The 144,179-nt window shown below is 34.1% G+C and overlaps 9 protein-coding genes, 3 long non-coding RNA genes, 1 other non-coding gene and 2 pseudogenes across 15 annotated transcripts; 5 read left to right on the top strand and 10 right to left on the bottom strand.

The window, feature by feature from the left end:
• Positions 1–4,321: 4,321 nt before the first annotated feature.
• Positions 4,322–4,666, top strand: LOC147405017 (cytochrome P450 CYP82H23-like). The gene has a single exon (XM_086437950.1). It carries the CDS (start codon positions 4,322–4,324, stop codon positions 4,664–4,666), a length of 345 nt encoding a protein of 114 aa, XP_086294076.1.
• A 2,962-nt stretch (positions 4,667–7,628) lies between these two features.
• Positions 7,629–13,819, top strand: LOC147405016 (cytochrome P450 CYP82D47-like). Its single transcript, XM_086441135.1, has 2 exons — positions 7,629–8,583; positions 12,935–13,819. The coding sequence occupies exons 1-2, from the start codon at positions 7,663–7,665 to the stop codon at positions 13,556–13,558; spliced, it is 1,545 nt and encodes a 514-aa protein (XP_086297261.1). The 5' UTR covers positions 7,629–7,662; the 3' UTR covers positions 13,559–13,819.
• A 10,701-nt stretch (positions 13,820–24,520) lies between these two features.
• Positions 24,521–26,108, bottom strand: LOC147405015 (zinc finger BED domain-containing protein DAYSLEEPER-like; annotated as a pseudogene).
• Positions 26,109–34,864: 8,756 nt separating this feature from the next.
• LOC147405014 (uncharacterized) lies at positions 34,865–37,405 on the bottom strand. The gene is made up of 5 exons (XR_015177272.1): positions 37,246–37,405; positions 36,728–37,025; positions 36,097–36,366; positions 35,895–35,990; positions 34,865–35,297 (listed from the first exon to the last, which is right to left on the bottom strand). It is a non-coding gene; the product is annotated as an uncharacterized LOC147405014 (long non-coding RNA).
• A 6,691-nt stretch (positions 37,406–44,096) lies between these two features.
• On the bottom strand, positions 44,097–44,756 carry LOC147405013 (tropinone synthase pseudogene; annotated as a pseudogene).
• Positions 44,757–47,207: 2,451 nt separating this feature from the next.
• Positions 47,208–54,904, bottom strand: LOC147405012 (uncharacterized). Of its 2 annotated transcripts, none has more exons than XR_015178036.1 (4): positions 54,638–54,904; positions 51,492–51,581; positions 50,957–51,311; positions 47,208–47,933 (listed from the first exon to the last, which is right to left on the bottom strand). It is a non-coding gene; the product is annotated as an uncharacterized LOC147405012 (long non-coding RNA). The 2 variants fall into 2 exon arrangements; XR_015178037.1 differs by lacking the exon at positions 54,638–54,904 and adding an exon at positions 51,696–52,916.
• A 993-nt stretch (positions 54,905–55,897) lies between these two features.
• LOC147405011 (cytochrome P450 CYP82D47-like) lies at positions 55,898–58,607 on the top strand. Its single transcript, XM_086437791.1, has 2 exons — positions 55,898–56,842; positions 57,743–58,607. Exons 1-2 carry the CDS (start codon positions 55,922–55,924, stop codon positions 58,376–58,378), a joined length of 1,557 nt encoding a protein of 518 aa, XP_086293917.1. The 5' UTR covers positions 55,898–55,921; the 3' UTR covers positions 58,379–58,607.
• Positions 58,608–64,373: 5,766 nt separating this feature from the next.
• On the bottom strand, positions 64,374–66,678 carry LOC147405010 (uncharacterized). The gene is made up of 2 exons (XR_015178035.1): positions 65,605–66,678; positions 64,374–65,228 (listed from the first exon to the last, which is right to left on the bottom strand). It is a non-coding gene; the product is annotated as an uncharacterized LOC147405010 (long non-coding RNA).
• A 4,195-nt stretch (positions 66,679–70,873) lies between these two features.
• LOC147405009 (cytochrome P450 CYP82D47-like) lies at positions 70,874–76,395 on the bottom strand. Its single transcript, XM_086441133.1, has 2 exons — positions 75,401–76,395; positions 70,874–71,653 (listed from the first exon to the last, which is right to left on the bottom strand). Exons 1-2 carry the CDS (start codon positions 76,331–76,333, stop codon positions 71,024–71,026), a joined length of 1,563 nt encoding a protein of 520 aa, XP_086297259.1. The 5' UTR covers positions 76,334–76,395; the 3' UTR covers positions 70,874–71,023.
• Positions 76,396–79,993: 3,598 nt separating this feature from the next.
• LOC147405008 (xanthotoxin 5-hydroxylase CYP82C4-like) lies at positions 79,994–81,822 on the top strand. Its single transcript, XM_086437949.1, has 2 exons — positions 79,994–80,944; positions 81,149–81,822. Exons 1-2 carry the CDS (start codon positions 79,994–79,996, stop codon positions 81,770–81,772), a joined length of 1,575 nt encoding a protein of 524 aa, XP_086294075.1. The 3' UTR covers positions 81,773–81,822.
• Positions 81,823–82,402: 580 nt separating this feature from the next.
• Positions 82,403–88,729, bottom strand: LOC147405007 (FkbM family methyltransferase). Its single transcript, XM_086441134.1, has 2 exons — positions 87,901–88,729; positions 82,403–83,152 (listed from the first exon to the last, which is right to left on the bottom strand). The coding sequence occupies exons 1-2, from the start codon at positions 88,519–88,521 to the stop codon at positions 82,790–82,792; spliced, it is 984 nt and encodes a 327-aa protein (XP_086297260.1). The 5' UTR covers positions 88,522–88,729; the 3' UTR covers positions 82,403–82,789.
• Positions 88,730–95,438: 6,709 nt separating this feature from the next.
• On the bottom strand, positions 95,439–108,563 carry LOC147405005 (nucleolar protein). 2 transcript variants are annotated; one of them, XM_086441130.1, is made up of 26 exons: positions 108,308–108,563; positions 108,066–108,230; positions 106,776–106,941; positions 106,544–106,660; positions 106,295–106,431; positions 106,049–106,208; positions 104,139–104,206; positions 103,904–104,002; positions 103,655–103,770; positions 102,232–102,406; positions 101,658–101,768; positions 101,495–101,573; positions 101,261–101,401; positions 101,052–101,165; positions 100,201–100,322; positions 100,033–100,115; positions 99,802–99,926; positions 99,141–99,261; positions 98,923–99,060; positions 97,930–98,026; positions 97,673–97,798; positions 96,722–96,814; positions 96,530–96,635; positions 96,295–96,437; positions 96,097–96,183; positions 95,439–95,973 (listed from the first exon to the last, which is right to left on the bottom strand). In XM_086441130.1, the coding sequence occupies exons 1-26, from the start codon at positions 108,470–108,472 to the stop codon at positions 95,845–95,847; spliced, it is 3,183 nt and encodes a 1,060-aa protein (XP_086297256.1). In that variant the 5' UTR covers positions 108,473–108,563; the 3' UTR covers positions 95,439–95,844. The 2 variants fall into 2 exon arrangements, with proteins under 2 accessions (XP_086297256.1, XP_086297257.1); XM_086441131.1 differs by lacking the exon at positions 108,308–108,563 and having other exon boundaries at positions 106,544–106,704; positions 108,066–108,205.
• LOC147405006 (small nucleolar RNA Z279/snoR105/snoR108) lies at positions 107,306–107,409 on the top strand. Its single transcript, XR_015178136.1, has one exon. It is a non-coding gene; the product is annotated as a small nucleolar RNA Z279/snoR105/snoR108 (small nucleolar RNA).
• A 3,646-nt stretch (positions 108,564–112,209) lies between the features above and the next one.
• On the bottom strand, positions 112,210–129,192 carry PAS2 (Protein-tyrosine phosphatase-like, PTPLA). Its single transcript, XM_086441129.1, has 9 exons — positions 128,931–129,192; positions 128,733–128,844; positions 128,627–128,645; positions 128,424–128,512; positions 128,287–128,340; positions 113,503–113,573; positions 113,344–113,425; positions 112,574–112,670; positions 112,210–112,486 (listed from the first exon to the last, which is right to left on the bottom strand). The coding sequence occupies exons 1-9, from the start codon at positions 128,999–129,001 to the stop codon at positions 112,416–112,418; spliced, it is 666 nt and encodes a 221-aa protein (XP_086297255.1). The 5' UTR covers positions 129,002–129,192; the 3' UTR covers positions 112,210–112,415.
• Positions 129,193–135,933: 6,741 nt separating this feature from the next.
• Positions 135,934–140,391, bottom strand: LOC147405003 (uncharacterized protein At4g38062-like). Its single transcript, XM_086441128.1, has 2 exons — positions 140,190–140,391; positions 135,934–138,624 (listed from the first exon to the last, which is right to left on the bottom strand). The coding sequence occupies exon 2, from the start codon at positions 138,586–138,588 to the stop codon at positions 136,147–136,149; it is 2,442 nt and encodes an 813-aa protein (XP_086297254.1). The 5' UTR covers positions 138,589–138,624; positions 140,190–140,391; the 3' UTR covers positions 135,934–136,146.
• Positions 140,392–144,179: the final 3,788 nt, after the last annotated feature.

Genomic DNA, 144,179 nt, shown 5'->3' with positions numbered 1-144,179 from the left:
ATTTGTAAGTATTCATATCACTTTACATGATCAAATTGCAATTGAACTAGAAACTGCATGATTGTTTATTGTTTGAGTATTACCTTGTTGGAATATAATTTTTCAAGTATGAAATTAATTTGAAAAGAATATTTTTGAGGTTTTTGATTTATCAGAAGTTGGAATTAAATGTGTGAATGATTTCACTATGCATAACATGTTATGTTTTTCGATTAACAATTTATTAGAATTACAAAAAGGTAATATTGTCAAAATGACCATTATGTTTTAAAATTATGTTTATAACTAGAAGCTTTTAAAAATGATAAACAAACAACTTTTCCAGAAGAAAACTTTAAATTCCAGATTTCAAAAAACAGAAATTAGGCTTCAGACTTCAGAAGTATGACCAAACATACCCTAAATCTCATCACTTTCAATTCATTTTCATCATAATCAACCAAATTTCATACTTTTCAACCTAATATCACTGTGTTCATCTCAATCTAATCGTTTTCATCCCAACCCAAAGGTTATTCTTTAACTAAATGCTCAAAATCTTAGCATGGAAAATAGATAAAAAACAAAAAACAAAAAACCAAAACTCTTGTAAATATGAATGTTACCCAACTCTTATAAATATGAATATTAGTTCTACTCCACTGCCGGTGCACACATTAAAGAATGGAAATAATTTTTTAACTTAATTTCTTCATCAAAAACTTCAGTCTTGATGCCAAAAGAACTCTATATTAATTTTAATTCCCAAAACATGAAAAGCAATGTACCTATTTAAAAGAGACGATCTCATTGATATAAGGTAGCGGGATCATTGATATTTATTTGAAAAGTGACAATCTCGCTAGTTATAAAAGTGATGATCTCGTAGGTTCACTACTTTTTAACAAGATAGGCACTTAATATTCCAGCGAGATTGTCACTTTTCAAATAAATATTACCGATCTCGCTACCTTATATCGCTATCTGACTGTTCATGCTTTGAGAATTAAAATGAACAGTAAGCTAGAATCTGAACTTCGTCATATTCATCGCCCAAAATGATATTTTACCCTAAAGAAAATATAATCTTTTTACTCTTCATGACTTCAAGTATGAAATTGTTAATACCTTTTTATAATAATTATGACATGTTTTATTAATTAGTATGTTGTCCTTATTATCTTTTCTTCTTGCAGGAATATCTAATAGGCAAATTTACCAAAACATGCACGAAATATCAATTATTTCTTACATGGGACAGCTGAATTTGGTGACAACAATGCAAAGGGGATTTATTAATTCTCGGATTTTCACTTGCATGAATGAAGCTTTTGAAAAGACTTTTGAAGTAGTTTGCAAAAAGGATTGAACTTGCATTCCTACTGCATCCAATACCAAGCAGTATAATTCAAAATATTTATAGGGAGTGATCCGACGGCTATGATCGCTATATTGTTATTTCTATTTTCGATAGATCTGACAATAACTACTATCAAGTTTGAAATCTAGTTTTATGCTATGGTGCTTCCTAGTTGATCCACCAGCCAATCACACCACATAAAAGATGACCCACAAAAATTTTGATGGGCTTGATCCCACAAGGGCCTTATCCATCGTTGACTAATCATGTCATCTGGACCGTCCATCAGCAGGAACGTAAAGGACATGGATCGGACCCATCTATATAAACCTCCAATTTCATAAGAATCGTGATAATCTTACTACTCCATGTGGCACACGCAATCAACTCTCTCGACGTGATAAGTCTGGAAACCGTAGATCTATATGCCTCAGGATACAAAATTGCAGTTCCCCATAAATATATAAAAAGCAGATTTACCAAAACATGCACAACTTTTCATTTATTTATCAAAAAGGTACACTGTAGCAATTAATTCTGAAAACGATAAATTTACCGTTTTCGGAATTAATTTTTTTACCAAAACGGTAAAAACAGTAAAATATATATTTTGATACCGAAAATGCCCTTTTTTATTTTTTGACTGAAATTACAAAAATAAAATTGATTTCGGTAAAAAAAAATTATAAATACATATGATTGTTGGATTACCGAAAGAGAGTGAATCTTTTTAGTTGGATTTTCATTTTTTTAAGGTTAAAATTGTAAATATATATGTAAAACAAAAAAAGGGTATTTTCGGTATAAAAAAAAATATTTTACTGTTTTTACCGTTTTGGTAAAAAATATTAATTCCGAAAACGGTAAATTTACCGTTTTCGAAATTAATTGCTACAGTGTACCATTTTCGGAATTAATTTCGAAAACTCTACCGTTTTGGTAAATTATTCTATATAAAAAGTATATCCCAAGGGAACTGTGTATCTCGTAGCATACAGATGTACAATCCTTGAACTTTTCAAATCAAGAGAGTCGATTGAGTGTGCCACGTACGTGGGATAGTCAGATTATCACAACTCATTTCTTAAATATAAATCATCAAATATAAACTACTTTTTTTTTTATATTGAAGCCTTGAGCCTGTCACGTACTAAATTTTAGGATCCACGACCTGGTACATGACCACAATGTCCAACTACCAACTTTACCATATCCTTAAAAAAAAAATCAAATAATGATGTTTAATTTGCTTGAGTCTGACTAGCCTTACTTTCACCCTTACTAAGGGTTCTTGGGCTTAGAATGGTGTTGGAAATACTGACTTTTAAAATCGGGAGTAATTCAATGAAAGAAGAAAAATAACTTCTAGGCTCAATCTCTTTTAGACAAATATTCTCCTCTACTAGTTAAAACATAGTACACAAAGGATCAAAGAACAAGTGCCTTCAAGATACAAATAAATCTACACTCAAGTTACTAAATCAGATTATGTACGGTCCAATTTAGTTTAAAACACTCGAAAAAATAAGAAACCGAGGATTCTAAGAACTTAAGTTTAGAAAGAGGAAAACACATAAATTTTCAGTGACGAAATCTGATTTCTAATTGACTTTTTTATAGTCATTTTTGTGTCTATTGACTAAAAGTCATGATTTAATGTCTTTTGGTTTAATAGCCATTAGATTGTACCTGATATAAGATCTAACGATCCAGATTGCATCATATCGAAGGTATGTGTCTCATACCTTTTAACCAATATCTTTTTAGTTGAATCTGTATGATCTAGTGGCTTTGATCGCGTCCGCCATTTGATCCAACGGATCCGATCATCCCTGATCAGATACCAATCATGAACCAACACACTTGATCAATTCTGATTAGGTACTAACTTATCAAATGCATCTGACCGTTTTTTATCAGGTACTATTTCGATCCATCGTATCCGATCAATTCCCGATTGGATACTAGATCGTGCGGTGCTGATAGCACCCGATCCATCACACGTGACAGATCAACCACAACTGTTGGAAGATTTTATATCCCGAAAACTTTAAGGCTCTCCAACTCCTCGTAAGGATGCGAAGTGCAAAGTGCACCTCAAAATACCCTAAACGCCCAATCGTCCTTTCGCACAACGCACGTGCGTGTGCACGGGTGGTGTTTCGCACCACCTCGAAGCACTGGATCAAAATCTTAAAAGTGTAAAACATATAATTAACTATGTTGACTATTACTTATAAGGTATATCACTATCTTATCTTTGAATAATGTGAGATTAAACCATATATACATAAAAATCTAAAAATCTAATTTAAGAAAAAACAAACAAATAAACTAAAAGATTATTTTTTTATTTTAAAAATATTCAACACATGTGACATCCAAAAACATGATCGATGCTTCATGGTTGTTAGGTGGGCGAAAGGCAACCTCTGGTCTTTGTGTAGTTCCGCCCATGTATACGTGAATCCAACTTCAATCCTTTTCAAGGAAGGATATAAAGAAACATTCTCGACCACTCGTGCTAGCTAATTTAGTATCTGGGCTCGTGCCCCAGGAGTTTGGTGAGCTACCCAGCTGGAATAATAAATGTAGACTGCAGAACCTGTGCTACAGGAGCTGGGAAACATTACCTTACTTCATACACATTTTTTTGCCATGTGTGCATAATCAGATAAGTCAACATGAAAGGGAATGCCACCTGGCAAAAAGAAAACATAGAGTTGGATACTATTATCCAACTCCATGAATAGAAGTTTCTGTATATAAGAATATAAGAAGAGTGTTGTCTTCCAAAGATCACAGTTTCCTCAAGTACCATGGCTTTAGTGGTACTAATTGGTGGTCTTGTTGCCTTAATCTTTTTCTACAATCTATGGAGAATGAGTATTAAATATCCTAATATTAATGACATTAAAGCCCCAGAACTGGCCGGTGCATGGCCGGTTATAGGTCACATTCATTTGTTACCAAGCAAAGACCATGGCCGATAAATATGGCTCGGCCTTCACCTTTCGGCTCGGTGTGCATCGGATGCTTGTCTTGAGTAATTCAGATCTCATAAAGGAATGTTTTACCACCAATGATTGTGTTCTTGCTACCCGTCCAAGTACTGTCCACGGAAAGTACTTAGGCTACAATTATGTTCTATTGGGGATGGCACCTTATGGACCATATTGGTGTGAGATACGCAAACTTGTCACACTCGAACTTTTATCTGCCCGACATCTTGAGATGTTCAAGTACGTGCCAGCCAGAGAGGTTGACATGTTTACAAAAGAATTGTACTTGCAATGGGTGAAGAAAGGAGAGCGATCAATCATGTAGTGTGTACCTGTGAAAATTTTGAAATAGCAAAGACAACATAAGGATTTAAGTGGTTCGGCAAAGTGGCTACAACAGCGGAACATAGTAAGAACAATAAGTAGTTTCCCATCAATTTTACAGTCTGAGAGATTTCTATTTATATAACCGAGAGTTATCAAAACATGTAAAACTCCCCAAAATAGATAACCCCTTAAGAAAATATTACATGATTGCCCTTTTCATACCCTTTAAAATTCGTGCCGCAACTCTGCGTAGCACAACAAAATACAAGACATTTACACAACAATACCTTGATCAATTTGACGCATCACCATAGATATATTGGATGATCATATATGAAGTTGTCTTTTAAAATGAAGTAGCATTTAGAGTTTATTTTTGAAAACTTAATAGACAGTGGTTGTTCACAGGGAGTAAAGTGAGGCCTCAAGGTGAAACAATATATGCACACACAATAGTTAGTTAAATTAATTATATTTTTCTTGTATAAATGTTCTTTTTGAGCTTAAATAGTTATTTTACAATTTTCATTACTAACTCTTATAATTGTCCTACAGACTGTTAATGATGTAATCACCAGGTTAATATATTACACGGTTCACTTATACTCATTGAGGACGAAGCAAGAATGTTGAAGGGGTATAAAAATATTGACGAAATGTTGAACTCTTTTTAAACATCAATTCCCTCTTATACTCATATTGAAGAAGTTGATCCCCTAGCTGTCATGATGATCAAAGCAAAGGAAGATATGAAGAGAAAGAAAAGTTCAAAGGTCATTTTTCTCTCTAACGCAATATTGACCATGTAGAGGTGCATTAGTGGAAAAAAGGTTTGGGTTCAATTTAATTTATTATTAAAAATCTTTGCAGACTTTTCTTTTCTGCTAAAAGTGGGCTTGTCATTTCAGGGGATTGCTCACTTTATCCATAATAACTTCAAGAATGCAAGTGCCTTGATTACAAATGGCAGTGGTGAACTATCCAGTTAGTAGTTTCTATTTCATTGTGATAGGAATACCTCAGGTATTTCATAGATCAATATTTTACTTAAGATTCTAATGCATTAAAGTTTGAATTTGATTTCTTTTATATTAATTAATAATTTCTCATAGAAATTAATCTCTCCCTACATAAAAGGGTATTTTAGTAAAATCACCTTGTGAAATGGGTGATATTAATGCTACCCACTGAAATGCAAAATGATGTCTACCTCTTGAACTTTCGTTGACCCAATCAAACGATTAATAATACATAAGTCTCTTAACAGAGATAGTAAAATATTTAAAATACTTTCATGCATAGAAATTACGAAACCTAAATGTGTTCAACCTAGAGCACGATAACCATGAGAACCCTAATCATTCTCAATCCTATTTCTTATTGATCTAAATCTAAATATTGTTGTTTTGAAACTGAATCTCATCACTTTCAAATCATTTCATCATAATCAACCAAATTTCATACTTTTCAATCTAATATCATCGTGTTCATCTCAATCTAATCGTTTTCATCCCAACCCAAAGGTAATTCATTAACCAAATGCTCAAAATCTTGACATGGAAAATAGGAAGAAAAAAAAAAACAAAAAATCAAAAAAATCAACCTACGTAATGGGTGATATTAATGCTACTCACCAAAATGCAAGATGATGTCTACCCCCTGAACTTTCGTTGACCCAATCAAACGATTAATAATACTTAAGTCTCTCAATAGAGATGCTAAAATATTTAAAATACTTTCATGCATTGAAATTACAAAACTTAAATGTGTTCAATCTAATTGCTCTAAGCACGATAATTATGAGAACCCTAATCATTCTCAATCCTATTTCTTATTGATCTAAACTTAAATATTGTTGTTTTGAAGTTAAATCTTGTCACTTTCAAATCATTTTCATCATTATCAACCAAATTTCATACCTTTCAACCTAATATCATCGTGTTCATCTCAATCTCACCGTTTTCATCCCAACCCAAAGGCAATTCTTAAACCTAAAGCTCAAAATGTTGACATGGAAAACATGAAAAAAAAATCATAAAAATCAAGCGAAAAAATGAAATAATGAAGAAAAAGAATTTAGTAATACCCAGCTCTTGTAAATATGAATATTAGTTCTACCTCGTTGATGCAAACATTAAAGAATGGAAGCCTCTAAAATTTTATTGCTCTATGAATGTGGTTATCTTCCACGTTACAAGAATTCCTAATCTACGGATTAATACTCTTATTCTTAGGGATACATTTTTCTTGAGAATCCCTTTCATCTATCCCAAAGATCATGTTGAAGGAGAGCCTCAGCCCCTGAGTTGAGGGCTTAAGGCTGGTATTTTCCATTTTTTTTTCATGGGTCTAGAATCTGACCCATTGGAAAAGGACTTTTCTAGCTAGGGCTCTCCATCAACATGATTGTTAGGATTGGGTGGTGAATTTCTCTAGGGGAGTCCCTAACATCCCAACTGCCATGTTGATCGTGTTGATGGAGAGCCTCAAAAGGAAAATGCTAGGTTGAGGCTCTCCATCAACATGAGAAATGTATCCTTAGGAAAATGTGGACTAATCCCTAGAAGATTGACATTCATGATCTCTAGGAAACACTAACGGCTATGTTGATGGAGAGGAGAGCCTCAACCGTGGGTTGAGGGAAAATCACGGTTGAGGGAGAAGTTGGGGTCCATGGAGGAAACATTCTGGACCACTCGTGCTAGCCAACCATAAAAATGATCGCTCTAGGAGTTAGGTGAGCTACCCAGCTGGAATAATAATTGTAGACTGCAGAACCTGTACTACAGGAGTTGGGTAGCATTACCTTACTTCATACACATTTTTTTGCCATGTGTGCATAATCAGATCAGTCAGCATGAAAGAGAATGCCACCTGGCAAAAAAAAACAACATAGAGTTGGATACTATCATCCAACTCCATGAATAAAAGTTTCTGTATATAAGAATATAAGAAGAGTGTTGTCTTCCAAATATCACAATTTCCTTAAGTACCATGGCTCTAGTGGTACTAATTGGTGGTCTTGTTGCCTTAATCTTTTTCTACAATCTATGGAGAATGAGGACGAAATATCCTAAAATTAAAGACATCAAAGCCCCAGAAGCGGCCGGTGCATGGCCGGTTATAGGTCACATTCATTTGTTACTAAGCAAAGACCCAACTGCCTTGGTCCTAGGAGCCATGGCCGATAAATATGGCTCGGCCTTCACCTTTCGGCTCGGTGTGCATCGGATACTTGTCTTGAGTAATTCAGATCTCATAAAGGAATGTCTTACCACCAATGATCGTGTTCTTGCTACCCGTCCAAGTACTGTCCACGGAAAGTACTTAGGCTACAACTACGCGTTATTGGGGATGGCACCTTATGGACCATATTGGTGTGAGATACGCAAACTTGTCACACTCGAACTTTTATCTGCCCAACGTCTTGAGATGTTCAAGCATGTGCCAGCCAGAGAGATTGACACGTCTACAAAAGAATTGTACTTGCAATGGGTGAAGAAAGGAGAGCGATCAATCAAGGTTGAGATGAAGCAATGGTTCGAGGACATTACTTTGAACGTGATCACAATGTTGGTGGCTGGGAAGAAATGTTCAGTCCAAGATGGAGCTCGGGCTTCAAGTGCCCGAAAGGCTATTACGGAATATATGTATCTTTCGGGGGTTTTTGTTGTGTCAGATGCACTTCCATGTCTCGAGTGGCTAGACATGCATGGGTATATAAGCTCCATGAAGCGTGTCGCCAAGGATATAGATTACCTTATAGAAAGTTGGCTACAAGAAGAGCGTAAGAAAAGTTTGTATGGTGAAAAGGAAGGCAGGCATAATTTCATCAGTGTGATGTTATCTGTCCTGGCGGGGGATGATGACATATTTGGCTATGATCGTGATACTGTTATCAAGGCAACTGTATTGGTACGTTCCTTCAACCTAAACCAAGGCTCAGCTTTCCACTAGGCCAATCCCTTGGGGTTAGAATTTAATCATACATGTTCATGCATTGCAATTAAATTGAACAATGCACCATTTTGGTCATTTTCCAATTTTCATACACCGTTTTGATAATTTACTTTCAAAAGGGTAATTCATCAAAACATGCACCAGAAATTGAAAAATCACCGACAATTGATAATTACCCATAGTAATTTAGGGGGCTATTGATTCAGCTTCTTAAAACTGCTGTCAGCTTCTGCTGTCTGAATCTGCTGTCTGATTCTGCTGTCTGAATCTGAAAAGCTGAAAAACTTGTTTGATAGAGCTTTTTAAAACTGCTGTGCTGTTGACTAGAATCTGACTGTGGACTGTTTGATACAGCTTCTAAAATCTGCTGTAGTAGGGTAAAATGACCAGAATGCCCTTAAGGTTGATAATGCAACCAGAATGCATAAAAATTGCCAGAATACCCCTATACATATATAATTACACTAAATATATATATAAATATAATAAAATTATATAAAGAATTAAAAAAATAATTATTTTAATTTTAAAATGTTTATAAATCTATAAAAAATTATAGAAAAATTTATAATTCTATAGAAATTTCGGCAGCATCTCCTCTTAAAAATAGACATATAAAATTTTCCTGATAAATGAAATACCTGCTTAATACACAATCCAACATAATGTACACAGAATGCATCAAAAATTACAAAAATACCCCTATAAATATATAATTACACTAAATATAGATAAATATAATAAAATTCTATAAAAATTTCGACAGCATCTCCTCTTGAAATTGAACATATGAAATTTTCCTGATAAACAAAATACCTGCATAATTCAATCCAAATTTCACATTTTACATAGCAAAAGGTAATTATTTTCAGTCTCTTCAAAAGGTAATTATTGCAACTCTTCAATATGGTACACAACATTTGAAACAAAAAATGTCACTTTCAAATATTATTATACATCGTACAATCCCCCACTAGATTGTAATATTAAAAACATAATCATACTGACATTATTATGCATATGAAAAAGGTATCTTTCGATTTAAACCTTTAGTTAGTGTAAGTATTTCAAAGTGGACTAATGAATACAATGGTGGCCTAAGCTTAATTCAAGTTTTCTTAATGTCAAAATCAGAAACATCACAGACATTATAATATTTAGTTCCAATTAGTATCTCAGACAACTCCATCATTTCATCAACAATACATTGTTGATGGTTAGCAGTGTTGCACCAAACCAATTGGTTCTCCCATCTTTGCTTCAAGTAAAGTTGTGAAAGATGTTGGTGATCCTCTCATGAGTTCTCAAAGGGGTTAAATATATATATAACATAATTACAATCATCATGGATTACTGTAAAATTTAGAGAGGCTATTAGAATAGTAAATATATTGCATTGTTACCATTGTCAGCATCATACCCCTCACAATCATTACCGTTACCATCATCATCTCATCCATAGTCACCAAGTTGGAATACGAGTTTAAAACGGTAAGAGAAAACTTTGAAAAAAGAGAAACAAATGAGAATAAAAGAGAAATATAAAAATAAAAATAAACAATATATAGAATTATGAAAAAAAATATAATACGTTAGACATTCATTACAAGTTTTCAATATATGTTTGAGTAAAAATAATACTATTGATTATCTATGCATAATAACATTTTTCCACACATAATTATATATTTTATGATTAAAAAAAAATTAACCATCAACTATCTTTTGAATAGAATAAGACACTTGAAAAAAAATTTAAAATCATTACATCAAAATTAAGGCACGAGTAATCCACATTAAACAAGGTTAATAAACCAAATTACAAACAACCATAAATTATAAAAACCAACCAAATGCTTGTAAACAACTAAATTTTTTTTTAAAATGTGTTTAAAATGTAAAAATAGTGGTGAGTTCGACAATAAAAATCATGAACTCAACACTAAATAAAAAGGCGTCAAGTTCGACAATAAATAAAAAAGCGGTAAGTTCGCAAAAAATGAGGGACCATTACGAAATGAAAGGTTTACTAAATTTCCTATAACAACATCTCTCAAAAAAAATTTCACATAATTTAACCAACAATATTATGAGAGAAAACAAACTCATCTTGCAATACATGTTCTAAATCGCCGTCATCATTGTCATCTATACCTTATCCCAAATATCGAGGTCTGCAACATAACTCCAATTTTCTTTCATTCAACACTATCCGAATCTATATCATCAGTCAAGAATAAATATCTAATAATAGTTTATCCTCTTCAAGTATTAGTATACCTTAGAGCTCCAAGGCAATGTTCCATTTGTTTTCCCACCAAATCTAAAGCTCGACCCTACGTAGATCCCATAGATGGTTCAATTGAACAGAACAATCAAACCCAAAATAAGCCCCACTCCCCTCCTCTCCCAAGTCCCAACCCCACATTAGAAAATCCAGTAACTGATGCACAACCCATTCAAGATCCTGAAGTTTGATTTAATTTTCTACTTTTTCCCATATAGTCTCTACTCTCTACAACTACTACAGAGTAAAACCAATGCAAACAGCAAAGTTAGTAATGGAAATGGAGATCATTTTCCACATTACATCACCACCACCACCATCTGAATTATCTATAAATGAAAATCCTAAATTCTCATATTCGATAGCTCGAATCGATTTGTGTTAGGAGCCCAAATGCTCAAAGTACTTTTCCATTTTTATCAGAGAAATAAAATATCAAAGCAAACTACTCTCAATAACTCCTAAAACACCTATTTGTTATAGTTCTAATCAATCTTTCTCCATTGTTAGGGTCAAACTTTCTACAATCAATTTAACTTTAAATACATACAAGAAAACATATTGAACAATTAATATGAAATTTACTCAAAAATTAATCATGATAATTGAAATCGATGAGAGAGGAGAGAGAGAGAGAGAGAATGCTCACAGTCGTCAATGGAAAAAAGGGCAAACAGAGATATTGCGTTGGATCGAACTTCAAATCGTTGTTGTCAATGGCTTAGATAGCAAACGAGGTCTTCAATGGCTTCAATGGCTTCGATCGACGTCGCTGTCTTGATCGGAGTTAGATTCAACAAGAAATGGCGTCGATGGGTTTCGAAAGGTTGCTGTTTACAGTCGTCTTCGATGGGTTTTGATTTAACGATCAGCACGTCACCGTCGTCGATGGGTTTCTATCGGAAAGATGGTCGTCGTCGACGTCGAGGTGGGTTCACTGATACGGTTGAAATCGATGAGAGAGAGAGATAGAGAGAGAGAGAGAGAGAGAGTGAGTGATAAAGACGAAGACGTATAGGTTATATCGCGGACTGTGCGTGGAAATAGAATAAATGACGAAGGGTAATTTCGTCATTTCACTTCAGCGTTTTAAAACGCAATTACGTGAAGCGGGTCTCACGCGCTTTTCATTTCACCGCATTTTTTAACGAATTTGCGTTTTCAAATTCAAAACGCAGAGTTTTGAAGCGCTATCAAGCGCGCGAATTATTGCAAATCTCGGCGTTTTGACGCAAACGCACGAGAATCTGCGTTTACAAGCGCAATCAATCGCCCCCTTAGCATTTTGGTAAGTAAGTTATTTTATCAAAACAAAAAACTTTGAAATGAACAGTAATTTTCTAATTTCCATGCCACAAATACCCTTCTAATTTTGTTTTATAAAACAATAAATATATATCCCCCCGCTTAAGTGAACATATAGAAATATCACAGAGATTTTATTACAGTGATGTTTGCTTTCAAGATTTACTTTATTTAAATAGCATTGATTATTTCGATTATAAAAAGAAAAAAAACATCACAATGGAAGAATTTAGAGTCGAAAACAGTGATGTTTCCATCTAGGGTTGGGATCCCTTGATTCCTAAGAATGCTCATGAAAAACACACATGATCCCAATCTTTTAAATGCAAAATTCAATGGTTGAGATTTATCCCCAGGATAAATATCTCTAAGATTTGTGTTATCTAGGTAGACATAAATCTCAACCATTGGATTTTTGTGTTTAAAGGGCTGGGATCATGTGTTTTTCATTAGTCATTCTTAGGAATCAAGGGATCTTACCTTTCTGGCTATCTACTTAAATGGGGGATATGTATGCTATTTTATAAAACAAAGCTAGAAGGATATTTTTGATATAAAAAATACTGTTTATTTCAAATTTTACCATTTGGGTAAAATAAATTATTTACCAAAATGATAAATTACAGTATACATTCTTCGTAATTAATTCTAGTAATTATTATTTTTCTTTCAATTATATAACCATTTAACATTTAAGATGATATTTGTTTGCAGAATCTTATCATAGCTGGTTCAAACACTACAGCAATCACACTAACATGGGCCCTCTCCTTAATCTTGAACAACCCTCGAGTATTAAAAATAGCCCAAAATGAATTGGACATCCAAGTTGGACGAGAGAGACAGGTTGATGAAACAGATATCAAGAACTTAGTGTACCTCCAAGCTATAGTCAAGGAAACATTACGATTATACCCTGCTGCCCCAATTTCAGTACCTCGGGAAGTCATGGAAGATTGTAAAATAGGTGAATACTATGTTCCTAAAGGGACACTATTAATTGTGAACCTTTGGAAGCTGCATCGTGATACACATACATGGTCAGACCCGGACAAGTTCCAACCAGAGAGATTTCTCAAGAACCAAGGAGATGTTGATGTTAAGGATCAACAATTCGAGTACATCCCATTCAGCTTCGGCAAAAGAGGGTGCCCAGGTGTCAAATTCGGCCTCCATATCATGCAATTAACGCTTGCTCGTCTGCTCCATGAATTCAATTTGACAACCCCATTGAACACGCTGGTCGACATGACAGAGTCCTTTGGCTTCACTATGCCAAAAGCCACTCTACTCGAAGTCCTACTCAACCCACGCCTTCCCATTAATGTGTATGAATGACAAAATAAATACAATGTGAAAAAAGCTCAAATTTGACGGACCAAAAGGTTGAATTGGCATCAAATTTTTCATTGTCAATTTTTTTTTTTCAACAAGCCGAAATTGTCAAATTAATGAAAGATGAGAGAAATTCGACAGCTCTAAGCTGCCAAATTTGAGAACATCAAGAATTTTGTCGGTCCTAGATTGTCAAAATTCAGTTTCTAAAATTCGTAAGCCTTGGCCTGTCAATTTTTTTTGTTGAAATTTTCAATTTTCATGTAGTGAAATAGCCATTTAGATAAAACCACATATATGGTTATTATGTAAAAATATTTTCTCTAAGAAAAATAAATGAATATCAATCTCAAATATTGTAAGGATCTCGGTGGTATGTATTTAAGATGAAGCCACCATTAAGTTGATATATTCTTAGTGATCACCTCATGTCACCGCTACAAGTTTCAAAACTCATCCGAGACCAAGACGTATCGCCCGAGTCGTCTCAGTATCAGGCATGAACGAGACGGACGCACATGTCAATTTTTAGAATGAGATTTAATGCCTCACTTTCATTTTTGAAAATTTTGGACGAGACGTCTCAAACGTATCGGATAGCTCATCCGAGAAGACTTAGTATCAGGCATGGATGGGATGAGACGAGACGTAGAACCGAGTTTTAAAACCATGCTACAAACGGGAGAATTCAGTACACATAAGCTAGACAATGTACTTAGCTTAAAAATATAGACAATATAGTAGGGTCGACACCAAAGTGTTTAGAAAACAGAAAATTTTGATATACCCTTCATGTTTCTATAAAATTTAGATATACCCCCTGTAGTTTCAAATTATCCAAGAGGACAAAACCAACATTTTCTCTTACTAAAGTAACCCTGTGCATGTGCAGTTAACGGAATTTCTTTACTTACTTTCCCGCTTCGAAGACATCAGTTAAAAGATGAAATTACTCTCCTTCAATTCATTTTTGAAGTTCCCAAAATACCTCTTTATATGCTGCATTAGTATTGTACCATTCACACAAATCAAATTATTGACCGAGATTTTTATTTGAAATAAAAAGTATTTAAATAAATTTTACTTATAAAAATATTTAAATTCTTAAAAACTAATAGACATTAGATTTAGTGATAAATAGTAAAAATCTGCCTCTTTTTCCTAAAATACATTGGAAATGTTTACTTAATTTTGATTACGCAACAATAGAAACTGAGTTGACTCATTTAAGTCATCTTTTCTTGGATCAGTCAAATCATTTATAAATCGTACTAAATTTGTATAAATATATATATATATATATGGGTCAGGTTCAAGGGCCATATGAGAAAACATATGTAAAAACTTTCGTTTTTAATAAAATTTTAAAATATGGGTTAGAAATTTTGGATTGAGCTGATTTTTTGTGAGGATGATCTCTATGATGGGACGATCATAAGAAAAAAAAAAAAAAATCAGCCCAATCTGAAACTTCTAACCCCATTAAAAGTGATTTAGAATGTGGACCGTCGATTTTTTATCAATTTTTATCACTAATTTGTAAATCACTTTTGATGGATTTAGAAGTTTCTGATTGAGCTGATTTTTTGTGAGGATGATCTTTTCATCATAGTGACCATCCTTGCAAAAAATCAGCTCAATCCAAAACCTCTAACTCTTATTTTGAAAACCCGAAAGTTTTTTCATATGTTTTCTCATATGGCCCTTGATCCGCCCCATATATATATATATATAAAAGATGGCGTTATTACGACCCTCATTACGACTCACCGTTTGTCTTATATGGGTGAAAATGTTTGGAATGGGCTGATTTTTTGTGAGGATGATCTCTGTGATGAGGGGATCATCCTGGCAAAAAATCATCCCATTCCAAAACTTCTAACTCCATCAAAATTGATTTACAAAAATTGGACGGTCTAAAAATTTTCATCTTGTAAACATGGGGCTAGAAATTTCATAATGAGCTGATTTTTGGTAAGGATGATCTCCTCACCATAGAGATCATCCTCACAAAAAATCAGCCCATTCCAAACATTTTTGCCCATATAAGACAAAATGGTATGGCGCAAAGGGGGTCGTAATGGGGGTCTAAGGAACCCGACCCATATATATATATATATATTATTATTAATTAAAATGCACAGTTATTGTATCTCTTCTTGGTATACTATCATTGACGAACGAGCAAGATATTCAATGTGAATGATGACTCACATTGACTCGTGAAAGATTCGTTACGACATGTACAATATTTTGAAAGTATCATGAATGGAGCCAAAAGCTCTATCAAATCAAGCAAGTTTTTGTCTTCTTTAATAAAATAAATAATATTTGTAATTTACATATTTATTAATTTAACAAAATATAATCTCGTGAGCAAACATCTTCTAATCTCCCATTATTTAAAAATTATAAGATTTAAATATAAACACAATTTAAAAAAAATTATAAATTGAGTTAAAAGAATTTTAGTACGACGAGCAACTAGAGCCTATTTATTACTGACTACATAGAAAAATAAAAATAAAAATCATTAATGAAACATGTAAATCCATTGCAAAATAAGGTATCGATGGGGGATGAGATGAAATAAGAATGTTATAAGGTGGATTACTAGATGCACAATCACAAAATCTTCTTATTCATGGAAAAAATAATAAAATCGATCGGTTGACTCAGATGAATTTCTATAAAGTTGGCCCAAATTTTACAATTACCGATAGTCATTGAATCTCAAACATTTTAATTGTAAAAAGGATTGTTTTAAGGTTTTACCATTTGTTTGGGCATTTATAAAAGGAGTCGGAATCAGAACAATGTCTTGTTTCTATATCAACCTACAGTGTCTACATGGCACATATTTATTGGAGAGCAAACACATCGTACTGTGATCTATTAGAAAATTGGCTTGGTTAGGAGGCTTTTGTCTTTTTAACTCCAACTAATAACACATGCCATCTAGACACCATTCCCATTCTATAGGACTAGGACACAAATGTGATCCTGATTCTTATAAAAGGGGACTTAATTTGTTTGGTATTTATGCATGGCCATTAATTTTATAATTTAACTTGGAACCATTATAGGTTTTGTTCTTTGGACTATCAATGAATTTTATGCAATGGCCCATTAGTAATTACGTGTGGGTTAGCTAAGATGGTAAGGAGGGATTGGGTATGCTCCCCAAGTCCTAATTTCGAGTCTTTATATGTCATTTCATAGCAATGTATATAGCTACTTAAATGGTGTCATGTGACAATATGTTGGATGGGGCGTGACACTCAAGGATTAGTCCTGATGGATAAGGTTGTCCCATGGGTTGGATTACCATAGTCAATCTACTAGACTCAGAAATATCGTATTTAAAAAAAATAAAATAAGTGTATAATTCATGCTAGTTTAGTCATCCAAGTCTTGCTAGGCACCTAAGTTATAAGCTTCAATTACTCCTCTTGTCTCATATAGGATTTCTTTGGACAGCTTAATATTATGTTCATGGCGGTGACTAGACAACCTACAACTTTTATTTGAGAATCATGAAAACCATCCTTTGCATTGACGAGCCCAACATTGGCAAATTATTGATGGAGCTTTATTAGTGCTTAGCCCCTTCTGACAAAAATCTTAGCTCCACCCTTGGTTGACACTCTTATGTTTATAAGTGTTGTATTTAGATTTGTATAAGTCTCATCATCATCATTGAAGTCTTATCCTAAAGATTTGAGATTGGATAAAATCAATCTTTTTTTCCTTCGTTCACTTTCTATCCAAAGTCATGCATCGATCTTTGTTCTAATAAAGAAGAAAGAATGCAACATGTTGGCATTGGTGTAAAAAAACTGCCAGCTCCTAACATTCCATGTGTGTGTGTGTGCTATGTTTATAAGTAGGGAATTTTGCAGGATGGGTCTCTCTTAAATATTTTTATAATTGTATTCAGATATATTCAAACCAATATCTTCCCATGCCATTTATGTTACATTCTCAAACCATAAATATATGTGGCGCAATCAATGAATTAGACTCATTCATAAGTTAGTTAGTGTTATATTTATGTGTCTTTTATCATACCCGTTAGATTGAGTTTCAATATAACGGTTAGGATAAGTTTCACTTTTGGAACCTTATAAATAATAATGTTATTGGATTTTTAAATTAGGATTAGGTTTTCTTGTGAAAATGGTTTTCTAGTTATTTTAGAGTAGTGGTAATTAATCACAATCCCATTGGTTTTAGAACTTCACGCCACTTCTAATTTGAATCCTAGTTAATCTAATTTAAAGCCTTAAGTAATTATTTCTTGTATTGTTCTCATTTGATTTCTTAATTAGTAAAAAAGATTGGATCTGTCTATGAGCATAACTATTATTGTCGAATCATGTAAATCTTGGTGTTCATTGATTTCTTTCTTTATTATTTTCTTCATAATCACAATGAACATAGATTTCCAAATTCATAACAATTAGTATCAAATTCTACAACAAAAACTAACATTAATGACATTCAAAAAATATCATAAAAAAGGATTTTTATAGCATTTTTAAAAAAGTTGTTATATACAATGTCGTCGTTAGTTCTCTATCTAGACATGAAGAATCCCTTCTACTAACAATAACTAGTTTGTAAGGCAAACCAACACTTTTTACAATCAATACTACTTGATCCACAAAGTGATTTTAGAATAATCACACAATACTTGAACCCCTTCTTCAAATGAATTATAGTCACCTATGAGTCTATAACAAAGAGAATTATAATAAAATACTCCCCACAATAAGTATGACTGGAAGGTGATCTGGGTTTTGTTGCCTAGAAACAAAATGGAATATCAAAGTTCAAGGAAAACGAAACAATAACATTGAATAATATAATCATGCTTAAATGGATAAACAGGAGGTTTAGGAAATTAAGCAAATTAAATTACTAAAATTAACAGTTCATGAGGGATCATAATAAGTGGTTTCATGGTCACAATGCCATGTATCTTGCAACCTAGGGAATTTGATCTGTGTGTGTAAGCAGTACCCTTGTTGGTTACTCAAGTCAACATGGTTCAAAGTTCAAAAACTGAATTTGTTTGATTTGTGTGATTCAAAATTTAATTGATTGATCAAAGTTTAAATTCGATTCATCGAAAAGTGAATTTGTTGATTGGATTAACGGATGATTTTGAATTGATCGAATTTCAAATTTAATTCGTTTCTTGATTATTAATTTTGAATCCGATCAAAATTGATAATTAGTTTAATCATTTTTTATTGATGGGCTAAATCTTGCATTGATTGGTTTGTCTATTTAATTTATAATTCGTGACTGGTTATAGATTTGTGTGATTCAGGTGATAGATTGTTAGATTAATTAGGAGGACGCAAAATATGGTGTCTACAACTACACATGTTTTCCTTTCTTGAAATGTATCAAAATAATCTTTCTTGAAAAATATGTGAATATAAGAATCTGAATCTAATATCCACTTATCACTAGAGAAAGTGTGTTTACCTTTGGAGATTGTAAAAACATCTTCATGTCCATTTTCACTTCTACTATAATAATCGCAATGTCAAAATTATCCCTACTTTCTTTATAATTCTTTTTTGTATGAGCAACAAAAGCAATTTTCTATAGTTTTTTATTTATATCATTCTAGGTAGAATACTATTAATTATGAATAATTTATAGCGTTTCTTTTGTAAACGCTATAATTATTAATTTTATAGCATTTTTTTTTTATTTTTAAATGCCATAAACGAAAGAGTACTAAAAAAAAAATAAAGATTATATTGGCACACCAAACTTTTATTAAATCACCAAATAATTAGCGCGCACTTGGGGTGGCATTAAAAATAGTTGGTTTGGTAATAACAGCACTCTTAAAACACGAGGGAAACCTTTGTCGCCATTGCAATTTATAAACGAAGGTGAAGCACGATTCTTCCTCTTAAAAAAAACGAGGGAAACTTTGCGAAGAACTCTTTGTCTCCATTGTTGACGAAGTTGCATCTCTTTCGATTGCACATCTCGAAATCGAACAGATTGCAATCGCAGCTGAAACTTCTATCTCCATTTCAGACGAAGTCGAATTTCTGTATAACCCTAGACCCGAACACTCCTTCATCACTAATTTCCATCTTTCTCTTCTAATCTTCGTTCCATCGTTATGTTCTTGGATTCTAACCGAGGATCGAAAAGCTTGAATTTCACATCATACGAGATCGGGTATGGTAGATTCATGACGATTTGTCTGGAAAAATTGAATTTCATATCTAATCCTCAAGGTATGTTTGAAATCTACTTTTTCCTATTTGATTCATGTCTTCTAGGGCTTGTATCGTAGAAAACGGATTGAGTTTCATTGAATTTTAGTAGAAAAATAGTTGAAACTTAGGTTTTGTAGGATTTTCTTATTTCAGATCTCAGTTTTGTATGATTCACGTTTTAGATTAGTTAAAAACATTATTAAAAAAAAAATTATGCCAAATTAGAGACTTAGAAAACGGATTGCCACTAAACTCAAAAATTTGGATCCGGTATATATTGTCACAATGGCCCAAATGATACCTCAATCATTCAGGTTTAAAATACAATAAAAGAAATTACTAATCAAACACTTCGAAAATGGAAGGGCACAGAATTCTACATTTATCCATAATAAAAAAAATTATCTTTTTGATATTTTAGAGTTCTTTGAATTTTGTGCTCTAAGATATATCCTTACCATTAGATTTTGTGTTTCAACAGTCAGGATTATGTGATTCTTAGAGTTTTGTTTTCTTGTTTCCATGGATCTCAAATCATCTCTCATTTTGGGGTGCAAATAGCAGCTCTCATTTTTTATCCTACATTTGTGGGGAGTGGGGGTAGCTCAAGGTCGTAGGTGCTTTAGTTTTTAGTCTCATATTGGAAACCTATGAGAAAGGTGAAGAAAGTTCTGATGTATAAAAAAAGTATTGAAGAGAAGGTTTTAAACATACTTGCATGGACGAGGCCAATGGACGATCAAGAAGGTCCATGGCCTACATTAGTGACCTCCATTCCACTTTGGAGGGGTGCTCTAGAACTAATATTTCACCTATTCGTTTGAAATATGAAGTCTTATATGTACTAATGCATTCAGGATCGGTATTTCTTGACATCAACAACATTTATCAATGATGTTTACTCTTTGAATGGATACTTCCTTTATTAACATGACATCCCACAAACCTGGGTAGTTTGCTTGCTCTCCATTTCAACATTGTTTGACTATGACACTCAAGTTCGTGCAGTTAGATTTTTTCTATTACTAATAATCAGATTTAAGTGCTGGAAGAGACTGGATGTCTTCTTATTGTTGTATTGTTTTGGGCATGCATATATATTTGCAAAGTGAGTGCCAATACTGTTTTGTACAGAATCAAATATCTCAGTTTCGCATTAGGAAACTGGCTAGAGACATGCTGGTATTCTGGAAAATAATGGATAAAGAACAGGTATGACTCTTTTTCAATTGTGAAACTACTTGGTGACACTTTGTGATGTCATGGTTTATTATATATAAATTTGTTGTTTTCAAACAACTGCCATCAGATTAGAACTAAATCTGTAAAATTTCTTGGGATCCAGTACCTTGGGTCTGCTATTTTATTGGTGTAATCAATAAATAGTTCAAATGAGTTTTTTTTTTTTTTGGTGAGGAATTTGTGTTCAATTGGGACTTGATTTGTAATGAGAGTCCGTTGGTTCCTATGTTTGCTTATATCAGGTGACTGTGGTATGTGCTCAATGTTGTTGTTTTTATGCTTTTGCTTTTGCTGGGCTATCTTGTAGGCAGGTCTGTTTCAAAGTATATAGGCATATTCAAGCCTTCTTACTTAGAGAGGATAGCTTGGTGAATAATTCATTCGTTATATGTTGGGGGGTTTGGAGAGAAAGGAAAAAACAAAATGTATTTTGAGATTGTGGTTCCATCATTTGAGGGGCATAGAGCAAATGATGGGCTCTCATGGCCTCTGTTCGAGGTTTTGGAGTATGAGGTATTGGTTACATGTTTTTGTCTTTGGTGACTTACTTTATAAAGCTGTTATTTTATTTATTATTATTATTATTATTCTCTGGTTTGTTGGAGATGCTTAATTCAGTTCTACAGCTTCACTATACAAATACATGTAATTTTTTATATGATATAATTTCAATATTGAAGGACTCTCAAACTTCAAATGAAACCAACTATTTTAACTCTTTTTTATTGGATATTTTTTTAAGATCGCACTGATTATATTAAGCTTTGTAATAGTTGTACATGAATAATATTGGTGTGTAAAATTTGCATGTACTACACAATCTGCTTCGTAATCTTCTTGAAACAAGATATTGAAATTTAGGTAACAACTAAGATCCACTTTTTTTAAGTGACCTGCGTTGTTGCTTGTTTTTTTCTGCTTTTCTCTTCTCCAATAGTACTATGACTCAGCTGAGGTTTGACACTCACTGGAGCTAGGATAAAACCCTACAGCCAAAATGCATATTACACATAAAAGTGTGCCAAAATGTATGGATTAAGCAAATAATTAACAGAAGGCATTAAAATGATTTCTAACAAGATTTTCTATTTTTTTTTTGTTTGTTAAATGAAAAAAGATATTATTAAAAGAGAAGGGGAAGACACAAAGGGAATAACATCCCTTAGATTACAATTCGTAATAGAGGGAGACCAAGTCTATCTCCCTAGAAGCATTTTTTTTTTTTACAATTAGAGAATGTGTAGATGCCTCCGAAAGGAAATAGAATTCAAAGAATGGAAAGCAAAATTGGCTACGGCATTTGTCGTAAAATTTCCTTCCCTCCAAGTATGCTTCACTTCCCAAGTAACCATGGATAAAGTTGTTTTAATGCGATAGAGCCAAGATTCGAGCTTCCAAGGAAATGCACCACCTTTTAGAGCTTTTACTAATAGCATAGAGTCGCATTCTATCTAGACTTTCTTATTTGATAGATTAAACATTTCCAATGCACACAAGGGAACTTGGAAAATAAAGAATATTTAGGCACTCATCATGTAGATCTCGTCCTCGCGATCGCCCCCAGCTGTCTTGACTCTTCCTTGGGTTGGGGTCCTGTCTTGCCCAGAGTTCAACTTATGGGGTCACCGAGTGTGCTATATAAATTTTAAAAGTTGCCATTGTTCAGGTTTGAGGGGTGTGAATGGTCACCTGTCGATGAGATGACTCTCAATCTAGTTGTGTGATCTAGAGATTTGGGTAAGTGATTTGGTTGAGAAGGAAAAAGGTGTTAGGCACCCAAATCTCCTGTCCTAAAGGATGTCTGTTTTTATCGTTGCTTTGAAGAATATCCCGTGCTTTATTTTTCTTTGAGATTTGATACTCTGAGTGGTGAGTGTATTTGACTTGAATCATGATTTGTGCAAGGGAAATTATGAACTCGAAGTGAGCTCGATTGATTGGTTTTGAGTAGGGGATTGATGGAGCGGCCTATAGTCATTTCCTTTGGTCCTTTCAAGTGCATAATGCACAAGGAGTGTCTCCGAATTACTCTGCTAGAGTAAGAACTAAAATTGGGAACTCAACCAAGAATTTAAGCTTACAATGTAAATAAATTATTTATTTACAATTTTATACATGTAAGTTCAGTAGACAATCGGGTAGGGTTTTGCTTTTTTGAGTCAAGATACCAACAAAGAAGTTGGGCCAATGCTAGACAAGAATCGGGTAGAGGTTCGACAATATAGAGAGAAAGGAGAAAATGGATCGAGTAAATTCAGCAAGATTTCGATAGTATCAGGGAAAAATGGGAAATGATTCGGTCAATTTGGGAAGGAGTTCGACTACATGGGTGATGGGAAGATGATTTTAAGAAGGTCAAGATGAAGTTGACAGTGTTATAGATCGGATTGTTTGCTTATTGGGTCGAGTTATTGGGAGAATGAAAAATGCAGGGGAGTAGGTGGGAGCTCAAAAGATGAAGTGTTCAGGTATTGAAATGTGTTGAATGAGGGGGTGGGATGCCCTTTTATAAGGAACAACATATACCGACCTTGAACATCGATTTGTGTATTGTCTTATCAAAAGCATGCTTGAACACCATATTTGGAGCAATTTGGGGTTAGCAAGTCAATCGGGACTGATCAGACCGATCTGCAAGGTTGGTCTGGATATCCATTGTCAAATATAATTAATTTGACTTGGGGAGTAGTTGAGAGGTTGACCTTGCACATAGGTTGGTCCTAATGGGTTTAATAGGGTTTCATAAGGTTCGGGAACTCGAGAAAAATCCTGATTTCTAAGAAAGTTGGGGGATTGGTATAGGGATTTGTATGAAGGGTGTTCGAGATTTGGGAAGGCCATAGGAAGGGTTGGGAATGTGTCTACGAAAGGTTTAGGGTTTCAGGTGTCTAGGTTCCTGAGAGGTTTTAGGGTTTGGTTAAGGGGTTCTAGGAAGTGGTTCAAGATAGGACTATCAACGGATAGGTATATTGGATAGTGTTACATCTGAATTCGAATCCGATCGGATATCACTAACCAATATTCGAATTCGCATCCGAATGAATTATCGGATATCCGATATTATTCGATTCGAATTTGATTTGTGATATCCGATATTATTTGATTCAAATCCGATGGCAAATTGAATTCGAAAACTATCCGAAATTGAATTGCTATTTGAAAAATATATGAAATTTAACCAATTTGTTGTGTTGAAATATGAAATTTAACCAATTCGTCAACCATTATCAAAAGTATGTTTTTTAAATGTTACAACCATATTGAAACATCCTTAAATCGAAAAATATATAATGTTCAAACTTTAAAAATACTAATACCAAAAGTTCATATGGATTCATATTGATGTAAAGTCAATCAACCAAATTGATAGCATCTGAAAAAAATAATTAATAGGAAGGATATGCACAATAAAAAATAAACTTAATAAAATATAACAATTGTACTATTTACTCTTAAGAGATGATAATCAATCTTTTACGCAAACCAAGACATCTACAACTTTGGGACTCAACGAAGAACGAGATTCAGTGATTATTTTATCCCCACTATTAAATGCTAATTCCAATGCTACCATAGACCTTGGAACTGCCAAGGTGTTATGAGCCATCTTTGCAAGTGGGGGAAACTTTGGAGTATTATTTTTCCACCAAAGTAATATATCAAAACTCTTTTCATCTTCACCCAGTGGACATAAGCCTTCATCTAAGTATTTATCAAACTATGTATTTTGAACTTGTAAATTTTGAAAGCGTTTTCAGATAAATTTCTTGAATTAGTTTTGCATCATTGAGTTCCCAATATTAGAATTTCCATCACCAACTGTACTCAAACCACCTCCAATCGAACCACTAGTTAAATCAATAGAAGAATCATTTAAAATGACATACTTGAAGTATAATTCATTCATTGAATTCTTTACTTTATTGATGTGCATGTTAATATCTTTCCTATAAATCCTAAAAAACACAAACTCAATGAACTCTATTTTACATCATGGATCAAGGACTATACCAATGCTCATCCACAAGTAGTTATTACTCCAATATTTATCAAAATTTTCAATCATTTTGAAAGTCATTTGACGCACATAATTGTGCTCAGAGACAAGCCACTGCATGATGTTATCATAAACATCACATACACTTTTAAAATATAAGTTAGTTGTTGGATATTTAACTTTTGAGAAGTGAAGAGTAGTATTATAAAATACTCTCAAATAGTCACAAATAACTCTCCCTACTTCTCACTCCCCTGAAGATGGTAAACATTTGTAGTCGGGAACTAACTCTGCTAATTGTTCATATGCTGAACGTATGGCTAAAGCATTGTCAAGCATCAAATAGGTAGAGTTTTATTTGTTTGACATATCCTTGGACATCCCTTTTCCAGTCAACCTAGTATAGGCAAATGCATTTGCAAAATTTTGACCTCTTGATGCGGAAGATTTTACGAACTTTACTCTTTCCCGAATCTTATTCAAAATTCCGTCGATCTCTTTTAACCCATCTTCAACAATTAAAATTTAGAATGTGAGCACTACATCTTATATGAAACAAGTCACCATTAAGTGCTAACATCCCTTTGGAGCATAACTAATCTTTGAGGTCTTTTGCTATTACATCATTATTAGATGCATTATCGAGTATGATTGAAAATATCTTTTTGTCAATATTCCAATCCAATACTTTTGACTTAATAAATCCACTCAAAGCTTCCTCAGAATGTGAACCTTGAATTAATTCATAGGATATGATTTTCTTATTCAATCTCCAATCATTGTCTATGTAATGACAAGTCAGGTAAGAATAATTGAGTTCTTGATGATCAGATGTCCATAGATCTATTGTGAGACTATATCGAGAAGGCAATTGATCAAGCAAGTTTTGTAACCCAATTTTCATATCGTAATAAACTTTCATTAAATCAGCCCGTTTTGTATTTCTGGAATAGAACTTGACCATGGGATTATTGTCATTGATGAACAACTGAAAATACTTGTGCTCACCCATGTTGAAGGGGAAATCATGTTTGACAATCATCTTCGCAAGATCCATTCTACTTTTTTTAGGATCATACATTAGATTTGTCAATTTTGTAGGTTTTTTCTAGATTTTGTAACAGACAACAATTGTTGTTTGACATCTTTATTTGATCTTTTCTTACATGTCTTTGTATGATTTATCAAATGTGTAGTTTTTTTTAACTGGAACCGTCCAATGCCCTTTTACAATGTACACAAATTGCTTGAATGCTCTCATTTCCCAATTTCTTTTCATCAAATTCTAATCATACTTTTGACCTCCTTTTCCGACTTTTTAGTTTCTAAGGATGTTGTCTCATCTATGGTATTGGTTAATGGAATCATATTATTTGTATGTTCATCATTATTAAAATCATCACCAATCACAGGAGAAATGACAGATGCAACATTAGAAGTTGTATTAGCTAATGGAACATACATTTTCTTTATAACCTACTAAATTCCAACATGTATATCTTACTTAGTTATTTAGGTTAGTAATTGAGTTATCGAACAAAAGATAATAATATTCAACGAAGTGGATAAAGCTCAAAAATAAAATACCCCCACCTAAAATTGTAATTTACTTGATCTTAGTATATTATCAAACACCCTCTTCAAATTACAACCCCAATATGAATATTTTGAATCATCTATAACTACTCAATTAAAATAGAGTTTAAAAAATTATAAAATAATGAAAATTTACCAAATTTGTAGATGTGAGGGTTAAAGAATAAGTCGATATGTTCTCCAAGTAAATTTGCATGTCTGAAATGGGAAAAATCCCAATAGTGTCAATGTTTTTATTACATAGAGTGCTAGTTAGTAAGGTCTAAAGCGTTTATCAACTAACACGTCATGGTTGAGATTGTATAATGTAATTTTCGAAGCTCTCAGAATGTATATTGACCAACTGTATGGTGCTAGATGTGTAGATGAATATTAGTAAGCTTTCATGATGTTTCTGTATTTAATATATTTACATTTTGTCACCTAGCATACTTAACTTGGAGAACATCTTGAGTCTCAATCCAACGGATTAAACTTGAAGAATATATCGACTTGCTCTTTAACCCTCACATCTACAAATTTGGTAAATTTTCATAATTTTTTAAATTCTACTGTAATTGAGTAGTTATGGATGATTCAAAGTATTCATGTTGGGGTTGTAATTTTAAGAGGGTGTTTGATAATATGTCAAGACCAAGTAAATTACAATTTTAGGTGGGGTATTTTATTTTTGAGCTTTATCCACTTTATTGAATATTATTATCTTTTATTCGATAATTTAATTACTAATCCAAATTGCTAAGTAGGATATACATGTTGGAATTTTGTAGGTTATAAAGAAAATGTCTGATCCATGAGTTTATACAACTCCAAGTATTGCATCTGTCATTTCTTTTGTGATTGGTGATAATTTTAATGATGATGAACATACAAATAATATAATTTTATTAATCAATACTATAAATGAGACAACATCCTTAGAAACTAAAAGTTGAAAAAGGAGGTCAAAAGTATGATTAGAATTTGATGAAAAGAAGTTGGAGGATGGGAGCATTCAAGCAATTGGTGCACATTGTAAAAGGGAATTTGACGGTTCCAGTTCAAAGGAACTACACATTTGATAAATCATACAAAGACATGTACGAAAAGATCAAATAAAGATGTCAAACAACAATTGTTGTCTGTTACAAAATCTAGTAAAGAACCCACAAAATCGACAAATTGGAAGTATGATTCTGAAAAAAATGAAATGGATTTTGCGAAGATAATTACGAAACATGATTACTCCTTCAATATGGGTGAGTATGAGTATTTTCAGTTGTTCGTCAATAACGTTAATCTCATGGTCAAGTTCTATTCCAGAAATACAAGACGAGCTGATTTAATGAAAGCTTATAACGAAATGAAAATTGGGTTACAAGACTTCTTTGATCAATTGCCTTCTCGATGTAGTCTCACAATAGATCTATGGACATCTGATCATCAAGAACTCAATTATTCCTTCTTGACTCGTTATTACATAGATAATGATTGGAGATTGAATAAAAAAATCATATCTTATGAATTAATTCAAGGTTCACATTTTGGGATGCTTTAAGTGGATTTATCAAGTCAAATTATTGGATTGAAATATTGATAAAAAGATATTTTCAATCACAGTCAATAATGCATCTAATAATGATATAATGGCAAAAGACCTTAAAGATTGGTTATACTCCAAAGGGATGTTAGCATTTAATGGTGACTTGTTTCATATAAGATGTAGTTCTCACATACCAAACTTAATTATTCAAGATGGGTTAAAAAAGATCAACGGAATTTTGAATAAGATTCGAGAAAATGTAAAGTCGTAAAATCTTCGGCATTTAGAGGTCAAAATTTTGTAAGAACATTGCCCCATACTAGATTGAGTGGAAAATGGGTGTTCAGGGATGTGTCAAACATATGGAATTCTACCTATTTAATGCTTGACAGTGCTTTGGCCGTACGTTCAGTATGTTAACGATTAGTGGAGTTGATTCTCGATTACAAATGTTTACCATCTTAAGAGGAATGGGAAGTAGGGAGAGTTATTTGTGATTATTTGAGAATATTTTATGAGAGTACTCTTCACTTCTTAGGAGTTAAATATCCAACGGTTAACTTATATTTTAAAGGTGTATGTGATGTTTATGGTAACATCATTCAGTGGCTTGTCTCTGAGCATGATTATGTGCGTTAAATGACGTTCAAAATGATTGAAAATTTGGATAAATATTGGAGTAATAACAACTTGTTGATGAGCATGATCCATGTTGTAAAATGGAGTTCATTGAGTTTGTATTTTTTAGGATTTATGGGGAAGATGCTGACATGCACATCAATAAAATTAAGAAATCAATGAATGAATTATACTCCAAGTATGTTACTTTAGATGATTCTTCTATTGATTTAACTAGTGGTTCGATTGGAGGTGGTTTGGGCATAGTTGGTGATGTAAGTTATAATATTGGGAACTCAATGATGCAAGAAGAGTTAAGAAATTTATCTAAAAGCGTTCTCAAAATTTACAACAAGTTCAAAAGACAAAGTTGGATAAATACTTAATTGAAGGTTTTGTTCCACTGGGTGAAGATGAAAAGAATTTTGATATATTACTTTGGTGGAAAAGTAATAATCCAAAGTTTCCCACACTTGTAAGGATAGCTCATGACAGTTTGGTGGTTCCAGTATCTATGGTAGCATCGGAATCAACATTTAGTAGTGGGGGCAGAATAATCACTGAATATCGTTCTTCGTTGAGTCCCGAAGTTGTGAATGCCTTGATTTGCGTAAAAGATTGGTTGCCATCCCTTAAGGGTAAATAATACAATTGTTATATTTTATTAAGTTTATATTTCATTGTGCATATCCTTCCTACTATTTTTTTTTTCTTGCAGATGCTATCAATTTAGTTGATTGAGTTTATGTCGATATGGATTCATATGAATTTTTGGTTTTAGTATTTATAAAGTTTGAACATTATATGTTTTTTTATTTAGGGATGTTTCAATATGGTTATAACCTTTAAACAACATTTTTTATGGTGGTTGACAAATTTGTTAAATTTCCTATCTCAACACAGAACAAATTAGTTAAATTTCGGATAGTTTTTTAATAGCAATTCAATTTTGGATAATTTTCGAATAGCAATTAAATTCCGGATAGTTTTCGAAATCAAATTTGAATCGAATAATATCAGATATCACAAATCGAAATTGAATTGGATAATATTGGATATCTGATAATTCATTCGGATGCGAATTCGAATATTAGTTAGTGATATCCGATCGGATTCGAATTCAAATTAGGATATCACTATTTTTTTCGGATACCTATCCGTTGACAGCCTTACCCCAGCCATCCGTAAGATGAATGTGTAAAGTGTGATCTTGTACTCTAAAGGACTTTTTTAACTTTATCCAACTTCACATTATTTTGCCATGTTCAGGCCCATAGACCTAACGAATGTTTGGTTTTTGGGGCTTTGTAAACAATTGTAGTGAGTGGGTTCAAATTCGCATCATAACATGCATGAATCCAATGGCTATAATTGATTAATTATTACACTGACTTTTTATTTCTAAGTTCATCTAATAGGGGGCCAGGTTTTCCTGTGTAAATGTAATGGCTCCTCTTCTCCTAACTCCACAAGTAATCGTTAGTGTCCTTATTGCCCTAATCTTTTTCTACAATCTATGGAGAAAGAGTACTAGGTGTCCTATACCTAAGGGTATTCAAGCCCCAGAACCGGCTGGTGCTGGCCACTTATAGTTCACCTTCATCTGTTACAAGGTCAAGACCCAAATGCCCAGGCATTAGGAGCTGGGGTTGGCAATTTGGAATACGGCAAAAATTTGATATCTGAAAATTTTGAGTTCTAATCGATTTTGGATTTCAAAAATCCAGTAAAAAATTCGATGAATGGAAAATATGATGCGTATGCATCATACATGTATTATCCGTCTCATTTCAAAAGATCGAAAACCAAAATTCCAATAATATGATAGTGGTGGTGATGATGCAGTGGTGATAATGAGGGCATTGAGGTTATTGTTCCATTGATTTATAAAAGAAGACCAAAGTCAAGGGACAAATCATCAATTTGAAAAATTAAGGTGTAATCACCATCTTGATGACTGAGAAGAAATGTTTGGGTAATGCAGAAGTCTGAGATGGTGTCCAAAGGTCTATTATAGAATGTATGTACCTCTCGGGAGTGTTTGTTGTGTCATGTGCATCACTACATGAAAAACCAACAAAAACAACGGCCTTTAGCCGTTGAATATAGCTTAATTCGGCAGCCCAAAATGTCAAAATATACCATTGAAGTGATCCAAGCCGAAAACAGAAATTAGCAGGGGGATCTCCGAAAAAAAAAAAATCAAAATGATGGCTTTGGTCCATCCAATATATTTTAGGGGAAAGATCCACCGCTATAAGTAATATTTTTGGGTAGTAATAATCTGACTTAGGCATGTGGTATACTCAATCGACTTACCTGACTTGACAGACTCAAAAATCGTAGATCTGCTCTCCTCAGGCCACAAAACTGCATTTTTTTATGGGAAACCGTAGTTTTGTATCCTGAGGAGGGCACATCTGGGGATCCCAAGCCTGCCACATCAGGTAAGTCGATTGAGTTGTTACGTGCCTAAGTCATATTATTAGCACTCAATATTTTTTTAAAGAAATTATAAATAAAGCTATTGCGGCGGGAATATCTGCCACTAGAAGTGTTCTTTTTTAAAAAATATATATAAAAGAACCTCTTCGGACCTGTGTATATGCACCTAGAAATTAAAAAAATTATAGAATAGTAAATACATTAAAAAAAAAAAATTATTTAATTTGATTTGCAATTACAATCAAATAGTAATATACAATAATATTAGAAAAAACGAGAGCATTCCAATGCTAATCCTTGGTAGAAAGAAATGTATACATGGAGAGGGAACTGCAGTATCTTGCATCTTCGAGCTGCCTTGATGGCTTACTCCGTGTGGACTTTCATTTTGATAACCCTCTTGGGGACCTTAGGTAGTCCTTTATATAGGTCACTCCTGAGATTTGAACTGAAGACGTGAATGTACAGCGCTAATACAATTTATAAGAGTTTTTCAACCAATCTACCAAAAATTGACTCCTTATTTCCTGGTGTCACGACGATATTTCTAGGTTAGATGACAGGAGTTAGAAGCAACGTAGTAGTTGTGTCAAAGATGGGGTCAACAAATGAGCAGTCCTGATTGATCAGTACATGAAGATGGTTCTGTTTTAGAAGCTGCTTCTTGGTTCTTTAGCGAAGCATCAAATAATGAAGCGGAATGTAGAGCATTAACCGAAGCATTGGATCACTTTGATTTACATGTCCTAATGATTATCATTGAACCAGATTCTTTGTTAATCGTGAATGGCCTGAAGGGCTCAAAATTTTCCTTGGAAACTGGACACTTGTTTTCAAATTAAAGAATTGGGAACTCCCTAACTAACTTGGTTTGGAAAGTTAATCATACCGTTTCAGACTCTTTGGCAAATGTTATGGTTCAACAAGGTTTCTCCTCTGTTTACCCCAACACGACCAATCTCCCTTTAATGGTCTTGGATTGTTTAAATGGAGATGGGTTGGATCTCTCAATGTTCAGACTTGTACATTCTTCCATCTTAATTCAATTTTCTTTAATTAGCAAAAAAAAAAAAAGAAGATACCTAGTCTCTAATTCAAACTAGCATCACATGCATTGTTGTATCTATCTGCAGATGCACAAGCAGCATTGACGAGGCTCCATGGCCATACTAACAGAAACTATGGATCAAATGATAAGCACAGTAAAATGATTTAGAAAAATACCTTGATGGTAACTATAAAAACGACCACTACATTCTTACATGATTCATGGAAGACATTCTTTGTATCATCAGATGGAAAGACTTCTTTAAGTCCTTTTGCTACTGCCAATGAACAAAGGTAATCGTGAGTGAGCGCTTTTGTGACCACACACTATCAGGAAAAAATTTATATATAAGCAAGCCCACATGTTGAAATGTCTACCATATGTATCACCTACCTATAATCACAAAGCCTTACCCCAAAGATTTGGGGTTGGCGGAACAAATTGGGTTCCCCCATTTAATTGTATCTAAAGTCATGTTTTTTGGCATGACATAAATGTGTTCATGAGCACTCTACACTACTTCAATCTATGTCTTTTTTTGAAAGAAAATATATGTATAATAAGAATAGAAAATATATTTGTTTTCCCACAATTCAATATATTATACTTTTCAAAAAAAAAAAAAAAAAGAGATGCTACATTCTTTCATAAGACCGATCCTTTGCATCCTCTCTCATAATAGACATAAGGTTATTAGGAGAGTGATGATACCAAAAAATAAGTCTATTTGTAGAATGATTTATTTAATTTAATCAGGTCAATATAGTCCAAGAGGTTCCCAACGAGGTATGTTCCCTGCTACATACAAGCCAAGGATGGTTTGAATTTTTTTTTTTTTTACTTTTCTAACTATGACAGAAAAGGAATGTTGGGATCTCTAGTTACAACTTTGTAGCTCCAAAGATCTAAATACAATGGTTGATAAAATAAAATAAAAAGAACAGAAATTCAAAGGGCTTTTATTATAGAAAATTGTGAAGAATAAAGATCAGTACAATTCTCAAACTAAGGGTGTTTTGACAACTATAGGGAAGTAATAGGAAATGGTATTGGTTATTACTTTGAGATATGTGTATAGGATGAGTAAAAATGGTTTTCAAGATAAGATTTTTGATATATTCTTTTTAAGATAATCTCACTTTAACCCAAGAAAAAAAGAAAAAAGAAAAAAAAAAGAAAAAAAGAAGTGGATGCAAAGGAAGATAAGGAAGCCATCATTATCAATGTGGGCGTTGAAGAAATTCTTTCAGAAAAAAATTTCCTCCAAAGGATTCCTCAGGAACAAATGAGACTCAATGAGTGAAGAAATACACCTGGAGAGTCCGCAGTTCTTTGAAGAAGGAAGATTACGTTCAAGGAGCTGAATTCAACTTTTATCACTTTATGTTAAAAATTCGAGGGATCTGTCTTTTTTGGACAACTTTCAGACCATAAGACAACTTTGTTGTAAAATATCACATCCAGTTGGATCTACTAGAGGGTTATATAAATACTTTTGTTACTAGATATCTAATGGTGTAAACTTAGAACCTTTGCGAAGACCTACAATAGAAAATAGGGGTTCGAGGTTTCAGAATGGGCTGATTTTTAGTAAGGATGGTCTCTATGGCGAAGAGATCATCTTCACCAAAAATAAATTCATTCCGAAACTTCTAACCCTCGTTTACAAGTTGAAGAATCGTGGACAATCTGATTTTTATAAATCACTTTTGATGAGGTTAGAAGTTTCAGAATGGGTTGCTTTTTGGTGAGGATGATCTCCTCATCATAAAGATCATCCTCACAAAAATTCTACCCTATATATATAGTGTGGCGTTCGGAGGCCTTAAAGAGAGTTAAACATTGTGCCAAACATATTTTCAATGTATAGGTTACAAGTTTCAGAATGGACTGATTTTTTGTGATGATGATCTCTAGGACAAGTAGATCATCCTCAAAAATCAGCCCATTCCAAAACCTGCCCTAGGGCCATTAATTCAGTGGTAGCTGGCAACCAACCGCTCCTCATGTCATTAGGAGTTCGAACAAAAAATCCCGGCCTTCAATCCGATCCATTCGTGGAAAAAAACTAACCCCATTAAAGGTGTTTACAAAAATTTGACTGTTCACGATTATTCAACTTGCAAACTAAGGTTAAAAGTTTTAGAATGAGCTAATTTTTGGTGAGGATGATCTCTTCACCATAGTGATCATTCTCACAAAAAACCAGCCCATTCTGAAATAAAAAATGTTTAGCTCTTTTTAGGGCCTTCGAACACTTCCCACATATATATTAGAGTTCACTTGCACTATGTGAAAAAAGCTCATATTTGACGGTCTTAATCCGTCAAATTTCTCAAAATTTGACGGACACTCCTGTCAAATATTCTCTTGTAGAATTTTTTTTTTGATGGTCCTGGACTATCAAATTATTAGAGAATGGGCTTAAAAAAAAAATTCCATAGAGTATGACCGTCGAATTTGGAAGTTTAACAAATAATTGCACGATCCTCTAATTTACCAATCACAATGAACGAAATAATAATAAAAAAAATCAGAAAAATAAAAAAACAAAAGAAAAATCATAAAACAAGAATATGATGGGCATCCATATTGACTGAAGAACAAAGAAGAGAAAACTGAATCAATATTCATGTATTAATATTTTAAAATTGAAATAGACCTAGCTTCACATTAAATCAAAGAAAAAAGAAGAGAAAATTGAAGAACAAAATCTGGAAAATCTCAGTAAGATGAGAAAATAAATTCGGTGGCCCAATTGATTTCCTTCATTGACATGCACTTGTTGATTGTTTTTTTGCAATTGTGACCTTCTTCGCAGCCTCTTTTAGATCATCCATTGCCACATTGGCAACTTCATCCCGGCCTTTGAGCTCGATCGTCTCACGATAATCACCCTCACCTTTGCAATTCGGTTTATAGCTGCATGGAAGATATGGCTTACAAGCAATGTGATAACAAAGACCCCAACTGATGCCATTATTGTTGTCCAAGGTGGGGCAGGTTTTTACTTAAATCTGCAATGAAAAGAAAACAACTTCAATCATCAAGAGTTTATGGTGCCAAAAATTTAGTACTAATTCGTTCTCTTCATTAGGCACAATTGCTAACCTGTAGTGTATCTCATGCTTCCGAAATGGATCTCCAAAATCAAGTAGGACAAAGAAGATAAAGCAACAAGGGGTTAAAGGTCTAATCAAATGAGAGTATATTAATATTAGTAATATGTAATAATATTTATTAATAGGTGTTTGGGTTTTGATTTATTTGGTTCTGATCAGGTGGATATGATAAAGAAGATAAAGCAGCAAGGGCTTATGATCTAGCAGCCCTAACATACTGGGGTCCCTCTGCTACTACCAACTTCTCGGTTACATACCGTTTCCTGAAATATATGAGAGTATGCAACTCAACTGAGGCCCGACTTGCCATTTGTGCATTTCTATGCCGATAATTCAAATCTAGAAAACAATACCCCAACATTACAAGCATAATACAAGGGAAATTTTCTATCTCGACACTATTGTGCTTAGTGTTGACATGCATTTCAGACAGAAAGTTGTCATCATATAGCAAGCAATAAAGTTGGAAGGAAAGGGGAGAGATTTTCTTACTGTCAGCAATACTAGTGAGTTGGGATCTGTCTTGGAATATTGGTGGAAGGTTGTATATCCCTAAAGTTGCAGCAAGCAGCCTGTGCACAATGACATCTGTAGGAAAGTGAATCTAATCAATTTAATTCCTTCAATCCCTCATACCAGTTAGATTCTTCAGAAACAATATATAATTTTAACTTCATTAGTATCTCTGATTTACCTGCATATCTTCTTATGGGAGATGTGAAATGAGTATAGAGGGGTGTGGCAAGACCATAATGGTGGAATTCTGGAGGGCTGAAATCTCCACTACAGAAGTAAACTACATAAATGTGTAGAACACAATCAAGCAACACATTTTTCAAACTTTATATAGCCAACAAGCAAAAAACCAAACAAAATTCAGATTCATTAATTCCAGGGGACTTATCTGAGTCATGCATCTAGTTGCTAATATACGGATCAACTTATTGAACTACGGATCAACACCCTATAATAAATTTGTGTTAATGAATTAATTCCCCTAATTTACATGTAAGCTTTTAAAAACAGAACCTGGCTATTTGAAGAATAAAACAATGCAAAACTAAATTAGTGGCAAGTAATTTTATAATAGACAGGCACCTGGTTTAGACATGATAACAAACGATGTGTGACAAGCCAACATATACACTCTGTTACTAGTTACTTTCCAACAAACGAAAAGGAATAATGTATTGCCATTTTGACTAGTGTAAAGCTTGCAAGGGGTGGTGTTTAACACAGCATATTCAGGGAGGGGAAAAAAAAGAAACCTTGTTACATAAATGGTAAACGTACAAAAGCCAATGAATTGGAAAGATGAACCTTACCACAGCACGATCAAGTGAATCAGCCAAAGCTTTTGAAGAAGAAACATCCAAATCCAAGCAACAGCAGCAGCTGTACGCAGCAATGGTTCGAGTGATGGTAGCATTCCGATTTCTTTAGATACAAGTTTCTTTTCTATAGTAAGGATGATCAAAGAATATTCTAAATTGATCGACTACAATCATCCAATATAAAAAGGAGATGAAACCAACTCACCAAGATTGAAACACAATTGTTGTACTGTGCATTGCAAAATTGCAACGATAGTCTTCTTGTCATTGCCTTGATGATATTGTAAATCTGAAACACTTGGTGTTTTTCAAATTTCAGTTAGAATTATCAGATTAGAATGGTACTTCTTGTACAAATATCTCTAATAGTGACTAGAATTGGACCATGATCCCTGTTCAACTCAATTGCTAGTCTATATGTGGAATGATTAAAATGGTGGGTTTAGATTGATCTTAACTAAAATGAAGAGTTAGTATGAGTCAAAAGGAATTAAGGTTCAGAGTTAGACCTTTCTTTTGTTTGAACCATCAAAGAGTGGAAGATCGTCTTTAGTGTGAAACAATGCCCTTAGAATCTTTATATTGTCAATGTGGATTGTGTCGAAGAGGCGCACAAGTGTCTGATAGGCTTCGAGGTGTCTCTTGTCATCTACATCACATTGTTATCTCTTGTCAGTCTCCAAAGTTTTTTCGATTCTATCATGTGTATATATGTGTGTGTGTGTGTGTGTGTGTGTGTGTGTGTGTACTCATATAGATGGATTGGTTGTACTCACCTATGAAGGATATCACTACCAATGACCAACTCCCAGTCTGGATCACTAGTCAGAAATGTGTCTCCCCATGAATCTGAGCAACCAATCCATCTATATGAGTACACACACACACACACACACACACACACACAATACAGCAATATAAATCAAACTAAATCAGGCATTCACTTGATGTGTAGGATTTTAGTATGCAAATAGAAACCATGTCCCATCACCTTACATGCATACTATACAGATGAAGCCTATGGGAGTTGAAACAAGATCTGCATTCCAAATCCTTCTTATAGCTAAACCTGAGCAAATGCCCTACCAAGTTCAATTATCCCTGTTGTTTGTTGGAGACTACCTTCAAGAGTTCCAAGGGCATATTCCACAACCCAAGCAAAAATTCCTTCATCGGTGACTATAACAATCATATGCCATTTAATAGTAAGCTTCTAGACTGTGGACAAAAGTCTGAAAACAGATTGTAAATGCAGAAATTGGACGATGTAGGGTTTTTGTTTTATATAAATAAAATTTATTGAGAGGTGGGATGTAAAATCTTGAGAATATGGTTAAGCTATGAAGTAGTAGTTATTCTGACTAGGGAAGGCATGCAACAACATGTATTGCTAAAGTTATGGCATTGCTTAATATAGGCATGGATTTAGAACTCTAATATTAAATGAAAGAAAGTTTAGCCAATTAAAAAGGCACTCAAATCTTAAGATATATCTAAATTCTTACATCAGAGCTTATAATGATCGTGACATCTAATATCAAGCTTCTAATATGTTTCCAATAGACTTTTAATTAATTATTTTGAAGGAACGGTGAAAACATTTCCTTTGTCCATGTCGCAATAAGTGGTATGTCCCCCAACTATATGTACATTCTGTAATAGTATTCAAAACACAATAAAAAAAATATACTATTTTGAAGAATGTCAAATAGTTTTCTAACAGTAATTTATATTATAAATAAAAATACAATAAAAGGAAACTAATCTCAATAAGAAAACTCTAGAACAATTTTGTTAAATGAGATATCCCAGTTCCAATCCAATGGTGTTGGCATTTTTTTTTAATTTATAAAAGCAGCAATTAAATCTGGGTACTTTGTCTAATTAATTAAATTAGAAAACTCTTCCTATTAGTAAACTCACCGTCGAGGTCTGCAAGGCGATGACAGAGAGAAAATCTTTGTAGACTTTGATTTTCTAAGACTTTTCTAAAGAAGGGAAGAGAAGCAGAGAAGGTGCAGAGTCCTGAGAATTCAGATAGTCCCTTGTCCACATTGGCCTCCGCACACCACCCCATCAAAGATTAAACAAAACCCATGTCTCATATAATCATACTTTACTAACTAAGATGCTAATAATTAAGAACAACACATTATAACTATAAGTGACCAGTAAAATCTATTACACATATAATCATGTATATATAATAAAGAAAAATATAAAAAAGAAATTGGATATTTGGTCTATCTTTTCTTGGAATTTTTCTGCCTTCACTGACTAGCACTCTATGAGGGATTCAGTGATGATCTTTTCCAAGCCTAGTTCTTTTTTCTTATCCAAATTCACAACTTGTAGTGTCAATGTGGACCTCTGCAGGTCTGAATTTGAATATTTTGGGATTGCCTCAGTCGAGTAGTCTCGATTTTTTCTTCTAACCAAGGCAGTGCCTTGTGACAGATTTTAAACCTTGAGATGATCTCCGGTTAGCTCCTTTTGTTTCAGCTCCGAATGCATAGATTATCCCATCTTGAACATGGTCAAGTCAAGAATAAAGTTTTTGACATGTATATCGACATAACATGTGCGGGCACTAGATGTATGATATTTTCTTGATTCCTATACTTATATTTGTCTATCCAAATTCCAGATTCTTGAGTAATTTTATCAAATCACGTCGGATTTTTTTATTTTAGATATAATCCATTGAGACTCTTGGGGAGGTTTTATGGCTCCTGGGATTTCAGTTAAATGTTTGTAAGTTGTAACTTGTGAGCAATGAAATAGTTAGGATCTTCTTATTCTTAATATTGAGGAATATAAGAAGAGATTAGAAAGAAAATTGAGAGGGTCACACATGTCTCACGTCTATGGCTTTTACAAGCTTAACCTTGCTAGTGAATACCCGATATGCCTTTGGACTGTATTCAGTGCTCTTTCCATTAACTACACACGCTTAAATTTACAACTGCTCTATCCCTTATATGCCTTTCTGATGTTCTATCTAAAATTGTATAATTTTTCTAAGTAGCTTTCTTAATTATTGAATGATACTACTTTCGTCTGTGAGACAACTCTAGTAAGAAAGAAAATGGACATAGAAAATAAACTAAACATTAAAATTCTCTATTTAATGCCTTTGTGTAAAAATTTAGGTCTTCACTAAACATCTAAAAAATCAAAATCTCATGCTTCTGACTGACAAAGCTATTTTCCATTATGTTTTGGAGTGGCTTTTTTGTCATACAGCAATATTAGACCTTCTCACCTTTTTCTGCAATTATATGAAGGTTGTTGATGGGAAGCTTTCATAAACTAGCTTATCTAATAGCACTTGATTCTTGCTACAAACACTTATGTGCTAAGTAAGTTTCCATAAAGAATATACATTCTCAATAACCTATAGTATAAAATAAGATCCTTAGGTCTGCCAAATCCATGATTTAAGTTCCTAGCAACTAAATCATGTGAAAAGATGGATGTCAACCTTGTAAATTAATTAGGATTCTAAGCAGTCCCAAGAACCCACAAACCCATTACGTTAGTTAAAGATTTCATTTCCAATCATCTTATTTTTTAACTAACAGAAAAGACACTCTCTAACGTGGTAGTATGCACAAATCCATTATTATTTTTTTCTTGTATCTCGAGGAAAAAATAATGGTTCTTTGCGCACTTTCACATCAGTGTCTTTTTGTTTTACTCAGTCTAGAAGGGCTCTTTCCATTGAGTCATTCTAAAAGCAACAATTAAAAGCAAAACCATATCCTCACATTTGAGGTGTGGGACCAACAAAGAAATTTCCAGCACATACATGTATGCGTGTGTTAGTGATGAACCAAAAGTAATCTGTCTTCGGAATTTATATTTACATATCTTCATCATGGAGATCATCAATGATAAAACTCAGCTAAATCTGAAAATTCTATCCTACAAAACTAGTTATAAAGTTATAAAGTAAAGACCATTCCTTTAAATGTTATTTGAGACCACTTTTCATATGGTTGGATTCTTTGGAATGGGCTAAGTAATGCTTTTCTGTGAGGATGTCATCCAAACAAGAAATCAGACTCAATTTGAAGTAGTCCCCCCCCCCCCCCCCCCCTTCCCCTTCCCCTTCCCCTTCCCCTTCCCCCAGACCACATAAAGATCTGTGTGAATGCACTTATTCAAATTTGTGATTTTTGATGAACTTTGAAGCTCAACAAAGAAAGTAGGCCTGTCAAGAACTCAGCATTATTCATCAAACAAAAATTAACTGATTACGTTAGTAAAAGTATGCAATGAGGCAATCTCTTATGGCCTACAGTCACCTTCGTCATCAATTGAAGGAACTGATCCCTTTACCGTCCATGTTTGTTTTGGGGTCTTTAGGTCACCCTAGGAACATTGATGGTCTTTTCTTTGTTGACATACTACAATGCATAAAGATATACAGCTAGGATCACATTGACATACTACAATGCATAAAGCTGAAATGGGACTACGGGGAAATATTTCTCCAATGTCAAACTTTTCAAAGAGCTCTAAGAGAAATGCACTTACAATGATTGACTGCAAGTATCTTCTTTGAAACAAATCCGGCATTCTGGATTTTGGAAGGTGTTGAAGTGATTCTATATAATCCTGGAAAGAAACAAAATTATTAGTCCCTCACACCGACATTCCACAAATGATCATAAGTTGTAAAACACATAGAAGAATGTAAGCAGTAGTGATCTTTTATTTTTACATATTTTTGAATTAAGGTGAGTATGTAGATCCATAATTTCAGTAACCCACTTTTGTGTTGCAATACTTCTAACCTGATTTAATGTCGTCAAGGTTCCTCAAAGATTCTTGGGGTGCTATTTCAGTTATGAACATGGGTACCTGTTTATCGATTTAGTAACAACATTAAGACTAAAAGTAGAATTTTGAAGATTTAGAGAAATACACTTTAAGCGAATAGTCAATATGGATCCAAAAACTAAGTACAGCATAACAAGACACCCAAAAAAGAAAAAAAAAATACAAAGTTATTGCGACTACTTGGAGAACCCTGTTTTTGCCATTTAATTGTATTTATTTCTATATCTTTTCTTAAGATTTATAGGAGGGTATTTAGAAGGTTCTTCTCTCTCTAAAGCTTTAAGAGAGCATAGGAGGGTATTAATATCAAAAGCATTTCTAGCTTTTCTTGGGTGAAACTAGTTGGGGTTGCAGGGAAATGAAGAGGGAAATACCGCTTTATTGCTTTTCTTAGAAGATTTTTCCAAGTGTACTATTGTTCTAGGTCATATTCACATTTTTCTTTTCTCATCTTTAATCATAAAAAATCATCCCATTCCAAAACTTCTAACCCCATCAAAAATGATTTACAAAAATTGGACGGTCTAAAATTTTTCAACTTGTAAACATGGGGCTAGAAGTTTCATAATGGGCTGATTTTTGGCGAGGATGATCTCCTCACCATAGAGATCATCCTCACAAAAAATCAGCCTATTTTGAACCTTTTTAATCATATAAGACAAAAACATTGTACCTTTATGTGTCTACGGAACCCGACCCCTATATATATATATATATATATATATATATATATATATATATATATATATATATATAATATATATATATATAGGGTCACGTTCCTAAGACTCATATTGAGACTCACATTGCGACACACCGTTTTGTCTTATATGGGAAAAAATGTTTGGAATGAGCTGATTTTTTGTGAGGATGATCTCTGTGATGAGGGGATCATCCTGGCAAAAAATCATCCCATTCCAAAACTTCTAACCCCATCAAAATTTATTTACAAAAATTGGACGGTCTATAATTTTTCAACAAAAATTGGACGGTCTAGAAGTTTCATAATGAGCTGATTTTTGGCAAGGATGATCTCCTCACCATAGAGATCATCCTCACAAAAAATCAGCTCATTCCAAATATTTTTGCCCATATAAGACAAAACGGTGTGTCGCAATGTGAGTCCCAATATGAGTCTTAGGAACGCTGTTCATATATATATATATATATGTATAAGGTTTTTAGCGACGACCACCGACAACCAGTCTGATTGTCGCTATATGTATTTGCGACGGGTTTTCCCCTATAGCAAGGGTCAACAATCGCTGCTATATCCCTATTTTATTGTAGTCAACCTTCAAATTAATGGAGGATGAGAGAAATTTGATAGTCCTAAGCCATCAAATTGGGGAATATAAAAAATTTCAACAACCATGGCCGTCCCCATTTGGTTTCTAAAATTTCTGGGCACGTCAGATTTTCTTGTCAAAATTTTCAATTTTCACATGGTGAATACAAGTAAACAACACTCAGCCTTCCCTCATTATATGTTCAAATGTTTGGATGTTTTATAGTTAAAAATCAGAGAAACATATTTTAAAACACATGTACAAATAAAGGAAAAAAAATCTGAAAAATAGAATTAAACTAGTGTCTGACTAATTAATTAAGTTTTTGGATTACTCCTCAACTCGATTCTTAATACATAACATGAGTTTGGGTCCAAATATCATTCCATTTATCTATTATCAATATATTAAATGGGGTTCTGAATTTCTGATTCTCCTCTAGTCAACTTTGGCTCAAAATCAAATCGTAATCAAACAGAACCAAAACAAGTACTAGAATCGGAACCCAAAATATGAACCATTCGGTTTGCTTCCTTTTAATAAAAAATTGTAATTTAAATTTAAAAATAAATAAAAGAAGAATCCATATGATGATCTCTCCATAAAGACCACTTCACAAAAAATCTTCCTAATCCAAAACTTTTAAGTGAGTAATTTTTCATATATTTATATTATAACCCTTTTGTTTATAAGATGGCACATGCCCAAGTATTAAGAAAGGTTAAATGGGCCCTAATGCCTGTCTACCCTTGGGTCCTGTTCTGTCCTGTTATATAACCTCTTCAGGCTCATCAAAAATTAACTATATCTTAATTTTTGAGAGCCCAAATTGAGTTCATAAAGCTTGTCTTAAACCTGAAAAATTGGTCCCGCTCATTATCTTAATTCTTACTAACCATGTTTGCTTGAAGAGTGATTCTGTTGCAACATTGCTAGTTTGATGTCAACATTGTCATGTTAAGGATCAATTACACACTTTGGGTCGAAAGATCTATTATCTTATATTAAATGGGGTTTTGAATTCTGATTCTCCCCCAGTCAGGTTAGACCCAACAAAAGCCATATGGTGGTGGTGACATGAGGTGACCAAGGCTTAACTTAACCATGGCTTCATCTTTAATACCATCGGTCTTCTTATAGTATATTCATATATGTCTTCTTGGAACATATTGATCTGACATAAAAATATATACGCTTCTATCTATCCAGTTACATATTTAGCATTACAACTTGACAGGAAGGCGTGGGGTGAGTAGGACTTCTAGAGGAGTTGCTTTTGGCATGCTAATGCCTAAGGACTCGGTCATGTCAACTGGCATATCCAATGGAGTCTTCAAATTGAATCCATGGAGAAAATGAGCAAGCGTTAATTGCATAATATGAAGACCGAATGTGATACCTGGGCACCCTCTTCTCCCAGAACTGAATGGAATGTACTTGAACTGTTGACCCTTAACATCGACATACCCTTTGTTCTCGAGAAATCTCTCAGGCTGGAACTTTAACCATGTACGTGCATCCCGATATAACTTCCAAAGGTTGATGAGTAACCGCGTCCATTAGAAACATGGTATCCACCAATTTGACGATCTTCCATGGCTTCATGAGGTATTGCAAGTGGAACAGGAGAGTGTACCATGGCTTCATGAGGTATTGCAAGTGGAACAGGAGAGTACACTCGTAATGTTTCCTTAACGATCGCTTGTAGGTAGACTAGGTTCTTGATATCCAATTTTTCCACATGTCTCTCTCTACCAACTTGGATGTCCATCTTGGGCCATTTTTAATACTCAAGGATTTTTCAGGATTAAGGATAGGGCCCATGTCAGGGTGATTACTGTAGTGTCCACCGCGTAAGATAAGAGTCTGCAATATATTTCCATCTAAAATATTAATGCAAATATTAAAAATGAGAGAGTATTATTAGAAATTAGGAGAATTGTAAAACTAGTAGAGTTTTTCTAAATAATAAGAGTAATTTTAAATTAGAAAAAAAGGAAATCATTACGTAAGACATAGATAGATAAAACAACTACAAAAAAAATTTCCTTGCTAGCTTAAAACTCAGATCCAAAAAAATAAAAAGTTCTTTTGGACTTGATCTAAAGTTTTGAAAATTGCTAGTTACCGAACTTTCACCTAACTCCAAAATTTAACATTAAAATTAGAATTCAACGGTGATGATTTTTTGGATTTTTTTTTTCTTCATAATTCATAGAATTTTGTCCTCTCACAACATGAAAAAAAAAAAGCTTAAATTTAACTTCCCAAGGCCGTCGAATTTCATAAAGTTACAACGCGTTTTGTCTTATATGGGAAAAAAATGTTTGGAATGGGCTGATTTTTTGTGAGGATGATCTCTATGGTGAGGAGATCATCCTCGCCAAAAATCAGCTCATTATGAAACTTCTAGCCCCATGTTTACAAGTTGAAAAATTTTAGACCGTCCAATTTTTGTAAATTAATTTTGATGGGGTTAGAAGTTTTGGAATGGGATGATTTTTTGCAAGGATGATCCCCTCACCATAAAGATCATCCTCACAAAATGTCAGTCTATTCCGAATCTTTTTAACTATATAAGACAAAAATGTTATAGCTTTATTAGTAGCTTTATATATATATATGTGGATTAGGATCCCTATACACATAAAGCTACAACATGTTTTGTCTTATATGGGAAAAAATGTTTGGAATGGGCTGATTTTTTGTGAGGATGATCTCTATGGTGAGGAGATCATCCTTGTTAAAAATCAGCCCATTATGAAACTTCTAGCCCCATGTTTATAAGTTGAAAAATTTTAGACCATCCAATTTAATTTTGTAAATCAATTTCGATGGGGTTAGAAGTTTTGGAATTGAATGATTTTTTGCAAAGATGATCCCCTCAGATCATCCTCACAAAAAATCAGCCCATTTCGAACCTTTTTGCCCATATAAGATAAAAACGTTGTAGCTTTATGAGTAGCTTTATGTGTCTAAGGAACCCGAACGTATATATATATATATATATATGGGAAATGTTCAGCACCCTAAGTTTTACCACACACTTTAACAAACGTTTTTTGTCCTACATGGGTTAGAAGTTTTGGAATGAGCTGATTTTTGGTGAGGATGATCTCTATGATTAGAAGATCATCCTCCTCAAAAATCAGCCCATTTCGAAATGTTTAGCCCCATGTTTACACGTTGAAAAATCGTGGACCGTCCATTTTTTGTAAATCAATTTTGATGGGGTTAGAAGTTTTGGAATGAGCTGATTTTTGGTGAGGATGATCTCCTCACCATAGAGATCATCCTCACCAAAAATCAGCTCATTCCGAAACTTCTAACCCATGTAAGACAAAACGCGTTTGTTAAAGTGTGTGGTAAAACTAAGGGTGGCGAACGGGACCGCTATATATATATATATATATATGGTGAGGAGATCATCCTCACCAAAAATCAGCTCATTCCAAAACTTCTAACCCCATCAAAATTGATTTACAAAAAATGGACGGTCCACGATTTTTCAACGTGTAAACATGGGGCTAAACATTTCGAAATGGGCTGATTTTTGAGGAGGATGATCTTCTAATCATAGAGATCATCCTCACCAAAAATCAGCTCATTCCAAAACTTCTAACCCATGTAGGACAAAAACGTTTGTTAAAGTGTGTGGTAAAACTTAGGGTGCTGAACATTTCCCATATATAGATATATATATATATGGGGGGTGGTTCAAGAGACATATGTAAAAACATATGTAAACATAATGGTTTTCCAAAATATGGGTTAGAGATTTTGGATTAAGCTGATTTTTTGCGAGGATGGTCACTATGATGAGAAGATCATCTTCAGAAAAAGCAGCTCAATCTGAAACTTCTAAATCCATCAAAAGTGATTTACAAATTATTGACAAAAATTGACTGTCCACATTCTAAATCACTTTTAATGGGGTTAGAAGTTTCAGATTGGACTGATATTTTTTTCGGATGATCTTCCCATCATAGAGATCATCCTCACAAAAAATCAGCTCAATCCAAAACTTCTAACCCATATTTTGAAAATTTATTAATGTTACATTGTTTTTATATATGTTTTTTCATATGTCCCTTGATCCGTTCCCATATATATATATGACTTATAGCGACAGTCGCTATAAGGTATTTTGTATGATATATATATACATATTAGGCCTTTAGCTACAGTCACTAACCGTCGTTATAGGGTTTTTAAAAAACAAATATTTGGTCTTTAGCTATGGTCACGGCCACTATAAGAACTTTTGAAAAAAATAATTGTTGTTACAACTGCCCCCCTCACATGTTGTTGAACATTGAAAGTACCCATGTTTTGAAATTGATGACCTAAACCCCAACTACCCAAATGAAAAGACCCAAATGCCCCCTCGTCTTCAACTTTCATAAATTTAATTATCAATCCAAATTCTAATATACAATTTGAAACTACAAAATATATTATCACTACTTATTACAATAACTTTACAAAAATATCCTCACATACATTAAGTTGAGAATTTTTCAAACTAAAAATCTTATCCACTTTCACGTAAAGAAGTGCGATATAAGGTTCCGGTTTGAGGTCACTCCAACACGACTCAACAAGAAATTACAGTTGATCAAGACCAATAACAAAAGCTTACAATTTATCTCTTCAACTTATGAGCAACTCAAGTATGGGATTGTGATCGTACAAATTCCTCTAGCCAACCCCATACTTCTAGAGCTGCGGCTCTGTCATGTTGTCTCTTATTCTTGCTAATGCTGTGCACATAGTATGCTAAAAGACAAGAGAGAGAGAACATAGGCATCAACCCGTGGCTCAGTAGACTAATATGTATGTGTGCAACTTTGAGGTTGTGGGTTCGAGTCAAGCTTACCCATTAAAATAAAGAAACACATAACATATTCATAAATTTACATTAATGCTAGTCAACATTTAAACAACTAAGGAGCTCTAGAAGAAGCATTTGCTCACCGAGATGATCTTCACATCCCACTGTTTCATCATCTTTGTAGACTCCACACTGTCATCTTCAAAACGTATGAAAAACCATATAACTGCATAAGAGATACATTTTACATCAATGTATTGTTTCTTTTGCCCAAGTCTAATCTCGTCAGACAAGAGACACTATTCACAAAGATAAATGTATATAATGAACCTCAATGAGCAATTCTTGGGAAAGAATTTATAAACAAAAAGTAAATAACACAAAAAAAGAAAAAACTATTTAATCATTCTCATTTAAGATTTATGTTCTAATTTCAAATGCACTTCTTTTAAAAGATATAATATGTATTGAGAATCGAATGTCCTCCTTCATTTATTAGTAGAATTCCCTCTGTGAACCTCATGATGAAAAAAAATGAGCAATGATTACTTATTTTCATCATGCGACAAGCCCATTGGCCAAAGAAAAAAAAGAGTTCCAAGCTCATGATGAAAAAAATGCTCAAATCCAATCTATAGCATTCACCAATCCCTTGTTGTTTTGCTATACTTCCACTTGAATCCTCCAATGAGCAACTTGAGGAATGTCAGACACTCACCCAGTAATGAGAGTGTGAGAATGTCATCACAATGTAAAAATAGCCCAAATTTGATGGACCAAGGGGTAGAATTGGTGTCGAATTTTTCATTGTCAAATTTTATTTTTTCGTCGGGTCAAAACTATCCAATTAATTAAGGATGAGAGAAATTCGACATCTCTAAGCTATCAAATCTAGGAATATCAAGAATTTCGACGGTCCTAGACTGTCAAAATTCAATTTCTAAAATTTGTGGGCCTTAACTATCAATTTTTTCTGTTGAATTTTCTAGCTTTCACGTAGTGCATTTTTGAGATTAGTGAGCTAAGGGTCCATTTTCACTTAGTAAAAACCTTGCACTGATCCACTATTACCATCATACTACCTGTTATATAATTACCCAAGTTTTATTATATGTTGGACTGCAGCCTATTAAGAATAAGATAGATCTATTGAGTGTTCTATACTGCATACATTAGCACGTTCTACATTGTCAAATACAACAAAACAAGTAGGTATTCCTAGGGCATATGCAACATTTTGTGTACAACACCTCCTAATATGAGAAGTATCCTCTTTCCAAATATATGGTCATTTACTTGTCTTATTGCACTTGTCTTAATTGTGATTGTAAAAATGAAGTGTATATACAATTGAGCATATGCAGATCTTCTAACATTTTCTATCACAATGTTTTTAGAGCCTCAAAAGGGAAATCAAAAGTGTTCTCTCTTTATATTTGGTAAACTATCCTGGATGAACTACTAATAATAAACCTTTGAATGTTATAAAACTAGTTTAATGGACATGTACTGATGATGCATTATTCACGATGATCATGTTCAAGTGCCCAATCTAAAGATTAATTCGTCCGTTTGTAACTTAGACATAAAAAATTACAATGCATAACAGATGATCAAAAAACATGTACCTATTTATAATTTGGATTATAGAACAAATATAGTATCCAAACAATTGAGCAATTTTTTAGCTAATCATGTACTTCTTTCATTAGATATCGACAGTATTGAGAAGATGGTAACATTACTCAACCATCTAAGAAAAAAGTATACACCACAGTAAGAAGTTTTCATCACAAGTTCCATGTGTCAGAAGAATAATGCACGTAAAAAATAGCTACTGGAAGCAAGTGTATTATTGTAAGATTTCAAAAGAAATCAGTACCCAAAAGCCACTATAGCTGTAACGACTTGTATTTTGGAACAAAGCCAGCCATCTAAATTAAGGGTAGCCAACACTGAAAATGTATTGGGAAAAAAGCTGTAAAATACACATCAAAACCTTTAAATTCATAATTGGAATCATAGACAAAATTGTAATGCTCCACCGTACAAGAAAAAAATTCTTCCATGTACATGTCATCAACAATCAAATAACTGATTTAGACAAATTTAAATTTGTACTTCTACCATAGTTGGGAATCTTAAATGATGTTTTGTTTCTCTATTTGTTTGTTTGTTTCCTCACATGCTTTGTCTCTAGACCATGTCTCCATGCATTTAATGGATGAGTGTAAGTCGTCCATTCCATTAAGGGGGTATAGGGGCACATTGTTTACCCATCCATTTTAAAGTATCAGGATGATAATGAGGAAATTTTAAACATTAGAAGAGAGAGTGGCCACAATAATAAAAAGAAACAGAAACGCATGTGGTAATTTAAAACCTTAGAAGTAGCACTCAGAGGACTGTTTAAAAAAAGGTGAAACACTTATAGAGTAAAGTCTATGGTCTAGTTCAACAAGCTCTTAGTGTCAAGAATATTTTACTTTCAATTTACATCATCAGTAATCAAATACAATAGAACAAAATAAGGGGGGTCCACACACAAATCATCAATTTAGTACTTAATAGATTATGCACAGAATAATCAACCAATAGATTTCTGCAGGCTTTGATGTGCATACATAGATGCACAAAACAAGATAATCAAATGACCAACCCACAAAGCCTTATCCAAACTATTTGGGGTTGTCTATCTAACTCTGTTGTTCTAGTTTAGCAGGAAAAAACATGGTGTTTGACCTTTCATAATATAAAGGAAATTCAGATGCACTGTTGAAATATCCATAGTTAAATACTTGAATATCTGCACAAAACAGAGGCCAATTAAATATCAGCGCAAAACAAGTAAAGATGGAAAGCAACAAAAGCACTCTGTTTCTTTCCACCAATAAAAGCACTTAGATATTTGTGTTGTTGATATACAACATTCTGAAATCCAGGTTTAGGAGGCATAAACAAGTATTTCGTATCCTTTTAACCATAGTACCAAGGGGTTATGGTTAACTAAAAAAGAATGAATTCTAAAAACTAAAAGCAAATGCTGACCAACCAACCACACATCATTTAAGACTAGCAAGTTCATTAATTATCAGGTCCTGCTTGGTCAGTAACAAAATTCAGAGCGATATCGCAATCAATATGCAAAAGATGACCAAAACAAGCTGTCATCATGTATGAATGTATTGCATGTGTAGGGGTATGTGTGTGTGTGTGCGCATACAAGAGAGGGAGAGACATACTACTTACAGTCAGTAAAATCAGGTATTAATCTTTCAGAGCTATTTTGTGAATCATGGTTTCTTTGTGGATTTGGTGGCAGCTCTTCTCAACAAGATTGAGCACTTTCTCCAAGTTTGTTGCCCATGAACTGAGAATTTCTTTGTTGTCCTTTGTCTTCTGAAAACACATTATTCTCATTGGCTTGTCTATCTTTGGTGGCAGATCCCAACACGCTATCCTTGTGATGTATTGGCTATTCGTTTTATGAGGAATCCTCAAAGGAATTTCTGATTGTGCCTTACATAGCCTTACTGATACAATTACTATCCCAGAGAAATGTAAAAGATATGATTCTTGACATCCTCAAACTCTCCAATATAACCTGAAAATTTCACTTACAATTAGTCATCAAGTCATTCAAATAATTGGGATTATTCAAATATGCCCAATTACATAACAAACTGAGATTTTTTATTTATTTATATATATTTTTTTGTACTTTTGCAACTTAGTTTCATGCATGCATTTAGTTTAAGTATAACTTGTGTGTGAGTGGACATACTCTATAAGTAAGTGGCATTCTTTTTGTTTGAGCCCATGTCAAGGGTAGACTTCCATTATTGTTGGACTCATATATGGCCTTCTGCTCAGCCTGGAAGAAAAGAAAATAGTTAATTATGATAATAGCTTAGCTTTTGACTAAATTCTCTAATTTAGTTTGAGATAAGAAATTTAAGCTAATTAAAGAGAATGGTGGAACTCTTACTTTTACAGGTTCTAGAAGTTTGGGTCATCATGGAGGAATTTTGGAATCCATGTTAGAACACTAGCTGCAGATTTCAAACAATCTTCGCCAAGAGAACAAAAAATCACATGAGGTATCCAAGACATTAGAATATCCACCATCACATGGTACCAAGTTTGTTGACAGTTTACGCATGTTCTCTAGAGTCTAGAGAATAAAGACTACAATGCCAAATATGTCCAGATTTCACCTAGAGCTACTCCTGAAAACTATGCTCTATTAACCTTCAATATCACACCAAATTTGACAATTACTACATTGGATAACTATTTTCCCAAAGTACTCCAAAGCAATATAACATTTTTAAATTCCTTCATCAATCTTTTTCTAAAATCCTAAAAAATTATGTCCCTTCTCTCCATTTATGCCCCCCAACACACACACACACACACACACACACACACATGAAAAAAAAAATAGTGGGAAATAAGTTCATTGTTTGAAGCATTCAATGAAAAGCCTTTAGAAGATTAGCTTTCCCAACAAAAGCACCATAATTATATAAATTCACAAAGAGACAATCACCATAATGAGTTTTAGAGAATTAACCTTGATAACAAAAGAGAAAACTTTGTGATCCAAAGAAATTATTATAAGAAGATTAAGATTCATGGCTACTTATGAATTACTAAAAGGATCGTAGGACAGACATATCATTTCATCTATGAAGATTTTACACTTTCATCAACGGGTGACTGCGAGGGGAATAATTTAATCCAATAAAAGTGTCCAAGTTTAATAATAATCACATTACTGGAATAACTATAACAAATAAGCCCAAATTCAAATATATCTATAATTTAAAAAAGAAAGGAAATTCAAATCTAACTAGAACAGAGTTTACCTTCAATGACATTCTATCATAGACCTAGAACTATCTAAAGAGAAAGAAAGAATGCTAATCTCTAAAACAAAATGTCTCTATTAATGGTGAAATTAACAATAGACTAAGCCAACATGCCAATCATAACCCCTTACAAATATAACATCTCTCACATCCTTCTCTTCTTCCCTGCCTTCAGGATTGGAACTGATATTTTATTAGATTCCTCGCAAAATTGGAGAGGTTTATGATTTTTATCACTCTATAGCTCAAGGCGTTGTTGAAGGCATCCTCTCCAAGTAAATACCTCTAGGATGATATGTATTTAAAAATTCTACCCATGAAATCTAATTATACTTGTTTTTGTTCTCCTGGACAATCGTGATTCAATTTTTTCTTCGAATTGAAATCAAAACAGATTAAAAAATTGCATTAAGTAGTACATGAAATTGAAACAAAAATTGAGATTGAAAACAATGCAAAAGGGCTTAAAGAGATCAAATTAACCTTTGCAAATCATCATATTACTAAATAAATCTCATTTTAACTTAATTCATATAACAAATCATGGTTCGTGGATTAAAAAATAAATCGATTAACACTAGAAGATGACTAAAAAATATCAATGTGAATCCTAAACTTAGAGGAGATTATCCAACTTATATCTCAAATTCATCACAAAGCATGATTAAGTTTAAACTCATCTAAGCATGAATCATCAAAGTTAGAATTGGAGGTACAAATTGGATGATTTCACCTTAAGAGGCTTCACAAAAACATAATCAAAGCAGGAACAATGGAATTAAAATAGTAATATTAAGATTAGCTAGCTCCGACGTTATTGACCTCTTTAAGGAGAATCTAGTCAATCATTGTGAGGAGTAAGTTGCAGCAATAGTAAAATAAAGAAAATATGGTAGAGAAGAGAATGAGATAAGTCTATGTTGCAATTTAATTCTCAACTTGATGATTTCTCATTAGAGTTACAAAGAAAATTTAAAGAAGAAAAATGAAAGAAAACACTATTGAGATCTCACTTCTACTAGAATTCTTTCTCTCAAAGAAAACTCATAAAAATACAAAGAATTTAGAAGAAGAAGAGGGATCAAGAAGGCTCAAGAGGGACCTCTTCCTTTAGGGACAACTCCTCAATTTATAGTTTTTCTAATTTGGTTATTGAGTTGGGTTTTTGCTTGAGTTGATTTGAGAAGGGCCTTTAGTTACAACAGCTAAAACATTTAGAATGTTTAGTTCGAATCTCAAGGCATAATTCCTCGAGATTACCATGGAGCACTAGGGGTCTACCGCCGCACGGTGACATGACGACGATATACTCTGATAGATGCTCATTCTTGGCTTGTATATTGTAACAAAAATTGTTATAAAAATATTTACCTCCGAATTTTACCTTTTTACCTACAAATAGTAAGAAAATCTATTAGTTTCAATAATTTGGCAAATTAATATAATTTATGTTTATTTTGGACAAATAGCAATTAGGTGTCGATAATCCTTATGTAATTACGGTCCCAAAAATGGTTTTATGGGACCTTGTCAATACATGATCATAACTAACTATTACATTACTTATTTAAATTTATTTTTCTTACAAAATTAGCACAAAAATCTTTTACAAAATGAAGCTTACTTCAAACTTATTCCCTCCACCCATTACATACAAGCTTAGTTAATCTGAACTTAAAGCAAATAAATAAAAAAATTAATACAGATCTAAGAGTCAACTCGATGATCTGAGTGAATTCTCATATTTGATAACCAAAATTAGGGAGTGGTGGTCACCTGAAATCTGATTTCGTCTAATTGAATATTAGTTAACTATAAAAATGAGAAATTAGGGTTTTGGTTTGAAACTGAACCAAAAATTGAATTAAAATTATCGAAATTGGAATTTTGGTTTGAAATCAAACCAAAATTTGAATCAACGCTGTAGAAATTAGGATTATACAGAAAAATCAACAAAATATCAATAAAATATGCAGGAAAACAAAATATGCAAAAAAATCTAGGGTTTAGGGATCGATTGGAAAGAAAGATTAACAAATTATGTAGGAAAACATACCTTAATTTTGGAGGTGGAGATCAGATCGGATTTGTTTAAATGGAACCCTCATGCATTTGAGAGATCAAGAGAGAGAGAGAGAGAAAAATCAACATAGAGGCAGAGAAATCTCCTTGACAGAGACAGATCTGTCGAGTATGAGATGAGAGAGAGATAAAGGCTTCGTTTTCGGACTTGAGAAAGAGACTGTTTTCAAGAGAGAAATAGATCAGCAGAGATGAGAGAGAGAGAGATACTGTTTTCGAGTTTCAAACAAGAGAGAGAGTGACTGATTTTGAGTTTCAGACGAAAGAGAGTCTGATTTCGAGTTTGAGATGAGAGACAACGAGAGTGAGTTAGTGAGATCAGCCCAAAATAAAGACCTTATAGCGACTGCCAAACTTTGACTGTCACTAAAAGTTGTTGTTGTAGCTGATTTTTCCTGTAGTGTGTCGGTTTGTCGAAAAACGAAATTGACAATGAAAAATTTGACACTTAGTCAATAGAATTCTATGAAATTCGACGGCCTAGGGCCATCAAATATGGATTTTGATGTATGATTCTGAAGCATACAGATGTACGATACTTGTCAAGTCAAGAGAGTCGATTGAGTGTGCCACGTGGGATAGTCACATTACCATAACTCATTTCTTAAATATAAATCATCAAATAGAAACTCTTTTTTTTTTTTTTTTTTACATTGAAGCCTTCAGCCTGTCACGTACCAGATTTTAGGATCCACGACCTGGCACATGACCACAATGTACCAACTTTACCATATACTTAAAAAAACCATATAATGATGTTTAATTCGCTCAAGTCCGACAACTCTTACTAAGTTGGTAAGGATTTCACCCATATTAAGGGTCCTTGGACTCACCATGTGGCATCCAAAAACATGATGGATGCTTCATCTTTGTTAGGTGGGCGAATGGCCACCTCTAGTCTTTGTGTAGTTCCGCCCGTGCATACGTCAATCCAACTTCAATCCTTTTCAAGGAAGGATATAAACTAACGTTCTCGACCACTCGTGCTAGCTAACCCCAGGATTTTAGTGAGCTACCCAGCTGGAATAATAAATGTAGACTGCAGAACCTGTACAGAAGTTCGGTAACATTGCCTTACTCAATACACATTTTTAGCCATGTGTGCATAATCAGATCAGTCAGCATTAAAGAGAATGCCACCTGGCAAAAAGAAAACGTAGAGTTGGATAATATTATCGAACTCCATGAATAGAAGTTTCTGTATATAAGAATATAAGAAGAGTGTAGTCTTCCAAAGATCACAATTTCCTTAAGTACCATGGCTCTAGTGGTACTAATTGGTGGTCTTGTTGCCTTAATCTTTTTCTACAATCTATGGAGAATGAGTACTAAATATCCTAAAATTAAAGACATTAAAGCCCCAGAACCGGCCGGTGCATGGCCTGTTATAGGTCACATTCATTTGTTACTAAGCAAAGACCCAATTGCCTTGGCCCTAGGAGCCATGGCCGATAAATATGGCTCGGCCTTCACCTTTCGGCTCGGTGTGTATCGGATACTTGTCTTGAGTAATTCAGATCTCATAAAGCAATGTTTTACCACCAATGATCGAGTTCTTGCTACCCGTCCAAGTACTGTTCACGGAAAGTACTTAGGCTACAACTATGCACTATTCGGGATGGCCCCTTATGGACCATATTGGCGTGAGATACGTAAACTTGTCACTCTTGAACTTTTATCTACCCGACGTCTTGAGATGTTCAAGCACGTGCCAGCCAGAGAGGTTGACATGTCTACAAAAGAATTGTACTTGCAATGGGTGAAGAAAGGAGAGCGATCAATCAAGGTTGAGATGAAGCAATGGTTCGAGGACATTACTTTGAATGTGATCACAATGTTGATGGCTGGGAAGAAATGTTCGGCCCAAGATGGAGTTCGGGCTTCAAGTGCCCGAAAGGCTATTACGGAATATATGTATCTTTCGGGGGTTTTTGTTTTGTCAGATGCACTTCCATATCTCGAGTGGCTAGACATGCATGGGTATATAAGCTCCATGAAGCGTGTCGCCAAGGATATAGATTACCTTATAGAAAGTTGGCTACTAGAAGAGCGTAAGAAGAGTTTGTATGGTGAGAAGGAAGGCGGGCATAATTTCATCAGTGTGATGTTATCTGCCCTGGCGGGGGATGATGACATATTTGGCTATGATCGTGATACTGTTATCAAGGCAACTGTGTTGGTACCTTCTTCAAACTAAACCAAAGCTCAGTTTTCCACTAGGCGTTCCCTTGGGGTTAGAATTTAATCATACATGTTCATACATTGCAATTAAATTGAACAATGCACCGTTTTGGTCATTTTCCAATTTTCATACACCATTTTGATAATTTACTTTCAAAAGGGTAATTCATCCAAACATGCACCAGAAATTGAAAATTCATCGACAATTGAAAATTACCAAAATAGTAATTTAGCGTTTTGGTAAATAAGTTATTTTATCAAAACAAAAAACTTTGAAATGAACAGTAATTTTTATAATTTCCGTACCAAAAATACTCTTTTAATTTTGTTTTATAAAACAATATCTATATACTTTATTTAAATAGCATTGATTATTTCCATTATCAAAAGAAAAAACATAACAATGGAAGAATTTAGAGTCCAAAACAGTGATGTTTCCATCTGGGGTTGGGATCCCATGATTCCTAAGAATGACTCATGAAAAGCACACTTGATCCCAACCTTTTAAATGCAAAATCCAATGGTTGAGATTTATCCTTGAGATATATATCTCTGAGATTTGTGTTATCAAGATACACAAAAATCTCAACCATTAGATTTTGTGTTTGAAGGGTTGGGATCATGCGTTTTTTTCATAAGCCATTCATAGGAGTCAAGGGATCCTACCCTTCAATCTATTTACTTAAATGGGTGATATGTATGCTGTTTTATAAAACAAAATTAGAAAGGTATTTTTGGTATAAAAAATACTGTTTATTTCAATTTTACCATTTGGGTAAAATAAATTATTTACCAAAATGGTAAATAACAGTATACATTCTTCATAATTAATTCTAATAATTGTTATTTTTCTTTTAATTATAACCATTTAAACATTTAAGATGATATTTGTTTGCAGAATCTTATCATAGGTGGTGCAGACACTACAGCAATCACGCTAACATGGGCCCTCTCCTTAATCTTGAACAATCCTCGAGTATTAAAAATAGCCCAAAATGAATTGGACATCCAAGTTGGGCAAGAAAGACAGGTTGATGAAACAGATATCAAGAACTTAGTGTACCTCCAAGCTATCATCAAGGAAACATTACGATTATACCCTCCTGCCCCAATTTCAGTACCTCGGGAAGCCATGGAGGATTGTAAAATAGGTGAATACTATGTTCCTAAAGGGACACGATTAATTGTGAACCTTTGGAAGCTGCATCGGGATACACATACATGGTCAGACCCGGACAAGTTCCAGCCAGAGAGATTTCTCAAGAACCCAGGAGATGTTGATGTTAAGGATCTACAATTTGAGTACATCCCATTCAGCTTCGGCAGAAGAGGGTGCCCAGGTATCAAATTCGGCCTCCATATCATGCAATTAACACTTGCTCGTCTGCTCCATGAATTCAATTTGACAACCCCATTGAACAAGCCGGTCGACATGACCATGTCCTTTGGCCTCACTATGCCAAAAGCCACTCTACTAGAAGTCCTACTCAACCCACGCCTTCCCATTAACGTGTATGAACGACAAAATAAATAGTCACTTGGATAAAACAACATAGTTATTATGTAAAAATACTTTCTAAGAAAAATATATGAATATCAATGTCAAATACTGTAAGGATCTTGGTGGTATGTATTTAAGATGAAGCCACCATTAAGTTGATATATCCTTAGCGATCACCTCATGTCACTATTGTAAAATTCATAGTTTTATTCATCTATTTTGTTAAGGACAATGTTTGAACTCAAAACCTCTTAAGTGTTGTTTGTAAAGTATAAAGATTTTTTTAATTGGTGGAACATAAACTCAAAGAGTTTTTCTCTTTTTTGTATAAGTTAAAAGTCAAAGATTCTTTTTTTTTCTTTTTTGGTCATGAGAGTTGTAGAGACAACTCTTCAAATCTTTAGTCCCACATCAGATAGATATAAAAATAATTTTCAACTTATAAATGATCCCTCTCTCTCTATTGTTTGAGTGTGAATGAGAAAGAGAGTGGGCATCGTGCACACATGGGGGTCACAGGCACTGTGGGACTGCAGCCCATTGTGTTTGAGATCAATCCATCGGAAAACCATAGTATGCGTGTGTGCATGTGATGCGCACACAGGGGGGTGCAAAGGCACCAAACATATTGGATACAAATGGGTATTAACAGTGATCTATGAGTTAATGTGTTGATCATTCAGTTTCTCCAACGTTTAGAAATGAATTAAGGCTCAAACGTTAGGCTTTTAAACCGTTGGGTCTATTACCTATAAAAATATATCGTGCCCTAATATTTGAGAGACACAGAAAAATATTTATAATCTCTCTTTTCTTCTATAATCTACTATTCTCGTAGAGATAACATCTTGCATACGTTTTACTTCTTGTACAACATTAGATCCGATCAAGTTCATCGTAAATCTACTGTTTTCGAGTGCTAGCAAACAGTGATTGCTGAGACACTTGAGACTTCCTAAAAGCTGGAATGAATACAAGATTAATTTGAGGCAGAAGAATAAAGATAAAACCCTTGAAGACCTCATTGTCCACATCAACATAGAAGACACTAGTAGATAAACAAAGAAAAATGGTAAGGTGAAACAATTTATCACCAAAGACAAGCTCGTAGAAGGAGACTCTCAACTATCTAGGTTCAAATCTAAGACGGTGTTCAAAAAAGAGAGATCAATGACAAAGAACATTGTTGGCTTTAAGAAGCTGAAAAGCAATTGTTTCATGTGTAATAAACCTGGTAATCATGCAGCTAGATGCAGATTCAAGAAGACTAAGGAAAAAAATTGAAAGGGGACAATGTGAATCTGACAAAAATATATGATGACACAATAATTGCAGTTATCTCAAAAGTCAACCTTGTGAAAAATTCTAAGGAGTGGATTGTTAACATTGGTGCTAGGAGGCACGTATGTGAAAATAGGGAGATGTTCACCTCCTACAATTTTGTGAGAGATGAAGTGGTCTATTTAAAAGACTCAAAGACATCTCAAGTTGCTAGAAAAGGCAAAGTGGTTATCAAGTTAACTTTTAGGAAGACGCTAGTACTCACTGATGTCTTACATGTTCTTGCAATTAGAATAAATTTTGTATCTAGTTCTCTCTAGAACAAAGTCGATGTCAAACTTGTATTTGAGTCCAACAAACTTGTTTTGACCAAAAACGGGATATTTCTAAAAAAAGGTATTGTAATGGAGATTTGTTTGTACTCAATGTCATGAATGAAAATCCATCATCTTCTATATATCTTATTGAGTCAATTTCTTTATGGCATGCTAGACTAGGTCACACCAATGTAGGAAAATTCAAAAATTGAAGAACTTAGGTATTTTATCCAATTTAGAAATTAAGGAATTAGATAAATATGAGATTTGTATAAAATCAAAATTTACACAAATCACAATATAACATATCAAGAACCTCTTTAGAACTTCTTAGTCTTATTCATAGTGATCTTGGAGATTTTAGAAATCATGAGTCTAGAGGAGGTAAAAGGTATTACATTACTTTTATAGATGATTATTCTAGATTTACAAGAATCTATCTTTTTATAAAAAAGAAGCAGAAAATATATTTTTGAAATATAAAAATGAAGTAGAAAATCAGTTAGATAGGAATATTAAAAAATTAAGATATGATAGAAGATGAGAATATGATTCTAATATCCTTAGTCAGTTTTGTGAACAAAATGGCATTATACATGAAGTTACGCCTCCATACTCGCCTACGTCAGATGGAATAGTAGAAAGGAAAAATAGATCTCTTAAGAAAATATTAAATGCATTACTTATAAACTCTGGAATTCCTAGTAACATGTGGAAAGAGGCTATTTTGACTGTATGTCACATTACTAATAAAATTCCTCATAGGAAATTAGGAAAAAAATCTTTATGAGCTTTGGAAATGCTATGCACCTAAGTTAGGTTACCCAAAAGTGTGGGGATGTTTATGTAATGTATGACTCCTAGAAATAAAAAAGATGAAAGTATGACCTAAAATAGTTGATTGTGCATTTTTAGGATACTTTGAAAATAGTACTTCATATAGCAATGTCATTAGATCTTAACCTTAAGATCTAATGAAGATGATGTTGATAGCAATGTCATCATTAAAGCTAGTGATGTTAAAAGTTTTAAGGACATTTATTCTATGAAGGTTAAAACCTTTTTAAGATCTAATGATAAAAGAAAAATGGTGAAAAAAGGAGAAACGCCAATCCTTGATCTTTTTCTAAAGAGATTAATCCTAATGTTGTAAAAGAAATAGAACCTAAAAGGAGTAAAAAAGTTAGAAAAGAAACCAATCTGGGAGATAATTTCTATATTTATTTAATTGATGATGATTCGTTATCTTATCAAGAAGCGGTGACATCTCCTAATGTTGTTTGTTGGAAAGAAGCCATTAATAGTGAGTTATAGTCAATTATGTTAAATCATACTTGAAAATTTGTGAAGTTACCCAAAAGTACCAAGCCTATTAGAAGCAAATGGGTATTTAAAAATAAATTAAGATCAAATGGATCTATAGATAAGTTTAAAGCAAAGTTAGTCACCAAAGGATTTAGACAGAAGGAAGGGATAGATTACTTTGACACATACTTTCCAATTACTAAGATTTCTACTATTAGAGTATTAGTAGCCTTATCTTCGATTTACAAATTAGTTGTTTACCAAATAAATGTCAAATGACATTCTTAAATGGTGATTTAGAGGAAGTAATTTATATGGAACAACTTGAAAAGTATGTGATTCCTGACCAAGAGAATAAAGTGTGTAAGTTAGTAAAGTCCTTGTATGAGATAAAACAAGTACTTAAACAAGGACATGAGAAATCTGATTCTATGCTAAAGTCTAGTGGATATATTTTTAATGATTGTGATATGTGTGTGTATAATAAATTTAGTGGTAAGACTAGTGTAATCATTTGTTTGTACGTAGATGATATGTTGATTTTGGGAACAAATCTAAAAATATTTGAAGAAACTAAATATTTCCTAAATTTTAAATTTGAGATAAAGGATTTAGGAGAAATTGATGTCATGTTAGGGATTAAAATAATTAGAAAAGATGAAGGATTTGTATTGTCTCAAAGTCACTATGTAGAAAAAGTTTTAAAGAAATTTGGACACTTTGAAAGTGTACCTGTTTTGACTCATTTAGATCCGAACATGAAATTAAAAAAATATATAGGTGATAATCTGTCACAAAATAAATATGCTAGGATCATAGAAAATTTAATGTATTTGATGAATTTTATTCGTCCAGATATAACTTTGTTGTAGGGCTGTTAAATAGGTTTACTAGAAATCCTAGTAAAGACCATTAGACAACATTAGTAAGAGTTTTAAGGTATTTGAGAGGAATCATGGACATCGACTTACATTTTAGTGAAAGCCCAACTATGTTAGAAGGGTATAGTAATGCGAATTGGATCTCAAAATCTAATGAATCCAAGTTCACTAGTGATTATCTTTTCATATTATGTGGAATTGTCTCTTGAAAATCATCCAAGCAAACATGTATGGCTAAATCTACAATGGAATCAGAGTTCATTGCATTAAAGTAGACACATTCGTCTTAGACATAATGTCGTCAGGCAATTGTTAATGGATGGAATAATTGTTATTGACTTTGTAAGGTTAGAAAGTAATTTAGTAGATCCGTTAACAAAGCCTTTAACTAGAGGGTTAGTGAGCAAATCATCAAGAGGAATGGGACTAATACCTATGTAAATAATTAATCTGTGATAGAAATCCAATCTACATGAATGGAGATCCCAAGAAATAGATTCAATAAGTAATAATAAGTCACTAAACTAATTGGTGAAACACTAATGAAAAAGAGTTAACAAACTCTTTTTCCTTTCTTATGGTGCTAAGAAGTGCTTATCTATGACAAGTTAAGATGAACAAAAATTCTTAATAAAGTTCATAGTCTTCTTGGGTGGTGTGTAATGATCATAGAATACACTTGATAAACTTACCTAAGTGAATGTGGGAGTGGGGCCACTTCCGATCAAGTTCGCCGTAAATCTACTATTTTCGAGTACACGGTTAACAGACAATGACTATTGAATCTTGGAAACTAGATCCCTGAGACCTACTATTTCAACAACACAAAATCAAAACCAAAATTTACAACAATCTTAAAACCAATTTTCTATATTATATTTCTGATTTTACGCTTTGAAACATGAATTTCAAACCTAAACATGTGAAACCTGAAGTTAGAGTACACTTTTACCCATTCTTTTGGTCTTCTTTTAATCAATCCACTCCACATCCTCTATGTAAACTCAACCACGAACAATTGAAAATTTTCTTTTAAAGATAAAATCTATCTTAACTAAACACATACTTCAATGGAATCTCGATCTCTCCATTTATTAAATTCATTGTGTTACGAGCTATTAGAATGTAATGAAATATGATTATATCACTGCATTATTTGGAGCTTTTGTGACAGAATTTAACTCAATGGAAATGATGTCTTCCATCTCTTTAGGTTTGGGTTAGGGCTTAATCAAGTTCGTCCATTGGCAATTCCATATTGATAACATTTTCTAACTATTGGGGTATCTCAATATATACCAAAACCTTGGAGTTTAGATCAAATGTACACAATTATTGAGGAGATCATCCTCATCAAAAATCAGCCTATTCCAAAACTTCTAACCCCATAAAAAGTGGTTTACAAAAAATGGACGGTGCACGATTTTTCAACTTGTAAACATGGGGCTAGAAATTTCGGAATGGGCTGATTTTTGGTGAGGAGGATCTTCTAACCGTAGAGATCATCCTCACGAAAAATCAGCCCATTACAAAACTTCTAACCCATGTAGGACAAAACACATTTGGTAAAGTATAGGGTAAAGTGTAGGGTGTTGAACATTTCCCATAAACAAAATCCCATTTTCATGTGGAATTGATTACGTGTGTATAGAACAATTAGAATTCCATATTTTTGTGAACATATATCTCCCTTGTCAAACATTTTGTTTCTTTCTTACTCCACCAATATTCTTTTGTCGCGTGGCATAAAGACATGAAGAATTAAAAAAGGAAATTTCTCGGCCACTCCTGTTACCAACCTATCATCAAAATTCTATCCAAGAATGTTTAGAGTATGATCCTGTACTCTAAGGAGTCTCTTAACTTTATGTAACTTCACATACTATTTTGCCATGAATACATAATATTTCGAGCCCAAGGACCAAATGAATGTTTAGGTAATGCAAGAGACTGCTTATAGGCCGACGACTTTTTATGTCCAAGATCATCAAATAGTGGGCCAAACGTTAGTGGATCATTAGAATAAGAGAGAGAGAGAAATATTATACCACGTGGCAAAAAGAGAATAAGGAGTTGGATAAAATTACCAACTCCAGGAATTGAGGTTTCCCACTCTGTCCAAAAAAATATCAATTTCCTGTGTAAATGTAATGGCTCTTCTCCTCCTAACTCCACAAGTAATTGTTGGTGTCCTTATTGCCCTAATCTTTTTCTATAATATATGGAGAAAGAGTACTAAGCGTCCTAAACCTATGGGTATTGAAGCCCTAGAACCGGCTGCTTCTTGGCCATTTATAGGTCACCTTCATTTGTTACAAGGTTAAGACCCAATTGCCCGAGCACTAGGAGCCATGGCTGATAAATATGGTCCAGCCTTCACCCTCGGGCTTGGCGTTCACCGTACTGTCGTCGTGAGTAATTCAGAGCTCATTAAGGAATGCTTTACCACTAATGATCGCATTCTCGCTACCCGTCCGAGTAACATCATAGGAAAGTGCATAGGCTTCAATTATGCAGTAATTGGAACAGCACCTTATGGTCCATACTGGCTTGAGATTTGCAAACTTGTCACACTTGAAATTTTATCCACCCGACGCCTTGAGATGTTCAAGCATGTGCCGGCCACAGAGGTTGACACAAGCATTAAAGAATTGTACTCACAATGGATGAAGAACGAGGGTTGACCGATCAAGGTTGAGATGAAGAAGTGGTTCGAGGATATTACTTTGAATGTGATCACCATGTTGATGGCTGGGAAGAAATGTTTAGGTAGTGCAGAAGCCCGAGATGGTGCACAAAGGGCTATTACAGAATGTATGTATGTCTAGGGAGGTGTTCGTTGTGTCAGATGCAATTCCATATGTCCAATGGCTGACTTTCAAGGGTATATAAACACAACGAAGCCTGTCGCCAAGGAAATGGATAATCTTCTTGGAAGTTGGTTAGAAGAACATCAACATAAGAGATTGTCTGATGCAAAGAAAGGCGATGATCACGATTTCATCAGTGTGATGTTATCTGTGCTATCGGAGGATGCTGAGATGCTAGGTTATGAATGCGACACAGTTATAAAGGCAACTGTATTGGTATGTTCCTACACTTCAAACCAAACAAACTCATTTGAGCTAGTCACCATCATCTATATTAAAACCTCATCATCTCAAAATTTTAGACTAATTAGCATAATCTTGGTCTCAATCGGGCATTATTTCTTGAAATTTAGAAACAAAAAATAATCTAGAGGTCTATTTGATTGCATGGAAATTCATTTTTCATAGAATTTGAAATCCATAGGAAAATGGTAGGGGTGGCAATCTTAACATGACCTGTGAACATGACTCAAAAATGGCACAAAGTGGGTTTGGTTTTGTTTTTTGTTTTGTTTTTTGTTTGGCTATGTAATGAAATTTTTTATAGATATAGAAGAATTTACAAGGAATAGGAAACCCTTAGTTTTGCGGAAGGAGGATCTCACCGTGAAGACATAAAAAACTGGGGAGAGATACAATCAGTGCACGCCTAGCTAGAGCATTGGCTACTTTATTTCCTTCTGCCCAGGTATGTTGAATCCTCCAATTAAGCTTAGAAAGTGCTCTCCACATGTGAAAGAATAGAGCTTCGATTCTCCAAGGAATGGCTTTGCCCTTTAGACCTTGAAAAATGCACATGGAATCCAGTTCAATCAATACATTTTTGTCATGAAGGTTAAGCCACTACATAGCATGGAGTAAAGCCATTACTTCTGCCATAATATTTGAAATATAGCCAAATGGCCAACAGGCAGCTCCAACCAATTCGTCGTTAGACCCTCTTAGAACGCATCCACCTTTTGCAAAACCTGAACTGTCTAAAACCACCCCATTGACGTTAAGTTTTAACCAGCCAAGAGGAGGATTAAGCCATTGAATCTGAAGAATTTTGAAAGGTCTACAATAGGACACTAACAAACCGTTTCCAGCAAAGCTGCTTACTCCCTTGAAGAACCCTTTGGAAAACTGACCTGTTGAGTTCAGTTGGTGCATCCAACAACAGATATTCTGAATTTCCTGAGGAATAGATGGCTGACTATCATCAAAAATCGAAACCAAATTGATACTTGATAGATTTTCTCCAATAGCAGGCCTGCAGGAAAGAGTATCTGCTCAAAACTTTCCCATGAAGCCTCAATGAGAAGAAATCCCAAATAGCTTTAGAAATCCCAAATAGCCTCAATGAATGGGATTTGAGAGGATTATTTAGGTGGGTCGATAGGTTTAGATAGGTTGTGTGGGTGGGCTTGAGTGAAGGGGTTTGAGTGGGTGGATTGAGTGGGGTGGTTGATTTTGGATTGTCCTTGCACGCTTCCCCATACTTGGTAATATCTTCGATCGGGCTCTTTCTATTCTCTTCATGCTTTCATTTTCACGCTGCTTGTTCCCATATTTGCACTGTCGTCCTCTAGTGGGTTTGATTGGGCTACTGAAAGTTTTTTATTCGGTTTATGTGGGAGAAACTAGGGTTCAAGTAGGTGGATCGTCGTAGGCTAGTTAAAGGGATACAGGAGACTAAATGGGTTTTGGGGTAGGTTGAATTAGGTCTTGGTTCTGGGTTTGATAGGTGTAGGTCGAGAATGATGAGTATTAGTGTCACACATAGGATGTGTTAGGTGAAATAAGCTTGGATAGATGCAACATGAGGTTTGTAGTTTTAACTTGGACAAGAAAAAAATGATATTTACTAGGAATCATCCAGATGATTTCCATGGTATCAATCATGTTGAATGCACCAACATTATAAATAATAAAAACACACAAAAACTTCTTGTTTATTCCATTCATTTTCCATAAATAAATCTAATACAATTTATAAATAAATAAAATCAACCAAAAGTCCTAATAAAATTAAAATACCTAATTTCATAACTTTCTTTTTTCTAAATTGTCAACCCTAACAAACTTAAATAAAACACATCCTAAAGTTACCAAACTGTCCACAAATATTATACTAAAACCATGAACCAATAAAACATAAAAATAAAGCTCTAAAACAACTTAAAATTAAAAAAATTAAAAAAAAAAAAAAACTAATTTAAAATAACCTCAACAATAAATCTAGACCTAATTAATTGAAAACCTAATATTTGTAAATTTTTCATCAAAATCCTTGATTGTTAACTTGATTTGTGTTCCGCATTAGGATATTTTATAATTTTAAAAAATCAATTAATGTGATTATAGGGATCATTTGTAATTTTATGGTATAAGCCTTTTTCTTTTATAATTTAAAATGTTAACTAAGGGACTTAAACATTATGCAAGTCAAGTTAGAAAATTAATCTATCGTGACTCTTGAAATCGTGAGATTATGATTTTATACAATTTTTCTAATTGTATTTTATACTAGTACTAGGCCAGTCTCTGCAAATGAAACTTTTTGGATCCACCCTGTTGAAGGGTACAATTTCGAACCTAAAGAAAATCAAGAAAATGTAGATCTTTGACGATGAGCAATCTCACTGAGTTTGGGAGATCATTCATCTTTAATCATATCTTTTGATCTTCATCATTTAATACTCCACAGAGGTAATCTTTTCATTTTCCTAGAACTAATATTGATTAATGATTATTATTAAGCATGATGTTAAAAAGATAAGGTTTTCTCAATGCTTCTGTTGAAATTAATTTTCAAACCAATTTTTCCCATCATCATTTTGAGTAAGGAAGAGGGGGGGGGGGGGGGGGGGGGGGGGGTTTACACAATCAAATAAAACCTTCTGTCGAACTATGTAACTATATACGATTTTAAAATATTTAAGTATCCGAATAAATATTATCATTTCGATCTTTAAAAACTTTTGCAGTGAATTTAGTTTTATACTCTTTTGATTTTTTTTTTTTTTTTTTTCAAATGACTTAACCCGATAATTTAAACCTAGAGAGGTATAGAGATAAATTCACTACACTAATTTTTACAGATGATGATATTTATTTGTGTACGTAAAATAGTTTTTTCCATTTCTGTATTTTCACAATATTAAAAAAAAGATTTAATTTCTTAAGATTTTTTTTTTCAAATTCTCATTTGATAGTTTCATATTTAAAAATTGGTTTTATATATATATATATATATATATATATATAAGAGTCATTGTAAAGAACTCAAAAAAAAAGTTCCCTAATGGAATTGTTTCATTGCAACCCACTTGAAGATGGGAAGGTACCAATTTTGAAAAAGAGAGAGTTACCAGGCAGACCTATCTGTTGCAGTTTTATTACAAAGGCTCCCCTACTTTATCAAGTTTGTTACCTGCACAAGCCTTACTTTATGAATCATACCACCATGACTAATTTAGTAAGATTTACAATCTTACTACGGGTCCTTGGGCTCACATGGACAATCAAATCAGGAATTTAACAACACATACTTCTAGATTACATTGCATGCCAAAACTCAGATTCCACATAAAAACTTAAAAGAAAAATATATATTTGATCTTGATAGTAGATGTTGAAAATGGATGAATGGATGAATGGATGGATATCGATCTCCCAAATTTAAAATTAAAATTCAATGGTGAAAACTATTTTTTTTTTCAATATTTTTTTTAAGTTCTTAGAATTTTGTCTAATATGATCTTGTACATCAAATCATGTTTTTGAACACCAAAAATTAATGTGATTAGAATCCACTCCTAGGTATGTTAAGTAACAAATTAACTGCCAAAAATTAGAAAGTTATGACGTGGATCCCGCTCAAGGAATTGTTGGGTAACGAACTTCATCCAGCGAGGTTCCCTTGGAGTTGTCAGAACTCCAAGAAAGTTCTTGTAATAAAAGTGCAACAGTTAGATCTGCCAGGTAAATCTCTCTGTGAAAAATCAAAGTAAATTTAAAATCCCTTTTTAGAGAAATTTGAAAGAGAGACACGTGGTCTAATCCTCTTTCAAGCTGCCTAATAGATATAATACCTAAAAGATGACAACAATAAAGATAAGAATAATGATTCTCTAACTAGTAAGTCTTCACTTGGTCAATGCTCGGTTGACGTGTTACGGACATGGAATCATAGATCTATCTCCTCGAAATACATAAACACATAATTTATGGAGATTTGCATTTTTGTATTCCGAGGAAACAGATCTGTGGTTCCGTGTTCGTAACACGTCTGCTGAGCATTGACTGAGGCACAAACAAGGATTCATGTATAGATTTTTTTGAAGATGTGCAGTTGCGTATTCCGAAGAAAAAATCTATTGTTTTGTGTTTGTGCCACACCAGCCGAGTATTGGCGGAGTGAAGGCTTTCTAGTTAGAAAATCAGCACGCTATTGAAAATTCATAAATCAATGTTGATGGAACTACGTGCATTAAAATAAGAGCCGTGATGAAGTAACATCGAAATTGACATTGTTTTGGACATTGGTGTGCATAGAACCAAAGATGATTCTCACTCGTATCTCGATGAAAAACATTTATGATTCTATAGACACATCCACGTCAACAATGTCTGAAACAATGTCAATTTCAATATTACTTCAGCATTTTCCTTAAAGTTAGAGGAAATTATTTATAGCAGAATAATGGTGAATGCACGCAATCTTGGTACACGGTTGGGTATGCGACTGACATAGCAAGGGCACGTAACTGCACATCTTTTTCCTGTGAATCTCGATGAAAACGATCTATGGTTCTATGCCCTTGCCACATCAATCGCGTACCCAACCGTGTACCCAACTGGCGGAGGGATTTTTTCTAAGTAGTCCCTAAGTTTTAGGACTTCTCTTAATAGTTCATTAGTCAAAAAATTATTTCTAATTAATCCCTGAACCCCACTCCACATATATTTTATTATTGAAATGTCAAAACTACCCTTATCATTCGAACTCACCATTTTCATCCAAAAAATTGGATTTGCGACATCCTAGTTGATTTTCGAAAGAAGAAGTCATTTTCAAGTATTCTAAAGATGAATATAAAGAGTTAGGATATTTTTACTTCGTTTTTTAATGAAACTCGATCAAGGATGGCTGTTTGGTTAGAAATCATCTACACAAGTTATTATGTGAAGTTTTTTGTTGATCTTTCCATGTATTTTAGTTGAAAAAATTCAAAAAATGAAAACAGGTGGAGCTCACCACTTTTTATTTTTGGGTTCAACTTTTTTATTGCTGAACTCTACACATTGTTTTAAAATTGTCGAACTCAACAATAAAAATTGGTGAGCTTGACAATAAAAATTGGTGAGCTCGACAATAAATAAAATAGGTGAGTCCAACAATAAATAAAACTGGTGAGCTCGGCAATAAATAAAAATTAGTGGGTTCAATAATAAAAATGTCGAACTCAATAATAAATAAAAAGTGGTGAGCTCGACACTTTAAATGTTTTTTCGAATCTCAATTTTGTTCTTCATCTTTTATTTTAAATCGTCAAAATAGATCGAAAAATGCATTTAAATGTTTACAATTAAAAGTATATCATTTTCATTCGTCATTCACGATAAAAAAATAAAAAATAAAAACCGTCGAAAATGATAAGAATCGCGGTGGGAAAACCTAATTAAGTATGTGAATATGAAAAAATAATAGTTTAGGATTTCAAAAATATTATAACAAGAGATGAGATTGAGGGACCATTAAGAAAAGAAAGTCTTACTAAATGGACAATCAAGTAACTGCCCAAAACTTAGGGCCTAACTAAAAAGAAATCTCTCTGCCGAGGACCTTTAAGTAATTTTCCTTTAAAATAAATGTTAGTAAGTGGCAAAGAAGTAAATAAATGAATAAGATTCATTTAGCCAATCATAAATACTTGGGATAAGGCTTCGATGATAATGATGAAAGTACATTCACATATTAGATCTTAGAACAAATTGACTTGGAGTCATAAATATAGTCTTATCCATGTGATTATGTATTTAACATTCATACAACTTAAGAGGAAGGCGTGGAGAGAGTAAGAGTTCTAGTGGAGTTGCTTTAGGCATGGTGATGCCCAAGGACTCGGTCATGTCCACTGGCATGTCCAATATTGGGGTTGTAAAATTGAATCCATGGAGCAAACGAGCAAGCATTAATTGCGTAATATGGAGGCCGAATGTGATACCTGGGCACCCTCTTCTCCCGGCACTGAATGGGATGTACTCGAATTGTTGACCCTTAACATCGACGTACCCTTCGTTCTCAAGAAACCTCTCTGGCTGGAACTCGGATGGGTCTAACCATGTACGTCCATCCCGATGTAATTTCCAAAGGTTGATCAATAACCGTGTCCCTTTAGAAACATTATATCCACCAATTTGACAATCTTCCATGGCTTCGTGAGGTATTGCAAGTGGAGCAGGAGGGTACAATCGTAATGTTTCTTTAACAATGGCTTGGAGGTAAACTAGGTTCTTGATATCGGATTCATCCACATGTCTCTCTCTGCCTACTTGGTTGTCCAATTCATCCTGAGCTATTTTTAACACTCGAGGATTATTTAGGATTAAGGAGAAGGCCCATGTTAGAGTAATCGCCGTAGTGTCCGCGCCACCTAGGATAAGAGTCTACAACATATTTTAATATCAAATGTAGAATAGTTATAATTGAAAGAAAAATAAGAAATATTTATTACAAATTGGGAGGAATGTATAACTAATAAGAGTGTTTTTTTCAACTAATGAGAGTAATTTTACAGTGACGAGAGAGATGAAATGGTGCGTATATCGGTTAGAGAAAAATTAACAAGATATAAGATAATTTCCCCATTCACTTTGAACAAGGGATATTGATTCACGGAAATAATACCTCAAGAGATTGTATGATTCCTTATATTGTTGTATCCCAAGTAACTCATTGAATGAAGAAAACTACTAGGGGTGGCAATCTCAACATGACCCATGAACACAACTCGAAAATGATACAAAATTAGTGGGTTTGAGTTAAGCCTAATTGAGTTTGGGTTATAATAGTGTCAACCCATCTAACACGATTATTAAATGAGTTGGGTTTGGGTTCTAGGTGTCAACCCGCCTAACCTGTTTAGTTATTCTATCATTAACATATAATTTTAAATATATTAATAACTATTTTTAAAAAAGTTAAATTAGTCATTTTTTTTCTAGAATTTCCTAGAACTTTTTCATAATTTTTTTTATATCAAATTCTATAAAATATAAATGGTGTTTTAAGATAGTTTTAAATTAATAAACGGTTAAGCTTTAGTTTGGCAAAGAAAAAACATTTTTCCTGATAAGTTATTTATTTATATTTCTATTTTTTTTTTTTTTCATTAAAATCTAGAGGTATGTAATGTTTGCTTCCTAATATTGGCAAAATGTATAAGGCAAAATGACCCTCAGTAAGATTTAAGATCTTACCAAGTAAGACTAGTATGTCTAATGTGATAATGAAATACACTTTGCTTAGCCTATAATAATAATAATATTGAAAAACACTTTCCTTACATTTTCTGACCACATCACATTGTGGATTCCAAAAACATGATCTGATGCCACATGGTAGTAAAGGAAAATATTATACGAATTTTGAAAAAAAAAAAATCAAAAGAAAGTTATTTTTCACTATTGAACTTAGTTTACGGTTGTGTAATTTTATTGTTAGTAATGATATCTTATTTTTGGTGGTGGAAATGGAACTTATTCTTTCCAATAAATATTATAATTTTATTAAATAGGTTATATATGGGTTGGGTCAGGTATACCTATTTATAAATGAGTTGGGTTGAATTTTAGTTTTTGATACGATTATTAAATGGGTCGAGTTTAGGTTTAGTAAATTTTCATAATACCCTTACCTCAACATGACATGAACACAACACGACCTGACCCATTGCCACCCCTACCCCCATACGCCCCCATCACAAAACCTTGTAGACCACTTGTCTCAGGATACATAGAACCTTGTAGACCACTAAAATTTTTCACAATAGCTCATTAATCCATAGACTTTGAAAATTCTTGTGGGGGCAAGTGCCCCCACTGTAAATCCACCCCTTCCCATGGCCCTTGGTAAGATTTGGACACTTACGAAGTTGGCAATCCAACTCCACAATCCTCTACATTTGATGGAAACTCTTATCCAAAAAAAATTCTTTTTAGGGGCTTCATCCAAGATTTTGAAAATGGACAGCTATCAAATTTAATGATGAAAAATAATATTTATTGAGTTTTTTTTTTTTTAATCCATAAAATTTTGTTCCCTACATTCATATGGCATCATCGGAATATATTTTTAGATGTCACAAGGTGAGCTCAACAACATCAGAACAGACTTGTACCCATGTCAGACAACCAATATTAAAACTAAACTCAAATCAGGATCAATGTCAGACAAACAACATGAAAGGTAATTTAACTAAGGGTTTACATTACAAAATAGAGGAAAATCCTATTCAAGATATATAAAATAATTTTTGTTGCGGCCAAACAGACCCTTAAATTGGTTAAATTCAATAATGCTACAAGCTCCTTTAATGTAACCAACTATAGATTCTTGTCGAGCCCAGATCCTATGCACACCCAGGGTGGAGGATTAAAACCTTCATCCCACACCTGCCATGTAAGCCACAATCCAAGCGATTGATGCATAAATATCTCTTTTCTAAAATTTTCTTGAATTGTGGCTTACGTGGCATGTGTTGAAGTGTGGGAGGAGGGTTTGAATCCTCCACCCTAGGTGCGTACGATCTAGACTCATACTTATATATCCATCTTTTTTCTCTATTGGAAAGTTTTACTGCTATTCAAAATTTTCAAAATGTCATTGTTTCATAACATGAGGTAATTTGTGATGATAAGACCATTTATCTTTTAATGAAATATTTACAACAATACCCATATTAAATATTTTAGGTATTTGGATATTAATTTATTTGCTTATGAAGAAACTTCTTTCTTAATGTTTAAAAAGATTTGATTTGCAAGTTTATTGTGTTTTGGAAAGTAGAGTTGTATTAGAAATACAAGTTACTAAATAAATTACAGCCTCAAATGGTATCCCTTTACTAAATAAATTACTACAATAACCATTTAGATTTATAGGGATAGAAAGAAGTTAAGACACATCATCAGTTACCTTGTTCTCTCTTGTCTTTTCTAACATCTTTCTCAAGAGCTTTGGGGTTCAATTTCAAACACAAACATGAAGATTATGTAATTTAAACATTCAAGATGTCATAATAGCCTCATCATCAAGGCCAGTAAGAAGCACTTAAACAAGGTCATTTTGGTCATTTACAAATATCAGAGCATTTATCTTCTGCACGATGATGGGTCAATTTGCCTTTAGAAATGGACCCACATGGCATTACATCATAGTAACTCACGCCCGTCCTTTCTTATGTCAGAAAATACAACTTTCTATACTAGGTAGTGTGATGGGTCTACTTCACCCACCATTATCAATGAATGTTAACTTTATAATTATTATTAACTTTTACTAATAAAAATATCAATTTGCTGAAGAAAATATTCTTGAATTGTTATATTGTTGTGATGTAACTATTTTAATGTGATTAAAAAGATATATTTTATTTTGCATTTTTTTTTAAGAGTCGTAATTTTCGGACTCAATTTTTTTTTTCACTCTATACTTGACTGATGTGACAAGAGCACAAAATCATAGATCATTTTCTTCGAGATACACATTGTCGCATCAATGGAGTACAGACCTAGTGAAAAAATAAATCGAGTCCGAAAATCATTAGCCTTTTTTTAAATGATCATGAGTTTTAAATCACTTGTAGATAGGGTTGTCAATGTATTGAACCAGACACAAAATTTGGTTTGTTTTAATTCGATAACAATTCAAGATGTCATAGGGTTGTACATAGGGTTGTCAATGGATTAAACATTCAAGATGTCATAAGGTAAGTTCATCAAAAGTTTACCTTTTTCTATGGTAATATTATTAATGCTAGATTCAATAATTAATCATGGACTATTTTACCCTTATTAGTTCATGACTATTGTTTTAAACTCTTACACTTGGTATCAAAGCTTAGGGTTGCTTTTACACGATTAGCATGATCATAGTGAGCTTAAGGTTAAAATTGATAATTGGATTAGTACTTTTGATAGCTAGATTATAAAGTTGGGATTTTCATACTTAATTGGTTATATATACATGTGAAATATGTTTTGATTCCTAATTTTTTTTTGTTATAATTTCTACATTTTAAGATTAAGATTATCAGAATGAATTTATTGAGACATAATTCGATCAACCAATCCCAAATTTTTGAGATAAGATTTTGATGATGAATTTGTTTGGTCCTAAGGGTAGGAACATACCTCAACAGTTGCCTTGATAACGATATCACGATCATAGCCGAATATCTCTGAATCCTCCGACATGATAGATAACATCGCACTGATGAAATTGTGCTCACCTTCCTTCTCACAAATCAAACTCTTCCGACGATTTTCTTCTAGCCAACTTCCAATAAGATTATCCATTTCCTTGGCCACACGCTTCATGGCCTTTATGTGTCCTTGCAAGTCCATCCACTCGAGATATGGAAGTGCTTCTGATATAACAAACACCCCCGCGAGGTACATAAAATCCTTAATAACTCTTCGGGCTCTTGGTGCCCGGAATTCTACATTATCTAAACATTTCTTCCCAGCCATCAACATAATCATCACATTCAAAGTAATGTCCTCGAAAAACTGCTTCATCTCAACCTTGATTGGTTTTCTCCCATTATTCACCCATTGTAAGTACAATTCTTTAGTAGATTCGTCAACCTCAGCGGCCAGCACGTACTTGATCATCTCAAGGCGTCGGCTGGATAAAAGCTCTAGTGTGGCAAGTTTGCGTATGTGACGCCAGTATGGACCATATGGGGCCGCCCCAAATAACACATAGTTATAGCCTAAGTACTTTCCTGCTACACTACGCGGACGAGTAGCAAAAACCCGATCGTTGGTGGTAAGGCACTCTTTTATGAGCTCCGAATTACTCACGACAAGAGTTCGGTGCACACCGAGTCGGAGGGTGAAGGCCGGACCATATTTATCAGCCATAGCTCCTAGTGCCCGGGCAATTGGGACTTGGCCTTGTAACAGATGAAGGTGACCTATAATTGGCCATGCCCCAGATGGTTGTGGGGCTTCCATGCCCTTAGTTTTTGGACACTTAGTGCTCATTCTCCATAGATTGTAAAAAAAGATTATAGCAATGAGGCCACCTATTACTTGTAGAGATAGGAGGAGAAGAGCCATGGCGCACAGGTGAATGGAGATCCTTGTAACTAAGACAACCTCTTCTTATTTTATTGAGTAATGGGAAACATCTATTCCAGAGAGGAGGATAATGTTATCCCAACTCCGTGCTATCTTTTGCCACGTGGCATATTTTACATAGAGATATAATGGGAAACCTCTATTCCTGAAGTTGGATATATAATATTGTCCATGTCCATGTTATCTTTTGCCACGTGGCATATAATTTCACAATAACTATCCATTAATGTTTGGCCCTCTAGTTGATGGACTCAAGTCATAACTGGCCAAAAAAAAAATTCCATCTCACCTAACATACCCTGACGTGAAAGTTTATGAGAACCGCGTGTCTCTAAACATAAATATCAGGCCACCGAGTTCATAAAGAGAGACACACACTATGGCCACAACAAGTTTTGCTAACGCCATCACAATTGTATGTAATTCCTTGGTGATTTACATAAGAATTGGCGTGGCATTAGCATCTTTCTTCATAAATTCTTGTAATATTCTTCGAGTCTGACTAACCTTACTTAGATAGGAAAGGGAAAAAAAGTCTTATTAAACCTCATTCATCATAAAAAAAGACCTCAAGATTCAGAAATAATTTCTTGAAATTCATAACAAATCTCAAGGTCGTGTTTTATATATCTCTAGGCCTAGTTGACAGTGAATGAGATTTAGTAAGGCCTTTTTCTTCATTAAAAAGATTTTTTCCTAATTTTTATAGTCACTCAAATTATCTATAAACCCCCCCCCCCCCCCCAAAAAAAAAAAAAAAAAGAATAGAGAAAAAAATATTAATAATTACTTTACAGGGTGGACCAAACATCCATTTGGTCAGTCGGCCATAATTAGTATGCACACATGGCAGAAATATATTCTAAGTTGGGTAACGTTATCCAACTCCTTATAGTACTAGATCATCTGCAATCAATGCATTTATTGTTAAGTTGATAGGTGGTTGGTGTTGGTGATGGTTGGTAGAAGGAGAGGTTGAGAAAACTTAGGGCATGTGTGGATACCAAAAGCATAAGTACTCTTCCAAAAAGCAGGAGCTGGAAAAGTACTTCTGTGCTAAAAGGGTGTTTGGGAATCAATTCTGTGAAATACTGGTAGAAGTACTTTTGTGCTGGAAGTGTGTTTGGGAACCATACTGACTTCTCATAATTTCTGGAAAAAGACCAGAATACCTTTATATTCTAACTATTACTGTTTTTTGTCCTTTAGTGTCATAATATATCTTTAAACTGCACTGTTTTTGATATTTTAACTATAAATATTAATATAATGTGTAATTAAACTAAATTATACTCAAAATTTAAAAAAAATTGACAACACCTCCCTTAAAAGTGGGATGTGTTCACTTATCACCTATTGAATTATCATATATATAAAATAGTGTTATCTCAAATATACCAAGTTTTGAAATATATTTATACTTAAACAAATCTCATACATGCAATTTAAATATATTTATCTAAGAAATGACATCATAACTAAAATAACTATTAAAATTAAAATTGTTATGAACTGTAATATATTACATCCTATTGATGCATAAAAAAACAAATCATTGGTGTTCTTTTGTTTTCCGTGTTTTTTTCCATTCTTATTAATCACATCAACTTCGTTAATAGCTTTAACTTCATCAACCCATAAAAATCCCCCAGTATGATTCTGGAATTAAAAAAAAATGAACTTTATCAGACTATAATATAAATAGATATATTGTAAAGGAAATATGAGAAATTTATGTTTGTCTTAAAATCAATCATTACCATCCAAGACGGACACCTATAAAATTTTCTGCATTTATTTTCTTTGGTTCTAGTAGTGATAACAACTAATTCCCGATCATACGAACAATAAAGTGCCATCAAAACTACATTCAATGATTTACAATCAAACATATGTTCTTAAATTCAAATGTATGAAAAATCAAAATAGATAAATCTAAAACATCTCAGAAGAATAGCAAGTTAAAATTTTATAATATTCAAATTAAAGTATTAAATTTAATTCAAGTCACCCTCATACATTAATATCATGCCGATCATAAGCCTCTTTTATAGCTTGTGCTATGACTTCTCTCTTCTGTTCCATAACCCTATTTGCTTGACGATGTGAATGCACAGATGGATTGTTATGATCTAAAGATGTGGAATCTTCTTCTACAAAATCATCTTGATCATATCGAGCAAATTCCACATCTATTAAGCCCTCTTTCCGAATAAAGTTGTGTAATCTCATGCAAGCAATCACAATATCCCGTTGTGTATCAAATGAATATGAATGTATGTCACGTAAGTTTTGGATGATGGAGTGACTTTATTCTAAATAATCCCTAAGTTTTGGATGATTTCTTAATAATTCATTTAACAAATTTTTATTAAAAATAATAGTCGTTTGAAAAACCTAAATTACCTTTTTCTCATCTTTTTTACTTAGTTTTTCCAAAGACAGTTATGATCATTTTTTACCATCTTTGATCATGAATAACAAATGGTGAATTATAATCTCTTAATTTTGAGTATTTAGATATATTTTTTTTTTTTTCGATATTTCATTAAAAAAATGAAGAACAAAATTAAGATTTAAAAAAAAATTATGATTACATCTTAAATTTTGACTTGCAACTATGATATATGCATTTTGGATATCTCAAGGAGAATTACCAAGTATCAAAGTCAAAAAATGTAAAACAAATCTGGTTACATTATAATGTCAATAGTAATTAATGTTACACTAGACAATAAAAAGTGGTAAACTCGATACTAAAAATGTTGAAATAGACAATTAAAATATAATGTGAAAAAGTCCAAATTTGACGACCCCATAAAATTTAATGGCTCAAGGGGTTGAATTGGCATAGAATTTTTCATTGTTAAAATTATTTTTTTCTACAAATTAAAATCATCAAATTAATGAAGGATGGGTGAAATTTGACAATTCTAAACTCTCAAATTTGAGAACATCAAGAATTTTATATCCCAAGATCATCAAAATTCAATTTTTAAATTTCGTGGGTCTCGGCCTGTTCAATTTTTATGTCGAATTTTGTAGTTTTCTCATCGTGTGGGTCCAAGTGAAGTCAACACTGACCTTACCTTGGATCATTCCTAGCTTTGTGGCATTTTCTTACAAGATTTAGATTTTGTATTTTTTCAAGATTTTTAGATTTTGGATTTCGATTTTCTTGAGGACAATATATTATTATTATTATTTTTTTTTTCTTGATCTCTTTGAAGATGGCTGGTTTTAAGAAGGAAAATCTGGGTTTTTGAGGGTGGGATTCATAATGAGGTAACAAGTTGATGAGTGGGTTCAATTTTTTTTTCTTATTAAAAGAAAATGCTATTTTTTTAATAAAATGTTAGATATAACTGACAAATCTCTCGATTAGACTCGACAAATTTTCTAAGTTTTTGTACTGGTCATCTCAAATTTCCATATTGGCTGGGGGGAACTTTCGAGTTGACTCGTCGAGTTTCACTCAACCACAAGAGGCAATATTCATGATGGGCAATTGGGCATGTTATGTAGGAAATTCCACCAACCGTGGCCCTCATGTCCCATGCCAATTAGCACTTAATAACTATATATAAAATGTACTTATAAATAGACTATATTGTGTTCAATAGTCCATACTTAACCTATATGGATTACTTTCTTCAATTTCAAGCCATCATTGGCTTCTTCTTCTTAATTTTCCTCTATCATCGATGGCTTGGAAAGACTAGAGACAGCAACGACACAGAAGCCCCCGAATTGGACGGTGCATGGCCCATCATTGGTCACCTCCATTTACTAGGCGGGCACGGTCAGCTTCTCTACCGCACACTCGGGGCCATGGCTGATAAGCATGGGCCAGCGTTCAATATCCGACTTGGTAGTCGTCGAGCATTTGTGGTTAGTACTTGGGAAGTAGCTAAGGAGTGCTTCACCGTCAATGATAAGGCCCTAGCTACTAGACCTACAACGGTGGCCGCTAAGCACATGGGCTACAACTATGCAGTTTTCGGGTTTGCACCCTATAGCCCATTTTGGCGAGCAATGAGAAAGATTGCAACACTTGAACTTCTCTCGAACCGTCGGCTCGAGATGCTCAAGCACGTACGCGCATCAGAGGTGGATATGGGCCTAAGAGACCTTTACGGACTTTGGGCCCAAAACAAGAGCCATAGTCCAATACTTGTCGAACTTAAACAGTGGTTCGAAGAGTTGACACTTAATATCGTGGTGAGGATGGTGGCGGGCAAGCGATATTTTGGCACCAATAGTGCTTGTGATGAGAGTGAGGCACGGCGTTGCCAGAAAGCGATTAGTCAGTTCTTCCATCTTATCGGGATATTTGTGGTTTCGGATGCACTTCCATTCTTTTGGTGGTTGGATTTGCATGGGCACGAGCGTGCCATGAAGAGAACCGCCAAAGAATTGGACTCCATATTGGGTGGATGGCTGGAAGAACATCGTCGAAGGAGGCTTTCCAATGAGGCCAAGCCCAATGGCGAGGAGGATTTCATCGATGTGATGTTGTCACTCCAAGACGAGGGTTCTCTATCCAATTTTGAATATGACCCTGATACTAGCATCAAATCGACTTGCCTGGTAAGTGCTTATCAAATCGAATTTGATCTGATCCATTATTTATTGAATTGGATCAAATAAGAATCCGATCCAATATGTTAACAATACGAATCCTATCTGTTTCAAATCAAACATGATCCTATCCGAATCTGATCCATTAACAGCCCCTACTTCATTCCATAAAATTCCCTCTCAACTAATATAATTTTTATTTTGGCCAAACAGGCAATTATCTTAGGTGGCAGCGACACGACAGCAGGTACCCTGACATGGGCCATCTCACTACTATTGAACAATCGACACGTGTTGAAAAAGGCCCAAGAAGAGTTGGATCTCCACGTCAGCAAAGACAGACAAGTGGAAGAATCCGACGTAAAAAATCTGGTATATCTACAAGCAATCATCAAGGAAACCTTGCGATTATACCCAGCGGGTCCACTATTAGGACCACGAGAGGCAATGGAAGACTGCACCATATCTGGGTTCAAAGTCCGGGCAGGAACCCGACTTATAGTTAATATTTGGAAGCTCCAACGAGATCCACGGGTCTGGCCTGACCCATCCAAATTCTCACCCGAAAGATTTCTCACAAGAAACATGGATGTTGATGTCAGGGGTCAAGATTTCGAACTCATGCCATTTGGGTCTGGTAGACGGTCATGCCCGGGTATGTCTTTTGCCCTTCAGGTCCTGCAGTTGACGCTTGCTCGTATTCTTCATGGCTTCGACCTGGCAACCCCCTCAGATGCACCTGTGGACATGACAGAGAGCTCCGGTTTAACCATCCCAAAAGCAACCCCATTAGCTGTCCTTCTCAGTCCAAGACTTCATTCCGATTTATATGGATGAAATTTAGCCGAAACCAAAGCCTTTAGATAAGGCTTTGATGATAGGAAGGTGTGGTCAAATAATTTTGATTATGTTTAATAAGTGTCCTGTATAAGCATGGTTTGTTGGACCATGGGTGCCACAAATTTGTGTGATCATAAAGCTACATCTCACATAAAGGGCTTTTTATCTCTGTTGTATGTTATATATGAAGACGGATTGTATTCAATCCATCGACGTCTCTCTTGGGATCAACTAGTTGCAAATCACTCGCTCCGTACTAATCACATTTAAAAATAAAATCCTTCTTGCAGTTCATACCAATCACTCAGTCACTTAAAAAATCTTTTTGGCACTCCATATAAATAATTACACACAATTAGATGGAGTGACCACAATATTGGACCTCATATGACACATCTTGACTTGAAAGTGGATAGGAACCCTAGATGCTTTTCCACTCATATCTCGAGGAAAAGCATCTATGGTACCCATACACTTTCACATCAGGGTGTGCAATGTGAGGTCCAATGTTGAGGTCACCTCACTTCGAAACATGTCAAGAGTTTCCATTTGGGTGGGAAGAGCAAAAGAAAGAGTAGTGTAGAAATGAAACATTTTGAAAGACACGCAGCAAAACATATGAAGAAATATTACCCAAAAAAAAGAAATTGCACTGAAACCATATTGGGGTATTATACAAACAAAAACAATTGGCTGAAGATTTTCAAAAACTAAAAAATAGAACCATTATGATCAACACAAATACCTTCGTATGAACCAGTAAAGAATGCAGAGAACATTATGTGAACATGACTTTGGAAAGCAGCTCCTGCAGACCCGGAAGTGTTCTTCAATATTTTTTGAGTACGTTGAATCCAGAAAATATTTACCATTGAGATTACAGTCTCGGCACTAATAGAACAATTGGTGTCAGTGGGAACTCTTTCTGCCCAAAAAGCCAGCATTGATGCTCAATGCCTCTCACAATTAGAAAATGGAATTTTGTGGCAAAATCCGGTTGTTTGAAAGGTCTCTCTAAGCCTCCTTGGTGCAGTGGGCATCTGTTCCATGCTGAGTGCAGTGATGATAACCCATGCTACCAAGGAAATCTCTGATCTCTTTGGCGCTGCTATTGCTTGCTTGCAGCAATCGCTCGTCTTCCTCATAAATTAGATATGGGGCTTCACCAGCCTTTCTAGACAGCAGTTTTGAGGCTCCTCTCAACACATGATACTCCCAACCTTGAACATCAATCTTGAGCAAAAGCACCAGTTCTGAATCTGGGATCACTTCATCAAGAGGAATGGATCTCACTTGTAGCTCAATTTCCTCATTGGACTTGAATGCCAACTTCGCACCAGTGGCAGAAACAGCACTGTTGTCGAGCCGACCAACCAACTGGTAAGACAAGCAATGAAAACATGAAACAGAGAAATAGGACAATTAATTATAGGGTTTTTTTATGGGTTGCTTTGCAATGTGTCAAACCAACTGAGCTATGGTTCTGAGCCCTACAATAAATTATAGATTATAAGATCAAGAAAGAACAGTATTTTTTATCCATCTCACACAACTAGATATAATGATAAACAATTTTATTTCTTGCGCTAACAACGCAAGATGAATTAAAAAGAAAATAAATGTACAAGGCATAAGGGGCATTACCCTAAGGTTACAAAGACACTTAACAAGGCAAGGCCTAACAGATCACCATTAAAGGCTTTTCAAGCCAATAGTAGAAGATTTTCGGTGAAATCAGAAGAACGTTTCATTTTGCAAATTGAAGCAAACTTTGTCAAACGCATCCACCACGGAATTTATCTCTGGATTTAATGGCCACATGGTGGTGTGAAGGCTCTAGTGTACTAGCTTTCAATTAGGCTAACTACTACCTTAGGATGCACCCAATTTATCTAAAAAGCTTGGAGAAATGACTCCCAAATCTTGCAAAAGGCAATGCAGTAGATGATAAGTTGATTGTAATTTTTTTTTTAATTGGACTTGCACAGAGCAACTGATTAGAAATGGCATATCCATATTACTTAAGATGCTCAAGCATCTTGGATTTGTTTTTTTTTTTATAAGTATAATCTATTGATAAAGTGGAAAAGAGTACAAGGAGGTTGAGGAGGCCTCACAAAGAGCAACAAAACAAAAAAGAAAAGATAAAGAAAAAACTTCAAGAGTTACATAAAGAGTTCCATCTAAAAACAAAGTCATCAAAAAAAGTTCCCCCAAAGTCTATGTTCTGTTTAGACCAAAGATACAAATACCCCACGATCTCCAAAAAACTGCCGTGTGGACTTCTCATCTTATTGTTGAACACCCTGTTATTTCTCTCATTCCACACCCCCCAAGCAATAGCCGAGGGAAGTATAGTCCAAAGGAATCTTTTTCTGGATGAGAAAGCATTGTTGGCCCACTCTACTAATAACAAGGAAAACTTACAAGGAAAGACCCAATGAATCCGGAACAGATCAAGGAAATTTGACCAGATATTGTGAGAAAAGGAACAATGAATTAAAAGATGATCTACAGATTCTCCATCCCTCAAACAAAGTGGACAACAATTTGGAATGATCCACCCCCGAACAATCAAATTATCCAACGTAAGAATCCTCTCGAGGGAGGCCAACCAAACAAAAAAAGATATTTTAGAAGGAACTGACTTAGACCAAATGATGGATCCCAAGACGGATCTCTCGGCAAGGGGGGTAAGACACTTGTAAAAGGAACTAACAGAGAATCTCGAATCCTTAGCCCTCGACCATTCCCACCTGTCTTGTTCACTTTTGTTGAGATGAGTTGAATGCAGGAAATCTAGGAAAGATGCCAATTCTGTTAGCTCCCAATCATTAAAGTTTCTCCTGAACCCCAAATCCCAAGAAGAGCTGGAATCGTTGTGAATCAAACACTGTTGTATTAACTGGTTCTTTTTTAGAGAACAAGCATACAATGACGGAAATTGAACTGCTAGAGGTGAAGTGCCGCACCAATTATCCTCCCAAAATCTCACCTTGTCCCCCTTCCCCGCTTTAAATCTAATCCATTTTTCGAACTCCTCACCAACATTGAGAATCCCCTTCCACACACTACACCCGTAGGAACCTTTAGCCTCACCACTAAACCAACCTAACCTCCTATCTCCGTACTTTGCCATAATGACCCTCCTCCACAGACTCTCCCTCTCCTCACCAAACCTCCAAAGCCATTTTCCTAGAAGCGCTCTATTAGCCAATCTAAGGCCTCTATTCCCTAACCCCCCATTCTTCTTGGGTAAGCATCTTGGATTTGTTAAGCATGATGATCCATTTGAATAATGTAATTTTCAAAGGACCTTTTTCATACCATGTAATTGGAAATTCAGCCGTTACTACATTCTCACTTTTCTTACCTAGTGATGAGACCACCCTATTGAATGAGCAAATCAAGAAGTAGCACTCAGGGGGACCATTTCCATATTCTCCAACCCTCCCAAGACCAATATCTCACTGTGGATAGTTCAAGAGAGAATTGATAGCTCACTTCACAATTATCAAGGCTAGAAAGCTACAAGAGATCTCAGTACCATCTTAAATTATGCAACCTCTGGTGAGGACTTCTTTATTACTAAGTACTAACATAGTCACAAAATCGGAGTACGGGATTAAAACAGCAAGGGAAAACTTCGAAAAAAAAATCATAAAAACAGGAAAAAAAACGAAAACATATAAAAATAAAAAATATTAAAGATTATTAATATGTATCATACATTATACATTTATTTTACATTTCTAATATATTTTTGAACATAACATCAAGACGTTATCATCCCACATTAAACTACATTCATCATGAAGCATCAAAATCCTGTAATATTTATCAAATCCCACAATAAACTTCATTCATGAACAAGATTAAAAACAAGTAAACACCAATGAGCCCTTCAATAGTTCAATCTACAAAAAATAGACATAGGTCTACAAAAAAATACCCAATTTCGAGTACTAATTGGTGTTTGTATTTAAATGTTTTTGAAAGTCTGCTCTTAATTAGATTTGTGCCACAAAAAGGTTATTATTTGATTCATAGATCTTGAGATACATTCTACAAGCAGTTCAATTCTTGCATCCTTCTCTATTATTGGTATTAATGGGATTTCTATCAAAAACATTCTAAATTGAAATCGAAAATATTAAATTAAAGTATTAAATTTTATCATGAGGTTTGAAGGTTGTAGGTTCTATGAAATTGGAAAACATTGAAAAGTATGGTGGTTTAGCCTTTTAGAGAAGAAGAAGAAGAATAACTAAAAAGAAATGAAGAAGAAAAGGGGGTTTTGGAATCAATGGGTTTTTAAAAGTTGGAAAAAAGAAGAAGAAGAAGAATAGAAGAACTCAGCAGATGGTCCAGATCTCGTCGTCGCCTGGAGCAATCGTGCTCTTGCCCTCATCGGATTTTGATCTCAGTCCACAGATGTGGTCAGGGACTTAGGGTTTTGAGTTTTCTCCCCCACAAACCAAACTCCACAATCCAACTCCAAACTCCAAAGAAAATAAACGACAAACAGGACATGTTCTGTCTGTGTTGTGCGTGTGGGTTAAAGAAAAAAAAAACAATTAAAAAATATATTTCACTTTAAACATTAAAATCACGATTTTTTCAATATATCGCAATTTTTTCAAAAAGTTGCAATTTTTTGACATTTTAAACGATTTTCTGATTATACGCGTTTAAAACGCGAATTTTTCAAAAAGTCACCAACTTTTGTTACTATGGTACTAACTAAAGCAAAGATAGATGGAAAGGCATCCCGAAGTATTATATTCCCACGCTAAATCCCTCAAGACTTAAATTAGACCCTGATGTGACCTAAAACATATATCTCCCTAACGAAGTCCATGGCATCTTGGAAATCACTTTCCAAACAAGAGGACCCTAAGAAGAAATATACCATTAACCCTTCCGAATGGATTCTGTGAAGGGCGGAAAGATGGAATCCTTAAAACAATGACCATATCAACTCTCACAATAGGAGTGGATAGCTTGATAATATTTGCATGAACAACAGGGAAAATGCATGCAACCAAATAGAATAGCTTCTTCCAGTAATCTTTGATAAGAACGGGTCATGTGACAGAAAATGGATATGAGCATGCATTTAGTTAGCGAAAGAAACTGTCTTCCCATTTTTTTTTTACAATCGCGGCAGATGTCTAAAGCATACAGTTTAGGTAGTTTTAGAGTTGGGTGTGGACCCATGGTTGATCACCTCTAATTCGTTGATGACATTATCATAATTTGTAAGCTTCAGAAGAGTAATACATTGGCATACCCATCAAACAACCATAGGACTTCGAACTTCTACCTCTAGCACATTTCATTCAGCACTAAACCTCTCCATTTTTCTCCCGATGCTCTTCATCTGTCCCTTACATTGTTTTTACTAAAAGGAGGTTGACACTCCTCAAATCCTATATATACCACACCATTCTCTACTCCAACACTTATATGGATTAAAATAGAATAAAAACCAAACAGTAGAACCTAATACAACCTCTCACTACCTCACCAGTTAAACTAACCATAAATTCACACCGTGATGCAACAATTCCATGTACTAGCAAAACCAATGGTTTCAAATAATGTTCCACAACAGTAAATTCAAATACTAGTTTCCCTTTTATCAGGCAACCATAGTGACAAAAATCTGCAATTTAAAAAAAAAAAAAAAACCGTGATTAAATCATGATTCTAATAGTTTTCAATTAAATCATGATTTTTTCATAAATCAGAGTTTTTGAAAAAAACTTTGATTGTTCAAACAAAACAAAACAAAAATTGATTAATCAGAACTTAATCCAATTTATAAAAAAAATTATTTTTTTTTTCTAATTTATCTGATGTTTACCCGACTTCATCAACTTTTTTCAATGTTTTCTATTGCCAATCTATTCCCAAACTCCGACTCTATCACTATGCTAATAACTATTTCAAAAGATCATCCAATGTAGTTGGATAACAGTCCATTCTAGGCGTGAGAGAAACCCCATGGTTTTACTCAACCATAATCTTCTAATTCTCAAATGGTAACTAAATTAACATTAAAATGTAAAATTATCAAAACAGAACACATCACAAATTTGCAAGATCAGACACCAAATTACCTTATGGAACGTAATATTCCCAAGTCGATCCGAAGCAACAGCTTCGAACAATGTAACATGATCTCCGACCCGATTAAAGAAAATTCCATCACAAATTCTCTGCAAATTCTCAAAAACAGGCTCAAATGCCAAAACCCTAAACCCCATTGCCGCAGCAGCAAAAGTCGCCATTCCAACATTCGCACCAACATCAATTACAAACCCATTTTCCTTACTACCTCCGCCACTTCTCATCTTCTCCAAAACTTCTTGAATCGTAACGGAAATATCGGGTTTTCTGAAAGGTTTCCCTTTGAGCATTCGAACAATGTTCTTGTGGGGTTTATCGGGAAGAGATCCAAGATCTGCGAGAGAGTAGAGGAATGGGTATCGGACGCCTTCAACGATGTTGGCGATTACAGGGTGGGCTTGAGGACATTTGGAGCAATCGAAGGGTTGGATTGAATGAAATAGAGCTAGGGTTTTGAGAGAGAACTGTTGGGTGAAATTAGGGTTAGGGTTTGAGGTTTGGGAGAAGGAGTAGATGAGGAAAATGAGGAGGAATGAGATTGGGAAGAATAAGAGGAGATTTCGAGAGGAGAGAATTGGTAAGGGTTTATCTCTTTTCCAAGCATTTGCCATCAAATCGAAGAGAAATTCAGAAAATTAGGGCTTTTTAAGATCCGAAGTTCTTACAGAGATTTAGTAAGTGAAGGTGAAGGAACTATATGAGAACTTGAGAAGAGCAAGTGATCACTGTGAAGGGGTGTTAGCTAACATGCGCCGAGATGTGATGTCTTCGGCTGATGAATAACGCTAACCCAACCCAACTCAACTCAATATCTTCTTTTTTGCACTTTTTTTTCTCGACTTAAGCATTAATAAGAGTGCAAGTCTAGCCTTACAAGCTTAGTACGATTTCCAATCTTATTAAGGGTCATTGACCTCGCTTAGCGTATCCAAAAACATGATCTGATGCCACAGGAATGAAGTAGAGGACAAAATTCTTTGAAATTTAAAATAAATAATTAAAAAACTTAAAAAAATTATTTCTCACCGTTAAATTTTAATTTGAAATTTAGGAGTTCGATTGGAGTTCAATAGCCCTCCATTTCAAAAGCTTGGATCAAGTTAAAAAATTAATTTGGAATTGTTTTTTCTTTTGGATCTAAGTTTTTTGAAGAATCTAAAGGGCTTGGTTGTTGGATTGCCGATTTTGTAATCCATTTGAGCTCAACAATTCTTAGTAACAATTGAAATATTACTAAGTTAGTAAGGAAAATATTATTTTTTTTTAAATTGCACATCATTAAAAGAAATAAATAAATAAATAAGCATTACATGCATCTCTTCTTGAGCATAAGGGAAAAATCACTCCATCAAAGCTTCATAAATTTTAAAATCAACTTTCTAAAATTTATAGGGTTTTAATGGAGTTTTTCAAGCCTCAAGCATCACGAACTCCTACCTATTTCAACCAAGTTTTTAGTTAAATACAATCATTCAGTGTCCTCTCTCTCTCTCTCTCTCTCTCTCTCTCTCTCTCAATGAATCAACCAACACCAACTTCTCTCTAATGATATATTTTTAAAGGTTGAGGCTCGCTTCAATTTATTAAAAGGTTTCGACGACATTTTAGGGTTGTTTTTTCATCAAACAATGTATGCAAGGAAAAAAAATCGAAGTTAGGATAGATATTCAAAAAACTAATCTCTCTTGTGGAGATAATTTTTCCCTATCTGAGATTGCGACGTTTACCCGAAATGAGATATCCTACAAAAAAACACCAAGTCCGATCTGTGTAAACCATCACCAATCACAATGGATTTTTTATTTTTATTGAGTGCAAAATCAAGAAAGGGCACCCAATCATACGCAATGTGAAAGAAAAAAAAAAACTCATATTCGATGGTCCAAGGCCGTTTAATTTCATAAAATTCGATTGACCAAGGCATTGAATTTTTCATTGTCGAATTTTTTTTTTCAACAAGTCGAAATCGTCAAATTAATGAGGATGAGAGAAATCCAACGACTCTAAGCCATCGAATATAGGGAACATAAACAATTTTGACAACTCTGGACCTTCAAAATTCAATTTCTAAAATTTGTGGCTTAATACGGTTGAATTTTCCAAAAAAAAATTTCCTAATCGAGTGTCCGAGCCAGCTTGTGCGCACCATGACTAATTTCGAGGAGGACTACCACAGCAACCCACCGCCATGGTCCCCCAGTTAAATCATGAGAAAAACCCAATAAAGGAATCGAACCTGTGATGTGCGCCTAATCCACACTTCACGTGCTCACCCCTTACCACTTAGGCAACCTATGGGTGGGTGAATTTTTCAATTTTCACGTAATAAAATCTCCATCAATTCGTAGCACAATATGAATCGTGCACCTAACCAGGCACAATTGTGTTAGGGTGGCGGAAGACGAACTACCTCTCAGCTCAATGGAACATTTAGCTCGGTCTCACCAACTTAAAAAGACTAGGAATGTAAGATGATTTAAGCTCTCCATCATACCAAATTTGAGGCATTCATGTCTTATCTCAAAATACTTTTGAAAATAGAGAATGGATATAACATTTTATGACTAACCTATCCACAAATAGTAAAAATCACCAACTCAATATTTATTACTTTGAAGCCCTACTAATCCAATTCAACTATCAGCATTAATTAAGCGTGGGCACAACACCCAAGAGTAGAGTCGACAACCTCCATCCTACTCAACAATCAGCTTGCAATACACCTGGACAAGTAATGTGATGGCACTTGTCCTTGGAATTCGATTGTGAAATCCCCTCTCAATGAAAGTGGGTTTAGAACCCAAATTCTCTCGAAGACTTTCATCTCTCCAAAGAACTCACAAACCTTGCAATTTACTATTCATCATCTTCTAGAATTCTTTGAACTTTCATTTCTTAGTATTTCTAAATTTATATTTAGATAATTTTAGGCTCCATCATTCTCACCTTCTAACGTCTAAGAAACAATTGGAGGCCAAAATTTTGAACTATCAACATTATCGAAGGAGGAAGACTGTTAGGTCAAGACCAAACCCATCATCAAAGGATAGTTCAATCACGAGGAGGGGAATCCCGAAAAAACCTTCACGTCTCTCTCTCTCTCTCTCAAGAAAACATTTGAAGAAGAATAAAAAGATTTGTGGGTTTACTAAAAGAAAAAAATGAAGAATCATAATACAAAATAAAGAATAGGGACAGGCATCTAGACAAATTAATTAAATGCACAAGATTTATGTGTTATATGCAAAAGTTGGGGTACCAATTACAGTTCTTTTGAGGAAAAATGTCCCAACCCATTTAGAATATACTTTAGAATCTCTCGAGTGGTATTTCCAAACTTCATCTCAATTTTGAGATTGATAGTGGACCACGGTATATTTGGCATAGGAGACTAATGCTTGTTTCTTTGAAAAAAATGTCATTTAGATGAGATTTCTATAGAGAGATTCTATTGCCTCGCCAACTTTTACCTGGGCCACCCCAATATGTGTACCAAAAGTTGGTGTGGCAATAGAATCTCTCTATTCATAATGAGTGCAACTAGCCTTCCAAGAGCATCTCCAACGTAGCACCCTTACCAATACCCATAAATGAGTTTTTTGAGTATTGTGTGTTGTAATTATGATTATCCATGGGGCTTTTATTCCAACCATGCTACCCATAAACTCCTACTTATAAACTTTTGAATACATTTTTATACAATTCAAATTTTTAATAAAATTCAAAAAATTGGAAATCTTGCCCTCTAAAATTTGAAATTCCTTCATGCCAAAGTTGAAATAGAAATAATTTTTTGAATCCGGCTCTCAACCAACAAAAAATTCAATATTCACATCCCCTCTCGCAAAAATTTAAAAAATTTAAAATTCAAATTCCTCTCACCAAAATTTAGAATCTCTCTATAAATATGATGATTTCCTCTCTCATTTTCACTCATCTCTACTACATCTTCTTTCTATACTCAATTTATTTTCTCTCCAAATGGTATTCTAATGGATCGTTGTCCTGACATTTTATGAGATTACCTCAGGATTGAGGATGAATCTAATAAAGAGATGAAGCAATTAACAAAGGTAGTCATGGGAATTGAGTAATTGACCCACCGAACAACACGACGTCATGGTTTCATTCCCGACCACATTATCATTCATCGTAATAGAGTTGAAAGTCATGAAAGACTCTATCATGATTATTTCACTGAAAATCCTATATTTCTTGGTCATTTATTTTGGAGGAGATTTCGAATAAGTCACGATTTTTAAATATGGCATGCCTTTTTCGGGCTACTAGGATTGTTTAATGACATCAACGTGTTAGACCGGTCTCTTATATTCGTTAAACTTGTTGAAGGATAAGTCCCTCTTGTCAACTATACTATTAATGGGAACGACTACTCGATGGAGTATTATTTAGCTAATGGTATATATCCAACATAGTCAACATGTGTAAAATAATTACATGTCCACAAGGATTGAAGAAATAATTTTTACTGCACAACAAGAGTTGACAAAAAAAGATGTAGAGCACGCATTTGGGGTGCTCCAATCATGTTTTGTTATCGTGCATGGACCAACATGTTTTTGGGATGAAAGAACCCTTGTTAATATTATGAAACACGCATAATTATGTACAACATGATCATTGAACATGAAGGAGATATTGGTGATTGTGAGTTTAAGGCATTTAATGCAAATCTGCATGTATCAGTGTTTTATGCGCGTAGGCGTCAATTGGTAGACTTCATGAAAATTTATTGTGGCATCAAAGACAAGGAAAGACACTCTCAATTGTTGTCGGATCTAATTAAGCATTTGTGAAAACAAAACGGCGAAGAACATGAAACTAGTATTTTTCCTGTTATTTTTCAAGAAGTGTGCAAAGTTGTCGTACTACTTAATTTTTCAAGTATTACAAATTTGAAATTTGCATTTTATTTTCTTTCTTTCTTTTTTTTTTTTTTTTGATAGTATAGGGTTAGTGTCTTGTAAATAAAATTGAAATTTGAAATTTAAAATTTGCATTTTCACTAGTGATTAGTAAATATTGAGGTGCCAACAACAAATTTGTAAATAAGTAAAAGTTGGTGTGCCAACAATAGCTATTTTATTGGGACGTAAATAAGTAAATGTTGAGGTGCCAACAACATGTTTGAATATAAGTAAAAGTTGGTGTGCCAAGAGCAGCTACTTGATTGGGGTGTAAATAAGTAATGATGTTGTGTCAACAAATTAACCAATGGGTTTGTAAAACCATCTTCATCATCTTACATAAGGGAACCAAACTAGTAGAGAGAAAGAAACCTAAAAATCCAAATCCATGGAATCCGTTCAATTTATGCATTTGAGTTCAATGGAGGTTCAATAAAAATGAAGATTTATGTTTTTAGGGTTCTAATTTAAAAAGAGATGGACGTCAACCATTCAAAACCTAATGTGTGTTTGGCAACACTTCTAAAGTCTAAATAGAGATAGTCCACCTTTAAAATTTAGATTTCAAAAGTTTTATTGCCGTTTGTTTCGTTTTAGATTTCAACTTTAAGAATCAAAATTCAAAACTTTTGATTAAGTAATGGGGGGATGCTGGATGAAACTTTCGAATTCTAAATTATTATTTTTTTCTAAAAAAACCCTCCTCAAAACACTAACTTCTATCACTTATCTCTTTTTTATACAAACCCTTATTGTTAACTTTTCTACTTTTCATTTCTCTTCTTCCTCTACAATTGTATTGTCAAGATCTCTCCACTTTTCCTTTCAATTACGTAGTTCAATTCTCAATCCACTTTTTCTTTTGATTTTATTTGTTAAATTTCTAAGTAATTCACATTATTTTACGTGATCAGATTGCAATTGAGCTAGAAAATGCAAGATTGTTTATTATTTGAGTATTACCTTGTTAGAATATATATATTTTCAAGTATGTAATCAAATTGAAAACAATACTTTTGGAGTCTTTGACTTATTAAAAATTGAAATGAAATGTGTGGATGGTTTCATTATGCATAACATGTTATATGTTTCAGTTAACAATTTATTAGAATTACATAAGGGTAATATTGTCAAAATGACCATTATGTTTTAAAATTATGTTTGTAACCAAACACTTTTAAAAATGGTAAACAAATAATTTTTCCAAAACAAAACTTCAAATTCTAGATTTCAGAAAACATAAATTAGACTTTAGACTTCAGAAATATGATCAAACATACCCCTACTCTTCCTACACCCACGCTTGACAACCTACTCTAAGCAACACTAAGAAATTTTTCCCTCCAAAAAATGATTAAGTTGAGAGAAGTACCGATTTTTGGTAGCGAAATTGCCTAGACGTAAAAAAAAAATTTTGAAAAATGGGTCTTGCATTGGAGTCATAATTTTCAGACTCCACTACCATAACGTCAATTGGGAACAAAAGGGGGTTGAGGGAAGGGTACTGCATTGCAATTGCTCTAAGAAAGAAATCCACCCTTACAGAAGGCAATTGGGATCATCTTATAGTATTCAAAAACATGATTCGATGCTTCGAGGGAGTAGAGGACAAAATTCTATAAACTTTCAAAAAAAAAAAATTATTTTTCACCATTGAATTTTAAGTTTAGGAGTTCAGTGGAAGTTTTGTAGCCATACATTTTCAAAACCTTAGACGAATCTTTTTTCTATTATTATTATTTTATTTTTTAGATATGAGTTTTTTCATGAAATCTAAAAGGTTGTGGTTAAAGCTTAAAACGGGTCAAGTTCAGATCGAATATGAGTATGTCCATATCCATATCCAACTTTTTTATCCAAATCCAAATCCGACTCAGATCCCTACTACCTAAAATCACATCCGAATCATTTTACTTTCATTAAATTCATATTCGGATCCGACCGAATTAATTAATTCGGATCAATCGGGTCGAATAATATCAAACCATTCAAAATTATTTCAAATAAAATTTTAAAAATATGGTCAAACGGAGACTTGAACTCAAGACCTCTCCTTTTTGAAAAGATGCTTTGAACCCAACCATTGTTAATTGATGAAAGATACCTTGAACAATATAAAATACAGATTACAAAGTATAATATCATTCAAATCTTAGTCAATATAGGAATGGATCCATATCTGACTCGTGTCAAGGGACATCAATCCATATCCAAATCATATTTTAATTCGGATATACTTAGAGGAATCAAACCCACAAAATTCATATTCAAATCACTCGAATTTCAAATAAAATCCATCCCATTTTAAGCCCTAGCTATGGTTTTGGATTGCCAATGTGATAATCCATTTTAGCAAAATTACCATTAGTAAGACTTAAAATTTTACCAAGGAAAGTTTTTTTTCATTTATAATATGTGTTTTTTTTGTCTTTGATACAAGGCAAAATTGTTAATAATAAAATAAAAAAAATCTTTCTGAGGGAAAAAAGTTAAGAATCCCAATAAAACCATTTAGTCACTCAAAGATACTTTTCGGGACAAAATGATCAAAACACACGATACAACAGTTCATAGATTGAGAGATGCCTTCGAATGATAAATTGATCAAAACCCCAAAAAAATTACACTACATTTTGAGATATATTAGATTTAGTGTTATTTTTGGAACAGGATGTAACATATGTTACATTTAACACATTGTATAACACATGCGTTGAGCTCATCAAAACTGAAACTTTTTTGCCAATGCCCCGAACAAAAACAAAATTGAAAGGAAAAACAAAGAACTTTCCTGCGGGCAAGCTGCTTCAAAATTTTGAAGGAACCCTCTCCATTGGATTGGCATTTTCCAAGGAGATATTCCAAAGTTTGGCGGAAATGTAGGGGTATGAAATAAATTTAAAACGCCACATGTCTTGTATTGTGGCGGGTTCCTTCAAAATTGTGATGCGGCCTGCCCACTTCAATGTCGGACTCAAGTTGAAACCACCATCACCACCTCTGATTTCAGTTTCTAATCCTAGGGGCCTTGAGAAAATGAACACTCCTCACAAACCCCTTGCCTGCCTCACCAACATTTCTTAGAACATTGATGGGGTCTCGGATTTCTTCTATCAGTTCTTCTCGTCCCCGTTTCTACAAAAATTAATTAATTTGTTAGCGAAGAAAAAGTAGGATATCTTGTCAGTATTTCTAAATTCATCACCCAATACGATGTATAAATACTGCGCAAGGTGCAACCAATCCAAGTTTGGTTACCTTTGAGCCCAATCTCTCCCAAGTCAGGCCAATCGCATCACCTCCAAGAGAATCATACCACAACTTAAATGTGTTTGGGAATTCTTTCTACAAAGTAAACAGAAAATGTAAGATTGGGTATCAATAAAAACACAAGAAATCGCAGCTCAATGTTCTAGCCCGTGGGCTCATAGTGTGAAAATGGTACACAAAAATTACCTTCAAATCCTCTACGAAACACCTCACTGGATCAAAGTCTACCATCAATTTATTCTTCATTTCCTCTAAGCTCCCACGTGTATCTCCTAACGACATGTAAGGATTGAACATGTTACTAGGATGTCCTTGAGCAACACATCTCCCTGCCCAACAAGAACAAATTTTTTAGGGTTTTTAAACACTAAAAGCATGATATGGCCGTCCAAATAATTAAAGTAGGAAGAAAGAAAAAAACCTTGGTTCATTTCAGATGGGAAAAGAAGGTTACGAGGGAAAGGCAGTCTATCCCTATGTAGAAGAATTATGGCATCATAGTTGTTCAAAGGAGTCCGGAAGATGCACTGGAAGAAAATGAAAAAAAAAAATTGTTAAAACTTTATAAATAAGAGCAATTAAACAATTGATGATATCTAAGCTACCCACTCACCTCCCACTTGTGTGAATCGATCTGATCCTGTAATATCAAGTTTGTCAAAAAGTCGGCACTACTTCGGGCATAAGCCACTATCCTTTTGAGTTCCTTTTACATCAATGAGATTCAAAAGTCAGTTGGCAACGAATAGAGGACATATACCCAAAACAAGCAAAACCTTGTTTAGAATAACCATGATTGAATCCATTAGAGCCCTATAACTAGAGATTCAGTCACATCTGGTCCATGATTAGAGATTAAATCCCATTTCCATAAATTTTTATGGTTTTGACTTGTATGCTGTAGAGTCACTGTCTCTCTCTATGACCAATGTATTACCATCACTAATAAGAAACAAGGAATTAATTTTAGAGGCTTTCTTGTTCTTCAAAAAACAAGAAAACGTCGAAGTTTAAATTCTTTAAAGAAACCAAGCACTTCCCATCCATTAAAAAAAAAAGAGAACGAGAGCAGCTATTGGCACCCCAATTTTACTTATTACATCCAAATTTCTTAAAATATTTATCACCCCCCAATTAACGATTAAAACACACTCTTCAAACAGTATAAAGGTTTGGCTCAAATTATCATTTCAGCCCTACAAAACATTGTAACACCCATAAAAACAATTTCAGTAGTTGTTTACCTAAACCGAAAAAATATAGAAATTTAGCCCAGAAAAAAAAACAAGAGCTTCAATTGGCACCCCAACTTTTACTTATTCTCAACCATAAACTTATTTTTGATATTTTTAATTGGGGTGTAATAAGTAAAAGTTGGAGTGCCAATAGAAACTCTTTAAAGAAAATAGGATTTATTTTTCCCCTATGCAATCATATTCACAAAACTGGCGAGAGCAACAGAAAATAAAAGCCAAGGGCCTGATTAGACAGTAAGGACTGATAGAAGCTTCTGCCAATAAAAAATTTTGAGAATAAAAAACGTCAACCGGGGAATATTACTTACCGATGTGTTTGGTGAGAATCTCATCCAAACTTCAGATGCCTTGTTGTATGTTGTAGCCAAGAACATTGCCGGCTCCATATTTTGCTCATTTTCTTCGTTAGACTTTCTGCTTAACATGAAGTTCTCCTATCCCGGTAAAACATTCAATTAGTATAGTCACTTTAATAAGTAACAAGATCATCAAATACGATGACCTCGGGAAATAACACATCATACAATCTCATATATGATCAGATATCCAAAGTTATAGATCTTACATTGATCTCCTTTTCATCTTCCAGAGTCAAATCACCATTTATGTCAATAATCAAGGGAGAAATGGCCCAATCATAGTTAGATAGTAACCGCAAGAACCTGTAGAGAAAGGTGACACCTTTTAAGGCATAAATACTAACAGCACAAAGCAATAAGAAGGTGAAATAGCTAACAGGTACAAATTCCAATATGATGGAAGCAGAAAAAATGCCACTATACGTAAAAAGATTAAAGCCAATGAATTTTGGCTTTATTCAGAAATCACTTAAAACATCAAATCACCATCAACATCGTTAGCTAAAACGACAAGGGACCCTAAAAAAAATTATAATATTGCAAACCAAAGAAGATATAATATTAGAGAAATATATGAGAGAAGGGTATTGCATTTACTATAATTATAATGCAAATCTAGACTCTGAGAAGAAAACATTCTTATGAATTAACATTGTTCATCACAAAGACAAATTTAGCGAATCAATTGGATCATTTTAGAGAGCTCCTATTGGCACCCCAACTTTTATTTATTACACAAATTTAAAAATAAAGAAAATAAGTAAATGGTTGACAATAAGTAAAAGTCTGGGTGCCAATAGAAGCTGTCTCAATTTTTTTCTAGATTTTTATTTTTTGGGTTTAAGCTCTTATGAGTCTAATCATAATTGTAAACAACTGTTGAAATTGTTTGAATGAGTGTTATAATGTTTTGTAATGCTTAGATAATAATTTGAGCCACACCTTGTAATGTTTGACTGGTGTGTTTTAATCTTTAATTGGGGTGTGATAAATAATTTAAGGAATTGGAGTGTAACAAGCAAACGTTTGGGTGCCAATAGCAGCACTCTTATTTTAGTCCATCCATTGAAATTTTTGAATGACAGAAATATCAAGATCATTTGTATAGGAATCGGCTTTGAGTCCATATTTATTTGCTCTAATTTATGACTATGAAACTATTAAAAAGTTTTCTCACAAATATTATTGAGGAACATCACCTTAAAAATCCAGTGATCCGTGAGCAAGGAGCATACAATGGTAATGGATTCAAAAAGAGATAAGCAACCAATAACTCAATCGTTTCCTCTGCTAGGAATGCGGAAAATAGATGTGAAGCAATCCATCGTTTTGCAAGCCTTCACAATGAAAAAAATGGGGTAAGTAATGTTGTACACTTAGTTAACACTGATTGTAGGATGGAAAGTCGCACACTCACCGGACAACTGGCCCATATACAGGGTAACGGCCCTGCAAGCCATTAATCATGCTAGAATGCTGACCACGGATAAAAAGTTCCTTATCTATATCAGAGATTCGCCTCAGTTGATCAAGTCCAACTACAATTAGAAAACACTAGTGAGCATATCATTATGTAAGATTAAATGGGTAAATTACACTTTCACCCCCTATGGTTTGGCATAATTCTATGTCAAACCCCGAACGTTTTGACAATTGCAATTACCTCCCCTTATAGTTATCTAATGGGTTCACTTACCCCCTTCCATCTATTTGCTTTCAATCAAACAGTTAGAAAATGATTTTTTTACTTTCTATAAGACCATTTTACCCTTTTCAAAATGTTGTTCTTGTAAATAAATAAAAATATTCCCGTGAAAAAATGTGTTTCCTTGTTCATGTTTAGAAAGGGACACTTTTATGGCTTCAAAAAAAATTGTATAAAAAAATAAAATGATAGGGTAAAATAGCATCTGAACTTCAACAGTATGTGAAAGGGGACGTAAGTGTAATTGTCAAAATGTTAGGGGTTCATCATGGAATTATGCCAAACCACAGGGGGTCAAAGTGTAATTTACCCAGATAAAATTACCCTGCAATATAAAATATTAAAAAACTGTAGATCAAATTGAGAGCCTTACGTTGCTTTTTCAACGAGCTCAGGCCTCTCTCATGCAAGATTCTAAGACTAAATGCATATCCAGACATAAGGACATCCACCTTCTCCTCAGTAGCAGTGCACGTCATACCCCAACGGTTTTGGAGACTGCCACAAGGCCCACAACAGTATCACCATATTGACAAGTCAAGAAGAATGTACAAATGGTTGTTCGATCCAAGCCCCATAATTAAAGAAGATTTGGGAGACCTACCTTTCTCCAATTTTTAGAAGGAAAGCTGATTTAGTCTTCTCAATTGCTACATCATTCATCGGCCAGTTCCCTGAACCCTCCAACTAAAAAATAAACAAAAACACTCACCAAACATGATATAAATGAAGTGGCACACAAGGAAAATAATTAAAATGTCAAGTGTCTTACCTGAATCATAACTTCTAGTGCTTGAATACAAGTTGTAGTAAACTTCAGAGATTTTCGGCTCCCGTCCTTTTCATTAGCCAAGGGATGTGGTTCAGGAGGGGAAACAGATGTGAACCTGAAGGCTGTGTACATTGTAAAAATATCAGTAAAATTAAACTCACTGACAGAAAGTGCTTCCACTTTTCAGGTTCAAACAAACCCAGATTTTAGAGGCATAAGTAAATATTAAAAATAAAGCTTCAAAATAACCAAAATATGCATTGGGGGCACAGTAAGAGAATTTCCAGGGTTCAGTCAAGACAGAACAATCAGAACAAAATTCGGCCTCATCCAACCTATTTGGGTCAGTTACATGAATCTTGTTTAGAAATTGCAGTCTACTTAAGACCCTTCTGTTAAAGTATGCTTCTTGGAATATTCCTTCACGACACTAAACTAGAAAAGCAGAGCCACAAAATTTTCTAAACAAAGAAAAAATTTAGCAATAGGATGCAAATAAGAGCACTAGTGTGACATTTCAACAATATTTAGAGTTATACACCTGGACACCTCTAAACCCAGAACAACAATGCCGTTTGCACAATAAGGGTTAACAAATCTGACCTTTGCAATGTCAATAATGCATTATGACTTTGATGTAATGACAACATAAAAAAATTATGAATCTAACATCTAAATAAATAAATTGAAAATTAATCTAGCATAAAATTGCATAGTCTTACTACAAATCGTCAATTGGACGAACATAACTGAAATAGATAAACTCAATACAATCAAGAATTAATGAATTATACAGGTCAGTATCTAGTTCAATCAATAATTACATGACCCCACTAGCTGGAAAAAACAACCTGGGTCTAAAGGCTGCACGCTAGATACCCTCAAAGGTATGTCTTCCAAAGAGCGTAAACGCTTTGATAAAACATCAAATGCCCCAAACAAACTCCCAGAGAATGAGATTGGATCTGAAAATTTCCACAAATGCATTTGCTAAGAGTGCATGTTTTAAAAGAAATGGAGAACAATGACGAAACTGTTAGCAGAAAGCTACTGTTGTTACCTCCAACACCACGAAGACAGAAATCAAGCTGATCCACAACAAGTACCAAATTTTCTTTCGATAAAGAAAGATGTCGTAAAAGTACATACTCAGTGATTCTTTTGATAATGATGTGCCGTTCCCATTGCTCACATTCCCATACTATTTTGGATTAACATAAATTAGCGCAAAACTTGTCAGCTTGACATTAGAAAAAACATTAGCAGCCCATATAATTCAGATTAAATGTGTTACCTGTGCTTTCCGCAATAGTCCCATCTTTAAATCTCCGAAGCTCTGCCTTCTCCCCCCAAAATTTTCTGAATTTAAGGACCTAGTGAAGAGCATGATATCATCACCAGATATATCCAAGAGTAAATAAATAAACAATAAACTTGGAAATGATGAAGTGAAAAACCTCTTTTTTGTTCTCAGCATTTGGGCCAATGTCAACCACTCTAAAACTCTTCTCGAAAGAGCTGGCTAATATCCCAACAAGCAAGGGATTGCTATCAACCTTTGAGAAACCCTATAATCACAAGTAAATTAAATTGAGTTGATCATCCAAAATTTGGGCACGTTTAAGGGTGCAACTAGTGCAGGCTCAAACAGAACAAGGGTTGAATTTGGGCGAGAGTGAAATCTGGGTTGGGCTTAGGTTGAAATATCTAAGCCGAACCAAAGTTTGGATTGGTCAAAGTTTGAGGGCTAACTGACTAAACCCAATCCGACCTCTATTTCATATAGATCGATACCTAGGGTTAGGGTTTCATTGTTATTTTTTCCCCTCTCAACTAAATCAGTGTTGGGCTTGGGTTGGGTCATGTCCAGCTTGGATTGGGCTCGAGCTAGGCATCATAAGCCCAACCTCAAGTTTCGCTGGGCTTGGATTGAGTTGCACTCAAATTGGCCCTCAACCAAACACAACTCACCCGAGTAGCAACCCTAGGCATATTATAACCTCATAATTGAAGATTAATAGGATTGCATACCTCTTCAATATTCCATTCAGAGGAATTGTTTCCCCAAGTGACACGAATAGATTTTGCTCTATCACCCAGCCCTTGCTCCAAAAGAGAATGTATCTTTTCCTCGTACATTCTCCAACACTCATTGTCCAAACAAAATCCAGAAGCATAAACCTCACTATTTCCTCTTAGATTCATTCTGAAAACAATAAATGTGCATAATTAACATCTTAAGAAAAATCACTCTACCTATGAAGAACTTCCAAATTCATGTGTCACGCAATGATGCTTCAAGTTCATGAAAATTAACACCTAGAACATGAATTAATATTTACAAGTTCATGGAGTTGGAAATGGTTATTACAATTTATATTGAATGATAATTGACAAGTGATACAGCAAGAACAAAAAATCAATAAATGATTGACGATTGTGTCAATGGCCACACATCTAAAACTATCATGTAGCATAGTTTCGGGCCAATGGATCCATAAAACTTTTGACCAACCTCTTGGTTAACCTACACACCAAAACTCAGCCTGATTGAAGATTCTACTTGTTGGATTTGAGCATTTTCATCATGAACAAGAACAACGACTCATGGATTAACAAAAAGTACGGTTTCAAGTTCTTGGTGAAAAATGCCCTAATCCAATGGCTAGACATCACAATCAGACTAATTTTTTATGGGCCTGCCAGAACTTTGATAAGGTTCGTGAGTCAGAAAAGTGTGCAATGCGGCATTTTTGGATCCAGGGTCATGTGAGAATCATCTTCAATGATCAAAAATTCTAAACGCCAATATTTAAATCAACCATGTAGTCCAAGTTCAGTCTTGACATCACATGGAGTAATAGCTCATTTGGAGCAATCCTGCGTATAATTGGATGGAATGTCTTTCATTATTTCCAATATAATCATCTAGTAAGAGCTAGTTCCAATATTACTAAGGTGTAGAAATCTTTATTCAGTTGCTGAATTTAGAACTAGTAATATATTATTTTTGGGTCAGGATGGAGTGACTCATGAAATTTGTCCCATCGAAACTATGAAATCTAACTGACAAAATTTATCATACAGATACATATTGTCAGGATATGTATTAGTGGGACACAAATCCTAGCTATTGGATTTCATGTTTTTAATGATTGGGATCATATGTTTCTCCATGAGCACCAGACCCCTTTTTCTTTTTCTTTTTCTTTTTCTTTTTGTGTGTGTGTGTGTGGGGGGGGGGGGGGGGTAGTTAATATGAAATTCAACAGCAAACCTAATCGAATGAAATTTCATTAAGAAATAGCTCATAAAAAAGGACTGAATCTAATGAACCATTCATTGCGCATGAAGGCATTAATACTCAAACTAGTCAAAGCTTAGACAAAAAACACGGAATTTTGATAAACAAAAAATAAATAAATTATCCAAATATTAACTTCACTAGAGGTACCTTAGGCAGTAATCATATTTAGAAGGGAAGTCAACGTTGGTCATGAAAACCTCTTCAAAACCACCATCTCTACATTTGTCTAGGCAATTAAGAGTCAAAGCAGCTTCATCTTGGAGCTGAAATTTTGAATTCTGTGAGACTAGCAAATATTGTGTTGGGGGGAAAAAGAAAGAGAAAATAGACAATGAGATCCTAAATTGTCCTGAAAATCGTATAAAACAGAATGTTAAAATGTGAAAATAGGAGCACCTCCCGAAAAGCACTCCTTGAAATCCGGAATGCCAAGTTATGATGAGCAGATGAATCAAATAAAACTATCGCAAATGATTGCTGATATTGCCTCCTCTCCTGCAATTCCAATAACTCTATAAATATTTATGAAGATCTAAAGATAATTTTCTTTCAAAAAATATGTCCCACGTGAAAAACAATCTAACCAGCATCAAAGAGCACGAAAACACGTAATAAAAATTGAGCAACGAACCTCCTTAGACAGTCTAGACAGACTTTGAGGCTGAAGTGAAAAACCCTTGTCCCATAATTTTGACGTGGCTGTGAAGAACAAACAACTTTCAGTATTTTGACCACATCAAGGTAGTAGATTCACAGACTAGAAATTGGGTGTCAATTATATCAATATTACGAACTAAGGAATAGATAAACGCAAAATCAAGGAAAGCAAAACAAATTCATAAATGTTAGCTAAAAAGGAAAGATGAAACAATTAACATTTAAATTAAAGCAACCATCAATAGTAATAAAAACACCCAATCATTGAATTCATCTTGGATTTGAAGCAGAGGTCTAGGGTTCAGTTCCTCCCCTTGGTGGCCACCCCCGGGATTTATCACAGTATGCCTGGTAAATGTGGAAGGGGTGACATACATGCCCTGTGGGATTGATAGGTATCAAAAATAAAATAAAAAAACACAATTCAAACTAAAATAATAAACTATTTGCAAAGCACCAATGCAACTCTACACTAAATTGTAATCAAATACAAAACTATGAATCTCTGTCCAAAACTAACATAAAAGGAAGAAAGGAGGAAAATATGCCGAGGTGGGTTATTGGTATTCTTCCTCTTAATATTTGCGTTTTGCAACCATATATACAACCTCAAAAATCCCTTTTACAATGTCCTAACTACTGCAATTCTTTGTACTACCACTGGATATCAGATAGCTTTCATCCTGGATTTTTTTTTTCCAGCTATCATCACATAATCTACAGAGTCGCAAAGAAATGCCTCGCAACTAGTTGAAACATGCAAGTTGACCAGATCCAACACACAAAGAATATGCAAATAAATAGATAAAAGATAGAACTACTATCTACAAACAATGTAGAACACAAAGATGTACAAATACAAACAATGCCGAACAACGTGACAGAGATGTAAGATGTGGCAAAGTTGCTAGCCTCCTCGTCAGCCTGCAAGGAGCATGGCTACCCAGGCAATCTGTTCACACAAATGTGCAATCCGCGTGTAAATGTGTGCAATTGCATGGCCGCACTATTCTTTCATGAAATCATGGAGAACATAAATATGATAAATGCAAGCTTACAGCTTTGAGACTGTATGCATTCCTCCATGACTGGGTAGACCATATAGGATGCAATTCCTCCTAGAACCTAGGTGCCAGTGTGCCACTCCTGCACTAGCATCTTATGATCCTAGACAGTCTGGGTCATATAATGGCTTACCTCTGGTGATCTCAATGGGAGAATTTTAATAGGACAATTTTCCAATTATTGACCTCTATGGGAAGAAAATAAGAAATCTAATAAGTTTTATCTCCCATTTTCTGCCATAGATTGATGGCATCAAATGCTACAAATGATAATAGTGAAATGATATTGACAGTTGACAAGCATAACTCAATCCTGGCACCACAGTACAGTTGCAATTCAGGCCATTGTTATCATCTATAATAACCCTCAAAATTGGTATTAAATATAATTCAAGTATGAATTCATTTTTTTTTTTTTTTGTTATTGCAGGGTTTCCCCACACCCTTTTGAGATGGGACTAGTCCTTATGGTCACACGCCCCAATCCCACGGAAGTTTCCCAATGTGCAACAGGATAAGTCTATAAGCCACCCAGTTTCAACCATACGACCAAAGGGAACAAACCATGTCATTTTATCGCCAAGCCAACCCCTTGGGGTTATGAATTCAATTATTCCATCTCAAAAAGCATGCGGTCTAACTTCATAGATCGTAAATTATCAAGATTTGCCATACGCATTCTCAAAAACATAATGAATGATGCTTATTCAATGGAAACTCCATCTTAAAGGGAAAATAGTAAGGAATAAACCCTAAGTATAGTCTTCCAAACCAAGCGGTAGCTAAACTATAAGGGCAAGATGGACAGTGACAGACATACCAATGAAATCCAACGTAACACGAAAAATCTGCATTGCTTTCATTGATCTATTAATGCGATTCCCACCCGATTCAGTTGCAAGGTATGACATTATAATGGAGATTAAAAATCCATTTAAGCAATCATGAGCACAAACAGAAATTCTATGCCTAGCCCAAACCTGCAGCAGTAGAGCACCCAGCATTAGAAAACTGATGCAACTGACTGATCCAAAGCCCAAAAATCTAAAGATATCTCAAAACGTACTTTCATCAAAATTAAAGCCTCCGCCAATGCCTTCCATCCAAAGAAAGTTTTTCTAACAAATTCCGCATTCTCCTCCAGAAACATATCTTCCAAAATGCTGCTGTTGTACTTCGGAGTAGCTTGAGTAACACTCCGTTCTAATCAAATTCCAATGGAAAAAATCAAAAAATTATATGAAACATATCCTCAAATAACTCAAAAATTAGGACAAACTTACTCCCAACGCCACATGAAGAAGCTTTGAATTACCTTGGTTAAGAGCACGAACGTTGTTCCGTGTCAAGCTTAGTTTTGAAACACTAAACAACGATGTAGCTGTCGGAATTAATCGTATAAAAAATCCAGGAAGTTCAACGAGCTCTTGTACTACCATCCCAAAATAGATTTTGTCAGTTTTTGTAAGTGCAAACCTGGGATTGGAGTTGGGTAAATTAGAAATACTGTAAATCTAGATTGACTATAAATGTTTAAAATAGCGTACCAGGATGGACAATCAAAACAGGTTTTCGAGCCTCGTTTTGGAAGGTCGACCATTCGATCTTTTTAATTAGGGAAGAGGAGTCCAAATGTTTCTTGATTCCACATAAGTAAAGACATCTCTTTGCATGGTATCGATGATTCAAGTAGTCTTTCTCATGAAAACACTCCTGTTGTCGTGGAGGAGGGGAAATTTGTTAAGAGTCAAGTTCATAAATAAATCAATTAAAGTAAAGTAAAGTCAGTAGAGACATTAGAGACTGGGTCTCTAATGTTCTCATCTGTTGAAGAAAATAGGGACATGAGGTATTCAATTGTGCCCACTTGTCTCTATTCCAACCGTACCTAAAGAAAAACTATGTTTTCATCATATTTCTCACCCCTGATCTACTTTAGTGATTTTCTCCCTTCCTTTATATGATTTCACTTTTAATTTGAAGTACAAACTTTAGGTTCATTGAAGCTTCTTGATACCATGTTGATATAGAAGTTGATCGTTGACTCTTGATACATATGATCCTTTGGGAAATTAACGAGATACGATGAGAGATCAAAACCTTGCATAATTACGAAATGGGTGTCCGCCCCAAACCTGGTTACGACAATCAGGGCACTCCCTTTTTCACCAATCTGATCCCTATCTTGAAACCGCATGCAAGCAAACATACCCACCTCCTTTAGGACATATTGGAAAGCACAATCATCGATCATCCAAAACCGATAAGTTTATTTGATCTTTTATTTCCTTTAATTGGTCTCCTTACATCTTAATTTCTAGAAGCTACACATCTTCTTGAATCCGATTTGCACTACACTTACTAGTTGATTGTTAGTGTCAGGATAGTGAAAAAATCCTTCAATTTTTTAAAAAGTCGTGAATTAACAATTTGTGACTTAATGGCAATTCATAGCTTATTCGCAAAGCTTTAAAAAAAATAAAAGTTTATATTATATTTAACATGAAATTTTGTAATTTTGTCTAATATATGTCCTATACATTTTTTCTATTATCCATAAGTAATAGTATATATTTTCCGATTTTTTTCCCAACTTTGTCGGCTTTCTCCAAATATTTCCCTTGCTAAATTATTTCTGAATCCCTTCTTAGTATCTATGATTGTCAGAACCTTATGCATAATTATTTCTACACTTTTTTTTCTTTTTTTGATAAGTAACTTTTTTCTAAGAAAGAAAACTTACAACAAAACAAAAAATAAATCTCAAAAACTGAAATATAATTCTACAAAAAGCATTATAGATTCAAAATTGGTTCCAAAATCTTTAATTTTGTTACCTTGGGCATGCGAAGAAAAACATCAACCCCAATGCAGGGTTTAGCGACAGCCATTAACGAATAACTACCACCAATTCCAACAAATTTTGGCTTCTTGAACGCCAAAAATTCGACTTTATCCGAATTAACATCTCTGATGAAACCTGGAGCTAAATCTGCACCAACCTGATAGTTTTTTTTTTTTCTTCTTTTTAGCCACAGAAACAAAATAATTTTCAAGTAAAGTACTAGGGTTTGGGTACCTTAAAGTCTTGAGGGATTTTCTCGATAGTTTGTTTAATGGCGGAAAGGATGTTGTCGATGAAATCAGTTATGGTGGTGGAGTTGTAATCGATTTGAACCTCATTCAATAGCTCTCTCACCTTCAAATCTTCCATTGTTTCTACACCAAGATCAAAACTAGCCATCGATCTTCGTTTTTCTCTTCAACCTTGGTAGCAAAAACTAACCTATGTGGCTGAAATCTGAAACGAAACGAAAACTCTCTTGAGGGTTTTAGAATGGTTTTAAGAGGGCTTTTTTTATATTATAATAACACACCATTATTTATGAGTCCGACTTTGAACTTTGAAGCGACCCCTGACAAGCTAACTTCAAATTTTTAGAGGAACCCTATGTTTTGAAATTAAATACATGCCCCTCAACATTTTAGTGAATATTTGAAATACCTCCTTATTTTTTCTAAAGATATGCCATTCTTGATCTTGGTCTCCACTAAATGAGCTGATGGAAAACTACATTAATGCCCTCACTAACTTCACCATAATGATTATCTTCGTCATCATCATTATTTTATCTAATCTAAGAGATTAAAGTTGATTGATTTTAGGAACAAAAATCAAACATTTGTAGGTTATTTAGGTCATTTTTCATTAGTTGATAAAAGAAGACTGAAGTCAAGGGGCATGTCACAAATTTGAATTATTGAAGTGTTTAAAACTTAGGATCTCTTAACTCGTGGACTTGGAGAATGACCCATGGTAAACATAAAATCCAATGGTCAAGATTTATCCTCGAAATAAATATGATAGATATATGTGTTATCTAGATACATGTAAATCTCAACAATTGGATTTCATGTTTACACGATTAAGGTCATGTGTTTTCTCATGAGTCATCAGATCTCGACCCATTATTAAATTAATAACAATTAAAAATGGCTAAATAAAATGATAAATAATTTTTTTTTTTTAAACCATAAAACCCATTAGAATGAAAACCTAGCCGATGTTTTCAAAATTTTGAATGACTCAATGCGAAGAACAATTCACATTGATCATATTGCCCTGTAACTTATGAGATCGAGATGACTCACTAGAGTCGTCTTGATCTTGAATGAATTCATTTCAATCTTGAATGAATTTTAAAATCATAATTTCGATAAGGGTGGAGTTACAATAGAGGTGTTGGGGGCACCTGTCCCCACAATAAATTTTTAAAAGCATAAGAATTTTATGTTAGTATGATTGATAATAATGACGAAGAAAAGATCTACCACTATTATTGTGCAAGAATTTTTAATTGCCCCCACATTGACAAAATCCTGACTCCGTCCCCAATCAATTTCGATATGGGTTCTGATTCTAGAGGGGGGGCAAAATGATGGATTTTTTTTTACATAAATAGTTATCTCCCTTACTTCATAACTATTAGATCCCATAATATAAAATTACTGAAACATTTTGAGTGCGAGAAATTTTTTTGATTATAGTTTCAAATTATGAAATGAAGAATGGAGAAAAGTTTCCAAAGAGATATTTTATTGTATAATTGATTTTTTTTTTTTTTTTTTTTTTTGAGTCATGATAATCAGACTACCCCACCTGATAAACTCAATCAACTACCTAACATGATAAGTTCGAGAATTGTAGATATGCTCTCCTCAGGATACATGATTTCCCTCGAGATACACTTTTTATGGGGAAATGCAGTCGTATATCCCAAGGAATGCAGATCTACGGCTTTCGAACTTGTCACGTTAGGGTAGTTGATTGAATTTGCCACATGGGGTAGTTAGATTATCACGATTTTTTTTTTCTTTTTATCAAGGACAATTTTTTTTTTTTTAATATTTTAATAGTATTAACATTGAATATAGTAAAATTGTTTCTTACGTCATCAAGGTTTGAAATATGGTGATTTTAATAGTTAAATAAAATAAAATAAAAATTAACTGACTAGTTGCACACCACCCATTACCAATTGCACTCCATCACTTAAAAAAATTTCCTTCACCCTCCATTTGGATGATTGTGCTCCAAAAATAATATTTAAAAAAAAAATGTGGCATTCCTTTGTTAAATATTTTTTTTTTTTCAATAACCGAGTATCCCAATAGACAGCAGACTGGGCATGGGCTTTGTCCAGTCCATAGACCATGGTCGTTTTCAAGGATTAGTCTCAGGGCACGTGCAACGTCCACACATCACAACATCGAATAAGTGAGGGTGTGTTCTCGTGATGGCTCCTAAGGAAGCAATGCTCATACTGGGTATCGAACTCACAACCTACAGGCATTAACCGTTGATTAGTCCGAAATTGCCATTGAGCCAAACACTCAGGGGTTTTTTCTTCTTCTTCTTCTGCGGCCATACCATAGAACTTATTGTTGGTTTAATAAATTATTGTAAGAAATACTTGGTCATATAACCAGCATGTTTGCCATTTACACAAGCAGAAAATAATAAGTCATCACAAGTTTAATAAGCTATAAACCCTAAGGCCACCATAATGAAGTGCAACTAATAGATTAAAATAGATGTTATAAAGAACAAAAATGAACTATTTTTTTTTTAATTTGTGCGCAACCAAAAACTAGTGGTGTGCAACTAGTCAATCCTATGTTTATGAGATCACTGACTCATAGATGGTGAGGATTGAAGCCATGTCTATCAATGAGTTGATTTAGTATATCAAAGCCCTTTTTTTAATTTTTTATAGTAGGTATTTTTGTATAAAAAGAAATATATCATATTTTTTATTATTTGCATTTTCTAAAATCAGGGATTTAAATGTTATTTGCTCTGGGGTATGAAGCGATTTACATGTTTTTCATAAATCAATTGTATAAAATTAATATTTTACTGAAGTCATTTAGTTCAAAGTCACTGCAAAAAACCAAAAAACAAAACAAAAAAAACGTACCTATTTGATAATATTTCTAAGTATCTAATTATCAAAATGATAAAATTTTCAATTAGGTAAATATTCTCAAAACTGTACTAGCCGGATAATTAACTAATCTTCGGTGACCGATTTGGTAAAATTACATTGACACCTCCATTCCTCAAGTAGGCTCTCTTATCGTTATTAGCAAATGAACTATGATAATATATTTTTCTTCCCAAAAAAAAAAAAAAAAAAAATGGTGTACAACCATTAGATCACCTAAAAGGTGCTTGAGAAATTCCGAAACATTCAATGTTTCATGGCAGTCTCGATCAAAATTGAACCCCAGACCAGAGTTACCCAATTCGTTGATTTTAGAGATACTGAACCAATTCGAGGTACAATTCGCTCTACGTTCGTGAAAATTGGAGAACCAAAGGAATTCCATTATTTTACCTTAATTTCTTTACACCCATTAAAATGTCATATGTTGAGATATTCCTCTTAAAATTTTAAATTGATAATATGCCACTTTGGCCTTGGTCTTTATTAATAAACTGAAAAAATAAATAAATAAATAAATAAATCAAATGCCTTCATCTTCAACTTGTAAATAAAAACAGTTCAATTTTTTTCTCCCAAAATCTGTCATCTACTCGTCACTTCAACCTTCAAATGCTTTCATCTCTGTTTAACCCTATAAACCGGGTTCATTCTCAAGTGACAAACCATGAACCTGAATTCCAACTGAGCAAACCCACAAGCCAGGTAACATAGCTCTCAGACCCACTACTCTTGCTACTAACCATGTAAAATGAGCACTTAGGTCCTGCTTGGTTTGCCTTAAAGCGCGACACATAAGATAGGAAGTTTGGTGGAACCATTTACTCAAGCAGTATAAAACTAAGTTATAGAAGATAGCCACAGATGTTTGATGTTTCAAAATTGAAGACAATGGAATCTCGAGTTTTGTTTTTTTAATATCGAACTATAAATGGAGACGGTGTCTCAATGTCAAATTCTACTGTTACCAACATGAAAAAACCACGAAAACTACCGTCCTATTGTTTTAAATTTTAATAAAGCCAAGACCATAAATGAAGCAACCAAAGCTCCGCATTCATACACTTCGATTAGTTAGGCCTCAGTGACCAATAACAGCTTAATTCGTAACACATTTGATGGAACAAAGATCACCTGAAGAAAGCAATAAATATCACAGTAGGTTTGGTTTGGTTTGTTTTACTCTCGCTTAGACTTGGAGAGAGCTTTCTTCCTCTGCCCAAGCATATATTGGTACATGTGTGGACTGCCTGTAAAAATCAGATCAAGTTATCAGCCAAACAACCAAATCACAAGCCAACTAAATTTTAGAAGTAGAATCTAGCAGAAGTGCATGCCTGGGACGTAGATTCCGAGAGCGATAATTGCTGCGTAGAAGTAATCGAAGGAGAAATTCCATGTGTTTGGCATCCTTATGCAGTACTTTTCAGATTTCTGTGAGCATTCTCAAAACAGAACATAAGTTGCAAATCAGAAGGAAAACAATAAAGAAATAAAACAGTCTACCTTAACAAAATATACATTTGGAGAAAGACATATAAGAGGAATAATTGAATGAGTCAGACTAGTCTGACTAACTCAGTAAGATTCTAAATCTTATTAAGGGTCGTGAGCTCACATTGTGGCATCCAAAAACATGATCAAATTACACAGGGATGTACATGAAAGAATTTTAAGACCTTTGAAAAAAAATATATAAATAAATAAATAAAAGTTATCTTTCACAGTTGAATTTTTACTTTTAAATTTGGGAGTTCAGTAGCCTTCCATTTTCAACGCTTAAAGCATTAAACAGTTTTTGTTTTTGTTTTTGCGTATCTGAGTTTTTCGATGAAATCTAGGAGGCTATGGTGTAGGATTGCCAATGTGATAATTCATGTTGACCCAATAAACCCTTAGCCCAATAAATTACTATAAAAGAACATGAAATAACTAATGGCCTCATCATTGTAGGGATTTCCCAGATTCCAACACCATGGACCTAGTAATTCAAGGTGTTCATTTGAACCAAGTTTATAGAAGTAACAAAAAATGTTTTCATGTCACCTAAGTACATAACATAATAATTAATGATGACATGGCCAATCTTATATGATGGAATCCATACCTTGATGTACGGCAAAGCAGTATATATTAGACCAACTTCACTGGTGATGCCAGTTGGATACAATAGCAGAAAGGTGCTGTACCTGCAGAGAATCACTTTTGCGTTAATGAAATAATCTGTTGGAGCACAATCACTTCCATATCAGTGGAACAACGATACCTAAGCCATAAGAGCCATGAAGGTGCAAAACCAAGTGCTTCCTTCACGCCAAAGAATGAGTACCTAATAATCTGCAATTACAAGCAAATCAATAGTGTTAAAAGTGGTTATCTGAGCCCAAAAGGTTACACCAAGAAATAAATGTGTGGAAAACATCTTTTTTTATTTATGGGTAAGCTAGACTTGAACCCATGACCTCAAAGTTGTTTTGCAATTTGTCAAGCCAACTGCGCTATGGGTCTAAGCCCAAAAAACAAAACAAGAATTAGTGTGGGAGCAAATATCTAATGAGGAAAAAGAAATCTATAGCACCCTCAAAGTTATTGTTTCGGGCATGTGCTGAAGGAAATAATAAGAAAAGAACCTAACATAAACAAAGAAAGTAATTAAGGAAAAGATCTTCATGAACAGTAGTAGAGACGGGCGGATTTAGAGTGGGGGCCGTGGGGGCACTAAGAGTTTTCTAATTCTATGGATTAATGTGCTATTGCAACAGATTTTAGCAGCAGATAAAGAAATTTACCACTTTTGCCCCCAGAAAATTTTTTTCCACTCTTAGTTGCCCCCACAACTATTTTTTTCACTCTTAATCGTCCCCACATATTTTTTTTCTACTCTTGGTTGCCCCCACATGAGCAAAATCCTGGCTCCGCCTCTGTAGAGACATACATAGGAGAGAGCATCATTTAGAGAGAAGTTTTAATTCCAATTTCCTTACTTCAGAACAAATTTTTGAAGGTTTTTCTCATTAATGATGACAAATAAACATGTTCAATCTATAAAATAAAATAAAAAAGACAACATATAGCCACACAGCTGGTATGGATATATAGAGATATAGATATGAGAGTTCAGGATACAATTTGTCTATCCTGAATAAGAATTATATCATTGGAAAGGTGTTCTCAGACGAGAATCTGTCCAAATGTATGAAGTAAATGAAGGTTCATAAATAGTAGAACGAGTCCTCTGCCAAAGTTGCCCTGATTATGCAGAACCTTCCCTAAGCAATGTTCACTTGTACTAGGCAATATGATGAGACCTTTTTGGCAATTCTCCAAATAATTCTGATTCATACATGAAATGCCCAAATAATACAACAACCGATGAAAATGGCCGTAAACATCAACTCATAATCACGATTTATTTGTTTTCTGAATTATCCACTTATGAAGCTTTGAGTATTTATTAATATCTCGAGTCAATCGTATAATTCATCATGTAGGTGAAATTGGACAGCATTTGAAGTTGAATAAATAAAAAGGAGAAATAATTGACATCATACATGTTAGAAGACTTGATTTACACAAGGATAAGTTCGAGGATCTTGTAATTGTGGTGACTTGAAAGTTAAGAAAGAAAAATAAGAATCTTAAGAAGATTGGAAAGTTAAATATACATACATACATACACATATATATATAGATACACACACACACACACACACACACATGGGAAAATGTTGCATGGACTGACGAACTATGTAGATCTTGGACTGAGGTCCACATTTGGGCCATGTGGGACTGCCACATTGGTCGAAATGATGCCTCAGCCCTTTGGATTGTGTGGTCTAGATTGGATTTATAAAATAATAAAACAGAGTTTTTTTTTTTTTTTTTTTTCCGACCAGATCATGACTTTGAAAATGGATGCCGACTAAACTCCCAAATTTAAATTTTACATCCAACAGTGAAAAAATGCCTTTCATCAATTATGTATTTTTTGGGAGTTCATAAAATTTCATGTACTACATCCATGTGGCATCTGATCATTTTAGGGTGCCACATGGACATGTGGTCCACATAAACAAGGCATCCTCGTCCACATAACCTCATATATAGGGAAAAAGATCGAAGAGGCAGACCGAATGAAGCCTCACTTAAAAAAATAAAACACTAATAAATTCAGCAACAAAGGAAATGAGAATGGTTCGTTGACAAAAGGTAACCATAATCACTAAGTATCCCCAAAGGATTCCAAAAGTAGGTATCAAACCGCATCCTAAATGAGTGGAACAACCGTTACTGTCACTATGACTTTAAGGTCTACATTTTCAATCCACAATTTGAAGAGAAAGAATTAGTCTCTCTCTCTCTCTCTCTCTCTATTTTTTTTTGGAAAGGAGTATTGGTGGAAAATCTTACTCACTTAAGGCTTTGTTCTCCACTTATGAAGATTTGAATATTTATTTATTCCTAGTTTTAAATTTGTTCTATACTATTTAGAATACAAGAATTAAAATATTTGAAAAACATGTGTAGATGTACCTAAGTGTTCTTTGTATGTAAGAGAATTTGGTGGATCTTCAAATGTTATCTTGAGCTCATGTTTAGAAGACTTTTATTAATATCTCGAGTCAATCATATGGGTGAAATTGGACAACATTTGAAGATGAATAAATAAAAAGATGAAATGATTCACATCATATATGTTAGAAGACTTGATTTACACAAAGATAAGTTTGATGATCTTGTAGAAGAATTGTCAAGTCTCATAATGACAGCTTGGCAGATATTTATATTAACTAAAGTGTGAATGGACATAAATGCTCTAACGTAGAAATAATAGAAAATTAATACTAGAAAACTAGGAAAACTACAATATTTCCAATACTCCCCCTCAAGCTGGGGCAAATATATCAACTAAGCCCAGTTTGGCAAGGTGAGAGTTAATGATAGAATGATGTAGGACATCTATAGCTTTAAGTAATTTTCTAATTCTATTAGATTTCTATTTCTATTTCTAGTAGGATTTCTATTTCTACTTATAATAGGATTTCTATTTCATAGTTATGTTAGGAGTACAATTCTTTGTTAGTTTCTAATTTGTTTAAATTCATTTTTATTATTTAGACTATAATTAGAAGTGCTTAGAAGTCTCCAATTTGAGTTCTAATAAGATTAGAAAGTTAGTATTATGTTATAGATAGGTTAGGAATATTAATTTTTAGTATTTTAGTAGAATTACAAGTTGTTATGATGGAGTTATCTATATAAAGAGCTCCAAATCCTAAAATTAATCAATAATCAATTCAATTATCTTTTCTCTTTTAATTACTTTTTAGTTTCAAGCTTCTTTTTCTTTCAAGCTATTGCTTGTTTATCAATTGAATCTATTGATTCAAATTGATTTTGAATGTTCCATTGAACTCAACCTATCAAATCTATTAATTCACACGCTTCCGCTATGTCAAGTAGTATCAAAGCTCTTGTTATGATTCAGATTCATGGTTGGTGAAGGAGAATTCATCACTAAAACTGAATTGGAAGCCCAATTCGAGAAGTTTGAAGAAGGTGAACAACTCAGTTGTATTATCCGCAATTTATTGCCAATACAACATGTTGATCCTTCAACTCGACATAGTCTTTTCCAAATTACATGCAAAGTGCAAGGCAAAGTTGTGCAAATTAATTATAGATAGTAGAAGTTCAGAAAATATAATTTCAAGTTACATGATCAATGCATTCAAGTTACCCACTACGCAACACCCTACAACTTATTTAATAGGTTGGGTGGACGATGAGTGCAAGAAAAATGTAACAAGCCAGTGCTCTCTTTCTTTTAACATTGGGCAATATAAGGATGATGTTACTTGTGACATTGTCTCAATGAGAGCATGTCATATTCTCTTAGGAAGGCCTTGGCTTCATGATAATGATGTCACCTACCGAGGCAAAGCGAACACCTATTCTTTCATGCATAATGGTGTCAAAGTGATCTTATACCCTTCAAAGCCCAAGGCTATCCAACTAGTCAAGGAGAATAGAATATGCTTTGTTTCTACCAACATCAACGAAGACTTCAAAACAAGTCAAGTGTTTCCGATGGTAGTGCAACATTCCGACCGAGACCCTCCTACTCAAGTTTCTCATCAAGCACAACCCCTCCTTGAAGAATTTTCTCGTGTTCATCTTGAAGAATTATCGAATTCATTGCTTCCAATGGACAATATCCAACACCACATTGATTTGGTGCCCAATGCAACTCTCCCAAATCTGCCCCATTATGGGATGAGTCTGAAAGAACATGACATATTGAAGGAACAACAGAAAAAAAAACCTTGAAACTTTTATTAACAAGTACAAAATCGATAGAAGATTCAAGAGGTATGAAAAAGGAGACTTGGACATGGTTTATCCTAATAAATATCGTTTTCCTGCCAGAATTTACAAGAAGACTAAGTTGAAGAAAATTGAACCCCTTCATATCTTGAAGAAGATAAACAATAATTTTTATATAAAGAATTTACCTGATGATATGTTATGATCAATTATATTCTTTAATCTAAGTCTGAAGAACGGATATCACTGGAAGAGGATTAAAGCGAGAGATGAATGCAAAACAGGAAAAAAAAAAAAAAAAAGGCCTTCAAGAACAAATCGATGACGAGTTTTTTCAAAGAAAGGGGGGCCTGATGTAGGACATCTATTGCTCTAAGTAGTTTTCTAATTCTATTAGATTTCTCTTTATATTTCTAGTAGAATTTCTCTTTCTACTTCTAGTAGGATTTCTAATTCATAGTTATGTTAGGAGTACAATTCCTTATTAGTTTCTAATTTGTTTTAAATTTATTTTTATTATTTAGACTCTAATTAGAAGTGCTTAGAAGTCTTCAATTTGAGTTCTAATAAGATTAGAAAGTTAGTATTATGTTATAAATAGGTTAGGAATATTAATTTTTAGTATTTTAGTAGGATTACAAGTTATTATGATGGAGTTATCTATATAAGAAGCTTCAAATCCCAAAACTAATCAATAAATCAATCAATAATCAATTAGTTTTATACTTCTTTTTCTTTCAAGCTATTGCTTGTTTATCGATTAAATTTATTGATTCAAATTGATTTTGAGTGTTCCATTAAACACAACCTATCGAATCTATTGATTCACACACTTCTACTACGTCATAGAAGGACCAACAAACTTCATAAGCATGTTGGCAACTTGATCTAAAGAAGAAACAAACAATGTCTGAAGAACACCAGATTGAACTTTCTCTCTAAGAAAGTGAACATCAACCTCTCTATACTTGGTTCTTTCGTGAAGAACTGAATCAGAAATAAGTATGATGGCAGACTTGTTGTTACAAAACAATGTAAAGGAACCAGAGACAGGAAATACCAGCTCTGTCAATAAAAATTGAAGCCAAATAAGCTCACATGTGCCAAGGGTCATACACGATACTCAGTTTCAACAGAAGAACGAGAAACCACACTTTGTTTCTTACTTTTCCACGAGATCAGGTTACCACCATGGAAAGTATAGAAACCAGAGGTAGATCTCATGTTTGTAATAGAACCAACATAATCAATGTCTGTAAAACAGGATAAATGAGGTTGAGCAGCGGACGAATAGAACACCCAAGACCAGGACATGACTTCAAGTAACAAAGAATACTATAAACGATGTCGAGATGAGAAGTGTGCAAAGCATATATGAACTAACTAACCACACTAACCGCAAAACTCAAATCTGATCTAGTGTTAGATAAATCAGACGGTCGACAAGTCTCTAATAAGAAAAATGATCAGATAATAAATAACCAAATTCGGTATGAAAGCGTTGATTTTGATCCATAGGAGAGGAAGCACGACGACAATCAAGTATACCAATGTCCTAACGAAGATCCAATATGTATTTACACTGAGATAACAAAATACCACGGCGAGAGAGAATCACTTCTATCACCAAAAAATACTTGAGGGGACTCAAGTCCTTAACCTCAAAAGCACGACCCAATGCCATTTTTACCTTGTCGATCCATTGGGCATCATCTCCAGTCAGGATAATATCATCCACATAAATCAGAACAATGGCACAACGGCCATCCAATCATCAATGAACAAAACAAATATGATTTAAATGGCATTTGAAAAAACTCCATAGACAAAATGACTTCAGAAAAGTACTGAAACCAGGCTCGTGGAGACTGTTTCAGGCCATATAGTGATTTGAAAAGGCGACAGACTTCTCAAAATACTCCCCCTGAAGACGAAACCTAGGAGAGGGGTCCATATAAAGAACCTCAATTAGATCACCATTCAAAAATGCATTATTCACATAGAGTTGGTGAAGAGGTCAAGAATGACAAGCAGTTAACGAGATATGGAGGCAAACAGTGGAAAGTTTGGCGACAAGGGCAAATGTAAAACCAAAATCCTTTCTAAGAGTTTGTGTAAATCCCTTAGCAACTAGACGTGCCTTGTATCAATCAACTGTGTCATCCGTGAGATATTTAACAATGAAAATCCATTTGCAACCAATTGTCCGCTCCCCAAAGAGAAGGGGAACAAACTCCCAAGTGTGATTCCTCTGCAAAGCATTTATCTCAGCAGTCATGGCTCAAACCACTGAGGATCTCACAAAGCCTCTGATACAGACTAAAGAACACAAATAGAATTAGTGGCAACAAGGTAGGCCTAATAAGAAGGAGAGAAGTCCCTGATAGGAAACAAACTGGGCAATAGGATAATCAGCAACACATACTCGCTTCCCTTTGCGAAATGTAATAGGCAAGTGAGAGTCAGATACAGAAGGGATGAGAGCAGGTGTAACTACTTGAGTCCAAGGAGGAGGTTGGCAATGAGGGAGAAGGGTAAAGAAAGTAAACCGAAAGCGACGATGAAGATGTAAAGAAAACTGGAGAAGGCAGTACTATAGGAGAAGGATCCTGCAATAAAAAAGAGTCTTGTAAAGTAGATGTGACATGAAAATAGAAATATTTTCAAAGCAAGTGATATCAAGAGAACATATGACACGATGAGAGACAGGATCATAGCACGGATACCCTTTGACATAGAGAAATAACCCAAGAAAACATATTGAATGGCCTAGTCATCTAATATAGTGCGATATGCGAACCCGTCCTAAACAAAGCAAGTACGCCCAAAGACTCTAAGTGTAATGGGGAAGAGGGTGCTATCAGAGCAAAGAACACGAAGAAGAACTTGTCCTCCTAAAGTGCAACTTGGAACACAGTTAAAAAAAAAACCATAGTGAAGACGACCATATTACAATATAAATTGGGAACATGCTTTCCTCGAAGAAGGTAGCGGATAATATTCATCAGGTGGCGATTTTTGCATTCAGTCACCCCGTTCTTCTCAAGAGTATAGGGACAAGTCAACTGGTGAAGCATATCATGCTCATGAAGATGAGAACGAATCCTATCGGAAATATATTCCCCGTCATTATCAGACCTAAGAGATTTAATAGTGATGTTGTATTGAGTTTGAATCATTTTAAGAAAATTAATCAAATAAGAAGCACCTTAGAACAAGAACGCATCAAATAAACCTAGTTCAACGAGAATAGTCATTTATAAATATAACATAATATTAATGACCAGTAAAAGTAGTAACAAGGGAAAGCCCCCACGTATCAGAGTGGACGAAATCAAACATTACATTAAACCAATGCATGCGAGGAAGATATGAAGTACATGTGCTTAGAAAGTTCACACAAAGCATTGAAATTTGTGTCCACTACAAGAATTTTTTAAAGCAAGAAATAAAGAGCATAAGTGTTGAAAATTTGCATGTCCTAAGCGAGCATATCATAAATGTAAAGACTGAGAAGAAAATGTATGGCTCCTAGAGAGTAGAAGTACAAAAGTCGGAACAACAAGAAGTTAAAATCCAAACAAGTACAACTCATCCCTCCCATACCCCTTATCAAAAATCTTCCTTGAAGTTAAGTCCTGAAAAATGCAGTTGGTAAAAAAAAATTATTGAGCAATTTAGAGATTTGGTAATACTACTCACAGTCAAGGTTAAGAAATAGGTGAGGAACATGAAGCACAGAATCAAGAAAAAATCAAAGGATAAAAGGATGGTACCTTGTTGTGGATAGGTGTAAGAAACCCATCAACAAGGTAAACCTACCAATGAGTAGTAGGAAAAATAGATGAAGTGAAAGGGCTAAACTCACCGTTCATGTGATCAAAGGCACCAAAATCAATTACCCTGTCAATGGAGCAGAGCCCCACAGAAGGAGCATGTATGAGCATGTAGTTGATCATGCACAACAATGGCAACATGGGTCTAAAACTGCTGCAAACCGAGAGTGCCAAGAGAAACGAAGGTGTCGATAGTAGGAACCAGTGATGTGTCTACAGTAACAGCACGAGGAGGACGCCCCACAGAAGGAGTGGCAGAAGATCGTAGCAAGTGAGGATAGAGCTGAAAGCATTGGGCCTTCTCATAACCGGTTTTCCCACAATAACTGCAAATAAGGTCATTCCCTCGATCTCAACCACGACCTCCATGGCCACAATTCCCAGATCTTGGGGCACGAGGATCGAAGAAGCTAGAATTGGCCGTTAGAGCCATCTGATCCGTCACTAGAGCATAAAGTATACCAGGAGCCTGAGTCTAAGATGCTACTACACAACCTCTAAGCACACATCTCCAAACTAAGAATCATCCCCTAAGGTGTGGGACTTTTCCTATTTATCATTTATTTGTTCTTGGTTCAATGAACTTAAACTTTTCTTTTAGTTGAAATACTCTTAAATCCTCGATTTTTCAAAAAAGCAGATCTGAATGAAGTTTCAGAGCCTTAACTCTTACAACCATGTGAATCCCATGGTTAAGTCCTCCAACTGAGCAAACTTGTTCAAGACTCAAGACTTGAACCAAGTTTGGGACGAAATCTAACCCCATCATACTCATTGGGTTGAATAAAAACTCACCCTCGAGTTTTTGAATAATGAGCTGCCCAAATGATCTTATCAATTATTTTATTTTTTTCAAAACAATTCATCCATACCTCTAGTACAGCAATTCAAGCTTTGAATTGTTGTTCGAATTAAGAGTTTGGTGATCACATTCAACTTCTTTGATTATCATCTTTACAATCGAAGAGTGCCATTACTAACTCTAATGCCAATTGATGTAGGGAATTGTTTAAATATTGGAAGAACACAACGAGTCAATCAACAAGTTCACAACAATAGATTAAAGCACCAAACCAACACACTAATTTCAACAACTTAATTAAAACCAAAAGAAAATACAATCTATCCAAAAGAACTTACAACATGTAAAGGTCTTTATGATCTTGATCACATAGAGTTACTCGAGAGGCTAGGCTCAACCAACTCAAACTCAAACTCAAAATTTCGTTATTTTCTCTCTATTACTAAGGACGTCCCATTCTTGGCCTTTATCAAAAAGAGCATTAAAACATTTCTCTCCCAATCTCCTCTTAACTCCTATGCACTTTTTAAAACAAAAAACATAAAAAACAAGCAAATACATACATATATTCTTAGAAATTACTAACACCCTTTCAACTCCCAACACACTTCCCTTTTTTTTTCTTTTTCTTTTTTTTAACTTCAGTTTAAAGTTCAAAGCTTTTCTTTCTTCCCAATGCTTGAAATGTCCCCCTTGGTTGTAGGTCCCAATTGTTGCACACAAGGATCATCCAACTTAAATGATAATTGACCTTGACCTAGAGCCATTTTGATTGGTACTTTGAGTTGGTGATTTCGATCTGGTGGATCAAATCTGATTACTTAATGGCCCTCGATAGGCAACTCATTTGTGTGCACCTCATTATATACCAACTTATTATATAGGGAGAAGAATGACAAGGGTAAATCAAAGAAGAGGATCGAACAAAGCTTTAACGCTTGTCTCAAACAAACCGCACACAAACACTAAGAGAATTCAGAAACTTAAGAAATACTAATAGTTTGTTGATAGAAAGACAATAGAAATTGCCAAACATCCCAAAGTACCACAAATACATGTGTAATTGAACCGCAATCCGAATAGGTGGTGTGACCGCTACTGCTACTGTAGCATGTGCAAGTCTATATGTTCAATCCACAATTGGATGAGAGAAAAAATCTCAATTTCTATTAATCTTCATCTCTAGCATTAACTTTAACACATCTTCAATTACCACATCTTGTAGTCATTGAAAGTAATTTGATTGTTGCAAAATTCTGAGTGTAAGTGCAAGCTCTGATACCAATTTATACGATAATCCTATCCTTATCAATATCCCTTTTTATATAAGTCAACCCAGGTTCAAGTAAAATTTTGGTGACTCTTGAGCGAATCAACTCACTATGAAGATTTAACCTTACGATTCACATAGATGTAGGAGTCAAGAATTTGGAACTTCGACCCAGCTTGGTACGAAACAAATCATTTGCAAATGCAAATGATTTGTTGGAATCTAATTTACAGATGCTTTGTTACATTCTGAAATTTTTTTGCATTGCACATTATTTGCATGACCCTCTTAAATCCTTCACAAATTTCAGCAAATAGTTTGCAGCCCAAAAAGTGCTGCAAATCATTTGCGGTGGTACCAAGCAGGGCCTTCATCTCAAATCCACATCGTACAAGAAATCGAAGATTTTAGAGCTTACTTTAACTGAAAGAAAAATCCTAGGTTCATTGGGCCTAAAACAAAGAAACAATAAATTGGAGAGACATCCCACACCTTAGAGGATAATTTTCACCTTAACGTTGCGTTTTTTATGTTAGAAAGACTTAAATTTCACAATTATGGTTCCAATCTCCTAAAAGTAATAGGTTTTAGTTTGCTTAATTGTTAAGCTTTGTAACATGTATGAGTAGGTGGGGTATGTAGGACATTTATATTTTTATTAAATGTAATTGAGTTAATGTGGGTAACTGGGAATTAAGAGAAAATTCTTTAAATGGAAGACCTTAAGAACATTTTTTTATGAATAAGAAGTTAAACTTCAAGCTAAGTATATGTAATTTAAGACTAATTCTCTCACCACAATCTATGGATTGAATATGGAAACTTTTGGGATACAATGACGACACCGGATGTTCCACCCATTCGAGTTGAGGTTCGAATACCTATTTTCTTGTAATGCTTTACGATATTTGGCAACTATGGCTTATTTTCTATTAATAAATCCTTCTTATTTCTTGAGTTGTTGAATTTAGCTAGTATTTGTGATTTTTGTTTGAATGAGGCTTTGTTGGGCTTAGACCCATAGCTCAGTTGGTTTGACAATTTGCAAAGCAACTTTTAGGTCTTTGGTTCAAGTCCAGCTTACCCATCCAACAAAAAAAACATGAGGCTTTGCTCGATTCACCATTTCGATCTACCCTTCCTAATATCCCTCCCTATATTAGTTGGCAGCAAAGATAATAATTATGTTCTTGGATTGGTAGAACTGAAGATTAGAAAAGATTTGAGTCTAGTTTTCTCTTTGCAACTTGTAGATTGAATATGTAGAAATTCAGGCTATAGTGGTAGCAATGGTTGCACAATCCATTCGAGTTACGATTCAAATACACATGTATTTGTAATCCTTCTGAATATTTGAACCACAATTTTTTTTTCTATCAATGAACTATTAGCATTTCTTAAATTGCTAAATTCTCTTAATATTTGTTTGAGTGAGACTTCGTTTGATCCTCTCCTTCGATCTACCATTCCCGACTTTCTCCTTATCTCAATATATATATATATATATGCTAACATCCAAGACCACATGAGGACGTTAGCGTCTCCACCACATTCACTTTCCAATAATACCCCTGTCCATTTTGTCCTTTAATGAAAAAGACAAGACTATGTTGGAATCTGTATAATGGCATATTGTAAATATAAAAAATCTTATGAACTATTTATAAAAGTGTTGTTGACATTAATTGCCAAAGCATTTACTACAAACAAGACATTTAAATCTAAAAATTAAAATGCTCTTAACATTTATTATGCAATCAAACATTTATTATGTAAAAGACCAACATATCCGTACCTTTTCACTAAAAGACAAAATAGGCAAGGGTTTTATTGAAAAGTGAATGTGATGAAGAATGCTAACGTCCTCATGAGGTCTTGGATGTTAGCATTCCCTTTTTATAATTATTTTTTTATTTACTAATAAATTAACAATAGACCCTAGACAAAACATTATAATTATAAAGGAATGCTAACGTCCAAGACCTCATGGGGACGTTAGCATTCTCCAACACATTCACTTTTCAATAATACCCCTGTCCATTTTGTCTTTTAGACACTGCTTGGTATACCATAAAAAGCCTTAAAAAGAAAAATTTTGCGTTTGCAATGTTTTACAATTACGGATTTTTACCACCTTTTACCGATTGGGTACTTGGTAATATCTCCGAAAAATTCCTATAAAACTAAACCCTTTTCTTATAGACAAATTATCTAACATTCTATATACAACAAAAACCCCTTCTACTATGTTATAATAGAAATATTCAGCCACTGTACAAATACTAACTCGGCTCCTCGTTAGTATCTGAATTTTCGATTCCAATTTCATGGTGGTCAAGTAGACCTTGGGGTGAATCTGAGTCTAACCACACACACCACCTTATCTTCAATATCAAGAACTTCAGAATGATAGAACTTCCCACTCTTCAAAAAGTTAGACCCAAAAGAAAATGCTTCAATCTTTCCCAAAATGGTACAAAATTCATGAGAGAGAAATAAACTTTGAAGGAGGTTGAAGATGATAGTTTTTAGGAAGAAAAATCCATCAAAAATAAAGGGTTTTGGTCAAGGTTGGTTTTTGGAATAAAAATCAAGGTTTTGGGAAAGCAATGCAGAGAGAGGAGTCATTACCTGTAAAAGATCGAGTTCAATGGAGAAGGATGAGTTATTGTTCGTGTTCGAACTCAAACAAGAAAACGCAAAGGTTCAATGGTATGGTTTTCCTGGTCTTTTTCTCACCACATAGTTTTACAGTCAAAAATGTCTCTTGTGCTAACTCTTACCAAGATTTTCGGTGGAGCTTGCTTTAAAAATTATCTACCAAGCACACGAAATTCGCTAAGTAGCGCAAAGGTTTGCTATTCCGTGCTTTTACCGTCAATTACAGGGTTACCAAGCAGGGCCTTAGTAAAAAAGGCAAGTGTATCTTAGTCTTTTACACAATAAATGTTTGTTTGCATGATAAATGCTAAAAGCATTTTAGTCTTTTGATTTAAATGCTTTATTTACAATAAATGCTTTGGAAATCAATGTCAACAACACTTCTAAAAATATGTCCATCAGATTTTTATATTTACAACAATGCCACTACACAAAGACTATCATATCATTATCTTTTTCACTAAAAAACATAACGAGCAGGGGTATTATTGGAAAGTGAATTTGATAGGGATTGCTAACATCCCCATGAGGTCTTGGACGTTGGCATTCCCCAATATCTAAATAATAAAACACAACTGTAGGGCCTACTTTTGTGAGAGACAAACTTCCATCCAGTTAGGATAACATCTCATCCAACAACAATTTTTGTGGGGCACACTTTATTGTCTTTCCTCTTTACCCCCCTCTAATTTTACTATATTTCCTTTTTTACTCCGTTAACCCACTTTGTTGTTTTTCATCTTTTACCCCTTAACCTAAAAAAAATTAATAATACCCCCCCCAACTTTATTTTTTTCAACATTTACCCCCTTAATCCCAAAGAGGATGCCCACATTGTAGGCACGAGCAAACCCAAGTATATATATGACTTAAGTTTTTAAAGCGTTGAATCCAAAGTATTTTCTTCTGCCACATTTTTTACACATTATTCATCTTTTTGACTGATTTTTTAAATAATCTATTGAACGTATGATACAAAAAGAGCAACTACTTGCAGACCACCAAGAACTGATTGCTATCATCACTCAAAAAATCCCTTGTGCACTCCATTGGTGTATGATTGCACTCCCATGGAAACCAACAAAGTTGCACTCCATCTTCTTTCCTTCAACAAGAAAACAGAGAGAGGGAGAGAAAACCTTCTTCTTCCTCCTCTTCTTTCAACAATAACTAGAGAAAGAGGTGCAACTTGTAGGAAATTGAAAAAAATGAACAATTGATGCCCCTTGCACCCCAACAAAATAGGTATTTTGTCAATTGTACCCTTTTCCAAATTGTACTTGAATTAATTTTGTAATATTTTTTTCGTTATGACAAATTGCTAACTATAGATGAGACCCAATAAGAGAAAAAAAAAATGCATCAACAACACCAAATAGGGAAAAAAAAATATTATACCTGTTATTAATTAATAATAGTGTTCCATTATCCAACCATATTGACTTCTATGCTTGGAAAAAAAGTGTTTTGAAGCTGTCGGGTGAGGTGGTAAAGTCTATGAATGATAATACAACAAACTTGGAATCAAAACCCTATCTTCATTTGCTTAGAAATCCAAACGAGGAAAGAGGGAGTGGGGATTACTGTACATTTGGGTGAGTAGATGCGAGCACAGTTTTAAAATACGGTATCTCATTTCGTCCCTCACCAAAACCGAGTTGACTCATCCAACTCATATTTTCTCAGACAAGTAACTGTTAACTCAATTTAAAAAATATTGTAAAATTATATTTTATTTAAATAAATAGTATTATTTCCTATTATAAGGTAGATTAGTAGATGTTCAGTTAAAAAAACATATTTTCCTACAAGATCGCAAACATTTAAATCATTAAAATTTGATTATTTTATATCAAAAATACAAACCCAGTTAACTCGGCTGAGTTTTTGAAAACTTGACAAGATTCAAAATATCAAGCACATCATCCCAGATCCCAAACGAGTCAACGTGATGGATAATTCACATTAATTGCCTCTGAGACTTGAATGACTCGGCCAAGTGGTGGAGGTAACCAACACATAACCACAAAACTCAATAAGCATAAACCTAACCACAATGATTTAATACCAAATTGCCAACTAACCTAACTCCAAATGAAAAGTTTCAAGACAAGCACTGAAATTTTATAGCAAATAATCAGAGAAAAGTAGTACCTCTGTGATAGACCAGCTGATGACCAGTGAGCTAACCAGCATGTGTGTCCGAGTCTGCCAATACAAAGTTAATCTCATTAGTGCAATTCCTAGTTATTGAACCTTCGAACTTAAAATCAAAAGTAAAATTTCTTCACCTCAGGAAAACTCCATAAGATTCCCCACGTTACATACAACCTCGAACTGATTTGAGGCAAAGTTGCTGTAATTGGAGATCTCACCAACCCTTTTTGCAGAACCAACAAAAAAAAAAAAAAAATCATAAATTTTAGGTTCCACTCGTCCTAAATCAAAATCATAGATCATGAAAAACAGAAATTATAGAGAAAGTTAATCTCACCTACAAGACCATGAAGAATCTGTCGAGAAGAAAAAAACAAAAAACAAAAATCAAATACTCTCAAATTTTTTAGGCCAAATAAACAAAATTCAATAATTTTCTATACTTCTAGAATTGCTGCCGTTTGAGCCAATTGAAGAGGCCTTTCGACTGCATCGTAAACTTGTTCATGACCAGATTCCTTCAAAGTCTTCAAAGCAAAATATAAAACCTGAGACCTAAAACAATTCAAAGAAATCAAACCAAAAAATAAAATAAAATTTACACGAACAGATGGAGATCTAGGTTTTGCAATTAAGCTTACCAACCAGTAAAAACAGTCCAGTTGTATAAAGTGAGGTAGATGCGCCTAAGGACTGATAAGAACCCCGCCATTAAAGCTCTGAATTTGAGTTTCTGTGATGCAGAATGTGAGAGAGATTTGGGATCTAGGGTTTTAAAGATGGTTTGAAGAAGTGAGGAACCAGCATTTAATTGATTTAGGTGAACAGATCAACAACTCAAACTTTAAATGAAGAATTTAAAATTTTGCTTCTACAGCTGCAAGTACTCTCTCACCCAATCCCAACTGAAAAATTAAACAATCGGTTTTTATGGCCAAGTGTGGAGACCCGGTTTGAACCGGAGCATCCGTTTGTTCGAAATGGGTTGGTTCGGATTCGGTTCCTAAGATATTTAGAATCGGAATTATCGTATATTTTAGATTTTGATTCTTATCTATTTCGATTAAAACATAAGTGATATTGAAATCATCAAGAATTGTCGATATCCATTGGTTTTGATTCTTACGAATCAGAATGAAGCAAATAAACGCCGTGAGTGAGAGTAGAAATCTATGTCCAATAAGAAATGGTTTTCTACGAACCATCGCAAAGCTTTTTTCCTTTCAATAACATAACAATTTATCAACGAAAGCTATAACATAATTACATTTTTTTTTCTAGTAAAGATATGAGTTAAAGTTTTTCCAGAACCTAAAACCCTTCTTTAAAATCAATAAACTTCGACAAGAGAGGTTTAGCACATAATTTATATGGAAACTTGAAGAACTTTATATAATATATATTAATTTTAAAAGGCACTTGTTTCAATCATTTATAATAAACTAATGATTAATGCACACTGTCTTAGTATGTGGTTGTGTACATGGTTGACGTGGCAAGGGCATAGAACCACACATCGTTTTCATGTGTATCCCGATGAAAATGATCTATGGTTCTGTGTCCTTGCCACGTCAACCACATATCACGACCGCGTGCATTCATCATGACTCTTTATAATATGAAACTACATTGGTTCTAGATTCTTGCGACTACCCATATGATATAACCCAATTGATTTTGATAATTGGGTGTAGAAAAAAGAGGTCTAGAACCAAGGTTTTTGCTATGAGAGATTTACTCGACAAACCTAATTGTTGCACTTTTATTACAAAAACTGCCTTGGAGTTTTGACAACTCTAAGGGAACCTTGCTTTATGAAGTTCATTACCCACTAAACCTCACTTTATCTAGTTCGTTACTGAGCAAACCTTGGAGCAGGATCCACATCATAAATTTCTAATTATTTTGCAGTTAATTTGTTAATTAACATACCTTAGACTATATTCTAACCACATTAATTTGTAACGTTCAAAAACATGATCTGATGTACAAGATTATGAAGGACAAAATTCTAAGAACTTTAAAAAAAAAAATTTCACTGTTGAATTTTAATTTTAAATTTGAGAGCTTAATACCATCCATTTTCAACATCTACTATCAAGATCAAAAATATTTTTTTATTTTAATGTTTTCTGTAGAATCTGAGTTTTTACATGCAATCTATAAGTCAGTGTTGTTAGATTGCTAATTTGATAGTCCATGTGGGCCCAATGACTCTTAGTAAGATTTGAGATCGTATTAAATTAGTCATGGTAGCATGATTCATAAAGTAAGGTTAGTATAGGTAACAAACTTGATAAAGTAGGGAGTTTTGTAATAAAATTGCAATAGATAGGTTTGCCCGGTAAATCTCTCTTTTAATATTGGAAATCACTTCGATTGGATTGGTCCAATTATGATTAGTCCAAGTCAAATTGGAATGATCAAGTCTTGAATATAAGGGTATCAATAAATAGGATCGCTCCTAGAATCTAATACAAGCCAATCTAATAACATAAGTTTTGGCTCAAGTATTTAGGATCTAATCTGATATGAATTCAATCGATAGTATATTGAAACTATTAGGGAAAATCATATATCACTTTCCAATTTGAATTAATTGCTACGATAATATTATGCAAGAAAATACATTAAATAAATTGTAGGAAGGGGCATGTGCCATGCATATGTTACAAGGGCAAAGATTCTTCAAAATTATGAGTTATTATCGTTGCACATTTTGTTATTTGTTAAAAGAATTTTAAAAAATAAATATATAATTTGATTCTAATTAATATTGATTGATTATTTGAATACATTAACAAATCTATTTGTGGTAATTTTATAAATAAAATAAATAATTTAATATATATTTCAATCATCAATGCTCACCGATCTCTCATTATCATAATATAGGAGCAGGGGCGGAGCTAGTAAGGAGCTGGATTGCCCTCACAAAACTTTGAGACATCCCTATATTTTCAACTAATTACATGCCCCATTTGTCTCCACTCCCTCACCTCTCTCTTCATTTGCCCCCACGCCCTCACCTCCCTCCAATTTATGTCTCCCTCCCCCTCTAAATTTTGTTGTTGATTATATTGCCTCTTGATCGGGCCTTCTCACATACTAATTGGAAATGACCTAAATATCCTTTCCTTCAACTTCTAACCAAACATTTCTGAATTTCTCCGTAAAACTATTCATCTTCAAAAATTTTAACTACACAACTAACCATAGTTTGCCCCCACTACAAGAAAATACTGGCTCTGCCCCTGTATAGGAGTTATCTCCTACGATGAGAGGAACTCTATATCGTGGAGAAAAATATATAATTTATCATTTATTCTTCATTTTCTTCATTGCATCTATTCTTTTATATAATTTCTTAGTTAAAACTTTCATTTTTTTATAATTTTCTTATTTGTTTTTAAATTTATTCTACATTCTTTATGAATGCTTCTATTTGATCTTTGTATCTCCAAATTTCAAAGAACCTGCTAGGAGCGGACCTCCACATCCCTCCATGGTAGGAATAAGGGGTTCAATGTATATGCTACACATATAATTGGAGTTTATCATGGTATGAATGGAAGAGGATGTCGATCACAATCACAACATCGAGACATTTGGCAAACATGGATAGGATCCACACTTCAAGTTATTTTCCATCTAAAGAAGGGAAAAAAGATGGAAATATGGTAGTTGGGACCTATGTCATTATTAGTCCTCCAACCACCAACCAATCTGAGCATCTATCTAATATCATTGTCATTGTTATTGTCATCACTCCAAAGAAACGTTGATGTCACTATCCCATCGTGTGACGCAAGGATTTCCTTTTCTTCCTAGAGTAGGAGTATTGTAGAGGTAATATTTGTGATTTACCGATGATCTTCAAGATCTCACACATGAACCATTCAAACAACATAAAAACATAAAAATAAATAAAGAATCGACAAAGGTTCCTATATTCATAGGCTTATTAAACCATTTTGCTATAACATTTCAATATTACATGACTTTCCCCTTCCTTTCCAGATCCTTATTATCTCTCCTCTTTACAATGGATTTTAACCCTTCTAAATAGAAAAACCTAAAATAGAAATCCTAATTCCGATTAATTTAGAGTTAAAATATTTACCCTTATGCAAATAAATTAATTGTTTAGAATGAAATAATATTCCTAAATTAGGATTTTTCCTTAATTAGATAGAGTTTCACCTAAATAATGCAATGAATTCATCTTGAGATGCACGTCGATTGGTGTGAATGAACAATTCATGTGGGAGTGAGTTTTTATCCCTCCACAAATATGGTTAGAAAATTCTCAAGAAATTTGTGGATAATTCACATATAAAATAATTAAATATAGAAGAACATTAAGACCAATTTCTCAATTCAACAATTTGTAAAAAACCATAAACTATCATTTCATCCGTTGTGTTGTAGTCATTGGTCGTTCATAACATTGATCATCACTCTCAAATAGCCCAATCGTCACCACATTCATGGTTCTTCATCTTTCCTTTAGTTGTGTCCATTTTTCTTTCTGAATACAATAACATTTAGGGTCATCCTTAACCATCGTTACTAGATAGTGGTAATGATGAATTGTGTAGTCGTGTACCAAACAATCTATCAATCCTTCAAAGCATACACCAACCAGCCTATGTTTCTCTCTTTGTTAATAAGGTTTTCGCATTCACATAACAACTTGAAAAAAGCCTATATTTGATGGTCCAAGGCCATTGAATTTCATAAAATTTGACGGATCAAGGCGTCAAAATTTTTATTGTCAATCTTTTTTCTTCGATGGACCGAAACCGTTAAATTAATGGAGGATGGGAGAAATTTGATGGTTCTAAGCTGTTGAATTGGGGATCATCAAAATTTGTGGGCTTTGGCCTGTCAAATCTTCTTGTCAAAATTTTCAGTTTTCACATAGTGATACATAGGTCCATGGTAGGCTAGTCTACATATAGGTTGACCATATTTTTGCATTTGAGGTGGAAGAAAGGGAGAATGGTATATGGTTTTTGAGAAATTGTTTGCTTTTGGTCTTTGTTTTATTTTTTATGCTCACTAGGGGTCTGTTTGGGAGCAGAGAGTTGGGGGTAAAATTTGGAAATTCACTTAAGTTGTTATATTCGTGTGTGTTTGAAATGCTAAACGTTGAAAAGTTGTAGTTCTACAAGTCTTCATAGCATTCATTTTTTTAAGGAGCTACAACTTTACGTATGAAACGAGAGTTATAATTTAGTGTTAAGTGTGATTTGATAACTCACTCTAGAGCTTGACATAAAAAAAATGAATGATGAAGACGATGGTGGTGATATTCTTATTGTTGCTTTTGATAGAATCTTGTGCCCGACCCATGCCAAACATCTTTTATTCCCTAAATAATAGAAAGGAAAATCATACTAGTGGCATATGGATCTGCACCACTGGATCTTGGCAGGCCACCAAGCCTACCAAAAGATCTACACCATCCATTCCAAGCAGAACCTATGCAATCGTAGAGTGAATTCTCACAAACATCCATAAATAACTCTCACTGTCAACTTTCAAAAGTTAAAAACTTAAAAAATCCAACTCTCAAGAGTACGACTCCGTGAGCCAAATAGACTTTGGTGGAGTTTCGGATGTCCAGTATTTTACTTCTATTTTGATTTTTCAATGTTTTGTCATTTATTTTAGATTTAGTTAATAGTTTTGAAATATTTTTTTTAATAGTTGCATGCACAACTATACCAATCTATTAAAAAAGTGCCTTTTTTGTTTATTATGAGTAGTTATAAAAGATAATCTTATTCATGTATTTTATATATAACTGAATTAGAACCAATTGTATCAAACTAGTTCAATATCACCCCCAATAACCATTCCTCCACTTGAAATGTGGAGTAATACAAATCCTCCTTACAACTCACTTGTGTGTGCACTACAAGAATCGCGCGCGCGCGCGCACACACACATATATATGGGAAGCGTCCGGAGGCCAAACATTGTGCCAAACATTTTTCAAAATAGGGGTTAGAAGTTTCGGAAACGTGGACCGTCTGATTTTTGTAAATAACTTTTGATGGGGTTAGAAGTTTCGGAATGAGCTGATTTTTGGTGAGAATGATCCCCTTGGCACAATGTTTGGCTCTCTTTAGGGCCTCTAAACGCCACCCTATATATATTCTCTCAATTTCACAGCATGATCTGGGAGTTTTTTTCATTTTGAATTTATCTACTTTTATCCTCCCTCAAGCCAATGGAGTGATCCCTTACCCATAGTTTGGATTTCAGTATTTAATGCTTGATGTTGAGAGATCTTTAGTGAGGCCATGGCTGATAAATCTCGTGTAGAGATATAATGGATAACGGAGAGCATGGTGAACCACCTTTTTCTTGAATGAAATGATAGTCAACTTCAATATGCTTTGTTCGAGTATGGAAAACCGGATTGAAAGTAAGAAAGATCACGATGAGGTCGTCAGGTGATGAGATGTAGTTGTGTATAGATCCTTGAGAAGGGACCAAATCCAAGAGAGTTTTGCAGCAATACAGGCAAGTGAACGATATATAGATTAGGTGTGGCCTAATCTCGTAGCGTTGATTAGCCGGCATAAAGTGACTAATACTAAACCCCTTTACTATCCTATACAAGGGGTTGCTTTCTTTCTTCCTAATCAGCCGGCATACAACCCCTTCTATAGTGAAGCATTCCACACCACAAGGTTCCGTTCTCTTAGGATCAAATTGTTCTGTTCCGTCACTGTGAGTGTTGATACCACCACCTGCCTTATGTGAAAAATAGTCTTGTTTGATGGCTTAGGGTCATCAAATTATAGAGGTAGATTTGACAGACAACCCGGTCGAAAAATGCCATTGGAACCCATAGATGCTGGAAAAAAATTTGGTGGTCTAAAGGCTCACGAAAAAAATTTCGACTGTTCTAGACCGTGGAAAAATCTGGGCATGCCTTTTTTTTTTTTTTTTTTGGGATTTTCGACAGCCATGGACCATCTAATTTGAGGTTTTTTTGTTTTTTCTTCAAAATTTATTAATAACTCCATCCAATCATTCATTTACAATGCAATTAACAATCAAATACAAATAAAATGAAAATGTCTGCAACCATGGATGAACAAAGACCCATAAATTCACTCCCCAGAGCCAAACCATCATTGTCTGCAAAAATCAGAAATATAAGGTGAGAATAACAACAAAATGAAAGAAAAAATATATCCAAATTGTTAGAAGAAAGATATATGAGAAAAATGAAATTTATCCAACTAAGAAAATATAAAAAAATATATCCATTCTCATGACAGAATCCCAACCAATCAGCAGCATTAAGAAATATATCCAACTAAGAAAATATTACTAAAGAGAATCAAAAAACAAAATACAATAAGCCAAATATCTTATGTGCATTCTTTCAATCCACACAACCTCAGGATTGTGATTTACTCCAACAGATCATGAAGAACATCGAATGGCTTAACCCGATGTTGATGTAACCATAGCAAGAGCATCCATTGTAACCATAGCAAGAGCATCCATTACACTTGTTAAGTCCACATTAAAAGAGCAGCCAGTGCAAATGGTAAGGATCATGAATAAAAAAAAAATGTTAATCAATTCTATGGACATATAAACAGAAGCACAAACATGTATGAAACTCTAAGACTTATACATCACTCAGCAAACAACACCATGTCTCACGAACTTGGACAACTAGATATCTGGTACACATTAGAAACTTGGGCTTGAATTTCAAAATCAAATAATTTGATTATACATGCAAGGATCAGTCGTATACAAGTTAAGAATAAATTAAAATGTCATGCTTTCCTTCACATGGCAATGGTCTGATTACAAAAGCTAATTGTTACGCTCTTTCAATGGTGATCTTCCATCAAGATTAGCTTCAACTTTCTTTGCCGACGAAGAAATAGGTGTCATCACATTCTCTCTATTAGAGTCATAGAGCTCATCATCCCCCTCACATTCATACTCTCTACTACAACTCTGAACTATCCTCCCCAATCTCCCCATCAATTCATCGTCTTCATTAAAAAACTCAGCTAGTTGGCCATGTAATCCCCCAATATCAGCCAACAAGTCTCCCCTCTCTAACGACAACTTCCTGATGCCTTCAAGCAAAATTCGTTTTTCTGACTCAAGCTTTTCAACTAGACCTTCTGAGGTTCTTAATTTGTTCCGGAGTTGATCCATAATGCCCATCATTTCCAGTTTTGCTTCCAATGTTGTCTCGAGCTCCTCAGTCCGTAACGTGTTGATTTCGTCTTCAAGTTCAACAATCACCAAGTTCTTCTCTTGAATCTCAAACTGACCCAAAATTACAGCTGTAGTGATCTTCTCCCAAGCTTCATGAAGCTTGTTAATCTCAATATTCTTCCCCACAATTTCTTCTTCCAATAAAAGAATTGTTTGATGGAGATCACCAACTCTTTTGTCTTTCTCTTCTACCTCACATATTAGGCTCTCCTCAATCTCTACTTCTGCAAGAAGCGAAGCTTCCATTTCTTTATGGAGTTCCTGCTTTTCATCTAGGCAAGATTGTAGACGTTCAGCAATGGATTTCCATAAGTACAATTCAAATTCGAGTTCGTTTCCTTCACGGGTTTTCTCAAACAATTCGGAATTTGCTTTATTTAAAGCATCAGAAACTTTTCTGAGGTCTTTTTTCAGGGAACTTTCGGTTTGCAAAACTTGTTCTTTCAAGCGAAATTGTTGCCTGGATGACTCCTCAAGCTCTTTTTGCATCAAAAAATACTTTTGTTCAATAAGATCCAATGACTTGATCTTCCTCATTAACAATGTTGCCCTCTCACATTCTTGTTCAATCTCAGCACGGGCTTTGACGAGATCATTGTTCTTCTGTTCCAACTCCTCCATTAGAAGTGCGATCTGTTCTTCTGCCTCTTTGTTGCTGCACGGTTCCATTTCAATTCCCGAATTCGAAAGCTTTGACTGAGAATCTGAAACACCAGACTTGAACATCATAAGTATCAAAGACATCTCTTCATTCTCCACCTGTAACTGCATTATTGAAGACTGACACCCCTCCAGCTCCATTTCCATATCTTGTAATTGTTTGTCTTTGCAATCTAATTTGGATCGACATTCACTCAGATCTTCTATCATTTCCTCCACTCGACAATTCCACTCAGCTTCTCGGGCTTTAAGATTCATAGAACATTCTTTGTGCACTTTCTCCAAACCTCTTAATTTATTCCGCAATTTTTTCACTGTACAAGCATCTCCACCTCCCCGAATCTGTTCTTCTTGGAGTTCTTTAAGAGATTTTCGCAACTCCCGATTCTCTTCCTCGAGATGCCCATTTCTGAATTCCATCTCTCGGAAGAGTTTCTCTCTTGTGCCCGACAAATCTCTTAGAGACGCAATTTCTTCATCTCTCTGAACTGTCAAGCTTTCGGTCTTGGATTCCGCTTCATCAAACTCCAAACAAACATTCTCGTAACATGTTTTCGATTCACATATTTGAACTTCAAGCAATCTCCTTCGGCTCTCTTCATGTGCAAGAGCTTGATTACACATCGTTAACCGCTGTTGAAGGCTTTCCAAGGTTTTAGTTTGAGAATCCAAATGCGTTTCCAATGAACAAATCTTGTCAACTAGTGTCAATTTCTCCTTCTCCCATGCTTTCTTACATGTTCGGAACTCATCTTGAACTTTTTTGTGGGCTTCTTCAAGATGTGTAAACTGCTCCTTCTTCCACTTAAGCTGATCTTCGATTTTAGTATTTTCTTCCTCTACTTTCATTAACAAATTATCTCTTTGTTGCAATTCTTTCGACGCTTGGGCTCTTTGTTCAGCTTCAAAACACTTCTTCTGTGAAACAGATAAGAGTCCCTTAAGGCCTTCGTTCTCCTCTTTAAAAGTGCGAATCTTCTTCTCTCGATCTTCAGCTCTAATATTTGCCTCCTCTAAAGAAAATGCAAGTTCTTTGTTTTTTACTTCAAATTTTTGCAACTTTTCTCCATAATCAGATCGAAGTTTTTCATTTGCAGAACTCAAATGTTTAAGAGCCGAATCTTTTTCATGCAAAGTGGATTTTAGATTTTCATATTTTTCACTCATGACAGAGATTTCTTCTTTCTTTGCATTTAGTTCTTCGGTCTGCTTCTCGATCACCACTTTTGCTTCTTTGATTTTAATGAGTTGGTCATTGTGGGCTCTCTTCAAGCTCTCCGAGTGCTCAATTTTGATGTTGTGTTCTGCGGTGAGCTTCTCTAATGCAGCTTTAACATCATTGAGTTCTTGACAAACTGCTTCCATCTCTTATGCTTCTCAATCTAGATTTTCAGGAATTATCTGTTTCAAAAAGCGTAAAAAATAAATTAATTAATTAATTAAGATTCCAGATCGAATTCGTTAAAGGCACTATCAGTAAACATTCAAAACTAAAAGCCTAAAAGAAGAATGGTTCTTAGGAAACTATCTGATGAACTTGAAATTGAAATTGATCACTCATATGTAAACATTTTGAAACCTCAGTAAATTTTAAACAAACCTTCCAATTTTTAAAAGAAGTTTTACCATAACAGAAAAAACTTAGTTTTTTCATATAAGATCTCAAAACATTTTCATTAAATTCCAGATTTTAAGCACAAAAATGCTATAAAGTATGGTTTCCTCGCAATGCAGATCAACTTACATAAAATAGGAATTAAAAAGGCTGTTTATGAAAATGGGTATGAACTTTAAAACATACAGAACAGGGTAGGAAAAATAATTTTTTCATATGAGATATCAAGATATTTTCATTAAATCCTATATTTTAAGCACAAAAGGGCTGTAAAGGACAGTTTCCTCGCAATAAGGTCAAATTACATAAAATAGGAATAAAAAAGGTTGTTTTATGAAAATGGGTGTGAAGTTTTAAAAATTACAGAATAGGGTATGACAATTAATTACAGAAACAGGCATATACTATTTTTGCAAATATATAGATTTATGAAAATTGGAAAATATCTGAATTTCTTGCTTTTAAAAGGTGGTGAATTTGCTATATATATATTTATTTATTTTTATTTATTTCCATTTTAAACCATGATCTGGATAAGGGTGTGAGTTTTTTGGGTGGCCATTTGGCTACGATTGTATGTTACATCTTTGTAAAGTTTGCCAATATCTATATAGTAAGAATGCAGAGCGAATCAACCATGCTTAATTTTGTATTTCGGGGTTATTCTAGTAGTTTTAGTGGTGCAAATTCACAGTTGTCCAGTTTAGTGTCTAGTCCAAAAGCTATAAAAATAAACCCGGAACACAAAAAATAAGAATGGTTGAAACTTATGCATATTCTTTACCCATTTTCATAAAAGAAGTTATTTACGAAAATGGGTATATACCTGGTTTGTAATTTTTAATACCCATTTCTGTACCCTTCGAAAACTTCATACCCATTTTTATAAATTCTTAAAAAAGCTAACCCATTTTTTAGGCAGAGCACAGTAGATCATCTGATGCATGAATGGCCTAACACATATATATACACCAAAACGGGTTGTATACCCGTTTTTGTAATTTTTAATACCCGATTCTGTAATTCATACCCGATTTTGTAATTATCTGAAAAAAAATAAAAATCTTGCACATTGTTTAAGCAGAATAACAGTAAGTCATCTGATTCATGATTGAAGAACATTTTCATTTTAATCAACGAACAAATTAAGCTGTAAAACAACAAAATCTTGAATCTCGAATCACAATATTTGGCACCAAAGAATGTTTAAAATGCACAAAAAAACAGAGGAGAAAGTAAAATTACATTCAAGAATCCAAACTCCATTTACGGTAAAATTAGAAAGAAAAAGAGAAAAATAAAATACAAACCCTAGATGGATGCAATGTTGGAGACTACAAATGATCGGTACCTTAATTGGTTGGGTCAAATCAGTAGATCACACTCAGAAGAAGTCGTTAATGGAGAAGAGCATGAGACGAGATCTGCCGTTAATGGATACTGTAAGAGTTTCTCTTCTTCTTCTTAGTTACTTGTGAGGGAAAGATGAGAGACGAAAAGGAATGAAAAGGAGCAGAAAAGCAGATAAGTTCTCTAACCAAAAAAAAAAAAAAGAGCCGTTAAGAAGGCAGTTGGCTTTTTAGATTTGAAATGTAAGTGACGGAAATTAACGTTCTGCGCTAACGGCTTTAACGTCATGCTAACGTTCGTTTTCTGTTTTTAACTAAATAAGTGATTTAGACATACTCCTCTTGTTTTGGTGAATATTAAAGATACCCCCATGCTTTTAAAACCTAGTGTCTCTTCTTACCCACTCATACCTAGGGGTGCGCATGGTTCCGATTGATTTGGATTTTGACAAAATTAGAATCGAACCAAACATGATTGGTTCTATAATTTTGGAACCGAATCAATCCAATTACCCTATAGAACTGAACCAATCCAAACCAACCTTGGTTCGGATCGATTCTCGATTCTCATACTTTCAAAATAAAAAAACTAGTATTTTTTCTTTCAAAAGAGGAACCCTTTGGATCAAATCATAAATAATGCCTATATTTAAAAATGAAAATGATTTTATGATTAAATTAAAATAAGCTCAATGAGACTAAAAAAAATTATAATTTTAAAATTGATATTTTTAATGGATTATTAAGGAAACTAATCCATAAATAGTAGATTAACGAATCCAAGTTTAGATTCATATAATATATTTCATCTAACAAACACGATATAAAGGTTATCGTAAAAAAATAATGAATCAAACTCTTTGAAAAAGTTTTTTCATAAATGGATTGATCCATTTAAGAGTTGAAAGAGAGATTTGTATACATTTTTTATGAGTTTTTATTAGAAAAAAATAGAGGAGATGAAGTTGAAGACTTGATGAGTTACCTCTTCGTAACATACTAATACAATTGAGAGAGAGAAAGATAAATACATAATAAAATAACGATACCAAGAAAGAGTATACATATATATACTTCGGATTGGTTCAATTCTCGGATTGGTTCGATTCTATTATACCCTTAATCCATAACCGAATCAAATTAATCGGATTTTTTTATATACAATCCACACCGAACCTATCTAATCCAAAAGGCTTCGGATTGGTTTGGTTCTCGGATTTACCCAATCCAATGTGCACCCCTACTCATACCTAGTTGACTCATCCAATTTATCGTACCTATGGAGTCAAAACATTTAAATCAGGGTTGGAACTTGGACAGGCCAAACCCATATCTAATCTGAGGTCGAATTTGAGCACAATTAGCAAGGGCTTGAACCCGGGTTTGAGAAAAACATTGTAATCGAACAAAACTAGATTGGCTTCGAGCATAGACATTGGGTTGTCCAATTTGCCTAAACCCAAATTTAATATGATTACCATTTAGAAATATTTTTAAATTTCTTTGTTTCTTTTTCATTTTGAAAAATTTAGAAATAATTCACATTTTGAACCGTACTTAATCATCGTCTTTTTCTTAAACATTTGCTTATAATTTCATATGTATATATATAGGGCGGTTCAGCAGCCCTAAAGTTTGCCAAACATCTTGTTAAACATTTTTCAAAACATGGGTTAGAAGCTTTGGAATGAGCTGATTTTTTGTGAGGATGATCTCTATGATGAGTAGATCATCCTCACCAAAAATCAGCCTATTCCAAAACTTTTAACCCCATCAAAAGTGATTTACAAAAATTGGACGATCCACAATTCTTCAACTTGTAAACTAGGGTTAGAAGTTTTAAAATGAGCTGATTTTTGGTGAGGATGATCTCTTCATCGCAGAGATCATCCTCACAAAAAATCAGCCTATTCTAAAACTTCTAACCCCATTAAAAGTGATTTACAAAAAATGTTTGGCAAACTTTAGGACTGTCGAACTGCTCCCTATATATATATATATATATATATATATATATATATATATATATATATATATATATATATATATATATAGGGTCGGGTTCCTGCAACACACATTGCGACACACATATAGACAACGTGTTTGTCTTATATGGGCAAAAATGTTTGGACTGGGCTGATTTTTTGTGAGGATGATCTCTGTGATGAGAGAATCATCCTGGCAAAAATCATCAAATTCCAAAACTTCTAACCCCATCAAAATTGATTTACAAAAATTGGACGGTCTATAATTTTTCAACAAAAATTGGACGGTCTAGAAGTTTCATAATGAGCTGATGTTTGGCAAGGATGATCTCCTCACCACAGAGATCATCCTCACAAAAAATCAGCCCATTCCAAATATTTTTGCCCATATAAGACAAAACACGTTGTCTATATGTGTGTTGAAATGGTTGTCGTTTGAACCTGATCCATATATATATATATATATGAATTTTGAAATGAGTCATGATAATCTGACACCCCCTTACGGTCCCATCCTAGAATCACAGATCATTTGCCTTGTGATATATTAAAAAAAGATTTATACTTTTATGTATCCCGAGGCAAATGATCTACGATCGATATTGTGATGGGAGCGTAAAAAAAATCATTAGTCTTTTGAAATATACTTGTAAGATCACTAATTGTAAAATTTAGTCTTTTTTAACATATAACTTATTTTTATATAAGTCATTATCATTAGTAAGTTATCTAATATTAATGAGGAGTGAGCCAGCTCAACTAGGGTTGGGCGTTAATAGGGGTTGGATGCAGGTTGATCACCAACTCGACCCAATCCACCCGAGTTAGAATCCTAATTTAAATCGATTTAAGAATTATATTTCAACACTTATTGTTGGAAAAAAAAAAATCAGTACCTTTTGTCAAAATAACGCGTTTGTTTATTATAGATTTTCAGCACTTATTGCTGAAAATAAGTGAAAAAAATTCAACACTATTTTGATGCTTAATTTTTGCGTTGAAGCAATATACACTTCACTTTTTTTGACATAAACAAGTAGGGTACGGTTCAACAGCCTCATATTGCGACTCACATCGCGACTCACGAAGACAGCCGTTCGATAGAATGTTTTAAAACTTAGTAGATAAAATAGCAGAGAAAGCAAAATAAGGAGGTGCGAATGAGGTTTTTTTTCCTGTGTAGCAACTTCGAGGCAGTGAGATAATAACCTACTAAGAATTGAACTATGAATTAGCAAAGGAGCTCCTCTTTGCTATGCTAGTCATAAATTTCACACATTTTGAAGCAGGATTCTATGTAGAGGAACTACTTATGTGATGTTCTTCTTTCATCATTTTTCTTGATAGTAATTAAGTGAATAAGCAATTATAGTTCTCCTTCATGTTTTTAAATAATTAATTTCATTTCAACATCAGATGGCTAAGAAGATACGTGTTCAATATGATGTGTGGTTTATGATGCATCATCAGGTTTTTAATTAAGGAGAATCTTGAAGTGCTTTGGTTTTAAAAGCATGTAACAGGTAAAATTCTTTCAAGGGGAATATTTGCTTAACCATTACAATCAATGTGTGGGTCCATTGCACTATCTTAGAAGGAAATTACAATGAAAAATGGCTATAGTTAGTGGGATTGATTTTGCTTATATTCTAATTATTTCAAGATTCTATTATGCTTGGAGGAACCTGGTTGTAATAATGCCTACATTCAGTTTAAGTGGAGTCCATTTTCTGATGATGAACTTTGTCATTTTTTATCATTAAGAATAGCAGGAGTCAAAGAACTAAAGAGAAAATAGGACCTGATAGGTTTAAGCACTAGGGCTTGTTTGAAGTGGCCTAAAAAATAATGTTTAAAAAAAAAAAAAAAAACTACCAATTAGAAAGAAAAAAAAAATCTGCTTTAGCACCTATTTTTTTGGTACATTATGACAATCCATCTCAACTCTCTATGTCCAATAGGGTGACTTATCCATATCTTGAAACTGGAATCTGAATGGTTTGGAAC

This window comes from Akebia trifoliata, chromosome 4 (assembly GCF_017979445.1).
Source record: "Akebia trifoliata isolate Shusen 1 chromosome 4, ASM1797944v1, whole genome shotgun sequence".
Lineage (NCBI taxonomy): Eukaryota > Viridiplantae > Streptophyta > Magnoliopsida > Ranunculales > Lardizabalaceae > Akebia > Akebia trifoliata.
This window is presented reverse-complemented; position numbering and strand designations above follow the sequence as displayed.

Coding starts and splice junctions, on each gene's coding strand:
- LOC147405017 (XM_086437950.1), top strand. CDS start 4,322: ATGGCCGATAAATATGGCTCGGCCTTCACCTTTCGGCTCGGTGTGCAT.
- LOC147405016 (XM_086441135.1), top strand. CDS start 7,663: ATGGCTCTAGTGGTACTAATTGGTGGTCTTGTTGCCTTAATCTTTTTC. Junction 8,584..12,934: donor TTATCAAGGCAACTGTATTG/GTACGTTCCTTC, acceptor ATTTGTTTGCAG/AATCTTATCATAGCTGGTTC.
- LOC147405011 (XM_086437791.1), top strand. CDS start 55,922: ATGGCTCTAGTGGTACTAATTGGTGGTCTTGTTGCCTTAATCTTTTTC. Junction 56,843..57,742: donor TTATCAAGGCAACTGTGTTG/GTACCTTCTTCA, acceptor ATTTGTTTGCAG/AATCTTATCATAGGTGGTGC.
- LOC147405009 (XM_086441133.1), bottom strand. CDS start 76,333: ATGGCTCTTCTCCTCCTATCTCTACAAGTAATAGGTGGCCTCATTGCT. Junction 71,654..75,400: donor TTATCAAGGCAACTGTTGAG/GTATGTTCCTAC, acceptor AATATGTTGTAG/ACTCTTATCCTAGGTGGCGC.
- LOC147405008 (XM_086437949.1), top strand. CDS start 79,994: ATGGATTACTTTCTTCAATTTCAAGCCATCATTGGCTTCTTCTTCTTA. Junction 80,945..81,148: donor GCATCAAATCGACTTGCCTG/GTAAGTGCTTAT, acceptor TTGGCCAAACAG/GCAATTATCTTAGGTGGCAG.
- LOC147405007 (XM_086441134.1), bottom strand. CDS start 88,521: ATGGCAAATGCTTGGAAAAGAGATAAACCCTTACCAATTCTCTCCTCT. Junction 83,153..87,900: donor GGAATATTACGTTCCATAAG/GTAATTTGGTGT, acceptor TTGTCTTACCAG/TTGGTTGGTCGGCTCGACAA.
- LOC147405005 (XM_086441130.1), bottom strand. CDS start 108,472: ATGGCTAGTTTTGATCTTGGTGTAGAAACAATGGAAGATTTGAAGGTG. Junction 106,661..106,775: donor TGTTTTGATTGTCCATCCTG/GTACGCTATTTT, acceptor TTGGGATGGTAG/TACAAGAGCTCGTTGAACTT. Junction 97,799..97,929: donor AAGATGAAAAGGAGATCAAT/GTAAGATCTATA, acceptor TTACCGGGATAG/GAGAACTTCATGTTAAGCAG.
- PAS2 (XM_086441129.1), bottom strand. CDS start 129,001: ATGGCGGGGTTCTTATCAGTCCTTAGGCGCATCTACCTCACTTTATAC. Junction 128,845..128,930: donor TGGACTGTTTTTACTGGTTG/GTAAGCTTAATT, acceptor GAATTGTTTTAG/GTCTCAGGTTTTATATTTTG. Junction 113,574..128,286: donor TCAGCTGGTCTATCACAGAG/GTACTACTTTTC, acceptor TTGTAATTGCAG/ATTATTAGGTACTCATTCTT.
- LOC147405003 (XM_086441128.1), bottom strand. CDS start 138,588: ATGGAAGCAGTTTGTCAAGAACTCAATGATGTTAAAGCTGCATTAGAG.